This window comes from Schistocerca gregaria, chromosome 2 (assembly GCF_023897955.1).
Source record: "Schistocerca gregaria isolate iqSchGreg1 chromosome 2, iqSchGreg1.2, whole genome shotgun sequence".
NCBI classification, from domain to species: domain Eukaryota; kingdom Metazoa; phylum Arthropoda; class Insecta; order Orthoptera; family Acrididae; genus Schistocerca; species Schistocerca gregaria.
Window position 1 is genome coordinate 685726853 of NC_064921.1, and position 144179 is coordinate 685871031.

The 144179-nt window shown below is 42.1% G+C and overlaps 1 long non-coding RNA gene and 1 pseudogene across 1 annotated transcript; one reads left to right on the forward strand and one right to left on the reverse strand.

Moving 5' to 3' along the window:
- The first annotated feature begins 19279 nt into the window (after positions 1-19279).
- LOC126334764 (uncharacterized) lies at positions 19280-67235 on the forward strand. Its single transcript, XR_007564776.1, has 3 exons — positions 19280-19417; positions 66608-66736; positions 66835-67235. It is a non-coding gene; the product is annotated as an uncharacterized LOC126334764 (long non-coding RNA).
- A 27368-nt stretch (positions 67236-94603) lies between these two features.
- LOC126337306 (5S ribosomal RNA) lies at positions 94604-94722 on the reverse strand (annotated as a pseudogene).
- Positions 94723-144179: the final 49457 nt, after the last annotated feature.

A 144179-nucleotide genomic window follows, 5' to 3' on the forward strand; every position in this document is an offset into this window, starting at 1 on the left:
CCACCACTGCTGGCGGCTCACCTCCAACTGCGCAACGCTACGCGCTGTTAGCATCCAGCTGCCGCTGCCCAACACTACAATGGCGAGTATTACAACAATGCCAACCAGCCACAGACTGCACACGGCACAGCCAGTGATTTTCATACAGAGCGCTACGTGGCGGCGGCGTTACCAATAAAAAAACCTAAACAGCCTACTTACAGCAAGTAAAGTGTTGCGACGAGAAGAGGATGTTTTTGATCGTGTGGTGTTCAGTGATGGGGAAACTTTTCAACTGAGTGGAAAGATATAGTACCCGTAATGTTCGTATCGATGGATCAGAACATCCTCATAAACTTGTACAATATCAAAGATATTCTTCAAAGTGAAACGTTTTCTGTACCGTGTCCTGACGTCAAAAGGACGGAGCATTAGTTTTCGTTGAAGCTACCGTAGTCGAGGAGGCTTTCCCCAGTTACAAGGTGAACCTGGAAAATGTTATTTAGCAAAAGGATGGAGCCTCTCCCCATTGGCATCTCTTTGTACGAGAGTGGTTGAACGTCGAATTCCCTCGCCGTTGGATTGGTCCAATGCTCACTAAGACAGAGCTCTTTTCCGCTGACCTCGTTCACCTGAGCTCACGACAAGCAGTTTTTTCCTTTGGGAATTTAAATAGATAGTGTCTATATTCCGCCACACCTAATGATTGTTCAAAACTGAGACACAGAGTTAGGAAGTCATTGTTCCTATTACACTGGACTTGTTAACTCGAGTGTAGGAAGAATTAGATTTTAGGTTTACGTATGTCATATAAATAAACATGCAGATATTGAACATTTGTGAGAATGCCTCGTCAGTTTAATGTACGCTTTCTTGTAAATAATCCAAACTAAACTGTTACAATATGTCACTGAAACTGGGGCATTCTTTTATCGACATATTGTACATAAATGATGTAGCCGTTAACGTCTGGAGTTTCGTGGGGCATTAGTTGTCTATGCGAATGATGCAATAAAGGAAGTCTGTAGCGACATGCTGGAAGATCTCTAGAGGATCGACGTTTGGTGCAGGCATTGGCACTGAACATAAATAAATGTATGTTATTGCTCGTAAGTAGGCGAGGAGATCCACTACTACTTGGTTCCATTATTGGTGATAAATCACTGGAAAAAGTAACAACTGTAGAATATATCTGAGACAACATCCGAGCCGGCCGTTGTGGCACAGCGGTTCTAGGCGCTACTGCCTGGAACCGCGCGACCGCTACGGTCGCAGGTTCGAATCCTGCCTCGGGCATGGATGTGTGTGATTGCCTTAGGTTAGTTAGGTTCAAGTAGTTCTAAGTTCTAGGGGACTGATGACCTCAGAAGTTAAGTTCCATAGTGCTCAGAGACATTTGAACCATTTGAAACGTTGCGACTAGAAGACGACGCGACTCGGCTGATTTCATAGCAAAAATAGACTGCTCACTGCAATATATGTTTTCTGCTTGTCAGAAAAAGTCTGAGGCTTAGTGTAGCGTAGTGTGCAATGCAAGCACGACGAAATATTCAAAACCTTACCAAGGATGATGGAGCAGGGATTTGCTTTAAGAAAATGTCGGCCTTGTAGAATTAAACTCAAATTATTTTTAAAGGGACTATACAACACAAGAAGACCCTAATAATTACGAAATTCTCAATACAAAAATTATAGACATTCGAACCAATTGCGTTACGTAAGATAATGAAAACAAGCATTAACACTAACCACAAATGTTATTAGTTGTATGAGGACAAATATTTCCTTCAATAAATAGTTCTGACATACAGACATTTCATACTTGCGCCTGCATTGCCTACCTTGAAAAATTCCTCCAAAATCTTCTCCATCAATAGAATCAATAAAATATGTTCACTAACAAGTTTTTATCTCCAAAATAAAGTATTTCAGATAAATTCTCTCAGATTCACAAATACAAATCTTCGTCTCTAAGAACTCAATGCTTCAAATAAGGATGCCGCAGCGCTACGTAACTGACAGACGAGCAAGCGAACTACTGATAAACTTAAACACAGGGTTAAGGATCTTATTCGCTACTCGTGCAATGAGCTCACTAATCTTTGTCCCAGTACAGTAAAGGTGAAGTATTTAGAATGGCCGGAAATGTATGGAAACCTTACATTGTGTATATATAAGCGAAGAAATTAGTGTCATGTTGTCCCACTGGCGCCTCACTTTATTCTGGTTAGGTTAGGTTAGTGTTGTTTAACGTCCCGTCGACAACGAGGTCATTAGAGACGGACCGTAAGCTCGGGTTAGGGAAGGATGGGGAAGGAAATCGGCCGTGCCCTTTCAAAGGAACCTTCCCGGCATTTGCCTGAAACGATTTAGGGAAATCACGGAAAACCTAAATCAGGATGGCCGGAGACGGGGTTGAACCGTCGTCCTCCCGAATGCGAGTCCAGTGTGCTAACCACTGCGCCACCTCGCTCGGTACTTTATTCTGGAATGGTGCAGTTGCTCCTCAGAAACGGACATTGGACCCGGCTGGTCCTGAGCTGTCAGTCTCATTTGCACTCTGCCCACGGAGCCGGTCTGCGGAGCTTTCTAAGTGGTTTCTCTCTTAATTCTCGCGGTGGCCAGCAATGGCAGATTCCATCCACGGGAATCGTGGAATGTCTGCGACGGGAGAGGCTGGGGACTCTCCGAGGAAGCTGCAGCTAGCACCAGAGAAACGGCGCACTACTTTCTCGTTTCGCAGAAACTGGAAGTCAAAGCTTGTCACAACCTAATCACTGGTCGCGTTTCTTTATTTCACTTCCATAGGGAAACCAATTTCTTCATATACACGGTGTTAGCCAGTTTGAACTTACCGGGGTCATAGAAGAACGATCTGCCACGCTAAGAGCGTGGCGAAGCAGTTCATTCGGTAATGGAAAACGTACCTTGGATTTATCTCTTGAAAGTGTCAGCCGTTGCCATGCCTTATATTCGCATTCACTTATGTAAGTTATCAATAGCATAACCAGCTAGTAACTGCAGAAGTACCTTACTTTCAGTATCTGGAAACTTACAGGTAATTTTTTATTTAAACTAATAGCTATTATTAGTTATTCGGTTACAGAGACGATTTGTCTCATACAGTCCGTTATATCACAATTTAAGAAACGATTTGTTTGGATATCCTAAGTGTCTGTTTTCGACACCAGTACTGTCATTGTTCAAAACACAGAAATTCTGTTTTATAAGTACATAAATATATTTCAACATGCAAATGTCATTAGAGGTAACAAATTCTTAGCATCAGAATTCTAGCACGAAATCTTCAGTGTAGCTCCACTGTCTTAATCAACATGACACCTTACCTTTTGGTCGATTTTTCGATTTGCGTGGAGTACGTTCTATGCGTTTTGGCAGTTGGCACAGATGAATGCCTGTTCAACATTACAGTGTTTCTACGCTCAGTCCAGTAACCTAGCTCTATAAAAGCAGCCATCGCAAAAAGCAAAGAAAGTCACACTCATGCAAGCAATTTTTGATCATGAAAATTAAGACATAAATGATACTGTATGGAAAAGACAACGATCAGACGAAATTTTCATGTACATGTAGCTGAGGAAGTGCTGCGAACGACGAAATCAAGTAAAACGGTGTCTGAATCGAAAAAACAAATCACTGAGGTACATGACCAAATGTTGAAACAAGTAATAAAATGACCTATCAACAGCGCCGTAACAATACTGAAGCATTCAGCGTCAGATTGAAAAGTAATAAACTATTTTCTTCTAAGGCTATGGGATCAAACTAGGGACCCTCATAAATTAGGTGGTGGAGGTGGGGCAGGGAGAGGGGGATCGTGGGATGTGACGAGGTGAGATCTGAGGGGGTGGTCTGCTCTTTACTGGAGGTGCAGCGAAGTTCTCGATTGATTTATAACATTAAAGTGTAAGATGAAATACCAGTGTAAGGAGAGCATCAAGATGTGTGAAAGAAATCATCTCGCGTAAGAATGATCCCCAGTTGGAATTCCTCAGACCAATGTAGTTACAGTACAGGTCACTAGTTACGATAATGCGCAATGGAGGAGCCAGTGCCGGCACCAGAAAATTTATAGTACAACAGGTTACATAGTCTGCAGGTCAGGGAAGAGAGATCGATAAACTAAGGTCTCTTAATGTTCAAATGTGTGTGAATTCCTAAGGGACAAAATTGCTGAGGTCATCGGTCCCTAGACTTACACACCACTTAAACTAACTTATGCTCAGAACAACACGCACACCCATGCCAGAGGGAGGATTCGAATCTCCGGCGGTAGGTCTTAGGTAATAAATTTATAAGAAAGATTTGTTGTTTTTGTGTTTCTTTTACTGTGTAAAGTTCCTAAGAAATGATTGTGTTGATAGGGTGAAGAACACATGCTGGTCAATGAAACATAAGGAAAAGCCGAGAATCCTACAGAACGCCAGAGGACAAAGGAGACAGAGACGTCCTCCTATGGTGGAATTTTTGTGAAGGACTTCAGTGCGCGCAGGGAGGCCGCTCTTTACCTCACAAGTGCAAGAAACGACAATCAATCTTAGCGATTTTTCGTGAATTCGTGATGCATCAAAGCTGACCCACAGTCTTCACGCTTGCATCACTTACTGTCCACAAACGCTGCCTATTACATACGGCTTGAAAACCACGAGTTAATCTACACCCAGACACTGACTACACATCATCTGTTTTTCTAAAATGCCCTGAAAGTCATTATACCAAAGTGTTATTTGCCTCAAAGTAATAACTCAGGGAAGCGACCCCGAGGTTACTCTTATAGACTCTGCATTTTTTTAAATCTTAGGGTATGTGGATGGAACACTTCATAGTAATCTTGAACTGCTCTCGGGTACTCAGCCCGGTGGCGGCGTTCAGAGCATGAAGTCCAGTAGGTGCCATATTTCGATAAATCTGACTTTTTGCCAACTTCAAACTATCCCGACGACTGAAAATTTCCTATGGGTGCCGTCTTATATGTCCATGCTCTTCTGCTACCGAACCCAGGACCTCCGTGACAGAAAGCAGGTCATCATGATACGCCAGGAGAGTCAAAGATCGTATGCTTCAGAATAAGTTATAAGGCAGCTTTATGAAAGACTAGTGCCATCAGTTTAACCACAGCGCAAAATAGACAAATTTTGAAAAGCTGATTTATTTTAATTACGGCCAGACAGCTGATGCACCTAATTAGCGTTTATATTGATCTCAAATGACGCACTCGAATGCGAACGTGATAAATTCAACGCCGTGTAAATACCGGGTGTAAACGACAACTGTTTACATATACAATGTACCACAACGGCGTAGGGGAAAATTTGACATAGGATTCTTGTGGTCGACGGAGGCGGGGAACAGCTTCAGACTAGCCTACGAAAGGTATATAAATGGTTCAAATGGCTCTGAGCACTATGCAACTTAACGTCTGAGGTCATCAGTCGCCTAGAACTTAGAACTAATTAAGCCTAACTATCCTAAGGATATCACACACATCCATGCCCGAGGCAGGATTCGAACCTGCGACCGGAGCGGTCGCTCGGCTCCAGACTGTAGCGCCTAGAACCGCTCGGCCACTCCGGCCGGCAAAGGTATGTAAGCTATAGCGCATGCAAGCAGCGCAATATTTTGAATATCACCTCGCCCTCTTACGCCATCGCATTAGTCTGTTGGATTTTGTCATTTTTTTATTCCATGATCATTAGTAGTTTAAAGTTTCCCTTGAGAGTAATGAAGGAATAAAGCATTTCGTAAAATTTTTGCAAAATTAATTACCTTTGCAACTAGATATAAACTTAACATAGTAGCCTCGTGGTAAGAAGGCCAGAGAAACGAAACGACATAATTGTTAATGTTGCGATGTAAAAGTTCTTAATAATTTTGGTAAAATTTACACAATCGTCAATTTACTATGTGTAAGTGCAAGCAAAAGATGTACTTAATATTCAAGACTGATTTCTATCAGACAAAGAAATGAGTTTCAAATAGTTATGACAGCGTAAGCTGGTGGCGTAAGAGTGCGATAAAATGTTGAAAATACCGCTCGGAGGACATGCGCTGTAGCTTACGGGGCTTTTGTAGGCCAGTTTCAGGCTGAATGGAAGAAATGTATCCGGAACTGCGAATACTAATAAACTTCAGCTACGCAATTTGTTAGTGACAAATGAAAACTTGTGCCGAACCGGGACTCGAACCCAGATTTTCCTCTTTACGCGAGCGGTCGGCTTAACAACTCCGGCTATCCGAGCACGTTTCCAGGTCGGACTCGAACCTACATATGTCACTGAGTGTTCACGTCGTACATGGCGCAGTTGCTATGATTCCCGCGCAGGGAGAAACTGCATTAACATTGTCACGGCCTGCCTAGGCATGTAATTATATTTTCAGTCTTTGTTTTTGGTGTACTATGCAACGTCTTTCAGACATGCATGAAAGGCTGATGGAACAGACCCTGGTACAGTCTACAGCAATGTGAAGTTGAACATACGCATTTGGATTGCAAATACGGTTAAACTTGATCTGCACAATTTATTAGTGACTAATGAAAACATGTGCAGATGAGGATCGAACCCAGACTTGCCGCTTTACACCAGTGGACGCCCTAACAACTTCGACTCTCTGAGGATGTTTCCAGGACCGACCGAAACCTCTACAGGTCAGTGCGTGTCCGCATCTTACACTCGCACCACTGCTGTGGTTCCCGCGCAGAGACAGTCTTTATTATTATTATGGTTGCGGCCTGTCCATGTAATACTAATTGACGTGTCTGTCTGCCAGGGTGTATCATGAAAATCCCTTCGGAGAACTACTTCGATCTAATGCCATATGAAACATATAAAATGTATTTGGAATTGTGAATACAATTCAATTTCATCTGCACAATTTATTAGTGAATAATGAAAATTTGTGCCGGACCGGGACTTGTACACGGATTTCTAACCTTAAGTGAGCAATCGTTTTAACAGTTTCGGCTATCCGGGCATACATCCACGACCGAACGCGACCTCCACATGTCACTGAGTGTGCACGTTCTGCACTAACACAGGTGTTGTTATTTCCGCACTAGGGGATACTTTATTGTATTTGTTGTAGCATGTCTAGGCTGGTAATACTATTTGCTGTCCTTCAGGCATAGTACATCGCAAAACACAGACACTGCAAATAGTATTACATACGTCTAGATAGGCCGCGACAATAATAATAGACTCTGTACCTCTGCGGGAATTGTAGCAGTTGTACTAGTGCAGGATGTGGAGGCTCAGAATGTTTTGATCGGTACTGCAACCGTTCTCTTATAGTCGAAGTGGTTACGGTGATTGTTCACGTCCTGCTCCAGCACAAATCTTCATTTGTCAGTAATAAATTGTGCAGATGAAGTCTAACCACATTCGCATTTCCGAATACATTTTTCCCGTTTCATACAGCGCAGATCGCAGCAGTGTCAGGACATTGAATAGTACTCCGGAAAATGCAATTATTTTCCCAGCTTGATATACACTCCTGGAAATGGAAAAAAGAACACATTGACACCGGTGTGTCAGACCCACCATACTTGCTCCGGACACTGCGAGAGGGCTGTACAAGCAATGATCACACGCACGGCACAGCGGACACACCAGGAACCGCGGTGTTGGCCGTCGAATGGCGCTAGCTGCGCAGCATTTGTGCATCGGCGCCGTCAGTGTCAGCCAGTTTTCCGTGGCATACGGAGCTCCATCGCAGTCTTTAACACTGGTAGCATGCCGCGACAGCATGGACGTCAACCGTATGTGCATGCGTGGGCATGCGGGAGGCCGGGTGGACGTACCGCCGAATTGCCCAACACATGGGGCGTGAGGTCTCCACAGTACATCGATGTTGTCGCCAGTGGTCGGCGGAAGGTGCACGTGCCCGTCGACCTGGGACCGGACCGCAGCGACGCACGGATGCACGCCAAGACCGTAGGATCCTACGCAGTGCCGTAGGGGACCGTACCGCCACTTGCCAGCAAATTAGGGACACTGTTGCTCCTGGGGTATCGGCGAGGACCATTCGCAACCGTCTCCATGAAGCTGGGCCACGGTCCCGCACACCGTTAGGCTGTCTTCCGCTCACGCCCCAACATCGTGCAGCCCGCCTCCAGTGGTGTCGTGACAGGCGTGAATGGAGGGACGAATGGAGATGTGTCGTCTTCAGCGATGAGAGTCGCTTCTGCCTTGGTGCCAATGATGGTCGTATGCGTGTTTGGCGCCGTGCAGGTGAGCGCCACAATCAGGACTGCATACGACCGAGGCACACAGGGCCAACACCCGGCATCATGGTGTGGGGAGCGATCTCCTACACTGGCCGTAGACCTCTGGTGATCGTTGAGGGGACACTGAATAGTGCACGGTACATCCAAACCGTCATCGAACCCATCGTTGTACCATTCCTGGACCGGCAAGGGAACTTGCTGTTCCAACAGGACAATGCACGTCCGCATGTATCCCGTGCCACCCAACGTGCTCTAGAAGGTGTAAGTCAACTACCCTGGCCAGCAAGATCTCCGGATCTGTCCCCCATTGAGAATGTTTTGGACTGGATGAAGCGTCGTCTCACGCGGTCTGCACGTCCAGCACGAACGCTGGTCCAACTGAGGCGCCAGGTGGAAATGGCGTGGCAAGCCGTTCCACAGGACTACATCGAGCATCTCTACGATCGTCTCCATGGGAGAATAGCAGCCTGCATTGCTGCGAAAGGTGGATATTCACTGTACTAGTGCCGACATTGTGCATGCTCTGTTGCCTGTGTCTATGTGCCTGTGGTTCTGTCAGTGTGATCATGTGATGTATCTGACCCCAGGAATGTTTCAATAAAGTTTCCCCTTCCTGGGACAATGAATTCACGGTGTTCTTATTTCAATTTCCAGGAGTGTTTTTTCCCAGCTTGATATAGTACTATATCAAATTGTTCACCTCGGGTATGTTGTTGAAAGTTATTGAGTCGTGCGCGGCTCCCGCTCATGCCGTTTATTGCTGGTCATCTTGTTTTTATGTTTCTGTCGTCTCGTTTTTCTTTTAATTCGATTTACTGGCGTTACTAGGTAGCTGGTTTGCTTGCCCGTGTGTGGCAGCAGCAGCTCTTATCGATAAGTACACCGTCGTACTATCTCTGGAGCGACCGGTAGTATTTCCGGGTCGTCGTGTGTATGGAGTGAGTCCGGACGCAGCAGCACTGAAGTCGGGGACGGAGCGGCAGTGAGGTGCGGACAGCCACTACTCGCCCACCGCTGGCGCCACACGTGAACTGTCCGACGGAAGGAGATTGGAGCGGGACGGCCGTTGGTTGGTGGTCTCATCGGGCGACGTGTATTTTGTCTTTTGACCGATTCTGGGCGTCGTCACTTGGTCATCTTGCCGTACGAGGGTCGGTTCCTTCCTTCTGCAGGGATGTCGTGGCCAACGAGCCTCTGCATGGTTGGGTCCGAGCCAGTGTGCCCGGCTCGCCGTGTCACCGAATTCCGAACGGATATGGAGTTGAGTCGGGTTGGAGCTGCAGTCAGCTTCGGACAGCCAAGACTCGCTCGACCGTTGCCGACACACGTAACTTACACGGGAACGACCTGGGCTGGTCGTTCGGTCGGTCGTCTCATCGGACGACGTGTATTTGGTCACCGACCGCTTGTGGAAACTCTTTGTGCGTCGAACTGATTCATCCTTGTTGTTCCACAGTGATTGCTTTTACGATTGTTCGAGTCCTGGTACAAGTGTGTTTACCTGGAAATGTGTGTAGCTTCTATGATTTACACTGAGGAGATGAATACTGTCTGCGGACTGGAGTAGGCACTGCCTAGGCAGTAGGCAGTAGGCACTGCCAACTCCAGTTGGTCGGTTGCGACAGAGGGAATTAATAAGGTTGTTGGTTGGTTCTTCAGCCGTCCCTAGGTCGTGTTGCCACCTAATTATTTAGTGTTGCGCTCAGTTGCCTGTCTCACCTAAACGGTTTTTATTGTTTCCTCCCCAGGCCGACCCTCGGAACACTTCTGAGCACCACTGTTTATTGTTTGTGATTGTCATTTTATTTCGTCGCAGATACTGTGCCAGGCCTTCAGCCGTATATTAATTAATATTGTCCTCCCGTGCTCCTCCTCTGCTGACACTGCCCTCACTATTTTAAGATTAGGCCTTCAGCCGTGTTTTAATTAATATTCTTGATGCTCTAAAAGGTTATCTTGAAGGCCTCTCTTTTATTATGTAAAAAAAAAAAAAATTTTTGGGCTTCCAGCCGAAGAATTTATTTGAATTTCCCTTAATATGGCCTTTAGCCGAAAATTGTAAATGCATGGCTTCTAAAGAATTTCCTTAGCTGATCTGAAATATTATTTCAGCCCTTAGCCGAGAAGATATTGCAATTTTACTTAAGTCAGGCCTTAACCCGTTACTCTAAATCCTGGTGTTTTAAAAGGAATCATTACACTTATTCTGGAGAAGTTGCTTGGGCCCTCAGCCGTGAATTGATCTTTATTGTTTTAAAGAGAAAACTGTGCACTGGTTCGAGCAATAAAGTTGTGTGTGTTCTTGTATAACTAACAGTAATTGACCTTGGCCCCTTTCCACAACCTGATCCTCTGTGTCCTGCGACAACCAGATTTCAGTTATCATGTACACCGTTTGAGTCCCAAATTACACTTAAAAACATGTCATTGTAATCTGCATGCCTTTTACGTACACATACTGCGGAACGAGGTACGAAATTGATTGAAAGGTTTGGATTTTTACGCAGTAGTCTGTGATCAGTTACGCTATGACAGTTTGTACGAACAGGCTTGCGTTCAGGGGTGTTCAGAATTGCCGACTGCACCCTCTTGTGTTAGAAGGCGCCTTAAGCTCCGCCACAGGTAGCAGTAATTCCAGTCACGCGTTCCACAGTGGCCGGTGGTGAGAGGGTGGTCGTCCCGTGCTCCTCCTCTGCTGACACTGCCCTCACTTACAGCCAGCCGAGGCTTCCTGTCTCCACGTGCGCCTCTACCGCCAGCGCACTGTTACGTCCACTTGAGTCGGGCGGGACCTGTGTCAGTTCACCTGTGGCATAGCCGACCATGACGCGCGTTTTGCATTATGCAGACTGAATCAGGAAGTCGAGTCACGTCGCGAGGAAAGCGCCCTTTTGTTCCGCAAACTCACAGCTGGAAGTGACAGGGCTCGGAGCACAAAGCGGGCATCGCCGCAGCAGAGCGCGAGTGAAAGTTGTGTAGGGAATCTGTGAAGGAAATGTTATTACGAACGATAATGTTCTGTCTCTCCCGGTTCTGCACTATTCTGGCCAGAAAACTCCAAAGTGTTGTCATTCCACGCTTATTGGAAACTTGTCCTCATGTAATGCGAGAAGTACCGATACACGAGGTGTATACACAAAATAACGGGAATTTTATAATTCTGTTTGTCATATTAGTTCAGTTCATGCCATTTTTACGTTGTTGTCTTGGTAAACATGTCTAAACTGTATCTATAGAATGGTAGTCATATAAGATATTTAGTCTGTTCTCAACTGTCATAAAGAATGAGATTTTCACTATGAACGGAGTGTCCGCTGATATGAAACTTCCGAGTCGAACTCGGAACTTTCTCACAGAGCTTCTGTAAAGTTTGGAAGGTAGGAGACGAGGTACTGGTAGAAGTAAAGCTGTGAGGACGGGGCGCGAGTCGTGCTTGGGTAGCTCAGATGGTAGAGCACTTGCCCGCGAAAGGCAAAGGTCCCGACTTCGAGTCTCGGTCCGTGCACACAGTTTTAATCTACCAGGAAGTTTCAACTGTCAAAAAGTTTACACGTATTCATGTACTATCGACCATTATTTATTTTGTATTTTTATGCATCAGAAAATTTGTGTTAAATTTAATGGAATGAAGTGCATAGAAGTTTTAGAAGTGTCACACATTGTGTTTGAGGAGTATGCTGTTTGTAAAGGCTTTATCAGTGGGATAAGCGTTCAGAAGAAGGCAGTGAGGACAATGAAAATGACGATTGCACTAGACGCTCCAGTACAAAGCCGACCGATGAAATCGTAGAAAAAGTAAAAGAAAATTTTATGAATGGTCGCCGAATCACAATCAGAGAAGTCGTTGATGATGTTGACACACAAACTAGCTCATATCATAATTTTTTTGCCTGGCGGGTAGGTGTATAAAACGAGTGTCAACAAAATTTGTTCCAAAATTATTGAATTTCGTAGGAAACCAACGACGACAGCAAGTTGCTCTGGAGTCATTAAACGAAGTCAACAACGCCGTAAAAGCACTAAAACGTCTCACAGCCGGTGATGCAACACTGGTTTAAGGAAATGAATTCGAAACTAAGGGTGAGTAGTACGACGGTACATAACGCTTGCTGCTATGTAGTTGCTCTTCCTAACAGTATCCCGTACTAGCAAACCAGAATCGACATCGCCCGATATTTCTCATACCTAATGTACTTGGGCTATGCACGGCTCTGTTTAAAAAGAATCTCGTTGCAGTCATGGGGTCGAGGCGTGCACGTCTGCTTTCACGGCGCGCAGCTAATTTGCTGCAAATAATAACCTTTAGTTGTGATCCCGCAATCCATTCGTCTATGCATTGGCTGGAACTGCGGCGGTATAAAATGCACAGAAATATAAAAGGTAAGGGAATAATTTAACAGAAGTGTTCTATTCTACCGTTTGTAATTGATGTAAAAGACAGAGAATTACCTTAAATGTTATTTATTCGAGGACATCTCAAATAAACGGGAAGTGGTCCTACGATATTCAGTTAAAATATGGACAGAAAATACCCTTATCAAATGCGGTAAAGTTCCGTTGAGAGCGTTTCGAGAATTGTAGCAAAATCCCCAAACTAAATAGCCATCAAAAATTATCGAAAACTACGTCCATTTCGTGATCACAATACACGAAAGATTCTCCAGCTAAATATAGCTCAGAGTTCAACACGGTGATTTACAAATTAACACACGTGATAGGAAAAATAGTAACTTATATTCTGTCTACTCTCAGTCCCGTAAATCAAGCGGCAAAAGTCACAGTCCTAACTGCGCACATTCAAACCTCTCGGAACATAAAGTCGCTTCAAAAGTACTGTAGCAGCCATACGTCGCCTAAAATCAATCGCCTATACACTGAATCACGCGCTTTACCATATGCAGGTCTGCCTTCTTCCAGAATTCGACACAAAGTGTCCAGAATCACTCCCTTGAGCTCTTCACTCGAAAAACCCGCCTTCACTTGGCCCTCGTAGTGTTCCGCTACCTTTGCTTTTCCACAGGCTGAACACCGTCGCCACCAAAAATACAACGTCCTTAAGTTCTGTACAAGTGATTTCACTCAACATGACCATTTCGTCGCACTAACGTAATACAGAGTGATTCAAAAAAGAATACCACAACTTTAGGAATTTAAAACTCTGCAACGACAAAAGACAGAACTAAGCACTATCTGTCGGTGAATTAAGGGAGCTGTAAAGTTTCATTTAGTTGTACATTTGTTCGCTTGAGGCGCTGTTGACTAGGCGTCAGCGTCAGTTGATGCTAAGATGGCGACCGCTCAACAGAAAGCTTTTTGTGTTATTGAGTACGGCAGAAGTGAATCGACGACAGTTGTTCAGTGTGCATTCCGAACGAAGTATGGTGTTAAACTACCTGATAGGTGGTGTATTAAACGTTGGTATAAACAGTTTACAGAGAATGGGTGTTTGTGCAATGGGAAAAGTTCTGGACGGCCGAGAACGAGTGATGAAAATGTAGCATGCATCCAGCAAGCATTTGTTCGCATCCCAGGAAAATCGACTCGCAAAGCTAGCAGAGAGCTGCAAATTCCACAATTAACTGTATGGAGAGTCCTACGAAAAAGGTTAGTTATGAAACCTTATCGTCTGAAATTGGTTCAAGCACTGTCTGCAGCTGATAAGATTAAAAGAATCGATTTCTGTGATTTTATCCTTGCTCAAATGGAAACAGATGAATCTTTCATTTCAAAGATTGTGTTTTGTGATGAAGCAACTTTCCACACTAACGGGAAAATCAGCCGTCACAATGTCTGTATATGGGGCACTGAGAATCCGCGGGAAACAACTCAGTATGAACGTGACTCGCCTAAGGTGAACGTTTTCTGTGCCATTTCAGCCAACAAAGTTTTTGGTCCCTTTTTCTTCGAAGGTGCTACTGTGACTGGACTACAGTATCTGGAGATGTTAGAGAATTGGCTGTTCCCTCAGCTCGAACAAGGAGCACAACAATTCATATTTCACCAGAATGGAGCGCCACCACTTTGGCACTTATCTGTCTGTAACTACCTGAACGTCAACTACCCGAGGCGATGGATCGGCCGCCAGGCAGCCCTTGACAGAGCACTTCATCACTGGCCTCCAAGAAGCCCTGATCTTACCCCCTGCGACTTTTTCTTATGGGGGTATGTTAAGGATATGGTGTTTCGGCCACCTCTCCCAGCCACCATTGATGATTTGAAACGAGAAATAACAGCAGCTATCCAAACTGTTACACCTTATATGAGTGTGGAATGAGTTGGGAGTATCGGGTTGATATTGCTCGAGTGTCTGGAGGGGGCCATATTGAACATCTCTGAACATGTTTTTGAGTGAAAAAAGACCTTTTTAAATACTCTTTGTAATGATGTGTAACAGAAGGTTATATTATGTTTCTTTCATTAAATACACATTTTTAAAGTTGTGGTATTCTTTTTGAGTCACCCTGTATATTGCAACAATATTTATATAAAAGAAATGTTACAAACATTCCGTCATACTCAACCCATGTACAATGATAACTAATGAAGATCTATTGATAAATAAATAAGCTAATATTCTTGTGCAAGTGTACTCACATTAAAATGACAACGAATTGTCGTTAAATATTATCCAAACAATTGTTGTCATCTTTGACAGAAGCCTTTTTTGGTTCCCTTTTTAATAGCGGTGTCCACTAACACACGCCTTTGACCACTTTTAAATTTGCCCAGTTTTTAATAGCACTTGCAGTCAATATTTCAATAAAGTTTGTGTCAAAATAGTCAACTGTTCATCAAATAAAAACACAAGTATGACAATATGTGAGGAATTCATGCTATATTCATTAGCTGTGTAAAGGTGAAGAGTACTATGTTCTGACAAACATTTGTATAACGTAAATAACAGGCAGCCCTATTTTTAGGTATTGTACTGATTTTACCGTATTACCAAGTTCCTAATCTGATAAATTACGATGCAGTGGCATCGCGAAATGGCTTCCAAGTACAGCGAATTTGTAACCACTATATGGCAAAACCTCCCCCCATGAACTATGGACCTTGCCGTTGGTGGGGAGGCTTGCGTGTCTCAGCGATACAGATAGCCGTACCATAGGTTCAAGCACAATGGAGGGGTATCTGTTGAGAGGTCAAACAAACGTGTGGTCTGGATGATTGACTGATCTGGCCTTGTAACACTAACCAAAACGGCCTTGCTGTGCTGGTACTGCGAACGGCTGAAAGCAAGGGGAAACTACGGCCGTAATTTGTCCCCAGGGCATGCAGCTTTACTGTATGATTAAATGATGATGGCGTCCTCTTGGGTAAAATATTGTGGAGGTAAAATAGTCCCCCATTCGGATCTCCGGGCGGGGACTACTCAAGACGATGTCGTTATCAGGAGAAAGAAAACTGGCATTCTACGGATCGGAGCATGGAATGTCAGATTCCTTAATCGGGCAGGTAGGTTAGAAAATTTAAAAAGGGAAATGGATAGGTTAAAGTTAGATATAGTGGGAATTTGTGAAGTTCGGTGGCAGGAGGAACAAGACTTCTGGTCAGGTGACTACAGGGTTATAAACACAAAATCAAGTAGGGGTAATGCAGGAGTAGGTTTAATAATGAAAAGAAAAATAGGAATGCGGGTAAGCTACTACAAACAGCATAGTGAACGCATTATTGTGGCCAAGATAGATACGAAGCCCACACCTACTACAGTAGTACAAGTTTATATGCCAACTAGCTCTGCAGATGAAGAAATTGATGAAATGTATGATCAAATAAAAGAAATTATTCAGATAGTGAAGGGAGATGAAGATTTAATAGTCATGGGTAACTGGAATTCAGTAGTAGGAAAAGGGAGAGACGGAAACATAGTAGGTGAATGTGGACTGGGGCAAAGAAATGAAAGAGGAAGCCGCCTGGTAGAATTTTGCACAGAGCACAACTTAATCATAGGTAACACTTGGTTCAAGAATCATAAAAGAAGGCTGTATACATGGAAGAAGCCTGGAGATACTGACAGGTTTTAGATAGATTATCTAATGGTAAGACAGAGATTTAGGAACCAGGTTTTAAATTGTAAGACATTTCCAGTGGCAGATGTGGACTCTGACCACAATCTATTGGTTATGACCTGTAGATTAAAACTGAAGAAACTGCAAAAAGGTGGAAATTTAAGGAGATGGGACCTGGATAAACTGACTAAACCAGAGGTTGTACAGAGTTTCAGGGAGAGAATAAGGGAGCAATTGACAGGAATGGGGGAAAGAAATACAGTAAAAGAAGAATGGGTAGCTTTGAGAGATGAAGTAGTGAAGGCAGCAGAGGATCAAGTAGGAAAAAGACGAGGGCTAGTAGAAATCCTTGGGTAACAGAGGAAAATATTGAATTTAATCGATGAAAGAAGAAAATATAAAAATGCAGTAAATGATGTAGGCAAAAAGGAATACAGACGTCTCAAAAATGAGATCAACAGGAAGTGCAAAATGGCTAAGCAGGGATGGCTAGAGGACAAATGTAAGGATGTAGAGGCTTATCTCACTAGGGGTAAGATAGATACTGCCTACAGGCAAATTAAAGAGACCATTGGAGATAAGAGAACCACTTGTATGAACATCAAGAGCTCAGATGGAAACCCAGTTCTAAGCAAAGAAGAGAAAACAGAAAGGTGGAAGGTGTATATAGAGCGTCTATACAAGGGCGATGTACTTGAGGACAATATTATGGAAATGGAAGAGGATCTAGATGAAGATGAAATGGGAGATACGATACTGCGTGAAGAGTTTGACAGAGCAGTGAAAGACCTGAGTCGAAACAAGGCCCCCGGAGTAGACAACATTCCATTGGAACTACTGACGGCCTTGGGAGAGCCAGTCCTGACAAAACTCTACCATCTGGTGAGCAAGATATATGAGACAGGTGAAATACCCTCAGACTTCAAGAAGAATATAATAATTCCAATCCCAAAGAAAGCAGGTGTTGACAGATGTTAAAATTACCGAGCTATCAGTTTAATAAGTCACAGCTGCAAAATACTAACACGAATTCTTTACAGACGAATGGAAAAACTAGTAGAACCCGACCTTGGGGAAGATCAGTTTGGATTCCGTAGAAATGTTGGAACATGTGAGACAATACTGACCCTATTACTTATCTTAGAAGCTAGATTAAGGAAGGGCAGACCTACGTTTCTAGCATTTGTAGACTTAGAGAAAGCTTTTGACAATGTTGACTGGAATACCCTCTTTCAAATTCTGAAGGTGGCAGGGGTAAAATACAGGGAGCGAAACTCTATTTATAATTTGTACAGAAACGAGATGGCAGTTATAAGAGTCGAGGGACATGAAAGGGAAGCAGTGGTTGGGAATGGAGTGAGACAGGGTTGTAGCCTCTCCCCGATGTTATTCAATCTGTATATTGAGGAAGCAGTGAAGGAAACAATAGAAAAGTTCGGAGTAGGTATTAAAATCCATGGAGAAGAAATAAAAACTTTGAGGTTCGCCGATGACATTGTAATTCTGTCAGAGACAGCAAAGGACTTGGAAGAGCACTTGAACGGAATGGATAGTGTCTTGAAAGGAGGATATAAGATGAACATCAACAAAAGCAAAACGAGGATAATGGAATATATTCGAATTAAGTCGGGTGATGTTGAGGGTATTAGATTAGGAAATGAGACACTTAAAGTAGTAAAGGAGTTTTGCTATTTGAGGAGCAAAATAACTGATGATGGTCGAAGTAGAGAGGATATAAAATGTAGGCTGGCAATGGCAAGGAAAGCGTTTCTGAAGAAGAGGAATTTGTTAACATCGATTATAGATTTAAGTGTCAGGAGACATTTCTGAAAGTATTTGTATGGAGTGTAGCCATGTATGGAAGTGAAACATGGACGATAAATAGTTTGGACAAGAAGAGAATAGAAGCTTTCGAAAGAAGGTGCTACAGAAGAATGCTGAAGATTAGATGGGTAGATCACATAATTAATGAGGAAGTGTTGAATAGGATTGGGGAGAAGAGAAGTTTGTGGCACAACTTGACCAGAAGAAGGGATCGGTTGGTTGGACATGTTCTGAGGCATCAAGGGATCACCAATTTAGTATTGGAGGGCAGCGTGGAGGGTAAATATCGTAGAGGGAGACCAAGAGATTAATACACTAAGCAGATTCAGAAGGATGTAGGTTGCAGTAGGTACTGGGAGATGAAGAAGCTTGCAAGGATAGAGTAGCATGGAGAGCTGCATCAAACCAGTCTCAGGACTGAGGACCACAACAACAACAACATATGGCAAAAAATTAACGTGCTTTAGGGACGAAATATTTCCGTTTTCACTTTCTCGTGCCGTACTTTTTTTTATCTCCGTTCATCCTTTGGGGAACTGATACATTACTTTCACATATATTTTCGATACCATGCTTGCTATTGATGTAACTTTCTATTTTAATTATTTTCAAATTAGCACAATGGTTCCGTAACCTGTGTAATACGGAGAAAAGAACTCAGCCATAGATACATTTTATCTGCACTTGAGCTTTGCTTGAAATGGGAGTACATTCGACGGATTGGCTGGCAGCATACCACTGAATTTATTAGTAATCGTCTTTCAAAAATACGGAAATGCAGTCACATAAACTTGCAGTTTGAGCTTATGTCTTCATAACATTGTCTCGATATTAATCAACTTATAAAGTGTTTCTTAATAGTATAATAACCGTTGTCGTACTTCATTCTGAATAGTAGGTTTTTCTTATTTGAAAAATTTCAGCTTGCATCGCTATCGGCAAAAATTCAGGCCACACTACTACCATTACACATAAATAAAAATGTGAAAGCAAGGCAAATACGTGTGATATTAAAGTTTCGGTCTTAGTGCAAAACGTAAAACATCACAACTTCGCTTGATAATCTCAGTTGGATGCTGGCAACTTGCGAGGTATGCTATCCTTACTCCACAGATTTTCCTACTCTGGATGGCCAAAGATGTTTTGTGCATACTGCAAGCAACAAGATCGCAGATTTTCAGAACAAATGAAGAATAATCGTGTGTTAACTTTTGCAATACATGATTGCAAGGGAGTGAAATGTGACATGTTCGCTACTAACTGGCTCTGTGATTCGATGTCCAGAATGATCTTCATTGAGGATTGCTGCTGTAACGACGTCATCTGCTTGCGATCGAATGTTGACAGAGCGATCACAGTAACTAAATTTTATGTGCATGTAAGCCTTAGCGTTACATGTTATTAAGTACTTGTGGGTATAGTAACTACGAAAGATTTACAGACGAGTGGTACGTCAGTGCGTTGGTTTATGGCTGTTACTAATGCATTCATTGGTTATTATCATCTCATTGCCATGCTGTTCTGAAACGTACACCTGCAATGACCCACACAGACGCACACAACAATAATATTGCTTAGGGAAACATGGCTCAAATGGCTCTGAGCACTATGGGACTTTACTTCTGAGGTCATCAGTCCCCTAGAACTTAGAACTGCTTAAACCTAACTAACCTAAGGACATCACACACATCCATGCCCGAGGCAGGATTCGAACCTGCGACCGTAGCGGTCGCGCGGCTCCAGACTGTAGCGCCTAGAACCGCGCGGCCACTCCGGCCGGCAGGGAATCACGTGCACACTTTACGGGTAATTATCTATTTTGATTGATATTTCCACTGTATAAGACATTGATTAAATTAAAAATCTCTAAACGCGTTTTATGAATTAACTTTACTTCAACAAGTCTCCGATTATGAAAGTTCTCAAGAACTATAGCCGTTGATTATCCATTCAAACAGCAATGAATAATTAATGTCTGATGTCCTAGAATTCAGAATGATTTGCAGTTGCTAGTAGTATTTAGCGTCAATCATATTTTTCTTTTTTCCTACCCAGTCGCTATATTAGGAATGAATAAGATTTTTTGGGTATTTGCAATTATGCCTGTAGTTTGTCGTCAGTGCAGTGAACGCGGTTATTTCAGTAGTGGTGCGGATAACCAGTCATATATTAATTACGAAACTTAGTGGAATGTTTAACAGAGTTATTTGCTGTTATGTGTTCTTTCATGTGTAATAGGTTTATGTTTGATAGTGCAATCATAGGTAAATTTGTATGTACTTGCTGACGTTTGCTTTATATTTCCTGAAATTTGATGAAGTGGTGGACGAATTTTTTCACGGTAGATATTTACCTAGAAGTTGCTTGCCATAATCTGGAGAGGTTTAGTCTCTAACAGCCCACTTTCTGGGGTAGCAATGACTAAAAAAGAAAATTATACTCTTCACTCTAGTCCCACCTCAAAGGGAACTGGATGAAAAGAATCCTATAACGGGCTAGATTTCCAGATTTCAAAAAAGCCCCCGTATCGGTTGGTGAAAGAGAATAAAATATAAAAATCAAGTTTCTCAGAAAAAAAGTGCCAAACTACGTTCGTAGTTCCGGCTGATTAGTCACACATATAACTCTGTAATATAACTGTGCGTAGCCACTGGCTGTTCACCCAGAGTCACTGCAAGAGAGCATGTTGCTGTCATTATTCGCAAAGGCCCTTCTGGTCTCATGTTAAATGGAGCTATTGCGTGTATGTTAGTCCACACGTGAACCTGAACCTAGAGTAAACCAAACTCAAGTGATAGTGGATGAAATTTAATTGAAGCTTATGATTTATTTTAAATTCTATGAAATGCGAGGGATGCTGCCCATTTCAAATTGTTTGGTGTTTGTTTGACAGTGTAACATAGCAATCTCGAGAATAAACATTTGTCTGACTATCTTATTTCGATATTCTGGAAAACTACTGAAGGCTGGTAAAACAATATTCTCTGGTGAACAATTACAGTCACTGTTAATCAGAAACGGGATGTGCATGAAAAGTGAAAAGTATTCTTCCCTACGTGTAATAGCATCACGCATCGCGGTTTCTATTTCGTCTCCATTCTATTTAGCCCTTTTCTACTTTTTATGATAGCTGACCAGGCAATAAAATTCTCCTCCAAACGGGTTTGCTACATTCTTAGCACATTTTTCACGTAACCTGAGAGTGTTTTCATCCGTAACACTCGTTCAAGCATGCAGAAGAGTTAAGGCAACCGAAATAATATATTTTTAATTTATTTACTGATTCAGTTAACCTGGAACGATTAGGGCAATTTTCGTTATCCTGAAGGAGATGAAGAGAAGTCTTCCGAAGTAAGAGTGATTTCAGGTGTGCCGCAGGGGAGTGTCATAGGACCGTTGTAATTCACAATATACATAAATGACCTTGTGGATAACATCGGAAGTTCACTGAGACTTTTTGCAGATGATGCTGTGGTGTTTCCAGAGGTTGTAACAATGGAAAATTGTACTGAAATGCAGGAGCATCTGCAGCGAATTAACGCATGGTGCAGGGAATGGCAGCTGAATCTCAATGTAGACAAGTGTAATGTGCTGCAAATACACTCCTGGAAATGGAAAAAAGAACACATTGACACCGGTGTGTCAGACCCACCATACTTGCTCCGGACACTGCGAGAGGGCTGTACAAGCAATGATCACACCCACGGCACAGCGGACACACCAGGAACCGCGGTGTTGGCCGTCGAATGGCGCTAGCTGCGCAGCATTTGTGCATCGGCGCCGTCAGTGTCAGCCAGTTTGCCTTGGCATACAGAGCTCCATCGCAGTCTTTAACACTGGTAGCATGCCGCGACAGCGTGGACGTGAACCGTATGTGCAGTTGACGGACTTTGAGCGAGGGCGTATAGTGGGCATGCGGGAGGCCGGGTGGACGCACCGCCGAATTGCTCAACACGTGGGGCGTGAGGTCTCCACAGTACATCGATGTTGTCGCCAGTGGTTGGCGGAAGGTGCACGTGCCCGTCGACCTGGGACCGGACCGCAGCGACGCACGGATGCACGCCAAGCCCGTAGGATCCTACGCAGTGCCGTAGGGGACCGCACCGCCACTTGCCATCAAATTAGGGACACTGTTGCTCCTGGGGTATCGGCGAGGACCATTCGCAACCGTCTCCATGAAGCTGGGCTACGGTCCCGCACACCGTTAGGCTGTCTTCCGCTCACGCCCCAACATCGTGCAGCCCGCCGCCAGTGGTGTCGAGACAGGCGTGAATGGAGGGACGAATGGAGACGTGTCGTCTTAAGCGATGAGAGTCGCTTCTGCCTTGGTGCCTATGATGGTCGTATGCGTGTTTGGCGCCGTGCAGGTGAGCGCCACAATCAGGACTGCAAACGACCGAGGCACACAGGGCCAACACCCGGCATCATGGTGTGGGGAGCGATCTCCTACACTGGCCGTACACCTCTGGTGATCGTCGAGGGGACACTGAATAGTGCACGGTACATCCAAACCGTCATCGAACCCATCGTTCTACCATTCCTAGACCGGCAAGGGAACTTGCTGTTCCAACAGGACAATGCACGTCCGCATGTATCCCGTGCCACTCAACGTGCTCTAGAAGGTGTAAGTCAACTACCCTGGCCAGCAAGATCTCCGGATCTGCCCCCCATTGAACATGTTTGGGACTGGATGAAGCGTCGTCACACGCGGTCTGCACGTCCAGCACGAACGCTGGTCCAACTGAGGCGCCAGTTGGAAATGGCATGGCAAGCCGTTCCACAGGACTACATCGAGCATCTCTACGATCGTCTCCATGGGAGAATAGCAGCCTGCATTGCTGCGAAAGGTGGATATACACTGTACTAGTGCCGACATTGTGCATGCTCCGTTGCCTGTGTCTATGTGCCCGTGGTTCTGTCAGTGTGATCATGTGATGTATCTGACCCCAGGAATGTGTCAATAAAGTTTCCCCTTCCTGGGACAATGAATTCACGGTGTTCTTATTTCAATTTCCAGGAGTGTACATAGAAAGATAGATCCCTTATCATTTAGCAACAAAATAGCAGGTCAGCAACTGGAAGCAGTTAGTTCCATAAATTATCTCGGAGTACGCATTAGGAGTGATTTAAAATGAAATGATCGTCTAAAGTTGATCGTTGGTAAAGCAGATGCCATACTGAGATTCATTGGAAGAATCCTAAGGAAATTCAATCCGAAAACAAAGGAAGTAGGTTACAGTACGCTTGTTCGCCCACTGCTTGAATACTGCTCAGCAGTGTGGGATCCGTACCAGATAGGTTGATAGAAGAGATAGAGAAGATCCAACGGAGAGCAGCGCGCTTCGTTACAGGATCATTTAGTAATCACGAAAGCGTTACGGAGATGATAGATAAACTCCAGTGGAAGACTTTGAAGGCGAGACGCTCAGTAGCTCGGTACGGGCTTTTGTTAAAGTTTCGAGAACATACCTTCACCGAAGAGTCAAGCAGTATATTGGTCCCTCCTACTTATATCTCGCGCAGAGACCATGATGATAAAATAAGAGAGATTAGAGCCCTTACAGAAGCATACCGACAATCCTTCTTTCCACAAACAATACGAGACTGGAATAGAAGGGAGAACCGATAGAGGTACTCAAGGTACCCTCCGCCACACACCGTCAGGTGGCTAGCGGAGTATGGATGTAGATGTAGATGTAGATGTAGAAACTTCTGGTTCCTGTCGCCACTTGTGATAGTGTAGTGCGCAACATAAATAACCTTTGATCCTCTTTTCGGAAAGGAAGAAGCGACACAGCTTCAACTGCACAATGAACTGCGGCTCTCCTCTCCCACTGTAGCTTTTCTTCACGAACACTGCGCGGAAGTCCAGAAAAGGTACGCAGGAGAACGTCTGGGAAGTTTGGAAAATAGGAGGTGGGGTACTATCGGAAGTGAAGCTGTCAGGGTGGATCATGAGCCGTGCCAGACTAACCCTCAGTTTGTAGAGCATTTACGCGTGGAAGGTGAAGGTCCAGATTTCGAGTCGCTTTCCAGCACAGTTTTCACCTCTGAGAGAGTTACGAATCAACGGATACCTAGAGCTACAGTGAAGATTCATCCTGGAAAGACATCTCCATTTCAGACAACTGTAAAGTTTTTGATTTCGATTAATAATTGCACATGCAAACAGACGTTGTGTAGGCCCTTTAACACGTTCTCCAGATACAGAATTCTGCAGTAAAATACTTGTCTTTTCTTGGCGTTTCTCCACTAATAGACGGGTCGAGTGAATTGATTTTGTGCTAAGGCTCTTGACAAAGCCTCGGTGGCTCTGTGCAAAAGCCAGCGCTTATTAGCGGCAAATGCCTCGCGAGAATCATTACTGGGCTACGTTAATGACAATATTCTGACGAGAATTTTCTTGCAACGCACCTGAAAAAGATGAAAATCAAGTCACATACTCGCTCGCTAACTGGTAGACGATTCGTAAATGAATTGTCTGAGTTACTCAGCAGAGTTGGAGAGCTTGGCGAAGGAGGCAGGCGGGGACTTTGCTTTGTAGGAGTCCCCTACTGTATCTCAATAACCCACGCTGTGCATCCGGGGCGCAGAGAGAATTGTTGGTAACAGCATTGCGAAGTCGTGGTAACTGTGCTGGCGGCTGTGACGTCAGCGCCAAGAACTGGCAGCCACTCGCGGACGCTGCGGGCGCCGAGGCTCGGGGGCCGCGGAGAGGGCAGGCGCCGCGGTTGCTCGTGCTGCAGCGTGCGGGGCTTTGTTCTTGGCGGCCGAGTTGTTACCAGCCAGTTCCGGAAGTCCATTCGGATGAGCGACGGCGCCTCCGGCAGCGGGGAGGCGGCTGACGTAAATCTCGGCGCCTCGGGGGTCCCAGCCGACGCAGTGGAGCACACCGGGCTGGAGCCGCTACACCTCAGAGGGCTGCAAGCTCGCAAGAGCTCCCGCACATTGTCTTCTGTTGGGTTGTAAGGAATGCACCGAGATCGTTACGAAACGCAGATACAGGTTGCTGAAATGGAAATTACGAGACGCACGAAAGTCTGCGGCTGGAGGATCACGTATTTACGCCTACATACATACTACGCGCTCCATCGTAAGTTGTGTGGCTGAGGTTACCGTGTAACACTACTTGCCTCTGAATGAGCGCTGATTTCTCGTATCTTCGTGATTCCTACGCGAAATATACAGGGTGTTACAAAAAGGGTACGGCCAAACTTTCAGGAAACATTCCTCACACACAAAGAAAGAAAAGATGTTATGTGAACATGTGTCCGGAGACGCTCATTTTATTACTTCCCTTCAAATCACATTAATCATGGAATGGAAACACACACCAACAGAACGACTTCAAACACTTTGCTATAGGAAATGTTCAAAATGTCCTCCGTTAGCGAGGATACATGCATCCACCATCCGTCGCATGGAATCCCTCATGCGCTGATGCAGCCCTGGAGAATGGCGTATTGTATCACAACCGCCCACAATACGAGCACGAAGAATCTCTACATTTGGTACCGGGGTTGCGTAGACAAGAGCTTTCAAATGCCCCCATAAATGAATGTCAAGAGGGTTGAGGTCACGAGAGCGTGGAGGCCATGGAATTGGTCCGCCTCTACCAATCCATCGATCACCGAATCTGTTGTTGAGAAGCGTACGAACACTTCGATTGAAATGTGCAGGAGCTCCATCATGCATGAACCACATGTTGTAAAGGCACATGTTCTAGCAGCACAGGTAGAGTATCTCGTATGAAATCATGATAACGTGCTCCATTGAGCGTAGGTGGAAGAACATGGGGCCCAATCAATACATCACCAACAATGCCTGTCCAAACGTTCACAGAAAATCTGTGTTGATGACGTGATTGCACAATTGGGTGCGGATTCTCGTCAGCCCACACATGTTGATTGTGAAAATTTAGAATTTGATCACGTTGGAATGAAGCCTCATCCGTAAAGAGAACATTTGCATTTGAAGTGAGGATTGACACGTTGTTGGATGAACCATTCGCAGAAGTGTACCCGTGGGGGCCAATCAGCTGCTGATAGTGCCTGCACACGCTATACTTGGTACGGAAACAACTGGTTATCCCGTAGCACTCTCCATACAGTACGTGGTCAATGTTACCTTGTACAGCAGCAACTTTTCTGACGCTGACATTATGGTTATCGTCAACTGCACGAAGAATTGCCTCGTCCGTTGCAGGTGTCCTCTTCGTTCTAGGTCTTCCCCAGTCACGAGTCATAGGCTGGAATGTTCCGTGCTCCCTAAGACGCCTATCAATTGCTTCGAACGTCTTCCTGTCGGGACACCTTCATTCTGGAAATCTGTCTCGATACAAACGTACCGCGCCACAGCTAATGCCCCGTGCTAATCCATACATCAAATGGGCATCTGCCAACTCCGTATTTTTAAACATTGCACTGACTGCAAACCACGTTCGTGATGAACACTAACCTGTTGATGCTACGTACTTGATGTGCTTGATGCTAGTACTGCAGAGCAATGAGTAGCATGTTAACACAAGCACCGAAGTCAACATTACCTTCCTTCAATTGGGCCAACTGGCGGTGAATCGAAGATGTACAGTACATACTGCCGAAACTAAAATGAGCTCTAACATGGAAATTAAGCGTTTCCGGACACATGTCCACATAACATCTTTTCTTTATTTGTGGGTGAGGAATGTTTCCTGAAACTTTGGCCGTATATTTTTGTAACTCCCTGTATGTTGGTGCCAGTAGAATCGTGCTGCAATCAGCTACAAATGCCGGTTCTCTAAATTTTCTCAATAGTGTTTCTCGAAAAGAACGTCGCCATCCATCCAGGGATTCCCATTTGAGTTTCTGAAGCACCTCCGTAATACTTACGTGTTGTCCGAACATGTTGTTGTTGTTGTTGTTGTTGTCTTCTTCAGTCCTGGGACTGGTTTGATGCAGCTTTCCATGCTACTCTGTCCTGTGCAAGCTTCTTCATCTCCCAGTACCTACTGCAACCTACATCCTTCTGAATCTGCTTAGTGTATTCATCTCTTGGTCTCCCTCTACGATTTTTACTCTCCACGCTGCCCTCCAATGTTAAATTTGTGATTCCTTGATGCCTCAGGACATGTCCTCCCAACCGATCCCTTCTTCTAGTCAAGCAGCAGCCCACTTCTTAACTGCTTTGATGTCTTCCTCTGATCAGACCTGGTGCGGATACCAAACACTTGAGCAGTACTCAAGAATATGTCCCACTAGCGTCCTATATGTTGTCTCCTTTACAAGCGAACAACACTTTCCCAAAGTTTTCCCAACAAACCGAAGTCGACCATTCGCATCGCCTACCACAATCCTCACATTTTCGTTCCGTTTCGTATCGCTTTGCAACGTTATGCCCAGATATGTCTGTGGCAAACAGACGCTACTGATGAAGTAGTCGAACATCACGGGTTTGTTTTTCCTACTCATCCGCATTAACATACATTACTTTTCACAAGAGCTAACTGTCGTTCATTACACCAACTAGAAATCTTATTTGTATCCTCCTAGCCGGCTGCGGTGGTCGTGCGGTTGTAGGCGCTGCAGTCCGGAACCACGGGACTGCTACGGTCCATGTTCGAATCCTGCCTCGGGCATGGATGTGTGTGCTGTCCTTAGGTTAGTTAGGTTTAATTAATTATAAGTTCTAGGTGACTGATCACCTCAGAAGTTAAGTCGCATAGTGCTCAGAGCCATTTGAACCTAAATTCGGATATCTTTAGTGACTTTTACATATTGATGATTCGTGGACATAAGCATCTCGGCAGATACAAAATATATTATTTTCGAACTGCAAATATGTTCAAAGACTCTAATGCAAACCGCTGTTATGGATATTGGTCTGTAATTTTGCAGATCCGTCATTTCACCATTCTTACAGGCTGACAGTTACTGAACTATATGAGACACAAACGTAAATTAATTACGAATTACAGCGTGTACAAACTTGATTCAAAATGTAAACGTCACTAAAGATATTCGGATTTAGGTTATGATATGTTCGATATGATTGCCATAATTGCCGATGATGTAGAGCAGACGAGTAGCGAAATTATGCATGACCAACTGAAGTGTCGGAACATGGATGCTGTCGATGACCTCCTGAATGGCTGTTTTCAACTCAGCAATGGTTTTGGGGTTATTGCTGTACACCTTGTCTTTAACATAGCCCCACAAAAAGGAGTCACTTTAGTTCACATTCAGAGAACCTGGAAGCCAAATGAGATCCATGTCAGTTACCTCTAGGTACTCTAGAGACTGAATGCGGTCCCCACAATGTTCCACCAGGATATTAAACACTCTCCTGCTTCGATGGGGTCGAGCTCCGTCCTGCATGAATCAGGTCTTGTCTAAATCAGGGTCACTTTGTATAATGAGGGTGAAGTCATCTTCCAAAACCTCCACGTACGTTTCGGTGGTTCAAAATGGTTCAAATGGTACTAAGTACTATGGGACTTAACTGCTGGGGTCATCAATCCCCTAGAACTTAGAACTACTTAAACCTAACTAACCTAAGGACATCACACACGTCTATGCCCGAGCAGGATTCGAACCTGCGACCGTAGCGGTCGAGCGCTTCCAGACTGAAGCGCCTAGAACCGCTCGGCCTCTTCGGCCGGCGTTTCGTTGGTCACTGAATGTAATGTAGTACTAATTTTTCCGTGAGTGGACATTGCACACCACACAGTCACTTGTTGGGTGTGAAGAGACTTCTCGAGCCAATTTTGCTTATTATGAACCGATCCAAATGAATGTGGACTTCCTCGCTGCACCAAACCATGCATGCCCATACTAATTTTCATCATGCCCAGCGGCCAGTCGTGCAGTTTGAACGTCCTAATGCAAACCGTACAGAAGTTATGACGATTTTATTTCATATACTTTAATAATTGTCAACCTGTATATACAAGAGTCAGCTGCGCCTTTTTCCAGCCGCTTAGGCTTTGCGCTGGGCGAGAGATTCGCGATAATTGCAAGCTAAGTAAGTTCTACTGCTGTAGAGTACTCTGTGTAGAACCGAACTGGAATTCCATCCGGACTTGGCAACTTATTTGTTCTCATAAGAAATGAAGACCTCAGCTGTAAACAATGGTAAGGAACAGTCGATGAGAAACCGAGTTATGGATGTAAAATATGCTATGTGGTGTGTTTTATTCATATTAGTTGATAGCTCCACGATTAAGCGGGAAATGTGGGCCCTGTGTCTGATTACACATTTTGACTTATGGCAACTCTGTGATGATGTGTGCACATAAAAAGAGGTGAGTGCCAAAAACATGGCTGCCAGTAGAAGTAACATGTGCAGTGACTGTGGAAGGGAAACGCTTTTCGGGAACGATTGTACGAAGCCGAGGATGACGTGGATACGACTTAAAGATCCTGACTATGTCCTTGAACAGAAATGCGCCTCAGAAGTTGCCACTTATCAAGTAAATGTGAATAATTATTTAAGCAACTAAACAGTGTTGTGTCCCTTGCTACGGTTTACAAGAATTTACGTGGCTGTCTCATGACAGAAATGTGAAGCGTATCCTTAACATCGTTTACAGGCTGTAGTAAGGCGACTACAAAGTTAGTTTTCTGATGTATATATGCAGACTGAAGTGGCGAATGAAAATTTCTACTGAGTTCGGGACTCGAACCCAGGTCTCCTGCTCACGAGGCAGGTGCAATAACCATTACTCAACTCTGGGACAGTGGCGTTGCACAACTGCACGGAGTAACCTAGTATGCCTTGCTCCTCAGTCCAAATTTCCATCTACGCCTCAACCCATTTTGGTATTTTTTCTAAAGTCGGAGAGCCTCTGCAATGCTGTTTGTGGAGTGAATAGGAATTTGGATTGAAGAGGGAGGCATGCTAGGGTAGTTCATACAGTCGTGTAAAGCCACTGTGCCAGAGAGGCGTAGTAGTTAGGGCGTCTGCCTGGTGAGCAGGTTAACTAGGATTTAATCCTGGCCCTAATACAAATTTTCATTCGTTGCTTCAGTCAGCATATACACGTCATAGGTGATTGAGACTTTGAAAGATGCCTGGAACCATACAGTGTGATTTCATTTGATTAAAGCACCTACGTCTGTGTTTCAGGCAGGATCCCCCATTTTTTTTCGAGGCTGAGGAGCTGCTCCAAAACAGTTGGAGAGCCACTGCAATGCTGTTCAGGTTTAGGGGGTGTACCAACTTCGCTAACGCATGAATAGGAAATGAGGGGGGCGTGCTGGGATAGGTTGTGCAGTCGTGCAAAGCCACTGTGCTAGGGTGGTGTAGTGGTTAGTGTGTCTGCCTTGGGAACAGGAGGTCGACATTCGAATCCCAGCCTTGGTACAAATTTTCATTTGTCACTTCAATTTGCGTACATCACAGATGTTTATGACTTGAAGCCGCTCGGAGTGGCCGCCATGTCACGGATTGCGCGGCCACTCCCACCGGAGGTTCGAGTCCTCCCTCGGGCATGGGTGTGTGTGTTGTCCTTAGCATAAGTTAGTTTAAGTAGTGCGTAAGTCTTGGGACCGATGACCTCAGCAGATTTGTCCCTTAGGAATTCACGCACATTTGAACATTTGTGACGTTAAAACGCTAGTCCATCTTAAGTGCATTCCGTTCACTAGTAAACGATGTTAAGTACCCTTTGATGTATTTTTAAGAATAAAAATTTGGGCAGAATTTACGATTTTAATATTCGCGTTACTTTGGAAATATTTGAGAACAAAATTTTATTTAAATAAATGTGACAGTGTACATACTTCTAATATTTTATTTACGACATTTCGTTGGAACTTTACTGCACAACTTCTCAAAAAACAAACTAGTGCCTTATCATTGTTTACAGCTGAGAACCTCAGTTTACACTAGAAGAAAGACCTACAAAACGAAGATCGAATTATTAACCATAAAGAAACAGAGCCTTTGAGGCAATAGACTAGATGGCTCACCTGAAAGCGGAATAGGTGAGCTGCCTAATCCTTGAAGCTATAAGAGAGTTGTCGTTAACGTTTACAGAGAATTCTTGGAAGTGTAAGCTCAGTTACTAGACATATGATTTTGCTCAATCCTAGATAACTACCTTCCACAAACGAGAGCTATTAACTTTCTTTTCAAACCAGCTATATCAATTTTATATTGTGACAGAACAAATTAATCTCACTTTCTTCCTTATATAAATGGTCTGACGCTGAAAATGTACTAAATGCAACTAAGAAACATGAATGTAACACGATTCTCCCCTACAGGCATCAGTAGTGCAATGCGCCTGTAGGTGAAATACTTATATTGTGCAACCGTATGTGACTGTATTAGAAAGCAACAGAAACACAATGCACCACTAATTAAGAGATGTAAGTATATTAACTCAGCATCTGAACACACACAACTTTAAGAAATGTACTGTGTGTGGTCACTCGATGCACTGCTCGTCAAGATACCTTGTCAGGTTGAAAGTTGCGGGTGATCAAAAGACTTCGCTACGCAGCTACTAATGCAACTCACCTGGAGAAGAACGTATATTTAGAACGGTCAGATGCATAGCACCGCCTGTTGTATGCTTATGAAGGCCTGGGATGGGGTCTAAATGACAAATACGGGAACAAATTACGGGGAAAATTACTCATACCTGGACGAGATCTATTTCAGTTTCGATGTACTTAACCGCTAACGTTTTACAAACTAAGACTGGCGCATGAGGTGGACTCGATAAGAAACTGTATAGTTAATCCACAAGGAGAATGTGAAAGCTTTCTAGCACTGGAGATATTAAGAGGTAACGTAATATATAATTCTTGGATCGTTAGTTCAAGGCTCAAGGAATGATTGTGTCCACTATTCATTCACCTGAGCTCAGTTCCGCAAAGAAAGACAACTATTAAGTAAAATTTTTCACAATGGTCGAAGATATCACTCGGTAGAAAGCCACTAAAAAAACTTCCTCAATTGGCAGTTTTTGAATTTTGTGCGATTCTTGTACTTTTCAAGCCGTTATAGGGTCCGCAGCTCGTAGTCTAGTGACTAGCGTTGCTGCCTCTGGATCACGTGGTCCCAGGTTCGGTTCCCGGCCAGGTTGGGGATTTTCTCTGTCCGGGGACTGGGTGTTTGTGTTGTCCTCATCATCTCATTACCATCATCACTTGTGATAGTGGCTAGATCGGACTGCATAAAATATTGCAGTGTGAAGAGATTGGAACTTTGTACTTCCAGACAGTTGTTTACGTAGTCAGTTAGTTATCTGCGTGTGCCGAGGATTTAATTGCGACCTCTCTCACTCATAAACGTTTATAATACTGTTTCTCAGTGAAAAACGTGCCAACAAACTGGCGAATTACATTTGGTGTTAACTTGTTTTTCTACAGTGATTTGTACTAAGACATGATTAATCTACCCCCTTCTCCTCCCTCCCCACACTTTTTCTCTTTGAAACTTGTGGTCTTGGGATCTGTGGCTGGTCTGAGGCAACGCTCAACTCTAGTGTGTCTCGCACAATCCTCATCATCTCTGTACAGCCACCACAACCTACATCCATTTGCTCATGCTTACTATATGCAAGCGTTAGTCCTGCTCACTTTTGTCTCCCAAACGTGCTTCCATTTCCACATTGACGATCCCTTGATGCCTAAGGTGTGTCCTATCAACCGATACGTTCTTGTGATGAAATTAAACCATACATTTCTTTCTTCTCCATTTAGATTCGTTAGTTTCTGTAGCTACCTATGTAGCTTTCAGCAATCATCTGTAGAATCGCATTTCAAATGCTTCTATTCTCTTCTTGTCTGAACTGTTCATTGCCTATATTTCACTCCGCTCCAGACAAATACCTCCAGAAAAGAAGTCCTAACACTTAAATTTATATTGTATGTTAACAAATGTCTCTTTTTAAGAAGTATTTGTTTTGGCCATTTCCAGTCTGCATTTTGTATCCTCTCTATTTTGGCCATCGTCAATTGTTTTGCTGCCCTGATAGAAAAACTCGTCTGTTACTTCTAGCCTATGTGTAATCCAATTTCCCCAGCAACATGTTATTTAGTGCGAATATATTCCATTAGTCTTGTTTTAATTTCGTTGATGTTAATCTTATAACTATTTTTCAGGACTGTATCAGTTCGTTAAACTACTGTTCCAAGTCCTTTGCCGTCTTTGGCAGAATTACGATGTTATCTGCAAATCTCGAAAGTTTATTCCTTTTCCCTCAGCTTTAATTCACTTTTTAAAGTTTTCCTTGGTTTTCTTTAAAGTTTAATGCTTTGCTCAAGGTAAATACTGAGTAATAGAAGCGATAGCTTGCAACTCTGTGTCACTCTCTCACAACAACTGCCCCTTGGTTCAGATGGTTTAAATGGCTCTGAGCACAATGGGACTTAACTTCTTAGGTCATCAGTCCCCTAGAACTTAGAACTACTTAAACCTAACTAACTTAAGGACATCACACACATCCATGCCCGAGGCAGGATTCGAATCTGCAACCGTAGCGGTCACCCGGTTCCAGACGGTAGCGCCTAGAACCGCTCGGCCACCTCGGCCGAACAACTGCCCGTCTTTCATGTCCTAAACTCTCATAATGTTAACCTCATTTCTGCACAAATAGTAAATAACCCTTCGCTTATGGTGTTTTATCCGTACAACTACTACGCAGAGAACTTCAAAGAGTGTACTCTAGTTAACGTTGTCAAAAGCTGTTAGAAATCTTCATATGCTGTATATGTAGGATTTTTTCAAAGAAATATCGTACGATCAAGTAGGTTAGCATCGCGTGTTTCTTTAATTTTCCGGACACCAACTGATCTTCTACATCCACATCTACATTTATACCCCACAAGTCATTTAATGATGTGTGGCGGAGGGTACTTTATGACTTTATGCCATTCTTTTCATGTTACAGCCGCGAATGGTCCACCGAAAGAACGATTCTTGGTAAACCTCTGCGTGAGCTCGAATCTCTCTAATTTTACCTTCATGGGTTTTTCCAGAGGTACACGTAGTAAGGAGCAAGATATTGATTATCTCTTCTTGTAAAGTACGCTCTCAGACCTTTAACAGTAAACCATATCGTGATGTGGAACGTCTCTATTTGCAGTGTCTGTCAGTGGCTGAGCATTTCCGTGACACTTCCGCACTTACTAAACGAACCTGTAGCGAAACGCCCAGTTGTTCTTTGGATCTCTATTTCCGTTGTCAATCCTTTCTGTTACGGATCCCAGACTGACGAGTAATGTGCAAGTATTTGTCTGACGACGAATTTATTAACTATCTGTTCTGTGGCTGGTTTACACTTCATGAGGGTTCTTCCAATGATTCTGTTTGACATATTCCCTAACAGGGATTATTTTCTTATCGTCATTCAACTTTAAATCGCTCTGTACGCAGATTCCTAGATATTTATTGGATGTGACTGTTTATTCTGTGACTGGTTGTTCTGAAAACATATAATTATACAGTAATGGGTCTTTCTGCCTACTTATAAGCAATAGGCTAAATTTGTTTATGTTGCGGATCAATTGCCATTCCCTGGAAAAAGCGCCCATGCTCTGCAGTTCACACTGCACTTCACCATTTGCGACAAGCCTCGTCGAAATTTAAATTTTACCAACTCGGTCATTTGTATATATTTTGTGAAAAGTGATGGTCCTATAACATTCCCTTGGCTAATGCACGAAGTTACTCTTACGTCTCAAGATTTTTATTCCAGAGGTCGATTTCTAACAGAATTTCCTTTTTCTGCAGATAATTTGTGTCAGTGTTTTGCAACTATGATTTATTAAATTGATAGTTCGGTCATATTCATACGTATGGGTATCTGACTTCTTTAGAATTATATTTTTTAATTGTTCCGGAAGTCTGAGGGTACTTAGCATGTCTCATGTATCTTACATACTATGTGGAGTATCTCAGTAATTCCGAAGAGATGACGTCCGTTCCAGGTACACTGATTCAACATACTTCTTCCAGCGCTCTGTCAAATTTGTCATGTAATATCACATATGCAATCCGATATTCATCATCTTCTTCTTCCATTTCGATAATATTGTTTTCAAGTTCGCTTTCTCTAAATAGATTTCCTGTATATTCCTTCCACTTTTCAGCTTTTTTCTTTTTCGCTTAATACTAGGTTGCCATCTGAACTCTTGATATACTAGCAACTGCTTCTCTCTTCTCCAAAGGTCATTTTCATTTTCCTGCTTCGTCATATATATTTGAACAGCTTTGCATTTCTCTTCTAGCCATTCCTGCTTTGCCACACTGCACTTCGTCGGTCTCATTTTGTAGACGTCTGTATTTTGTTTTGCCTGCTTTATTTCCTGCACTTATACACTGCCTGACAAAACAGGTGAAGCACCAAGAGGGTACATAACGTTATTTCAGTGATTACAAAATCGAGTCACATTTACAAAGAACTTGACTGTATGAACCCATTCACCGGTATGACGTTTTACCCCATCTGGCCTAGATGCATGCTCTGATCGATTGGAAAGTGTTTCATATTGTATCTTTCCTGAGGCAAGCTGGTCACAACTGTTGTAACTGGTTCTTGAAATTCTGATACTGGCACTGGAACGCAGCTTGTCATCAGTCCCCTAGAACTTAGAACTACTTAAAACTAACTACCCTAATCACATCACACACATCCATGACCGAGGCAGGATTCGAACATGCAACCGTAGCGGTCGTGCGGTTCCAGGCTGAAGTGCCTAGAACCGCTCGGTCACAGAGCCACCGAGCGAGGTGACGCAGTGGTTAGACACTGGACTCGCATTCGGGAGGACGACGGTTCAATCCCGCGTCCGGCCATCCCGATTTAGGTTTTCCGTGATTTCCCTAAATCGCTCCAGGCAAATGCCGGGATGGTTCCTTTCAAAGGGCACGGCCGACTTCCTTCCCTAATCCGATGAGACCAATGACCTCGCTGTCTGGTCTCCTTCCCCAAACAAACCAACCAACCAATCACAGCGGCCAGCAAAGAAGTAATAAATTAAAATGTCATGTTGATGCTACAGTTTTTCACGCATCTCCGTGTTTAGGAAGACGTATCTCCTGAACTTTGTGTCGTACAGTGGTATATTTTTCTAAGTACATTTAGCAGCATGTATGGTACTGTCTGCGATATACGCTGCGTTTAGCGTTAGTATTAAAGAGGGAATAAACTAAAACGTCATGCATGCCGCGGCAGTTTCTCACGCATCTCAGTGTTTATGACGTCACATCCACTAAACTATGTGTAGTAAAATGATATATTTTTCTATCTACAATGAGCGTTTTCTATATACAATGAGGGGCATATGTGGATGATGCCTGCGCCGGACGCAGTGGCCGAGCTGTTCTAGGCGCTTCAGTCTGGAACCACGCGACAGCTACGGTTGCAGGTTCGAATCCTGCCTCGGGTATGGCTGTGTGTGATGTCCTTAGGTTAGTTAGGTTTAAGTAGTTCTAAGTTCTAGGGGACTGATGATCTCAGATGTTAAGTCCCATAGTGCTCAGAGCCATTTGAACCATTTTTAATGATGTCTGCGTTACGCGTTGCGAATAGAGTTAGTAGCATCGAAGTAATAAATTTAAACGTCTTCTTTGATGCTGTAGTTTCTCACGCATCTGAGTGGTCATGGCGCCGTATCTCCTGATCTACGTGTCACACAATGATATAATTTTTTCTGTTACATTCAGTGGTGTACAGTAATACTGCCTGCAAAATGCGTCATGACTACATGTAATAGTAGAGGAGTGATAAATTAAAACCTCAGGCTTCATGTGGCAGTTTTACTGTATGAACAGCGTAAATGTGGTAAACGAAAAATTGTTTTCTTTTCATCAGTTGTGGTGGTCGTCAGCAAGAAACAGTTTCGTAAGCGTTCGAAGTTAGTGTGAAATTTATTGCATGTCTCTATGTACTTGCATTCTCAAATACTGGATGACTAAAGTGTGGGTGATCTCGCGTCGTGAGCTAGAGTGTTCTTCAACCTCACCCCAACCCCTTTCATATGTGGGTAATTCTTAAGCCCACAGTGTTTCTTTCCCGACAGTAAATGATATGTGTACCAAGCTTGGTTAAACTCTGTTTAGGACGAGATGTGGAACATACATACATACATTTTTACAATTTGTATGGATTTGTGAATATCACCGTTGTTTTCATTGTGATTCATTGTTGACAACAGACTTCATAAGGGAGTGGTTGTAATGTGAGGCTATAGTCAGTGTGCCCAAGCATGGCGTGGTTCGCTGCACCGACCGAAGCTTTTGTCCCTCACTGTACAGAGAGATGACAGCCTGCAGAGAAATGGTACATTGCGTCATGTTGTGTTACCTGTTGACGTCCTCGCTGCTTGTCTGCTTGCTCGTTGTCACATATTGCCACATGTCCTAATAAACAGCAGAATGGTATACGCTTCTTCTGCTGTTTAATGTTGTATCTATATTGATAGACATGCTGTAACACTCTTAGTTCGCTAAGAGAATCAGGGCAGATAGCAGTTAAGCAAACTACGAATTGTCTCACCTACGACTGCCAACTAATTACAATTTGCAACGTGTTAAAGAACCGGTATGGAAGATACAGGGACCGCGAAACATACATCAGATGAGAATCTAGCCTTACGTACTGGCCATGAAGTGCCTAAAACAAGTCTTCAGTGACTGCAAGGTAATACCACAAGGAAGCGCAACATTTACACTGCAACATTGAAGGAGAGGTAGGCTGAAGGCCTTTCGCAACATGCATTATAATTATGGAAGTTTTTGTTACCAGCTGCGCAGCTAACAGCGCAGCCAATCTTACGCGCTCGAGATGGCTATTCACCCTGCAGAAGAGTGCCTGTTCACACAAAAACTTAGCGCACGAACCAGAGGAAACTGTAATCACTTTCGTGATTTACAGACAAAACGAAGTGGGCTACGTGACTCCACTCGCGTCCAAAAGGTACACAGCTATACAGCGATCGATTATGAGAGAAGCAGAGATACGTTTCACCACATTGATAAGTTAGTGCAAGTTGTAGATAGTGATACTTTGCTGCAGAACGCATTGCCTCCTTTCACTTGTTGCTCGCCTAACTGAAAAGTCATGGGCGAGCAACGGTATAATGGGGCCCAGGCATGCGAAAGGCAGAGGTATAGATTTACCGCGCATGTCGAACAAGTCATCGACTTTACTCTGTACACACATAATCGTGAATCGACACGCGTTGGGAGAAACTGGGGCAGCACGTTGAATCTTACTGCGTTACTAGTGTCGCACTCACGGTGCTGATTTCAAGAGAAGCATTTGATGTCACGGCGCGAAAGCGACTACTGTATTTGCTGCTATCTCTCGATAGTTCAAATGGCTCTGAGCACTATGGGACTCAACTGCTGTGGTTATAAGTCCCCTAGAACTTAGAACTACTTAAACCTAACTAACCTAAGGACATCACACACACCCATGCCCGAGGCAGGATTTGAACCTGCGACCGTAGCAACAGCGCGGCTCCGGACTGGAGCGCCTAGAAACGCACGGCCACCGCGGCCGGCAATCTCTCGATAGTTAAACATGTTACTCGACAGCTATCCGGTCTGTACATGAGTTTGCTTCCATGGTGATGGAGAGTCAGCCGTGCCCTAAGATGACTGTAACTTCTGCATTGCGCTTACTCACGAAGCGACACATCTAAAATCTGCAAGCGACTGCCTACGACTGGGGCCCGTACATCATCTCTCCACGTTTTCGTTGCCTCGGGTGCCTCCTCGCAAAATGCTTTAGCGGGAGATGAAGAGGTACCCGTACCCAACATAGCCGGGGCAGGAGGCAATAACAGTTCCTGGGGCCTCAGACAGGCCGTGTTGCTCTGTAGTTTCAAGTTTAGGTTGCAGGGCCTTTTTGGGTGCCAGTTCTTCGAATGCACGTGCAATTGGCATCGCCATACACCAGCGTGCACACTGATCGAGTTTGAACCTAATGTCTCCAACTTTAAAAAAACTGGCTATCTTTACAGTTGTTTAATATTAACGGAATAGTCAACAGCAACAGTTTTTAGCCTCCTCCATCCGATAGTTCGCCTTGTGGGCTTGAAATCGTTCGCACTTGTTGGCTGGAGGAAATTAATTTTGATCTTCAAATTGATTGATTAAATTAGGTACTTGCTGTGGTGTTGTTCGAAGAGCCAGATACCAAAGCAAGGTTGGCGCTTCGCAACGAAACCACAGAAATGTATAGTCGCTGCATGCCGCACCAGCGAATGAGCAACGCCGACGTAGTTACGCCTTCCAGAGCTTCATCACAATTGAGGGTCTACTTACGCCTGAGCAGAGGAACATTCGGCCCAGTTCGCAGTCAACGATCAAGACGACTGCATCGTCTTAGAAAGGCCACTCGTGTATTAAATGTCTCAGGAAAAACTTTATGTGTACGTTACGTCAGTTAGTCTTCATGTGAAGAGTCTTGTAAAATTGTCTATACCAAGTGATACTTTAATGTTGAGAGACAGCTGTAAATACTCAGAATGTTCATGTGGGAATGGATCATACAAAGTTGAGTAAATCTTCTTAAGTGTATTGTAGTATAGTGAACAAATTTTTTTATATGTTATAGTTCCACTCCATTTTCTGCCTGAGCAAGCCAAAGAACCCACATCTGTGCCGGCGAGTGTACTTTCATATGGCACGACACTCATTAATAACGCGGTTTATATGTCCTTGCTTGATACCAAGAAACTCGTCAGCTCGTCAGCAACATGACTTTGCAATCGGATTTTCTGGATTAATTTTACCTTCCACAGTCTTTCTGTTTTCTAGTGGTTTTCTTGGCGGCTTCGTCATGTGCTGTGTCTTTCCATGAAAAGTCTGTGAGTTACACTTGGAGTAGAGGTTAAGATAAGCAAATAAATAGTCATGTTAAGCGACGATATAGTATGTGGGCGTCTGGCCTGAGGAGGCTCTGAGTGTTATTTGATGGGGTCTCATCGGATTCAGGGTAGAGATTCGTAATAGGACTGGTCTTAAATGTAGCGATGGCCAGTCCCTCATGGTACACCACTAGCTATATTTCCAAATGAGAGAGGCTGGCAGACCTATTCTCTATGCAGCAGAATCACACAAACGCTCCGTAGAACTGGAGGAGACAAGATTGGTCTGTTCTACGTCTACATCTACATGTATACTCCACTAGCCACCAAGCGGTGTGTGGCGGAGGGCACAATTCGCGCCAAAGTCATATTCCCCTCCCCTCCTAACCCCCCCCCCCCCCAACTCTGTTTTGGGGGTTTAAAGTGTGCGGAATTCAGAAGACGGAGCTGCCATCTCAGGCAGTAGCAATGCCTGTAACCCGCCCGGGCGTCGAGTCCAACCGAGCTAAGATGCCATATATGCTGCTTCAACTCTGTATCATAGTTTGTCAGTTATAGTGGCTGGCGAGTAGTGTCGTAGTAGTCCCTCGGCAACCAATGATCAGATATTTTCAGCTATGGGAGATCTGGAATCTGGAGAACTTTTTGGCGATGCTAACAGGCGACAGCCTTTGTATCGATGCAGGTTGGGACAACACGCGCAATATGCAGCATTGTATACTCCACTAGCCACCAAACGGTGTGTGGCGGAGGGCACAATTCGCGCCAAAGTCATATTCCCCTCCCCCCTTAAACCCCCCCCCCCCCCTCCCCAACTCTGATCCACTCGCGGATCGCGCGAGGGAAAAACGACTGACTGAACGCCTCAGTACGAGCTCTGTCCGTCCCCGGTACCTGAATGTTCAGCGCGACAGAATGTTAGTCCTACGGGCCCAGGTTCGATTCCCGGCTGGGTCGGAGATTTTCTCCGCTCAGGGACTGGGTTCTGTGTTGTCCCAATCATCATCATTTCATCCCCATCGACGCGCAACTCGCCGAAATGTCGTCAAATCGAAAGACTTGCACTAGGCGAACGGTCTAGCCGACGGGAGGCTTTAGTACGAACCCTTATTTCCCTTAAATTGAATGGTGATCATTGCGCGTTCTGAAATTTGATGGTAATAATATATGCTCTGCACCCTCGACGAAGATCGGATTTCGAAATTTAGTGAGCAGCCCCTCTCATTTAGCGCGTCGTCAATCTGGAAGTGTATCCCACTTCAAACTTTCTATGAGATTTGTAACGCTCTCGCGATGGCTAAATGTACGTCACGAATCTTGCCGCTCTTCTTTGGAACTTTTTAATCTCTTGAATGAGACCCAACTGGTAAGGGTCTCATACAGACGAACATTACTCTAAGACTGGACGAACTAACGTATTGTAAGCAATTTCCTTTGTGAAGGACTGCATCGCTTCAGGATTCTATCAATAAATCGCAATCTAGAGTTCGTCTTGCCTTTACTTGAGTAATCTGATCATTCTATTCGAGATCATTTCGAATAGTCACACCCTGATACTTGACGGATGTTACCGTTTCCAAAGACTGGGCATTTATTTTGTACTCCTACATTAATGGGTATTTTCGCCTTGTTATACGCAGTAGGTTACACTTACTAATACTGCGAGATAACTGACAGTCATTACACCAAGCATTTATTTTCTGCAAATCTTCATTTATTTGTTCACAACTTTCGTGTGATACTGCTTTCCTGTAGACTACAGCATCATCTGCCAACAGTCTAATGCCGCTGTCAATACCATCAACCAGATCGTTTATGTAAATCCTAAAAAGCAGCGGACCTATTACGCTGCCCTGGGGCACACCTGATGTTACGCTTATTTCTGTTGAAGTCACCCGATTCAGGAGGACATACTGCTCTCTGTCTCTTAGAAAACGTCATATGCAGCTGCCTATGTCATCGGATGACCGTAAGCGTACACTTTTTGGAGCAAAAATCTATGTCTAATATATTTGAAAATATTTCATCCTTTTGGGCGGCCGTACTTTTAGGTCTTCAAGGTAGGGAAACTTAAAATTAAATGCGAGACTGCGGCGGTGCGGTGCGCTTCATCTGCATATGAAGTGCCACTCACCTTGTGAGTGTCTTCTCACACGCACGCCTCCTTGAAATTACTGAGATGCAGTTCTCAGCTGGAAAAAGCTATAGTAGAAACTGTTGTGCGCCTAGTGAGCACAAGTCGAACTAAAATTGTTCTGTGGGCGGAGCGTTAATAATAGTTAAATGAATGTATTTATGTGCGTAAAATTTCGTTCTATTACGGTAAGCTTGCATACACCAGTTACCACCAACTTACTTTAAGCTGTACAGAGTCCAAAAAGTCCACAAGCACATATCATTCATAACCGTAGTCAGTTTATGGTAATTATTAATTATACTTCGTCGAAAGTTTAGAAACGGTTTCTTTCTTTCAGAACAGCTCGCTGAAATGTTGCTATAATCATTCTCACGTAACAAAATTTTCACGTTCATGCGGAATTTAGTTGTTTAAAATGTCATCAAAAGTTCTGAATTTCACACCGTGAATTAAATCGAACTCTCTTCCACACTTTACGGCACTTCTGAAACATTTCGGTACCGAATTATCACAATATTAATAATTTTTATCACAGCTCCTTCAGTAAGTCTGATTACTATGGGATCTTAGTCCTGATTCTATTCATCTCTCTACACAAAAGAAGTTTCCAGCTCCGAAAATACGCCTAGTGACCTAATTTCTGATTGGCAGAGGAACATCACAGCCAGTCGGAAAGCAGCATCAAACCGCTCAATCCCGCTCATGTATACAAAACCAAACAAAATTGTCACTGAATCACAACAGTAGATTAAAATAGATAAATTTTAAAAGCCCACAAATATAAAATTAATTTCCCCTTAACAAACTTCTTTATCGAAATCATAATCTCATTTCCCCAGAACCATAAACTGACGAAATAGTTGATAACATGTTCCCCCGTACGAATGACTAACACAGACGCCATTCCCGAACGTTACACGCATGACCGACTACTTCAATGTATAGTATAAAAATTTTACATAAAAATTATTCCACATTCACAACTTCATTCACTCTAATAACTAAGTACAATTATAACAGTAATTAATAAACAATTAGAAAATTAAATAAATAGAACTGCAAATAAAAATGACAATATTTTGACTGCAGCTCAAACGGTGTCCGTCATCTAGTGAGCTCTACGAGATCGCATAGAAGCTACATACTCGTCATCTAACGCCACCTGTCCTGAGTTGACTCGTACTGCACGTCTGTTTACAGCTGTTACGATCTTAATAGGCACGATGTAAGGCGGACATCACTGTTTCTTTGAAACTAATAACAGCGTCCCTCACCCTTTGTTCAGGATACTTCAGTACAGAACGGTTGAAAAGGACACCCATAATTCTCGACTGAAAGTTAGAACAATTCTTCGCCATCCATTCTTCCAACAGTTAGCTGTATAACTCACGGGTTGTTGTTGCAAAGCGGGAAGGGGAAGAAAGACGGAGAAGTCATACAAAAACAATGAACACGGGAGAAACTTATAACTGTCAACGTTATACTATTGACGCCTTTGATGAAGACAGTCACACTTAAAACGCTTCCCTGAGGACATTGTTCTGTCGTCCAAAGAGGACAAAGAGGACGTTGTCGACTCGATATTTAAAACAATATAAGGAGACGATTTACCGTATAAATATGGGAAGACGTTCCCGAAAACGCCACTCATAAAGATGTTCTAGGATACTGTTCTTCCAGGTAGTATAAAGGCATTCTTGTTGTCAATGAAAGAACAAAAGCTAGGTAATGCATGGGCAGGGAGGCCTTATGCAAAGCCGTTTCCAGTTGGGTCTCTTAAAAATCGAATAACATTTCAATGGATTAGCAAGTAAACATACAGTTTTATGCGTTGTTTTATGGACAATTCGCTCGGTAAAACTCAAATAACCACTTTCGGCAGTTCACTGCCATCTTCAAATGTGATGATTAATGCACTAACAGCTTAGTCACGAAATATAAAAACCAATGTTACGTGTATTCTGAACGTCGTGAAATGATACAAAATATGTCATTAAATTGCACATCTTGCTGTCATATGACAAAATAGATTAGATTATCACATCTGAAGATGACAAATTGCCGAAACTGAGTGTGAATATTGTCGTAATTAGGCGATCCCGACCTAATAAATTATTATATAAAACTTTTTTAAGATTTCAAAATTCGGTTTGACAATAAGTCAATACTTTAAAATATGCGAAATAATGTGTGTCCGTCATCTGAATGCATAAGGAACGTATAGAAAGCAGTATGAAATGAATGACGTGTGAATAGGAATTCATTTGTTACATAAGAAAATGATTTACTGAAATTGGAACGCTAGGACGGATAACAATCCGTCATCATCATCATCACCATTCTTTCAGAGATTAGGCCTTTCGGCCTGTTCCTGCTTCAGTCCGCCTAGCCTCAATCTTTCTGGGTCACTTCGGCCAATAGGTCTGTATTACAATGCCATTTTCGGAGTACTTGTACTGTTCGTTCTTTCTAAATGCTTTTCTTAGTTGCTTCTATAATAGCACATATTCCCGTACTGAAAATACTGGTAACCGAGTCCGTATATTCTGGTTTCTTATTTGATCAAGCGGTCTGTGTCCCAGTAGTGCCCTAAGGACTTTCATTTCTGTGGCTTGTTTATTTTGTAAGTAAGGTCTTTATGTGTTTGTATGTTGGCAACGCTATGTAGCGCTCTGCATTAATAACTCTGACAGCGCTGTGTACACTCTGTAAGAGACTCTGTGGCTGGTCGCACTCGCAGTTGAAAGTTAGTAGTGATGGAAGTTAGTAGTGATGGAAGTTTGGAGTGAGTAGTAAGCAGTGATGGAGGTTAGAGGTTAATATTTAGGACTGTTGGAGGTTTGCAGTATTAGCACGAGCGGATGGTCCGGATGTGTATCCGTCACAGAGATTTATTGCTGATGATTATAAAATTTTTGTCTGGAGGTTAATATTTAGCACTGTTGGAGGTTTGCAGTATTAGCATGAGCGGATGGTCTGAATGTGTATCCGTCACAGAGATTTATTGCTGATGATTATATAATTTTTTTTTGGACTGGTTGTCAAGTGATTAAGGCAAAATCTGCTAAATACATCGTTTGCGCTGCAACAAAATCTTTCCTTTGCTAACCACACGCCTATAAGTAGTTAGAGCCTACAGTAGTTAGAATCTTTTATTTAGGTGCTTTTATTGGTGTTTGCTGCATTGCTGTAGTTCGTGTAATGAAGATTTTCTGTGAGGTAAGTGACTTATGATATGTATGGGTTATTGTTAGGATTTCTTATTATTCAGGACCATTCGTTTGTATTAATTATTTGAAGTCAGGTTATCATTTTTGAGCAGTCAGATTACGTTGCGCTAGGATAATGAGGGTCAGTGTTGAAATGATAAAATAGCAAAGAGACTGTAGAGTCAATTTCACTCGGCATTTTAAGTAAAAAATTAAATTAAGAAGTTTCACCTTAATTACTGCAATTTAAGTAGAAAATTTATTTAATTAAGAAGTTTCCATTTCTGTGTTCCTTCTGTTTCATGACTACGTTTCTCTATCATAGACACTCTAAAAAAGAAATTAACCGAGAAGGAATTGTCTGAATGGGATGGAAATCGGTAGATGTGATACAAATATGCAAAGAAATTATAACAATTTCAGGAAAACTTGATGATTTATTCAAGAGACAGAGCTTCACAAGTTGAGCAAGTCGCCAATAACGTACTGATCTACGTTTGGCCCTTATTCCAGCAGTTATTCGGCTTTGCATTGATTCATAGAGTTGATGGATGTTCTGTTGACAGACGTCGTGCGAAATTCTATTCAACTGGCGAGTTATATCGTCAAAATCTCGAGTTGGTTGGGGGACCCTGCCCTTAGCGCTCCAAACGTTATGAATTTGGGAGAGATCCAGCGACATTGCTGGCAAAGGCAGGGTTTGACAAGCACGAACCCAACCAGTAGACACACTCGCAGTGCGTGGAAGGGCAATATTTGAAATGTAAGCCCATGATCCCGTGCCATGAAGGGTAACATCCTGATGGGTGTAGAATATCATCGGCGTACCCGTGTGCTGTAAGGGTACTGCAGATGACAACCAAAGAAGTCCTGCTGTGAAATGAAATGACAATGTAGTCCATCAGTCCTGCTTTTTGGGTTGTTTGGTGGGTGACAGTAAGGTTGGTATCTCACCACTGCCTGTGGCGTCTCCAGAAACATCTTCGCTGGTCATTGGGACTCACTTCGAAGCGGTACTCATCACTGAAGATAAATTATACTTCAGTCAATGAGATTTCTGGCCAAACGTGCCCGACACCACTGAAATTGAGATTGTTAGTGCTAAGTGGTGTGTTCATAGTCAATGCAAGGGGAGCCGTAAGCTCAGGCCCCTTTCTGTGAGCCACCTGTTAACGGTCCTCTGGTCACTGGAGCACCAGTTGCACGCGTGATCGGTGATAACGATGAATCCAGGGCTCTGAGTGCCTCTCTGATGATTGCTCGGTCCTCAGGTTCCGTCTTTTCTCTAGATCGACCGCTTCATATTGATCCTGTGTTCTGCCATGGTTCACCCATTCCTACCAACATAGTCGAATAGTTACATCGCTACTATATAAATGTCGAGCGCTTCGCCAATTACTCCTACTACACATTCTCTCTCAAATACCGACATCTGCGTATATTGTTCACTTGTCTGCGAGGCATAGTTACTTTCCATCTGAGTACACGGAATGAAATTCACAAATACTTTATGCCCTTGTACCAACATCTCTCCTGTTTACTATGAATACCAGTCGTACGGTAAAATTGCACTGCTGTGTCACCTAGTCATCTGTCGACCGCCAGTAAGTACATGTTTGCAATTTATGTCGATAACGGTGTGAATATCAGTTTGTGAACAGTTTACAGAACTCGTTTGTTGTACGTCGTTTTTTATTACATTGTTATAAATTACAGTAGGAAGCATGCTGCTGTTGCTGTGGTCTTCAGTCCAGAGACTGGTTTGATGCAGCTCTCCTTGTTACTCTATCCTGTGCAAGTCTCTTCATCTAAAAGTACCTGCTGCACCCTACATCCTTCTGAATCTGCTTAGTGTATTCATCTCTTGATCTGCCTCTACGTTTTTTACTCTCCGCGCTGCCCTCCAATACTAAATTGCTGATCCCTTGATGCCTCAGAACATGTCCTGCCAACCGATCGCTTCCTTTAGTGAAGTTGTGCCACAAATTCCTCTTCTCCCCTATTCTATTCAGTACCTTCCCATTATTTACGTGATCTACCCATCTAATCTGTAGCACCACATTTCGAAAGCTTCTATTCTCTTCTTGTCTAAACATTTATCGACCATGTTTCACATCCATACATCGCTACACTCCATAGAAATACTTCCAGAAATGACTTCCTGACGCTTAAATCTATACTCGATTTTAACAAATTTCTCTTCTTCAGAAACGCTTTTCTTGCCATTGTCAGTCTAGATTTTATATCCTCTCTACTTCGACGATCATCGGTTATTTCGCTCTCCAACTAGCAAAACTTATCTACTACTTGAAGTGTCTCATTTCCTAATATAATTCCCTCAGCGTCACGTGATTTAATTACACTACACTCCACTATTTCCGTTTTACTTTTGTTGATATTCATCTTATATCCTCCTTTCAAGACATTGTCCATATGCAATATTAAATTGGTAGGTGTTTTGGGGGTTTAAAGTGTGCGGAATTCAGAAGACGGAGCTGCCATCTCAGGCAGTAGCAATGCCTGTAACCCGCCCGGGCGTCGAGTCCAACCGAGCTAAGATGTCATATATGCTGCTTCAACTCTGTATCATAGTTTGTCAGTTATAGTGGCTGGCGAGTAGTGGCGTAGTAGTCCCTCGGCAACCAATGATCAGATGTTTTCAGCTATGGGAGATCTGGAATCTGGAGAACTTTTTGGCGATGCAAACAGGCGACAGCCTTTTTATCGATGCAGGTTGGGACAACACGCGCAATATGCAGCATTGAGTTAGCTTCTTGGCAGATAACATTATGGAGACTTCAAATGTAAGGCACGACCACAAGGCTTACCACTCCAGAAATGTAACGTCTGTTGTGCAAATTAACGGCAATGCGAACCACCTTATTCCTCTCGAAGCCTCCGTACACGGATACCTCCATAGCGATGCTGTACGCTGAACAGGGTCTCTAATGAAAGAGAGACGTGATGCCACTGCTGTGCCCTGTATTTTCGTTCGGTGCAGCACTTACTATCTAAGGTCGTGTTAAGAGAGGTCGCAACAGTGGTTGCTGTGCTGACAGTCTCTGGTGCTCCAGACAGTTTCGCACTGTTCATGTTGACACTTGTCCTGCTACAAACCAGCCAGTTTCCTTATTACAGGTACGTGACGCTTCTTTACCATTCCGCATTATCTATCGAACTGTAGGTCTACTAGAGTGGGACCACTGAACTTTTCGATTCCACATTTGCATGACAATTTTGGTTCAAATGGCTCTGAGCACTATGGGACTCAACTGCTGTGGTCATCAGTCCCCTAGAACTTAAAACTACTTAAACCTAACTAACCTAAGGACATCACACACATCCATGCCCGAGGCAGGATTCGAGACGCACGGATCCGGACTGCGCGCCTAGAACCGCGAGACCACCGCAGCCGGCGACAATTTTGGAATCCTGCCCAACGTGATTAGCTATATCGTGAAACGGTAAACAGCAGTTATGTTAGGGCACGATCACGTCGCTGCCAAAGAGCAACATGTGCTGGTAGACGTTTATTTCTCTTACACCGTACGTAACACATTCTTCTCAAAAACAAACAACATTCAAATGCGATTTTTGAGTGAGAAATCCGATGAGCAATCTTAGATTATATATTGAATGTAGAGTGTGTTATTTCCATGAACTTTGTAGCATTGTGTTTAAGCACTAATCATTGGCATATCCATGCATGTTGCCCGCATCTCGTGGTCGTACGGTAGCGTTCTCGCTTCCCACGCACGGGTTCCCGGGTTCGATTGCCGGCGGGGTCAGGGATTTTCTCTGCCTCGTGATGGCTGGCTGTTGTGTGATGTCCTTAGGTTAGTTAGGTTTAATTAGTTCTAAGTTCTCGGGGACTGATGACCACAGCAGTCCCATAGTGCTCAGAGCCATTTGAACCATTTTTTTTCCATGCATGTTGTACACTGGATGCCTGTTTGAATGTTTTTTTTCTTCTTTTTACTTGCCTCTTCCATGGTGTTGCAATTTTTATGGTCAGTAGTACACGCTTGCGGCTGTTCTAAGTTTTCGAGGCGGAAAGGAACTTAGTAACAGGGGACAGCAAAGGTATAAATGATATTTCATTGATGTCTGTGCCTGGTAATTACATTTTATATTATCGTCACTACTTGGATAAAGCCTGAATAATGTAGACAATGAACCTTTGAATGCATAAAATTTCGGTCAGTGCAATGCGTATGGTTCTTTGTTTCAGCATGTTTTATTATCTACACCAAAGGGTCGAACGGGCTGTTCATTTGACCCATTATGAAGTCCACCTCTTTTCAGTCAAATGCTGCGAGAGCTGTTTGTGGTGAAGTGGATGTAGGGCAACTGAAAATATCTGCGAGGGGCCTGCCAGTTGTGGCATTTGTACTACAACTAAGAGAACGCCCTCCCCCGATAACGCTAGTCGACCTAGGAACTGCAGCTATTTTTAATTTGTATCTAGGACAATAAATTTGAGCTAAATGTACGAGGCGCGCTGGAAATTAATGCTTCCGAGTTTTTAATTACGTTCTCAATCAATTACATGTAATACATATTATTCGGTCAAATTTCCCGCTTCACTGATGCAAGTTGCACGCCTCTGCAGCTACTAGTCACCGAGTTGTACCGTGTAACATGACGGTGTGTAACGTCACTACGTCGGTGCTTGAGAAACAGAGTGCTGCAGTCGAGTTTCGAATTTGAAGAATTCGTCGACATTTGAAGCACGTCGGCCGGAGTGGCCCAGCGATTCTAGGCGCTGCAGTCTGGAACCGCGTGACCGCTACGGTCGCAGGTTCGAATCCTGCCTCAGGCATGGATGTCTGTGATGTCCTTAGGTTAGTTAGGTTTAACTAGTTCTAAGTTCTAGGGGACTAATGACCTCAGAAGTTGAGTCCCATAGTGCTCAGAGCCATTTGGACCATTTTTGTCAACAGACTCATTCCACGGTGACGGTATCAACAAAGTTGTCTCTCGTGGGAAAAAGTCTTCTTCGCCAGGGCCATTATGTTGAAAAATAAGTATGTAGACACGAAGTTCAAAAGTGTAGAATGTTAATAATGTTTGTTTTATTTAAAAAGTCTAAAGAGTTTTCAAATAAATTCGGAGGCATTACTTTCCAGCACGTAGTCGTATAAAGGCCAAGTATGTGTCTGAGTATCTATTAATGTGTGTAAGAAAGAAAAGTCTATGAGTTGCACGACACTTTCAGCGTACATATACCCTGCATATCTCAGGCTCTGGCGGACCTGGCTAAATCCTTTGGACGCTGAATATGGGGATAGGATTGTTGCTACTGTCGATGTTCACCAGAAACAAGGACCTTTAATTAACTGGAAACCACAGTCTATGTCAGACTTCTCTTCAACTGTGCATTTTCGTTAATTGTGTATGTAGCCTTCTTTAACAGCATCTACTGCCGACCTAACGCTGTTGTCATTGTAGGTGGCGTACGTGTAACCAGCTGGTATGAATATGGTAAATACTGGGGTGACACAATACTGGAGTCTGGTGCCAACTACTACAGATTTTCTCTTTTTTATTGCTGTTTTTTATATATATTTCCTTAACTGACAGAAAATAGTGTAAATTGATGTGAACTTCAAATGATATGGTGGATATGGTTATAATGTCAAAATTTCTCATTAAAAAAACTATCTCTCTAGGGGAATATATAGCAGGTAAACGTGGATGCCCAGATGTTCAGAATACAGTGATGTGGCCGCAAAATGCCATGGTCATGTACTATAATTTACTGTTCCTCCCTTATTACCGACTTCCTCGATTTGCGCAAGCGACTCCCGCCCTCCCTGACTCTCCCCTTCCCAAATGACGTCATTCCACTTACAGTAAGGCAGAATGTCACAGTATAAGAGGTCCACATTAGACCCAACTGTTTGTCATCTCTTGACGACAAAGTACGTCCAAATCTTAGAACAACTGATTTTCTTTGCTGCCTGAGCACAGAATCTTACGTAAAGTGATAATGCCATCGTAAAGTCTTTACGACCCACTGTTGTCACCGAGAGAGAACATAGAAAATATATAGAAACACTGATTTTATGTTATTAGAGTTTGTCTCACAGAATATGTTGCTAAATTGTGCTATGACCATGGCAGACTGACGTCAAGCTTGCAACAACTCCGTGTGGTGTGGTAGGGCGTATCTCTTATATCACGGCATTAGGCGGATGGCGCCCAGCGGGAATCCCGAGGTATGCGAGTGGGCAGTCTCGACTCACCTGCCGAGGTAGCCCCTGTAGCTGGCCTTCGGCGCCGTGTGTGCTGGGGAGGTTGAGGTCAAGGCCCGTGCACATCAGAGTACCCTAAAGGGCAGCGGTCAGTTGGCGCGTGCTGTACCGGACGCAGCGTCCCAGGGTCACGGACACGGCGAAGGCTCAACTACCTTTCCTATGTATTATACGTGCCTCCTGTCTTCACATTGACCTTACAGTGCTATATCTTCTACAGAGGTAGGCGAGGAACATTGATGTATGTTCGTAGTGGTATATAACTCTACAGCTAACGTCAACACTGCTTCCGGTTAAGACCTTAGACGTTCAGCCTAGCCGACTGCTGATCTGGAGAGATCAGTGGCCGTGGGACATTTGGCCAGCACGTTGTAAATCCCTCCAGCCGTTATTGCCAGTAGATGAATCCTAATGATCTTTATACAAGCAGCTCCTCATTGGACCACACGAGGCTGAGTGGGCCCCGTCGCAAACCTCCCTATAACAGAAAAAAATATGAGGAGCTCTAGACATCGAACCCGGGTCCTCCTGCATCGGAGGCAGCGGTATTAACATTTTTTAATTTTTTTTTGTTTCGCTCTATTTCTTATTAGTCTTTCATAATTGGTTCTCTTAGGATGTCGGATCACGTCGTCCAAATCCCACAGATTAGAACTGTAGTGTTGGCTGATGAGCCAACACCGTGTTATTAGAGGAGGCCGAAAGGCACGCCTCCTGCATCGGAGGCAGCGGTATTAACATTTTTTAATTTTTTTTTGTTTCGCTCTATTTCTTATTAGTCTTTCATAATTGGTTCTATTAGGATGTCGGATCACGTCGTCCAAATCCCACAGATTAGAACTGTAGTGTTGTCTGAAGAGCCAACACCGTGTTATTAGAGGAGGCCGAAAGGCACGCGTTTTAGCTCACGCAGTGGGGCGTGAGGAGGGAAGAACTATACAAACGTGAGGTCTCGAAAATGACAAGGAATTACAGTTCAGAAAGCGGACAGAATTACTTTCATACTTAAATTTAATCCATTAATGATGAAGGTCGCTCTTGACGGTACATGATTCACAATATTATCTGTTCAGATTGTTGTTGATGTTGTGGTCTTCAGTCCTGAGACTGGACTGATGCAGTCCTCCATGCTACTCTATCCTCTGCAAGCCTCTTCATCTCCCAGTACCTACTGCAACCTACATCCTTCTGAATCTGCGTAGTGCAGTCATCTCTTGGTCTCCGTCTACGATTTTTACCCTCCACACTGCCCTCCAATACTAAATTGGTGGTCCCTTGATGCCTCAGAGCATGTCCTAACAACCGATCCCTTCTTCTGGTCAAGTTGTGCCACAAACTTCTCTTCTCCCCAATCCTATTCAATACTTCCTCATTAGTTATGTGATCTACCCATCTAATCATCAGCATTCTTCTGTAGCACCACATTTCGAAAGCTTCTATTCTCTTCTTGTCCAAACTATTTATCGTCCATGTTTCACTTCCATACATGGCTACACTCCAAACAAATACTTTCAGAAACGACTTCCTGATACATAAATCTATATTCGATGTTAACAAATTTCTCTTCTTCAGAAACGCTTTCCTTCCCATTGCCAGTCTACATTTTATATCCTCTCTACTTCGACCATCATCAGTTATTTTGCTCCCCAAATACCAAAACTCCATTACTACTTTAAGTGTCTCATTTCCTAATCTAATACCCCCAACATCACCCGACTTAATTCGACTACATTCCATTATCCTCGTTTTGCTTTTGTTGATGTTCATCTTATATCCTCCTTTCAAGACATTGTCCATTCCATTCAACTGCTCTTGCAGGTCCTTTGCTGTCTCTGACAGAATTACAATGTCATCGGCGAACTTCAGAGTTTTTATTTCTTCTCCGTAGATTTTAATACCTACTCCGAACTTTTCTTTTGTTTCCTTCACTGCTTGCTCAATATACAGATTGAATAAAATCGGGGAGAGGCTACAACCCTGTCTCACTCCCTTCCCAACCACTGCTTCCCTTTCATATCCCTCGACTCTTATAACTGCCATCTGGTTTCTGTGCAAATTGTAAATAGCCTTTCGCTCCCTGTATTTTACCCCTGCCACCTTCAGAATTTGAAAGAGAGTATTCCAGTCAACATTGTCAAAAGCTTTCTCTAAGTCCACAAACTATAGAAACGTAGGTTTGCCTCTCCTTAATCTTTCTTCTAAGATAAGTCGTAAGGTGAGTATTGCCTCACGTGTTCCAGTATTTCTACGGAATCCAAACTGATATTCCCCGAGGTCGGCTTCTACTACTTTTTCCATTCGTCTGTAAAGAATTCGTGTTAGTATTTTGCAGCTGTGGCTTATTAAACTGATAGTTCAGTAATTTTCACATCTGTCAACACCTGCTTTTTTTGAGATTGGAATTACTATATGTTTCTTGAAGTCTGAGGGTATTTCGCCTGTCTCGTACATCTTGCTCACCAGATGGAAGAGTTTTGTCAGGACTGGCTCTCCCAAGGCCGTCAGTAGTTCCAGTGGAATGTTGTCTACTCCAGGGGCCTTGTTTCGACTCAGGTCTTTCACTGCTCTGTCAAACTCTTCACGCAGTATCGTATCTCCCATTTCATCTTCATCTACATCCTCTTCCATTTCCATAATATTGTCCTCAGGTACATCGCCCTTGTATAGACCCTCTATATACTCCTTCCACCTTTCCGCTTTCCCTTCTTTGCTTAGAACTGGGTTTCCATCTGAGCTCTTGATGTTCATACAAGTTGTTCTCTTATCTCCAAAGGTCTCTTTAATTTTCCTGTAGGCTGTATCTATCTTACCCCTACTGAGATAAGCCTCTACATCCTTACATTTGTCCTTTAGCCATCCCTGCTTAGCAATTTTGCACTTCCTGTCGATCTCATTTTTGAGGCGTTTGTATTCCTTTTTGCCTGCTTCATTTATTGCATTTTTATATTTTCTCCTTTCATCAATTAAATTCAATATTTCTTCTGTTACCCAAGGATTTCTAGCAGCCCTTGTCTTTTTACCTACTCGATCCTCTGCTGCCTTCACTACTTCATCCCTCAAAGCTACCCATTCTTTTTCTACTGTATTTCTTTCCCCCATTCCTGTCAATTGCTCCCTTATGCTCTCCCTGAAACTCTGTATAACCTCTGGTTCTTTCAGTTTATCCAGGTCCCATCTCCTTAAATTCCCACCTTCAATCATGAATTTCTTGCTGTGGAAATAGTGCCAAGAGACACTTCGACTTAATATAAATCTGTGATCCGAGCTTTAATTTTACCCAACATCGCGGATTCTACTTATGTAATCCAGAGACCCCATATGTCCAATTATCAGTTTCAGAAACACTCCTTCATCCGAGATTGCAAGAGAAGTCAATTAACTCTTATACAAAAAAACACACAGATATATAATATGAAACAGGTCAGAAAGAGGAAGTAGTATTAGAGGGGTTAAAATTAACGCACCAGCCAGGTTGACAGTATCTAATACACAAATCAGTATTCAGGCACGATTAGTGTATACAAATTTTTAAGATTTTTGAGTCTGCAGGTCCCTTGACCCGTTGCTCCATGTTTCCGTAATATCTGACTTGTGAAATGTGGCTTAAATAAATTTAGATCTTAAAAAATGAGTAAGAATAGTTATTTTCTTATTAACTGTCGACATAACACATTTAATCTACTTGTAATAGTATTACATATTATTCTTGCAGCGAAATTATTGGGAAAGATGAGCTTGTTTCTTCATCATCAGTTACTCAAATCTTGGTAAAAGACTGAAAACTGCGACTCTCATCTCTTTCTCCACATTCATTCGCGATCTGTATTTCCTGTCGAACACAGGTAGTGCTGAAACATCTACATCACATAAGTATGATGTTTCAAAAGGTATGAAAACTCGGAGAGCCTTGTTATCTACTTACAGATACTCCTGCTGCACCAAGCTCCGAAACACAAGTATTGCTGGGGAAACAAAGTTAGATTTCAAAGTGATGTCCGAAGAAAAATCATTAAATTGTTCTTGTTATTTAGTGGTAAGTGTTAGTGAAAGTTCTGTAATGAAAGGATCTTTGATCCAGTTGTTGAACTTCTTCTGGAAAGTGCTTCAGAAAATAATCAATATATTCAGTTTATGAAACGTCCCCTTAGAAAAATTGTACATGACTGTGCTTAAACTGACACACAATATTTTTAGCGCAACGCAATCTGACTTTCAAAAATCCCTACAAAAGAATGTCCCTGACTAACATTAGCCTATACCTTTCACAAATCACTTACCTCACAAAAAACTTGGTTACTCGAACTACTGCAATACTGCGAGCACCACTACTGCCAGCTAAATAAAAGATTCAAACTATGGAAGGCACTAACTACTGATAGGTATAGTTAGCAAATGAAAGATTTTAATAGAGAACAAACAATGTATTTACCTTAATAGTCATAATATATATAGCAGTTCATGACATCCATGCTTACAAATTTCAAAACTCTGCCATCTCTCTCCCCACATCCAGCACTGCTGGCGGCTCACCTCCAACTGCGCAACGCTACGCGCCGCTAACAGCCAACAGCCCAACACTACAATGGCAGACAACAATGCAAACCAGCCAGAGACTGCACACAGTGCAGCCAGCGATCTTCATACAAAGCACTATGTGGCGTTACCAAAAGAAAACCTAAACAGCCTACTTACATAGTGTTAGTGAAAGTTCTGTAATGAAAGGATCTTTGATCCAGTTGTTGAACTTCATCTGGAAAGTGCTTCAGAAAATAATCAATATATTCAGTTTATGAAACGTCCCCTTAGAAAAATTGTACATGACTGTGCTTAAACTGACACACAATATTTTTAGCGCAACGTAATCTGACTTTCAATAATCCCTACAAAAGAATGGCCCTCTACCTTTCACAAATCAGTTACCTCACAAAAATCTTCGTTACTCGAACTACTGCTATACAGCGAGCGCCACTACTGCCAGCTAAAGAAAAGATTCAAACTACAGAAGGCACTAACTACTGATAGGCACAGTTAGCAAATGAAAGATTTTAATAGAGGACAAACAATGTATTTACCTCAATAGTGTTCAAAAGTCATAATGTATATAGCAGTTCATGACATCCAGTCTTAAAAAATTTCAAAACTCCGCCATCTCTCTCCCCACATCCAGCACTGCTGGCGGCTCACCTCCAACTGCACAACGCTACACGCTGTTAACATCCAGCTGCCCAACACTACAATGGCGAGTGTTACAACAATGCCAACCAGCCACTGACTGCACACATCACAGCCAGTGATTTTCATACAGAGCCCTACGTGGCGTTACCAATATAAAAAACCTATGCAGCCTTATTACATAGCCCCCATGCTCCCCACAAAAAATTTACAAATTGTTTTGGGCAGTGGCGAATACAGATTTGAAAAATTTTTTTCATGATTACAATAACAAAGAAATCAAATGCACACACTTATCGATACAATGTTGGTCAAAAGCTATAATTTTCTCACAGTCCATAAAGACAGTCCTGATCGTTCATCACAGTAAAATTGCTGTATTTTTCTCAAAGTCTGAACAGTAAAAGAGAATGCACACAGAAGTAGTGGATTTCCATGCAGTCTTGAAGAAGTAGTGTTGTCCTTCCAACGGAAAGACAGTGCTGACTCTCGACATGCTGACAGGTAATGGGCCACAACAGAGCAAACCCACAGCAAAGTCAGTCGAAGTTGAAGAATATTGGTAGGTAGGTCATCACAGAGCAGACCCACTGTAGTCCTGGTAGAGTTTATGTTATTGGTGGGCCACCAGAGGTACAGACCCACTGCAGCCCTTGTAGAAATAATGGTATTGCTGAGTCATCAAAGGTGTAGACCCACTGTAGTCCTTGTAGCGACTGTGCAGGTGCACAATCACCATTGAAGAGTCTTGCAGATAATATAGCAAGTCCATAAACCACCACTTGTGCACTCACAATTTTTTTTTGAAATGTCCTTAGAACCAACAATACTGTTATCCAGTCCCTTGCTGAATTATTAACACGTGCAAACACTATCAGTCCCTACTTCTCACATACTGTCCATATACTATGACCAACAGAAACGTGTGCAGTGAAATGTAACTTACAAGTTACTTAATTTGATGAACTGGTATCAATTACAATTTTATAACGTAAGAATACAATTACAAAGGTATAAAATACATCATTAAAGCATAATAATGCAGATAAAATTTGTAGTAAAACAGGCTTTACAAAAGAATAGAAATAAACATACACATCGGTGTTACAATAATTATGACATAAGTACATACATAAAAGATCAGAATAACTTTTGAAACATCAACTTCACACATGAGCATTAGAAGAAAACAGAACAAATAATGGCTAAACATCTTTACCAAGTAAATAAAATATTATTAATGCAAATTATATTTAAGGATAACAGTATTCCTCATCATAGTGGATGTAGCTTAGTATTAGAAGAGAAAAAATTCTATGAAACAGTACACAGAGACAGGAAGAAAACAAATACACAAGGGTACACAAACACATAGTGGGATAACACAACAGGAAAGGACAGGGTTTTTTTTTCAGTGTAACATTTGGTACTGCAGTCCAACCCAAAACTTCATTCCATAGATCGTACCTCTTATTTCAACATTTGCTCCAGCCAAAAAAAATCCTATCCAAGCATGCTTTCTGTGTTCACATCCTATTTCAAAAATAGTTTTTCTCCACTGTACACTACTTTTTTGGCCAAACCATTTTCTTATAGCTTCTCAATGCATTTCTTCCAATTCATCGTAGTTAGTTTCTTATATAGTCTACCCCCTCTTAAGCTAACTTAAAATGCTAAACTAAGGGACGAGGCAATGCAGCAACACAAAACAATTAACACAAACAGCAATGACAAAAAAATGCAAATTGGCAAAAAAGGCAGCAATATAGGACTCAGCAAAGCAAATGCAACATTACAACTAATACGAAGCAATGAACAGCAACAAGAAAAATAAATCAGTAGTAAAACTGGCTTAACAGAGTAATACAAAGTCAAATTCAGTAACACTATGCCTGGCAAACAGCAGCAGCAAATGCAATAACTTATATCTAAACATGACAAAGCTCAACCAGAAAAAATATTACAGTAAAGACAACAATACAGAAAAGGGAAATGTCTATTCACATCTTAATGTCTATATAATTAAAGTGGTGCACCACAAAAACTTATTCTATGAAATAAATTATCAACTACATGAATAGAAAATTATGTATGCAGTTCCTATGTAGGGAAATGTAATTTTGCGCTCCCTCATTTTTTGGGAAGTATTTCACGAAATTATTATTCACTGGATCTGTAGGCAGAAAAGATTTATGTTAGTACATCTATAAAATTTTATTTTAACCAATGCTGCAGTGCAGGTAGAAACTAGATATTAAACAAAATACGCAAAGCAAGGCGTGAAACTTCTTTCGCTAGCCATAAGGCATTTCATAATGCAGTAAACAATCTTCCAACTAGCAAGACAATAGACATGAAACGTTTCTCATCATTTCATTTCAGTAAATATCATAAATTCAAGTTTGAGGGTGTCGTATTTACGATGCTTTCTACAAAGGAATGTCAATAGCGAGGATAATGGCCTATTTTTTTTCTTCCCCACCTGTGCCTCTGACAGGCACATGCTAATGGCTTTTTTCAAGGCGTCTGTCGCGCAGCTGGGTGCCCACGACGCATTACGTGCAGGTGGTCACTTAACTTTCTTACCGAAGTATTTACGACAGCAGTGTCCGCTACAGTGATAGTCTCATATAAAAATTTCTCACAGGTCAAGAATTTGCATTACAAATCTGTAGAAACAAAATCCTTTAAATATAATAGTGTCCAACAAATTTTTGGCAGCATAGTGATACATTCAGGCATATACACACATTTCATAACTCTTAAAGTATGATTCTGCGTTTCCAACATCCTTTTTCACAAACCAGAGTCCATAACCACTACTCATTATTCCTTACCTTATTACACATATACATATTCGCCGACACTTCTTCAATATTTCATCATAACAGATATGTAGCATAATCAAATAACTCATATATCAGCAGTACATTGATCATAAACATACCCCAACAGCATAATACATATAGTCATCGTAATAATAACATTATAACACCTCAGTCAACTCTCAAAATCGTCGTAGCTTCCTCCAATAATTTCAAAACCTAAAAAAATTCTCTGCTTATGTCAAAAGTGTCATCTGCCTGAAACGTACTTTAAAAATCATGATCCCATACCAAATACATCATTCAAATCTGTCATAGTATCACAATGGTTCCGAAAAATAAGAACATTTCACAAAGTACAGACAAAATACAATTTCGTAAGTGTGAAGTTATCCAACTGTGTAATTGTGTAAACATCTGTCACTGACGTAGCAAAAAAATTTTGTTTCTCTGTTAAATAATCAGATAGCTGTGTAATTCTGTGTTAGAGAAATATGGTACCGATGTGTAAAATTGTATAAGCAAATACCATATTAGCTAAGGCTCCTTGTGCTTGCCAAACACATGATACACAAAGTAAGCGTGTACCCCCTTGTGGGTTAGCATACTAGACATGTGAAGTGAAAAGTTTTATGGCAAAGACAAAGTTAAAAAGCAGATTATCTTTCAATAAACGGTTTTACGTGTGAAATGTGGTGCAATGCTTTACTCTTCATAATACTCAGGGTTTCAATTTGAACGCAATTATCATGAGGTATACGTCGGTAAGGAGTACTGGAATTTTTGTCAAGGTTAGCGTCTATGTTATTTTTCGCTGAGCCAGCCGGCGCACGTGGCTGCCTGCGGTGTGAGTCATTGTCTGTCTCTTTGTTGGCGCGCGTTGTTATTAGGATTGGGAGACCTAACTTCTATAAATTTACCTTGTCGAGAGGGCACTCCCCTGTTTGAATCCCGCCAGTTCTGATGAAATTCAGGTCTGCCGTTACGATTATATCGTCTGTCGTCATGTCGATAGATTCCATAGTTTCTTTCTTGTCGGTCAAGTGGTTGAGAATTTCTCCCTGAATCGTAACTGCGCGCTGAACTGTTGTGTCTGAAGTTATTCTGTCTCCCATGATGATAATTGTTTTGGTTCCCATATTGTCAGTTTCTATGATTGTCTCTGTTATATTCATTATTACGGAAATGCGATCTTTCTCTGTAACTATTATTCTGCCAACGGTTGTCATATGGGTGGTGTCTGCTTTGGTCACGGTTTGCGCTGTAAGAATAGCCTTGTCGTGTATTATTTCTGTCATCGCGGAATTGTGACAGGTATGACCTGTAATTGTTGTGCTCCTGTTTTCGCGTTCCGCGATTGTCAATGTCAATTTCCAGTTCCTGTAACAGTCCCTGAAAAGCTTCAGTGTCGTCTTTGCATCGTCCTGCTAAAATAATATGCCGTAAATGTTCAGGCAATTTGATTAAGCAAATGCGGATGAGTTCTGACGGGCTGTATGGGTTTGAAAGATACTGGTTCTTGTGCAACATGTCTTCAAAATATTTCACAAGACTGGAAAATTCAGACTGTTCGAAATGTTTTATCACTATGATGCCATGATTAACTTGGTCTTGTGTGGCTTGAGACCAATATGCTGAGAGGAAGGCATGGTAAAATTCTCCTTCACTGTGACAATCGTGAATGACCGATCGCATTCTTACAGCTGGTTAATTCTTCAAGTAGCCACACATAAATTCTAATCTGTGCTCTGATGACCAGTTGGAAGAAAAACAATGAGAGAATTGATGGAGCCACGCTTGTGGATGAATGTCGTTGCCAGAATTCTTAAATGTTTTGAATTTACGTGTAGTAATGAACAGCTTATAGTCAAAATCATTGTGTCGGCGAGTAGCATATCGGTCATTGTTACGTCTTGTCGACGGTTCCATCTCAAAATTCGGTGCACTTTGCCAATTTCTTTCATGATTTCCGAAATGCCCTATGTTATTATTTTGTGGCTTTTCCATATTTCTAATTTCCTCTTCCCGTGTTGGAGCGCGAGTGTCCTCTGAAATATGTAATTTTTGTATTACCTGTGTCAACTGATCTTGTACTTCCCGGATTTCTCTTTTGTATTGCGTATTAATTTGATTCTGATTGTGTTGGAATTCTTTAATTTGTTCATACTCTTCTGTGTCAGTGATGGCTACAGGTCTTGTGTCATTCAGATCATCATCTATCTTTGCAGATAAATTAGTGAACTGATCCGAAAGTTCGGCTACTTTCTCCGATAGTGAACACATTCCCTCAGTGTGTTTTTCTGAACCAAGTTTCAGAGTGTCCATTTGCATTGAAATCGAATCTATTGTGTCCTTTAAGTTTTCCTGAGTTCTTGCAAGTTGCGTAACCGTATCGGTGGATTCAACTGAGTCCATTTTAGCTTGCAAGGTGTCGTGATTTTCACAAACAATAGTTTTCAGTTCTTTTATGGCTGCTTCGTGATTCTGTAATGCATTTTCATGCCGCGAAAAAATAGGTTGAAAATGCTCACAAATTTGTGGTTTTATGTCATTACAGATTTTTTTGACATTTCGATTCAATGTTATGTAACTCAGTAGTATGGCAACAGCAATATATATATTTTACTGAAAACGCAAGCACTGGGAGGCTGTAAAATATCATCGCTGTTTAGTTAACTAATTATAATGTCCCTTCACCTTTTAAGTGAGGTTTGTATTGAAACGGAACTTGTTGTACCGTTCCAATGTTTTATTAAATTGCTAGCACGCAGAAATTACTAGCAAGAGTTTCTTCTCGTGCAGGTAATACCTCAGCTGGTGTCCCAAAGGAGAGAATGGACTAAACAGTGTTATTTATTGAATTTTTTCTGTTGTGTGCCACGATTTCCATTTTCCTTTCCTTTGTGCGCAATTTAAAGAAGTCCATTGCAAACAGTTATAATCTTGTGACTTCTGAAATTTTCCCGGCGTATTTGTTCTTCTAATAATTTCCGGGTATGCAGCCGGATCCCGTCGACATTCTGCCACGGGATCCGGCTGCATACCCGGAAATTATTAGAAGTTATAATCTTTTTATTCATACAGTGTATATAAAAGTGCTTTGATTTTCAAAATATTATTGTGTAATTGTATCTCAGAATGTCATGTAATGATCAGGTTACGTAAAGAATGAAAAATGGCAAATTCATATATAGCTTACATACACGTGCACATGATACTTCGCTTAGTAAATCACGTTTGGTGATTGTGTTACTTTCCAGTTATTTGGAGCTGAGCTGAATGGGATATCTTTCCAGCGACGGTATGGGAAACATGTGAGGAAATAACTGACATAAGTGACTTTGACAAAGGACGGATTATGGCATGGCTGTCTGTGCGAGCCACTCGTAAACGGCAAAGGTGATCGGGTGATTAAGTGATCCTGTTTTGAGCATCCGTCAACGCGTTGTTGGACAGTGAAGCCACGAGTAGGTGACATTGGGACGTCCACGCCTGTTCGCGCATCAGGGAAGTTTACCCGCTGTGCAGAGCACAACAGGTGGCATATCTGATAATAAAGTGGAGTGCTGCTGCAGAGAAAAGTGTTTCGGAGCGCACTGTTCAGCGCATATTGTTGACCGTATGGCTCCGCAGCAGGCGAACCCTAGTGTTCCCATGTTTAGCCAACTACATCGTCAGTTAACGGTTGCAGTTGGCTCGGGATCATAGAGATTGGACAGTGGACCTATGGAAAAATGTCGCCTGGTCGGATTAATCTCGTCTCTTGTTACAGCAGATCGTCGTGTCCGTGTACATCGTCAACCAGGAGTACTATTGCTCGAAACATGAGGTATGTGGTTGTAGTGCGAGTTACCAGGGCACATATTTATCTACATCCTTTCATGTTTGATGTCTTATCGGATGGCGATGAAATCTTCCAGCACGAAACCTATCAGTGTCACGAGGCCAGAACCGTGTTACAGTGATTAGAGGAGGAAGATAGTCTATTCACTTTGATGTTTTTTCCACCAAATTCGCCTGATTGGATGCGTTGGCACACATCTGAGACGCTATAGGTCGCCAGGTACGCACCCAAAAACCGTCAATAATTTACGGGCATTGCGTGACTTGTTCGTAGGTATTTGGAGCCATATTGCTCGGCAAAAGTACCAAGAGTTTTCGATTTCATACCAAGTAGGACAGCTCCTGTATTGTCTTCCAAAGGTAGACCAACACGCTATTAAGTAGGTGTTCAAAATGTTCTGGCTCATCAGTGAAAGTTAATTAGCTTTCATATTTCTTAACTACTACTGAAGAGTTTGGAATGATGTTTGTGACGGTTTACTGAGGCGGAAACCTTACGCCATGCCACCACAGATTCTGTTTCCACCGGCGGTCCACTGTATTGGAAGTCTTTCCTCTTCTGAGCGTACTCAGTATGTAATAAAACATGTGAGTACACACGCAGACTGAAACGACGAATGAAAATTTTTGGCAATTGTGGGATTTGAACCCAGGTCTCCTGCTCACTAGGCAGACGCATTAACCACTATGCCACGCTGGCACAGTGACTGTGTATGATTTTGTGAGCTACCTAGTATGCTTCCCTCCTCAATCCAGATTCCCATTGACACCTCATCCCACTTGGTATTCCCTCTAAACTTGATCACCATTGCAGAGGCTAAGCAACTGTACTCGAACATCATGTCAGCCTCAAACTAAATGGTGGATCCTGCCTGAAAACCAGGCATAGGTGCTTTGAGACTTGAAAAAGTGTGTGGAATCGCATAGTTTGATTAAAGCACCTGTGCCTGGGTTTCAGCCAGGATCCCGAATTTCGTTCGAGGCTGAGGTGTTATTCCAAGACAGATGGAGCGCCTCTGAAATGCTGTTAGTTTAGTGGGAATACCGAGTGGACTGAGGTATGAGTGGGAGTTTGGTGGTAGTCCTTGCAGTTGTGCAAAGCCAACGTGCCAGTGTAGCGTAGTGATTACCACAACTGTCTAGTGAGCAGGATATCTGGGTGCTAATCCCGGCCTTTGTACAAATTTTCTTTCGTCCTTTCAGTCTGCATATATACATCACAATGTTTGAGATTTAAAAAGGTCTCCGGAACCCTATAGTTTCATTTGAGAATACTTATTGTGTATTTCAAGAGCGTAAGTGCAAAATGATGTCCCGAAATCGTTAATATGACAATACGTCTCATAGTGACTGGTTACGCTTTCTCAATCACTTTAATCTAATTGAAACCAACACTCACAAAATTTTAACTCGTATAGGGTAAACTTGGAAAAAGTCTAAGAATTAAATTGGAAAAACACCATCAACGTCTACATCACTACTCTGAAATCCACAATTAAGTGCCTGGCAGAGGGTTCATCGAACCACCCTCAAGCTTTTTCTCTACCGTTCCATTCTCGAATAGTGCGGGAAAAAGGAGCACTTAAAACTTTTAAAAATTTGATAATGATGTTCGTTTCTCCCTTTGTAGGTGGATGTCAACACAATATTATCGCAATCGGAGGGGAATGTTGGTGATTGAAATTTCAATAGAAGATCCTGCAGCAACGAAAAAGGCTTTTTTATTTTCTAATGGTTGTCCCCCAACTGAGTATCATGTCCGCGGCATTCTCCCCTCTATTTCGCGATAGTACAAAACGGGTTGTCCTTTGAACTTTTTCAGTGACCTTCGTCAGTCCACTCTGATGCGGATTCCACACCTCGCAGCAATATTCCAGAAGAGGGAGAACAAGTGAGGCGTGAGCAGACTGTTTAATAGGCCTGTTTCACTCTCTAAGTGTTCTACCAATAAATTGCAGTCTTAGGTTTGTCTTACCCACAAAATTACCTATGAGATTGTTCCAATTTAAATTATTCCTAATTGTGATCTCTAAGTATTTGGTTGAATTTACAGCCTTTTGATTTGTGAGATTCATCATGTAATGTAAAAGTAAAACAAAATGTAAAGAAGGCCCTTGCCTTTCGGATTCGATTCTTGATTTGGCAGATAGTTTTAATGTCTCAGTAGATTCAGAACAGTGTACCCTTCGCAGCAATTTGAAATAGTCCTCTTGCAATAAGTTTCGTTGTTTACACAGTTCGAAACAAGAACCTTCCTACCACATGCAACGGCTTTCAGTTAAAACAGTCACAGACTGGAAACAGAAGCAGTAAAATGGTTCAAATGTCTCTGAGCACTATGCGACTTAACTTCTGAGGTCGCCAGTCGCCTAGAACGTAGAACTAATTAAACCTAACTAACCTAAGGACATCACACACATCCATGCCCGAGGCAGGATTCGAACCTGCGACTGTAGTGGTCGCACGGCTCCAGACTGTAGCGCCCAGAACCGCACGGCCACTCCGGCCGGCAGAAGCAGTAAGTTAACTACAATGCCGAAATATCCTTGTAAAAACACAATAAAACAATCTGTCACTTTATTGTTGTATTCGGACCAACATACAGAAAACTTCTGCCTGTAACGTTAGTGAAGCGAGATCTTTAAAAATGGTCCTATAAAAAACTGCGCTAGTGAGTTGCAGGCAGCTGCTACATTTCCATGGATCCGGTCGTTGGGTAGACGATAAGGGTTCAGAAAGGCTCCATCCTCATCCTTCAAGGGGATACTGGTAGCAACTTCCACGTCATACTTCAAAGAATGAAATCCAAGTGTTGTCTTGGTCTGATGTACACTGGTTCCCATTTTCAGAGTCTAACAGTACTGGAAATTAGCTTTTATCTTTCAATTGACAGGAAATTACCTGAATGCGGTAAATGGGAGTAGATCAGCTCCCGCAGAGAAGCGGTTACTCTTGCGAGAGACGGACGCCATTACGGGTTGTTATTCAGCCAGTAATGCGGACAGCACATCCTTATGGCCCCAGGTGCCCTACAAGACATCCTGGATCGCGGCAGCGCTCCTCTGTTTGCTGTATGTCCATAGAATTAGCTGCCCTCACTAATATGTGGTGCAATCTTTCGTAACCGGAGGCACATTTGTCGTTAGAGCGTAATTTATGAGCCTGACATCGGCTGCATCACCGTGTGCTTGCTCAAAAAGTACGAACAGTTTTGTCACAGCAAAATCAGAATTGCATATTCTATTTTATTTCTCACGCTGTATAATTGGTAATTGGTCTATCCCTGCTACAGGTCAAGAAAGACTAGGAAAAGAGTTTGAAATCCGAAAATATAATCCATACAGTGAAATAATAGCGGACATAACAGCAGATGAGGAGGTGGGTTAAAAACTAATGCCCAACCCACCGCAGATGTATAACGGTAAGCACCAGTGTAACGCAAATTGTAACTGAAGGAAATGGTCTTTTATCACCTAATATATATAGAATTACTGCTTATTGTTTTTCTGTTTTGTTCAGGTGAACCGCCAACTGTGGCACGCAGTGAATTTAACAAGGTACTCATGCTGTGATGTGGGGCGATGTTTATGGCTGGAAATGAAGAACGCACTCAGTATACCATTATCGCTGTGTGGACACTTTTATTGTTCCATGATGACCGGTTTCAACAATCTTATATTGCCATCATCTGATGTAAGGTGAAAACATGAGTATAGTGCTGGAGGGGTGGGGGAGACTACAATAAATTTCACCCACTAAATATTCATAAATTTAGAATTTTTAATTATGAATATTGTACTAGACAATAAAAGTCAATAGCAGTTAATCCACTGGAGTGACCTCAGCACATGAAGTACGAAATTAAAAACTAACGACTTGAGAAAACAATAAAATAAACTATAAACCAAGTAATGCATTTACAGGCGGTTTTTAAAATTTTAAACATGCAAATGTGCCACAGCAATAACTCCTCCACGGGCTACTCATAGTATGAAGGCAGCGCGAGTTAACTAGTTATTCATCAAATCATCCCAAATGATCACGAATTACACGTAACTATTAGATATATTTGAAATTATAATTTATATAATTGGCCATTAATAAAAGCTGTAGTCGTTCTGGAAGTGTGAGCAACAAAGAGTAAAACACATTCATTAAAGAACATGTAGCTAGAAGGCAAAAGGAGGCATTTCGTTCAAGTTAGCCCTATGATTATTTCATATTCTAAAACCACACGTAGCCTGTTCAGGAATATTGCTAACAGCTTATGTAATATTGTATTTTTTTTTTTTTTGTAATGAGAGTTCACGAAATGCTATCAGTGTAGGTTTGGTTTAACAATACACTTGTATTTGCAAATCACGTAACGTTCGAATGATGGTCATAGTTTCTATATTTAACATGGACTCAGTAGTGTTGGAGGTGGTAGAAAATATTTACAGTAAGAGCGAGCAGCAGAGAGCACATGGCCATTCGACTTTTGCCTGCTAGTTGGTTGTCCTTGGAGGTTTCGTCTTTTTGCAAGTGGTATTACATCGGCGGATGTGCTTCGTGGCAGTCGAGATATTGTGGCGGCAAGCAGTCACGAGCCACGCTAGTTTAACAATTTTTTCGAGTGGTGATCGTTCGATGTTTGGTACCTGATGCTGCTGAGAATTTAAGCTAGTCTGCTGCAGTTAATATTGAGTCTTCGTATGATGGACTTGTACTTGTTCTCTAGTGAATATTTAGAATAACAAACATTAGATTTATAGCGAAAAACAATGCTGTCGGATTTCGAGTATTTGCTTTGACATTTCGTGATTAATGGGCTTTTCAGCAAACTTTGCGAGCATGTGTTCCTTTTACGTAGCTCTGCTGTGAAACATTGATTACTATTTATGTTTGTTTCCATTCGACTCCGCGATTATGTGAGGCCACCAATCACAGACGAGTGAATTATTTGTAACAAATATTTGTTCGGTTTAGACGATAGTTATTCATTTTGACAACATATTAATCCCAGGAGCTTTATCCAAGTAGCTTATCTACTTATAAATTACATCAAATAGCCTGCTACGACATAACTGTCTAATTGAAAGTTTTTTAATAAATGCGTGGGTTTTAAAGCGCTAGTGTACGGCCGACCCGTACGACACTGAAGCAAGCCAAGCTAACGGTCTAGAAATCGTGCACTGCTAGCACCAAAAGCGGATTTTAAAACCGCTAGTGCTGTGAAAATTGTGAGGAGAGAAGATGGAGATCATCATTTTCTTCCTAAAAACTTGAAAGACCATTATTAATGAATAATATTTTTCATCTTTAGTCAAAATGCAGCGTTTCTTAGCAGAAAATCTGCGAGTGTTACACGGAATGGAAACAAATTTGCATTATGGCAATGCAATATCGCATGCTGTAAACATACAGTTAAGTAGGTGGGACAATTTGCATGGTTAGTGGTGCCGCAACTCATTCTATCGAGATATTGCCTGCTATGTAGATATTGCCTGCTGGGATTATTGAAGACACCTAATCGCGATAAATAATTTCAAAATGGCAACGAAATCACTGCATACGTGAAAAAGATGTTTATGACAAACCTCCAGAGATCCAAGAACTAGCATTCGTGTCATCATCTTATCATCATCATCATCATCATCATCAACATCATCATCTTCACTTCAGATGTTTGACTCATTTTGGTACCCAGCATTTTCTCGGTGTTCCTGACTTCTTATTGGAACTGGATTAAATCTTCCTATCTGAACAAGTAATATTTCTCCACTCATTCTTTAAAGATGTTCGTTACAGTTTCTCTTTTTTTCTATTTTATTGAGGATATTAAATTTATTCAGTTCTTCCCAAATTTCCAAAATTCGGAATCTGTCAACTCTTGTATATTTCTTTACTGCTCTTAAAAACTTCATGTTACTTGTAACTGACTTACTTGGTGTTTGTTTATAATCTACGCGTCACGTGAACAAGCGTTGGGTCTGCCAGTGTCTTATAAAATTTCAGTCTCATTTATTTACTCATTTTATTTTTTAGACATCTGTTCATCGTTCCATGTATATTCCCACATTTTGCTAATTTCTTCTGCCTTCTTCAAATTCATAAGTGGCGTCAAAACTTAGGTAATTGAAATTTTTGAGCTGTTCGATTGTTCTGTCATTAATAACAATTTTTGTCCGTACAGTGTGTCTTGCTTTAGAATCCATTAATTTTGCCTTCTTTTCTCATATCGTCAAATGGAACTCTTCACCAATCTTACCTAGCAACTGTATCCTGTAAAATTGGTGAAGAGTACTATTCGATGGTCTTCAAAAAAGACAAAATGAGTGGCCTTTAAACAAAACACCCTGTACTGAAAAAAATTATTATTAATTTATTAATATTAGCCACAAATACAGCTGAAGTGAAGCGAATCAAATGGAACCCTATAGTTACTGATATTTCTAAAGGACCAATGGTCGTACATACAAAAAAATCGCTTTACCAAAATTGACTACATCTTGCCTTAGTTTTTAAACAGTATTTGTTGCTAGCTCACATCTACGGGCTAGATAAACTAATCTCATACGCCTGAGAAGCCCTGAAAAAATGTAAGAAATGTTGCATATCTAAGTTTTAATGGGTACAGGATTGAAAAGTTCTCACCAATAGTGAACGGAGTCTATGTTGTAGGTGGGTATGTGTTCTTCAATACGGACAATCGCAATCACGAGACCTGCTCAAGATCTATACAGCACTCTACCTAGCTTCTCTTGTTTGCAAAGGGATTTGCAAACATCAGGACGGAGTTGAACACGAAATACTACTAAAAAAATTGAAGTCGTTCTGAAACCTAGCAATTTGATTTATAAACCCGTTCTCAACGAAGATTACTAACATATGGGACCAGGAAAGTAACTCATTTAAAGATCGTGTAGGAATCCTTTAAAATCTTCAGATATGATGTGAGATCGTGGTTGTATTACAGACAGACGGGCGAAATATAAAACAGACTTATGACATCACATGTTCTGTCAGCAGTATCGTCATCATAATCATCATTACCAATATCAACAACAACAATCATTTGACTTCCATTGCAGGATGAAGGCTTCTGTACAGGTTTCCATCCATTACGATCTTCAGCTATACGTACCACGTCGCTCTAATATAATCGACGGCCTTTCTTTAGGCTATCATTTTTGTATATTCTTAGCCCTTGGGACCCAACAAACAACTTATTTGGTCTATCTAGCATCAATTTGTCTAGCTACATGTTCCACCTGCGTCCATTTCATTTTCTTCATGGCGATAACTACAGCACGTCTCCCATTCCACTTGGTACTCCGATACATTTATTTGTTCTTCTCTCTGTCCTAATAATCCTAGCAAGTGTATCTCTATTTCTTGCTGAGCAACCGTCAGTTCTCAATCGGATTTCGCATTTAAACTTCTTCTTTATCTGTTTTAAGCACTACACGTTGATTAAAAGCTTTATTTTGAAGATGTATCAGAAACTAGATTTTGAAAACTTTGTTTAATTTGCCAAAAACACTCCAGAGTTATTACGCCCTTCCGCTCATTTGCTGTGTTGTTCATTTAACTGTCGTCTTCTGATGCACTAAATAGAAAAATACATCAACAGATTCTGTGAATTAATTGTAAGTGTGTATCATTTCCATTTTAAAATGTTCATTGTACAGTCTTTTACTCTTATTAGAGCTACTTTCAGTGTGTGCATTTTCTAACAGTCTCTGAAGATATAGTACGGCATATGAACTTTATTACTGAAAAAGCTGAGAAACCTGGCGTTAGGCGGGTATTTATTTGTGGCTATGACCGAAACTTCATACGCATGGAATTTATTTTTGGCTTTAAAGTTTTTTTTTTGTATACAACATTTGAAGTAGTATGATTGAAGACATTACCGAAGAGCTTGTTTGCATCAGAAATATGGGAGAGAGACATGTAGAGCTGGCTGTGTGAAAGGCAACTGACCCTGTGGTCCATGCTACCAACACACAGCGTCTGGCCATGAGCTTTCTTTAATGTGCGTGACATAATGCTATGTTCAGCAGGAATTGTACGCATTTAAAGCGAAACGGTAAATCCTTAGGAACAAGATGGATTCAGGGAATAAAAACTCGCCTGCCTTCGCCAGTTCGTGTCAAAATTTCCGCTTCGATGATGTCAAATTGGAGAGAAGTAACTTTAAGCCTCTGTGAGTGACGGGTTCTGAGGAGACAGATAACGAATGACGTTCTTGATCAGAGTTACGTCATGCCTCACTTGCGGAAGGAGTTTCCAAAGAACTAGTTAAAGGCCGATGTTCTCGAGCTGCAGCAGGTCTCGCCTCACGATTTTCTTTGGATTTTTGAGACCACTCAGTCAGCAGTGTTTTAGCCGTTCTGGTGTATTCAGAAAGACACGACCGTTTTCTCGGCATTTTTATTCGGAAACAAATCGAAACCAAAATGTAATGAGAAGTCGCCCAAGTCAGAAAATAAACCTTATACATTCGTTTTTCCTACCAAAGAATATAAATAAAATCCATAATAAGAAGCATAGTAATGTCTTTAAGTTTTTAATACACAAAGCAAATCAATCCGTATGTCGTATCCAAGTAAATTTGCTGTTACTTTGTATTTATGAAGATAAGATTGAGGCTGTTAATTCTGTTACTGATATAAACTTTCGGAATTACATGTGCCACTGAGTTAAAAAGAACTAACAGCACCATCTGTTAGTTTATAATACGAAACAAACAGCATCGTCTGTTGGTTCTTCCAAACTACTAAGATGAGCAGATGATTAAATTTGTAACTAAATTATACTGTCTTTTTTTCCATGTTCCGATTTTCACGAAATGTAGCCTTCGCTCAAGTTACCTGTAAAAACACCTTGAAATTTCGTGTACTATTTTTGTAGATTAGCGTCTTCAAAAAGACGGATACGATGGTTTTAGATAAAACTTCAAATCACTATGTCATTTTTTTCGTGTTCTGCTTTTGATGAAACACAGCCTATACGCTGCTCCAAGCCATGCTCTAGCTACCTGTGAAAACCCATGAAAATTCGTATTGTAATTTAAATAGACCAACAAACGCGACGTTTGTACAGTTTTAATATTAGTAGATGTAGTAAAAATGATGTCTCAGGCTTCGTCATTTCAGATGTTGAGACAAAACATTTAGAACTAAAATTAGTTTATATTTCACTCAGACGTAAAGACTTATAGGACTTACTTTACCTGGTTCCTCCATTGCTAGGTAGCATATCGGACAACATGTTTCCTGCAGCGAACTCGATCAAATGTTAGGTTTTCAGTTTCATTCTATTTCATGTACAAGCATTTAAGATTGTTTTCAAAAGTTCATTTCCAGGTGGTTTGAGGTCTTCCTCTATTTTCGTATCCAGCCATTGGTTTCCACAAAAGTACTCATTTGGAGATTCTTCCTTCTTTCATGCCTAAAACATGCCCCACAACCTTCAGTCTTCTTTCAGAAATAATTTTAAGCATAGTCCACTTCTCAACACTTCATCAGTTGAAACGTGGTCGCGATAGCTAATCTTATAAAGTCGCCTCAAGCGTCGTTGGTGAAAACATTGCGCTTGTTTGCCGGTTATGTTGACATTTACAGGGTCTCACATGCGTATGTGACCAGCGGTAGGAAGCTTTGTGGACATACGTATAGAGTCTAATTTACCATACGAAAGACTGCAGAAGATTTTCCAAATCTGCTGGTGATATCTGCATCTACGTGCCCTAAGGCTACTGAGATACGGAAATCGATGAACATCTTTTAGTACCTTCTATTGCACTATAATTTGAGTAGATGCAAAAAAAAATGTTCAAATGTGTGTGAAATCTTATGGGACTTAACTGCTAAGGTCATCAGTCCCTAAGCTTACACATTACTTAACCTAAATTGTCCAAAGGACAAACACACACACCCATGCCCGAAGGAGGGCTGGAACCTCCTCCGGGACCAGCCGCACAGTCCATGACTGCAGCGCCCTAGACCGCACGGCTAATCCTGCGCGGCTGAGTAGATGCATTTCAACGTTTTGTGCACATTTTTGTCTTATCACAGTTTATTTTTTGCCGTACAGAACTGGCGATTCCATACCTCTCATTATAGATTAGCTGTGAACTTTGTAGGGTTCTGCCAAAAGAACGGTGTCCTGAGCAAAATTCAGATCGGAAAGCCTAATTTTCTCATTCAGACGTGTGTATGTACACAAGTGACGTAGTAGCAGGGAAATTAAAAGGAAAATTCAGGGAAATTACAAAAATAGATTTAAAGATGGATGAAAAACACAGAAATGAAACTCCATCAGTAAGCCCTGTATTAGGTTTTTACATATTAATCAGATTATTTCGCACACTGAACATATCTGCTAAAGTTGGAGGAATGTCTCTAACTTTCAAATGACGTTTTACGTGTCCCCAGTTTGGAGCGACTACCTGAAATCCAGCGAAATTTCGCTGGGATTCGTTTTTATTCACCTAATATTCCGCCAATTTCTCTGACAGCTCTTATTCCAAATATATTTTTCTTACGAGGCACTCGCTGCATCTGAGATTGGCAGCAGTCTCTGCGAACATATTACGAAAATTGAATTTAATATTTAACGAAGAATCAGTTTTTCCCCCAACAGCCGGCTCCTTTTTATGCACTCCATCCGCCCGAGGCGGCGCCGTATTTCCGGCAGCCGGCGCTCTCGTGCCGGCATTAAATCAGCACGCCTCATAATGAGGCGGACGAATTTAAATTGAATGCGCCCACGCCGCGCAATGAAAGCACCTTACAGGTGAGCCGAGGCGAACCCAGCTCAGCTCCTGCAAGTCTAATGCAAGATCCGAACCCGTGGCCTCAACGGGGAAAGTTCCGGGCCTATCCTGTTCAGAGGAAAGCGAGCGCGCCCATCACAGACACAGCAGCTGCAGCAGCCGCGTTTCTTCCGCTCCAGGCAGCACCATTTTGGTGATAGGAACATTTTCAGTACGTCATGTCTTCGGAGAAAAGGCGTTTTTAAATTATTAATACGAAAGCTGCTGTTTATTTATTGTCTGAGCAATTTCGGGTTTTGCTCGTTATCATAAGCCCGTGCTTTGCTTTTAAGGACGTGTTTGATATTGTAGTGTAAATTTATTAAACTTCCGAATTATAAGAGTTTCATAAAATCTGAAACGAAAGAATCCACTCCAAAGTCTATAAAAAAGGAAGTGCAGCTGGAGTTGGTACTTAAAATTTTGTTAAACGCTGATTATTTGAGCTTCAGATGGAATTATAACCATTAACTTTAACTGACTGAATGAAATGAAATTTAACTGCAGGCAAAAAGCTTATTGTTGGTTAACGACGCGATTGTTGACCCACGATCATACAAGAGACGTTTTATTTTAAGAAAAGTTTATCGGACTTCAAATTAAGATGCAGGCCTGATCTTTTGTTGATAAAGGCAACTAACGATAGAGCGCTTAAGGCATAATCTGCTTCTATCTTAATTCAAACGGTCATAAATCAACTGTATGATTTAAGCAAAACACGAGAACCGAGAGGTTTGTTGTATTCAAAATGGTTCAAATGGCTCTGAGCACTATGCGACTTAACTTCTGAGGTCATCAGTCGCCTAGAACTTAGAACTAATTAAACCTAACTAACCTAAGGACATCACACACATCCATGCCCGAGGCAGGATTCGAACCTGCGACCGCAGCGGTAGCTCGGTTCCAGACTGTAGTGCCTAGAACCGCCTGACCACGCCGGCCGGCTGGACCCAACACATCATCGAGAAGGAGTAGAAGGAGTTGCTAGCAGAGGAGGGGTAGGTGATAACTGGAAGAGTCGACAGGATACAAGAAGTCATTTGTTGACTGGCAACGTGCACTTTGACAGTGCGACAATAACATAACGTGAGTTTGGTTGTTGAACCATGGGAATTGTAGGCAGAAAGTTTAATATGCATGTTAGACAATTTTATTGAACTGAACAATATGATCTAACCAATCAAGTGTATGTCCACGCCCAGGGAGACAGTTCTGGTGGCCTCAAAGATCGTCCTGAAGGAACACTTGTCGTCGAGACGGAATAGAACGGAATAGAACGGAATAGAAGACACTTGTCATCGAGGCGGCTAAGAGGTCACGTCCTGGCGGAAGTCGGAAGATCACACTCGTCTTCTGAGCCAACGCCTGACGACCCTCTCTGGCTGCAGCCAAAGACACGCCTTCTGTCAAACCGACTCCAGGGCCGCTTCAGGATATGTGGTGAGCCGATATGCAGCGCTTCTTTCGCGCGACACCAGCAGCCCGGTAACCGCCAGGTACAATAAACTCCAGCTCTCTCATCAAAGTCTGTCTACCACTTACACTTGCCTCATTGAAACAACGCTTTAATACCCTAATAACCATCCTGAGAAAGGTAAAATCTGTTATTTCCTTTTCATAAGTGAAAGTAATTAGAAAACTGTTTTGTAGAACCGTGGTCCAAAAGCATTTTTCTTTCTAAAAATAACTGTTTGTGACTAACCTCATGTAAGTTCTTGCAGCTGGCGTTCCTAAGCCTAATATATAATTTTTAAATACCACATTCAAATGCAATATCAATCCTTAACATTCGAAAAACAATTTCGACCTGAGAAGGAAATTCTTTCGAATAGTTACACGTTCCTAGACATGCACAAGTCAAGAAGATGACTAATAATTCTTATGAAAACTACAGTGGCAGATGCATCCTGAAGGGCAAGAAACTGGGAACGCTCTAGAAATTCAATGGCATCAGCAACACTGTATCTTATTGTTTGAGCTGCTAAGGAGAGATTCATTTTATGATCAAGAAATTAGCGTGTGAACCATAAAGTGAAGTGCCAAATGTTAAAGACTCATACACCTGCAGAAAGTGCATCTTCAAAATGAAGTCCCACTTCACATTCCCAACTTCACAGTTAATAACTTTCTTCTCAGCCAAAGTATTGCGAATTTATAGTTTCATTATATGGAATGGATCGAGGATTGTTTGTATATTACTCCAATTGGCAGGATGCTTAAAGTAAATGGGAACATTATCAGGTTTCAGTGAGAACCCACGATTCTTCTATATCTGAAAGCTGACAGCAACACTATTTGAAACGAGAAGTAATACATAATGTATTAGCCACGAAATACGCAATTGGTCAGTTAATCTTTTCTATATTCAATATGCTACCCAAGTCAACATAGCCTGAATATACTCTTTTCTTACTGTTCTACAGAAGCTGCTTACTAACGCATGGTATCAAAAATAAGTGCACTCTCTTCAAAATATCGTTTGTCACTGATAGTCTGTTTTACGTAATCGAAGATTACTGGGGTGTGTCAAAATAAAAGTTGAGTGTGCAAATCTATATGCGCTAGAGGAATAAAACTGCAGAGTTTGTTAATTAGCCAAATCGTCTGGTAAACTTTTAAGCCCCACCTTTTTTCAGTTGAGTAACAATAAAATATAAAGTAAAATCTCTAAAAATATTCCTAAAGTACATTTTCGAAATTGTTATTCATACAGCTTCTTTTCTTCAGTACTGCAATCAGCCCGCCATGGTTTCCACCTTTTGATAAAGCCTTAAGGCCTACAATTCTGTGAGATACTCTCGTCTAAAAAATTGCATCAGATTAGACGTGACTGACTTAGCATACGCACAAAGTGTTTATTACTTCTGCTCATTCCTTTCCTGAAACCAAATTAAAACAATCCATCAGCAATATTTACGAGCTACCACAACAACATGAAGAAACATGAACAGCAATATTTATCCTTATTGCTATTTACGTAGATGAATTTACGTCAGAAACTTCTGGTGTACTTCTAAGAAGAATCCTTCTCTTATTGATTTTCAGTTGCAAGCGGACAGGAAAACTGAATACACCCAGGACAGCGTCACCTTTCAGCAGCTTATATATGAGATCCTTGTCGAAATATGTGGCTGTCTTTGGTAAAATTATGACGCTATATTTCGACGGAGCTTAGCATTCTCTTCGCACTACACGCATCAATGTCTACAGAAGTTTCATATGCTAGTGAGTATAACTGAAAAGATGTTTCATATGTACATGACGTGTATGTAGGAATTACGTTCGAGAAACGCAAATACTGGTACAAAGATACATGATATCATTCCATTATAATAAACCATACTGTACATAACTTACGTGTGGAGCTGAATGCCACTTCCTGTCTTCCATTGATGCAACACAACTTCTCATCATTTTCGTTGACAGAGAGGAGCGCGAGAACTGACAATTCTTTAAGTGTACTGGAACCTCTTTCTGTTTATGTCAACTTGACACTAAATTATGAAAGCAGATACGAATGATAATGCAGATTATGAAAATAATGCGATTTGCTATGCAGGTAAGTCAGTTTTTTTCTGTAGGTACCTTTCATCCTGAACGATAACACATGAGATTTATTCGCAGTTAGGAATAAGGATAACCATCAGCTGTATAACGGAATGAGGCATTATGTAATTCCCGTACGGGGGAGGACATTTTATTTGAAAGTCGCTGCCTGGTATTAGTCGATAAATGCGATGTCGCAGTGCCTGTGTTGCTAGGGAAAACGGTGGAATTTTCCATCGGACGTGGAAGCATGTGAGAAGGAACATTGCATCATTCTTCTTGATAACACGGGCACTGCAATATCATAGTGACCGATAACAATCTAACTTACTGATGGACTTTGAATGCAATGACATGTCCCTTTATTTTGCTTTCAGTTTCGGTTTTGTAGCCATTTCCAAATGTTTGTATAGTGTAACCAATAAAAATGAACATGTCTGAGTTACAATCTAAGAATTCTCCAAATCACGCAAAGGTAATAACGTACGGGGTTGGTCGCACTCAACAACTAATGAGTGCAGTTTGATGTGGCCTACCACTGAGAAGTGGTACTGCAGCAACTAAAATATTTCTAGGGCTTAGATCAGAGAACTTCGCTAGTCTTCCACGCTGTTTGTGTATATCCTCACTCGCCAGAAATTCAACCAGAAGTGCAGATCTATTTACTAAGGAATTGTCGTCCATAAGGGGAAGAACGGACCGAGTTCACCACTGGAAATTCGTAATTGCGGTTTCAGTCCCTCCTTCCTGAACAATAGGACGCTAAATACGATTCTCGGACCACAAACCAAGTTGTGAAGCTCTAAACGTTCAACAAGACCCGTGACTACACCACTAACAAACTAGTATCGTATTTCTGTTCCTGTGCCTGTGATAGCTACAGCTTTTCCTCCAGCAGAATATGCGACGAAGCGATATCTTCAAACTGAAACACAGTTTGTCTGTAAAGATTATATGCCTACACATAGTAATGCTCCAACATCCATGAAATTGACTGCACAATGAAGTTGCGTTGTTCTAGGTGCCGTCCTATGAATCTACGATATACAGTTCGTCCGGATACTGCAACTGTAAAGACAGTTCATTTTCCTGCTTCATAATAAGGTAATTTACGTCAAGCGAAATGTGAATGTCACGATGAACGAGTATGTTTGAGGCTGTTACTACCCCTCTGAACTCGTCAGCTCTCAGCGTAAGTCTTTCGGCAACTTAGGAAAGTTGCACGAGGTCGGGTATGGTGAACACTAACTACTCTAAGTGAATGTTACGTTTTGGCCGTTACAGAAAATTAACTGTATTTCGATTTTTATCTTATAAATACATTAAAATTTCTTCACCTTTGTGTGTCACACTACACGCTTTTCTCGTATATCTTCCCAGATTTGATTTTTTGGATGTTATTAGGGCTGTTACATCTGTCTTCTGATCGGAGATCACAAACGCACTCTAAAGCAGTGAAGCTTGACCGGGACATAGTCGGTTCGAATCTTGGTGACTGAAGAAATGTATATCATTATTAGTGAGCACCCAGTGCTACCCGGGTATGTATTTATTCCAGTCTTCTATTAGTCCATCTCATCCTTCCTCCTTCTCTAACCATGTTCTCCTTCCATTCCCTCTCTCCATCTGCTCTCCTACCCTCTAAGTCAATATCCTCCTCCCCCTCTAGCTTCTTCTCATGCTCTATAAGTCGATTTCTTCCCTCCCTCACTCTGACCATCTACTCCCCCTCTCTCTGTCCATCTCCTCCTCCACTCCCTCTTTCCATTTTCTCCTCCTCCTCTCCCTCCATCCATTTCCTCCTCCTTCTCTTCCTCTATCCTTTTCCTTGTCTTCCATTCCTCTGTCCATGTCGTTCTCCCTCCTCTCTGTCCATCTCTTGTTCCTATCTACTCTGTTCCTCTTCTTCCCTCTCTGTGTCCCTCTCCTCCTCTCCCTTCACTCTTTCCGTATCCTCTTCCTCTCTCTCTCTGTCCATCTCTTCCTCCTCCATCAGTATGTCCATATGCTCTTCTTTTCTTTCCCAATCCATCTCCTTTCTCTCAACCCATTTCCTCCTCTTTCCTTTCTGTCCATTTCCCCCATCCTCCTCTCTCTGTCATCTGCTCCTCCCCTTGTCTGTATATCCATCTCCTCGTACCCCATTCTCTGTTCACATTATCGTCCCTACCCCAATAGAAAGTTGTTGGATCTTATCCTCACATTATTTCTTTCCAAATAGTAATTAGTATTTGTACCAAGTTTGTTTGATCTCTGTCCAGGTGTTGAGGAGGAGCTTCTTACCCATGGTTTAGCCTGCATACTTATATGTCACATATGTTTCACATATATTCTACATGTATCGTAAATATCTGTACATGTATTTCACATGTGCCACTAGTGTAATTCGTCCTGAAGTTTCATTTTCACGCAGCTCAATGTTTATCATGAACTATGAGTCATACTTTAATATAATTTTGCAGTAACATTCAGTGGTATATGTGAATACTGTCCGCAAAATGTATCGCGAATGCAGTTAGAAATAAAGAAATAATAAATTGAAACGTCATGCTATTTGTAGCAGTTTTACTGCATGAACAGCAAAAATGTAGTAAGCGAAAAAGATTCTTCCTCTCTTTATTTTGCTGTGGTTGTCAGCGGGAAATAATTTCTTAAAGGTTTGAAATTATATGTAAAGTTGGTTCCACTAAGCGCTCTTTCTCACATACTGGATGAATAAACAGTGGGTACTCGAATGTCGTTGGCAACAATACTATTTCACGCTCATCCCTAGCCCTTTGATAGGTACGTGGTTCTCACCTGAGCAGAATTTCTTTCCAGGCAGTAAGTGATATATGTGTCATGTAAGTTTGAAATCTGTCTAGTGGTTATATACATGCATACTCGTTTATACGAACATCCATTTTTGTAATACATATGGATTATAAGACGCGCAAGAGGAGGAGAGGATGTGAGTGAAATTATTTATCACCACACTGCGCGCTAACCAGGTTTCTTCGAAATGTGTCAGGAACGTATAGCATGTAACTGAGGTTGTTAATCAATCAGTCGGGTGTAAATCATAAACTTGCGATTCTTCGTGTTGCTATAGAAAAGGAGTAAGCTAGTTTCACACTTCTCTATCGAACATTTCCTCACTCATTCGTAAAATGCGAATACCAAGTTACAAATATAACCAATACCAATCAGTCATTGATACAAAACGAACACAAACTTTAGACATCACCTCAAGGCAAGAAGTGGAACTATCATCACAACGTTCGCATCAAACGAACTGCTTCATTCCAGTTCTCGATTTTCTCGCAGAGTCCTACTACTAATACACTTAAGCTACCTCACGGCGAAACAAAGAACTGCATGTAGATTTTATGCAATGTAAATGTACCGTCTGCTATTTTACGGAAAGCTCTATTATTTGGAGATGGATTTTTTTTTTTTAAAAGGACACAATACAGTCTGTGACAAGCGAGTAGCGAATGTGACATAGCAACGAAAGGACGGTACATCGATTTGTACGAAATAAGTAGGAGCCTATCGTAAACTTTCTGAGACAGATTAAGAAAAACAAGCTTTAATACCAACTACTGGAGATGGAACTACGTCATAAGATTGCGTTCGGTCGGTCGGTGCACATCTGTTGCCGGTTTCCGGCAACAGCCAACTGTCTATGGAGTACGTTACGGAACAACGCTCACCCGTATCGGGCAGGCAACATTGTGGTTGGCCTTGCTTGCAACCTGCCGTTATCCTCACGGATAATAAATTACAGTTATGCTATTTGTAGCGTGAGGTTACTTTTTATTCCGGTGTCGGTAACAGCCGTTAGGCGAAGGACGTGATGTAACTGATCAACGTCTTTTTCCCAGCGAATGTTTTTGGACCAATCATAACACGATTCCATCTGTATAATGTAAATTAATGTGCCATGATCACGAGCAACAGTATAAAATTTCTTGGCGGACTGGCCGTATTCAGAAAAGTACACGATTCCCGATTTTCTTCTTCATCGGCGCAGAATGTATTCAGACATCACTCACATTTCAGAATGAAATTTTCACTCTGCAAAGCAGTGTCCGCTGATATGAAACATCGTGGCATATTAAAACAGTGTGCTGGACAGAGACTCGAACCCGGGAAGGTAGGAGACAAGGTACTGGCGGAAGTAAAGCTTTGAAGAGAGGTCGTGAGCCGTGCTTGGGTAGCTCATTCGGTAGAGAACTTGCCCGAATAGACAAAAGTTCCGAGTTCGAGTCTCGGTGCCGTACACAGTTTTAATCTGCCAGGATGTTTCATCATTCAGTTTATTTAGTCATTCACAGAAAAATATTTATCCGTTTTAAAATGGCTCAGAGCACTATGTAACTTAACTTCTGAGGTCATCAGTCGCCTAGAACTTAGAACCAATTAAACCTAACTAACATAACGATATCACACACATCCATGCCCGAGGCAGGATTCGAACCTGCGACCGTAGCGGTCACTCGGCTCCAGACTGTAGCGCCTAGAACCGCACAGCCACTCCGGCCGGCTATCCGTTTTAGATAACTGCGTACAATGTCAGTTGTCTGAATTACATGATTCTTTGGATCAGTTGACCCTGAACAGATATTGCCTGCCTCTTCTTCGTTGTGGCCGCTCGTCGTTACTGGGTAGAGGGAGAGACGTGAAGGCCCGCACACAGATCAAAGTCGTCATAACTCACCCCAGCAGGCAAAAGTGCTGCGAATAGACGGGCAACTAGGAAAGAGAGTTTCGAATCAGGTCCCAGAAAATCAGAAAACAGGAATAATTCAATAATCTCTGTGTATAAAATGCAATGTTCAGCCTTAAATTCGAAGAGGGTGTTGATCTTATATTGTAGGCGTCGTTCAAAAAGAGACTTTTCTCAGTTCTACCGCTAAGGGGATGAAATAAGGGATGAAATGTTTCTGAAAATACGTAGCTTTTGTGGAAATATGGAAGCCGGATCTGCGAAAACAGATATTTGGTTAACCGTTCAGAAATAAATGGTACTTGTATCATCATTTTTGGAAATTTAACCCCAATGGAGATGAAAGTTTTTTGGACAACGGAACATTATTAAAGCACGACTGAAGTATTTTTAAACCTACATTTACGTAGCTTGCTATTTGATTTCTCGGTCACAAGAAAAGGAAACGTGTTTCAGTACTTTTCGGAAATTCATTCACCAAGGGCTAGAAACAGAAAATGAAATGTTTTATGAAATATTTCAATATGAATGCACTTGCAATGGTAAATATGTGAACATTTGCATCTGGCTTCTGGATTAGAAATAAAAAATACGTGTGCCACTATTTGTGGAAATTAAACCCCTACTGGCGGTGAAATAAAGGATGAAATTATTTGTCGAAATATTTTATTATGCAAGAATTTTTGAAGCTAAATCTACGAAAACATGCATTGGACTTTTTTGTTACAAATAAAAAATGCATGTAACTGTTTTTGGAAATTCAAAACCCTAATAGGGTGAAATAAGGAGTGAAATGTTTTTTGTAAATATTTCATTGTGAACGCATTTTTAAGGTTAAAACTATGAAAACTGGTATTTGGCTTCTTGGTTAGAAATGAAAGAAATATGTGTTTCATTGTTTTTGGAAATTCAACCACTAAGGTAGTGAAACAGGTCCAGGCTCCTTCACAGACTCATCATTGCCGAGCCGAAACCGCAAAGGATAGAAACTTGAAATTTGGAGAGCGTGTGGATTTTATATTTTTTTTTTAGTCGTCAGTCTTCTGACTGGTTTTATGCGGCCCGCCACGGATTCCTCTCCTATGCCAACTTTATATCAGAGTACCACTTGCAACCTACATCCTCAATTATTTGCTGGATGTTTTCCAATCTCCGTCTTACCCCATAGGTTTTACTGTCTACATTTACCTATACTACCGTGGAAGTTATTCGCCGATGTCTTAACAGATGTTCTATCAGCCTTTCCCATCTTCTTGTCAGTGTTATCCACATATTCCTTTCTTCCCTGATTCTGTGCAGAACCTCCTGATTCTTACCTTGCCAGTTCACCTGTAGGTATCATTTAAGAAAAAAATGTACGACATTCTACTCCTAAAGGGGGTACAATAGGGTACAATAGGGCATGAAAGGCCTTTCGAAGATGTGTCACTATTAAGGCTATTTTAAAAATAGAACTATTACGATTGGTGTTTGGTTTCTCAGTCAGAAATGTAAAAAATACTTATTTCAGTGTTTTGGAAATTTAGCCTTTATAGTGGGTGCAATATGTTTTTGAAATAATTCGTTATTAAAGAACTACTGGTGTATTTTTGAAGCTACACTGTGTGATCAAAAGTATCCGGACACCCCTAAAAATATACGATTTTCATATTAGGCGAATTGTGCTGCCACATACTGCCACGTACTCCATGTCAGCGACCTCTGTAGTCAATAGACATTGTCAGAGAGCGGAACAGGGTGTTTCGCGAAGTCACTGACTTCGAAGGTGGGCGTGTGTACGCGAGATTTCCACACTCCTAAACATCCCTAGGACAGCTGTTTCCGATGTGATAGTGAAGCGAAAACGTGAAGAGACACGTACAGCACGAAGCCGTACAGGCCGACCTCGTCTGTTGACTGACAGGGACCGCCAACCGTTGAAGGGAGGCGTAATGTGCGATGGGTAGACATCTATCCATACCATCACACAGGAATTCTAAGCTGTATCAGGATCCACTGTAAGTAAAGTTTGGCAGGATGTGAGAAAACATGGATTTCATGGTCGAGCGACTGCTCATAAGCCACACATCACACCGGTAAATGCTAAACGACGCCTCGCTTGGTGTAAGGAGCGTAAACACTGGACGATTGAACAGTGGAAAAAGGTTGTGTGATGTGACGAATCACGGTACACAATGTGGCGGTCCGATGGCAGGGTGTTGGTATAGCAAATGCCCGTTGAACGTCATCTGTCAGCGTGTGTAGGGACAACAATAAAATTCGGAGGCTGTGGTGTTATTGTATGGTCGTGCTTTTCATGGAGGGGATTTGCATCCCCTGTTGTTTTGCGCTATCACAGCAGCTTCTTGCTTCCCACTGTTGAAGAGCAATTCGGGGATGGTGGTTGAATCTTTCAACATGATCGAGCACGGCCTGTACGGAGTGGTTACGCGACAACAACACACCTGCAATGAACTGGCCTGCACAGAGTCCTGACCTGGATCCTACAGGACACGTTTTGGATGTTTTGGAACGCCGACTTCGTGCCAGGCCTCATCATCCGACATCGATACCTCTCCTCCGGGAAGCACTCCGTGAAGAATGGGCTGCCATGGCCCAAGAAACCTTCCAGCATGTGCTTGAACGTATGCATGCGAGAGTGGAAGCTGCCATTATGGCTAAGGGTGGACCAACACCATATTAAATTGCAGAATTACCATTTGAGGGCGCCAAGAACTTGTAAGTCATTTTCAGCCAGGTGTTCGGATACTTTTGATCACATAGTGTACTTGGGTTATATTCATTGAATAAATGCTGGTAATAACTGAGATTCATAAAACAGTGTTCGCTATTCGAAAGGAGACCTTGGTCAATGAAATTATATTTATTATGCAAAATAATCCTGCACGTTATGACAAAAAAGTGATGCATTTAAGTTTGTATCTGATTTTGTTAGTAACTGAGATGGTATACGATGACTTATTACGCCAGTAATTCATACCTGCATCTCCCAACGATATTTCAGAGATTACCTTTCATAACAGTTTACAGCAAGTTTGTTTTGCTTTCCGACTTGATGCGTCAGATAGAACAAGCGGTTAAAAAAACATTTATTTTTTCTTGCGAGTGCAGCGCACTTCATTATAGAACTCTGCCACTTCTACTTATCGAACGTATCGGTTAGAAAAATGTATCGATGATGACATCAGTCGAAATCAATTTGCAACAAGATAAATAAATTATGTTCACGTGACTGGTTGCTACATTCTTTATAATTTCATTTTCCACGGTAGCTGCACAGAAAGTTGCCCAACATTCAAAACTGTTTTCAACATCATATCACCACTGATAACAGTTCAATATCATACTGTCAGTTATTCTACATTTCGGTGTTTGACGTGTACCGTGCTCTGGACTACCAACAGAGTGAGAGACGTATTATGTGTGTGACTTTCTGCATAAAATGGCAACTAGAAACACACAAGTAAAGGTTATTTCCTAACGCGCCTTTATCTGTAGAAAAAGATACACATTCTGAAAAAAAAAAAAAAAAAAAAAAAAAAAAAAAAAAAAAAAAAAAAAAAAATAAAATAAAAAAAATAAAATAAAAAAATTGCCTAATAGACATGTTTACGTTTAAGGACGTATAGACAGTGGCAAAGTACAGAATGCAATTCAGCAGGGATGTGGATGTGTTTATTTGTCAATGACAAGGAGAATACAATAAAGAAACACTGATTTCTATTTACATACATTTGGTTAAACGTTCAAAAGTAACGATTGGCAGTTGAGAATGTAAAATAAGTTTCCGTCATCAGTACTGAAAATGACACTCCGAACACAGAAGATGACGGTTAACGCTTAGTATGCCCTCTTTTCTCTTGTGCTGTAATTTTACGCCATTCCTCTCGTACAACGTTCTTTAGATCATCTATATTGCGTATCGTATGATCCGTCATAATTTCGTCGAATACACTCCACATATTCCTTATTGGATTAAAGTCTGGGTATTGCCGTGGTGTTGGCATCCAACGGCGTGTTACAAAACAGCTACAGCCTTGCATCTAGAGATTATGTTTTAGATCATTATATTTTCTGTAAATATAATCCCGAGAAAGACCTATATTATTCAGACTTCTGGATAGATGCGTTTTTAGGATGTTTATGCAAACCTTGTGGTCCATAATTCCACCACACCTTTTACAGTCATACAGCCGCTGACAAGTGCTGAAATTCCTCCCTGTTTACTTGAGACTCTTACATATCTCTCTAGTTCACAATTCTTTTTTTCTGCATACCATTACTCTGCGATTTGACAAATAGCTCAAATAGACTCTTGTCACTAAATAAATCTTCTTCCAGAGATCAAAGCCATCGGGTTTATGGTCTCTTGCAAACACAACTCGCTTCCTTCTTTTGCCTTTAACGGAGTATGATTTTCTGCAGGTTGTTTAGCCCCCATACACAGCTTCATACAGCACATATATTACAGTCCGTGCTGAAACAGACTTTGCTGTATGCATCTGAACTGCATCAGCAAGTTTTGGAACGCTTACGTTTTGATTTTTCTTGACTTCTCTAAGTAGCCGTTCAATAGAACTGCAGGAGGATCACTTCTCGATTGGTTTTCGTACTGATTATCCCTGAATATAATGGTCTTCATTTTACTGGTAGGTCAGCAGATGGTTTTTATGATTTGTTGAGATTTTCTTCTTCGAAATAACCTGATGCAAGTTTGTCTGTGTTCTTTTGTAATTTTGTGACGTTTTAGATCCATAATCCTTCAACATCATGCACCGTGTTTGAAAACAGAGAGGGAATTATCCACTACAGTGCATAAAACGCAACTGTGTAAGGAAAGGGAGGGGTGTGTATCAGTGCAATAACATACCTAGGATTTTGTTTACTATACTCCATTTAAAATTACTTGATACTTGACGTCTGCCACTTGCAGCGACTATGTTGCTACGTCAGCTGCCGGCTGCAGCACTGTCATAGACGACACATGGCGCGTCACTTCACAAGTGCTGTTAACCGGCCTGCACACCTGCAATATTTATAGAAAATGATGGTTTTTCATACCTTTAAAATATTGAAGCGATACTCACACCATCAATAATATTGTCAGTGGGAAGGCAATTTTACGAGGTTACATTTGCTTGACGTTATTCCATTCTCAGGGCGATCTATATTGACATGAAAATAGATGTAACAAACTTCAAACTGCCACGATCTTTTTACTAAAGCCTTTAAACATATTACCGGTTTCGGCAAATTATGTTGGCATAATCTGAGTAAATGCTCTGCTAAAGCGATTGTGGCATTCTGAAGTTTGTTACTTTTATTTTCATAATTTTAAAAGGTTAAGATGTCGAACACCCAAAAGAGAGCGTGTGCCGCAAATATTTTAGCTGGTTGACAACAGGAAACAACGAAAATGGGGCAATACGTCCTAGAATGCTTGAAAAAGAAGCTACTTGTAGTATGTAAGTTTACTGACGAACATCTTAACCACGGAAACAAGATGTCAAACCATTTTCATATGAGTCCTTTATCTTACGACAAGTTATTAATATTGATACGACGTGAAACAGAAAAGCAAAATTTGTCAATGCATTCGACAAGATTAGGCGAAATTGAGATTTCTGGAAACACGTAGGCCATTCGAATGCTCGAAATTTAGTGCTGTTGAAAAATAGTTCAAATGGCTCTGAGCACTATGGGACTTAACTGCTGAGGTCATCAGTCCCATAAAACTTAGAACTACTTAAACCTAACTAACCTAAGGACATCACACACATCCATGCCCGAGGCAGGATTCGAACCTGCGAGCGTAGTAGTGGTCGCGCGGTTCCAGACTGTAGCACGTAGAACCGCTCGGCCACCCTGACCGGCTTTAGTGCTGTAATTTCATCTAACGCAATTAACAAAAATGCTATTAAAACTGTGAAGTAATTATATCTGTGCTGCAATGTTGGATCATGTTAATCAACGTAAATAATGTGAAGAAGCTGATATGTATTTCGTAGCCATTGCGAGGTCTACTATGTTCCCAAATGAAAGAAGAAAGCGATGCACTAGAGAACCGTTGATTGATCACTGTAAAGCTATAATACGACTACTGCAATGTACTTTTAAAACTATTTTCCGTTAAGACAAATACAAAAATTGAATCTGAGAGATGTTATGCACAAAGATGAACTGATAACATGAAGAGTACTGTGTGGCTGATTGATGAACCTCTGCTAAAACATGAATGGCGAATAATGTCAAACCGTCAATGCTCGACCATACACGCTCAGAAGAGAACTGATGATCTCAGATGTTAAGTCCCATAGTGCTCAGAGCCATTTAAGCCATTACGCGCTCAGTATGCATTGAGAATATTTTTGAGGCCATCAACATTGCCCATCAGTATTTCTGATAATGACAATACGTTAAAACGCACCCTCAGGTCAACATAAGAACGGATTGATAATATTATTGAACGTATGATGCCCTTTTTCTTGCTTGTAATGCGAAGCAATGTTGGCATTGGCCATTTTGAGTTTTGATTGGAAACTGAGATGCAGCTTATTTTAAGTGACTGAACTGCTAATATAATCACAGCCTCGTGATATGCAATGTATCCTAGGAGACGACAGTCAACAACCTGTGGCAAGTTTTGTTCACAACGACTAAAGCATCTGCGAGCAACGCAAGAGAGAAATCAGTGCCAAAAGGAAACTGTAATTTCTCACTTTCATTGGTTACGTGGAACTATCCTCCCAATAACTTCAGGAGCTGATACATTACATGTTATAGGCCGCACACGCACGGCACATAGAAATACTGTACACTTTTGTAACACTCCACCCGTCACTTAGCTGGTTTTGGCGTGTGTTCACCCCAGGTAATTGACTAACAGATCAACAGAGAGTGCAAAACTGCCCCAATGTCGGATAACGCAAAGAAAGTAATAAGGCCCTGTGACTCCTGATTGAATTGCAATGGCATTGTTGACATTAATTGATTCAGAATTGATCTCTTTTAATAAAAAAAGGGTGCACATTGATTTTATATTCAGCTATTGAACACCAGATGCAAATGTTGAACATAAAATTAATTAAGGAAGTGACTTGGGATTTCAACTACTTGATTGAAAACAGATGCATTCGATTAGCACAGATTTATTTTAACTCTCGACCTTCAGTCATCACATTACATGACTCTCCTAACAGGCAGTGGTAATAAATTGCGTTTGCGTGGAGTAAAGCGCGATAAATCAAAAGTAATTCCTATCGACTGACCCAGGCGTAATGTGAAGTGTGAGAAGAATTCTACAATACACGGCCCATGAAACCCTCGTGGAAACTTTGCCGACGTGATCCAACAAATTGATCAGTGGCCGGAGCGGCCGCAATATCACTGAATTCAGTGTGGCGGCGCGGCGTCGTTATGAGGACGTCGGCCGACCTCGTGGTGCTGCAAAACTGCGCTTGTCTATTAACTTCTAGCTATCTTGCTCAGTGCATAGCTGAACGAAAACTTTCTATCTCAAAGCTCAATCGTTTCGTTTGCTAAGTCCTAAACTGCAGAGATGCTCACTCTCTGTCAGGCAAGCTGAGTAAAGAAGGCCACGTCCGCACTCTAGGCAAGCTGGGAATGGAAGACCCCTACGTGGACTTCTCCCAGTCCGCTTTTCGCCTCGGTTTCCCCTCTAGCAAAATCACTTACGCCAATTGCAGTGCAAGTGGCGTTAATTATGCATCGCTTCCCAGCGCCGACCAATGCCTGCTCTGGGAAGTGAACAAATCCGCACAAAATTTCCCTTCCTCTCAACTTCTGCTATTTAGCTCCTCCCAGGCCACCCATCAAGGTTAGCGTCTGCACAAAACACAAATTTTTCCGGAATTATAAATCCCAGGAGCGTACTTCAAATTCCTTGGTCCTATGTTCCCATCGGAGGCCGGTGTATTTCATTCTGTCGCTCTTCAACTGTTTTACTTCTGACTCTGCGGACCGTGAATTCAGCGTGAAGTTGCTATAGTCATGAACACGCATATTTTGGCTTCTGTTGACCTCTGCACCGTAGCTTTGTGTGGCTTACTTGCATCTTTCACTGAAAATGGGGCAACGGACATTTATCAACAGGCGTACAAGTTCTCCGACTGCTTCCCGGTACACCAGCATGGGGTCAACCACCCCCTCACTGTCACTCATCTTAAGGCAGCTGGAGGCCGCGCCCCGTTACCACTTTCTCAGAGCTTGAGCTGCCCTAAGCTGCCTATTGTCGCTTCCCTTCGCCACTCCCTGGGCGCGCGCCGCTAGCCGGTTGCGGTCAACTCGAATACTTCCCTGGGATAAACTAGCCTCCAGTAAATCGACGCATTTCCACAAAGTTTTCATGTCGTGTGAATTACTTTAAAACCATCAACCGACATTAATTATTCCAATACGTCCATACTATGCCCTCTACAAGATGCATTGTGCCTTGTCAGTCATTTTTGTTCAGCCCTACTGTTCGCTCAACGTGAGTTAGGTGATCTTTAATTACTTCATGTAAGGGGCATAGTTCTTGCCATCTTACAGTTTAAAAGTAAGGAAACTTTTTTGTGTACATACCTCCACCGATTGCTAGCTGCAGGTAGCCGCGCTGTGAAAAAGAGGGTGGATACTATTCATGTCAGAGTCACTGGGACTTTCCGAAGTGGATGAGCAGTTGGAGGTAATAATAAGTTCTTTGACACTATCCTCGAGAAAACCTTCATTATCCCACGCTTAGTCAATAACTCGCTTCACATGCATCACTACAGCCCTGCAGTCCATTTCGGTGACATTTTCTAGACCCTGAATAGTCAGTTTCTCAACTTCACTCACAGAACTTTTTATTTTTATTTTCGCGAGCAACATATCCTTTCACTTGCGCCCAAATAACTTCATTAGCGTTAAAGTGCCGGTGATCATGTGGCAGTCTTACGACTTACATCCATATTTATAAGCTAACTCGTCGATAACATAGGTTGGAAACTGTGGCTTGGGAAGTGACACGAGTTCCAGTAACTCTACTGCTTTCAATGAAACATCCGCAGTAACTCTGTATTGTCGGAAGCACAAAAAAAGTTTTCCTTTCGAGAGGACAAGTTTGGAGTCTTATTCTATAAAACTGATTGCTATGAGGCACTGACGGTAATAATTACTGACGGATTTTCTAAACTTAATAACAACGTATTCTTGAACCAATTTAAAAAATGTTTCGTGATTCATTTCTTCATGGTACTCTGGTGTTTTCTTGGATATGAAAAGCAGTTGAAGGCCGGGAATAAAACCGTGGTAGGTATCAACACGCGAAAGATATTTCTACCACCTTTCGCAAATAATTGAACATGTGAGGCTGAATCCCGTCTTGTAGCCGGCCTATGTGACCGAGCGGTTCTAGCCGCTTCAGTCCGGAACCGCGCTGCTGCTACGGTCGCAGGTTCGAATCCTGCCTCGGGCATGGATGTGTGTGATGTCCTTTGGTTAGTTAGGTTTAAGTCTAGGGGACTGATGACCTTACATGTTAAGTGCCGTAGTGCTTGGAGCCATTTGAACCATTCGAACCCGTCTTGTACAAAAGCGTCCATATTTTGTTACGTGTTTCTGCATTCTTCTTCTCGAGCCAGTCGTATGAAGACAAAAGGGTCCTACTTCGCTCTTTTCATTCTCGTATTTTTCTTTACCAACAGCGGCTGCTGTTCACACGACCACTTCGTAAAATGGTAAGAGAACACCCCCATTTTTCGCCTCACTCTCAAAATATTCCCGCACATTGCACACGAGTTGTCGCGATTTTCCTTTAAACGCAATTCCTCGCCCTGCTTTTTTTCGATATTTTTTTATCCTGTATCCTGGGTCTGCCACTTTTCTTACAAATTTCATCAGGTAAACGAAAGGAGAAACACACGCACAACAACGGCAACGGAATAGAGTGGTGGTGGTGGTTGTTAGTGTTTAACGTCCCGTCGACAACGAGGTCATTAGAGACGGAGCGCAAGCTCGGGTTAGGGACGGATTGGGAAGGAAAGCGGCCATGCCCTTTCAAAGGAACCATCCCGGCATTTGCCTGAAATGATTGAGGGAAATCATGGAAAACCTAAATTAGGATGGCCGGAGCCGGGATTGAACCGTCGTCCTCCCGAATGCGAGTCCAGTGTGCTAACCACTGCGCCACCTTGCTCGGTAACGGAATAGAGGGAAGAACAATTTCCTGCAAATTGTACAGAAAGCAGATTGCAATTCTAACAGTCATGGGATGTGAAAAGAAAGCAAATTAAACAGGGTTGTAGCCTATCCCGATGGAGTTCAATTTGTACATTGAGGAAGGAGTAAAGGAAACCAAAGAAAATTTGGAGAGGGAATTAAAATTCGAAATAAACTTTGAGGATTGGCGATAACATTGAAATTCTGTCGGACAGCGAAAGACTTGAAAGAACATTTGAATGGAATTGATGACACTCTTCAGAGTTTATAAGGGGAACGTCAACCGAAGTAGTCGAATCAAATCAGGCGATGCTATGAGAAGTAAACTAGGAAACGAGACAGTGAAACTAGAGGCGTTTTGTTATTTCGGCAGGTAAGTAACTGACAATAGAAGTATAGAGAATATAAAATGTAGCCTAGCAACACCAAGAATAGAGTATCTGAAAGAAAAATATTTTAAGATCTAAATTTAAGTGTTAGGTAGTCTTTCCTGAAGGTTTTTGTCTGCAGGTAGCCTTGTACAGAAGCGAAATGTGGACGCCAAGCAGTTGAGACATGAAGAGAGAATAAGCTTTTCAAATATGGTGCTATACGAGATGCTAAAGATTAGATGTGTAGAACATATAACTAATGCAGAAGTACTGAAGTGAACTAGGGAGGAAAGAAACCTGTGGCACAGCGTGACTAAAAGAAGGAATCGGTTGACAGGACACATCCTGAGACCACAAGGGCTCGTTAATTTGGTAATAATGGAAAGTGATGTCGGTAAAATTGTACAGTGAGACCAAAGGCTGAATATAGTTGAGCAGGTGCAGGTGGATTTAAGTTGTGATAGTTAAGGGGGAGATGATGAAGAGAGATAACCATGGATAAGGTAGCGTGGAGATCTGCTTCAAATCAGACTTCGGACTAAAGACAGCGGCAAGAACAACAACAAAGTGCTTAGATTCTGGCTACGGCCGCGTCATGTGTGTGTGTGTGTGTGTGTGTGTGTGTGTGTGTGTGTATGAATTCCTAAGGGATCAAACTGCCGATGTCATCGTTCCCTAGACTTAATTGCTACTGAAACTAACTGTAACTTATATTAAGTACAACACACACACACACACCCATACCTCCGGCGGGAGCGGCCGCGCAATCCGTGACATGACGCCTCTAACCGCGCGGCCCAAATTGGGTCTGAAAGCAGCAATATTTAAAAACATAAAAGAAAAAGAAAAAAAGGGTAGAAATTACTTTTTTCCTGCCAGCTCACGCCAACAACAAGGAGAGGTTCGGGAAATAGATGGCGGTGCGGATATAAGTAACCCGTGTAACATGTAAAGGAAATGCTGTAAAATTATAGAAGCGAAGCCCTGAAATAGGCTTACCATTTATTACAATGTAAAATACGTTTATAGAACATGCTGAAAGTGGCGCTCTGCAATATCAATACACAACGGAATATGCATGTTTGGTAAACAGCACTAGCCATACAATGGAAGTCCGCTGAGCATTCGCTGTGGCAGTTCGGCAACGGCGAACGCTTTGGGCGTGACGTTGAGCGCTCTCATTGGAGGAAACCAGCTGCAACCTGTGAAGTGTCAGTTATCAAGTAATTTAAAACGGACTGTAGATGAAACCTTCTTTGACATCAACTGGGGAATGATTTTAAACAACATTGGTTTGTCCAGAAATTAATCAACATACGAACCCAATAGTTTTTATACTTATATGATTGTGCTTGTTACATTCTATGCACTGAGGGCGGACGAATGATTTTGGGGTCAATGTAAATCAGTAATTATAAAATTGCTCATGTTTGTATTACAGTAAAATTCCTCCATCCGAAAGGCCTTGGAAGGCCCAAGGGTACCGACCGAGCGCCGTCTCATCCTCAACTGACAGGCGTCACTGGATGTGGATATGGAGGAGCATGTGGTCAGGACACAACTTTCCTGGCTGTTGTCAGCTTTCGTGACTGGAACCGTTAATTCTGTGTCAAGTAGCTCCTGAATTAGACCCACATGGGTTGTGTGCACCGCGCTTGCCAACAGCGCTCGGAAGACCCAGACGGTCGCCCATCCACGTTCTAGCCGACCCCGGCAGCGCATAACTTCGGTGATCTGACGGGAACCGGCGTTACCACTGCGGTAAGGCCGTCGGCTGTATCTCAATAAAGGCATCAAAACAATGCAGCAGCTCATTCATCATAAACGTCGCACCTAAGATGCTGTAATACACGAAAAACGCGCGTGACAAAGAAACGCGTCGTGCAGAAAATGGAGGAAAACCGTGACGGCCAGCAGCTAATGTTACTTTACAACAATCAAAGACACTGCCGCTATGAGATGGTGGTGTTTGCAGAAATATGGGTTGCTGGAGTTATGTAAGGAAGACAGGCGACACGCCAGGCAGTGGACGGCGGGGAGGCGCCGTCCCGCGGCTTGCGTCAGCAGCCTGCGGAGGCCGGCGGCGTGGCTTTCCCGTTGTGCAAGCCGGCCGGCCGGCTGTTTTCCCCGCTGTGCTGCTGGCCATTAGCGCCGCCGGCCTGTCCCCCGCTTCGCGCCGTGCTGTGACCTTGGCGCGGCTCGGTCCGCGTGTTTTCCTCGGCGGCGGAACTTTCTCCGTCCCCGCGCGCCGCCGCCGGCCACCGGCCGCTGCTTTCTCCGGAGGCTGCAGCGGCGCCGCCGCAGACATTCCAGCAGGGTGCGTTCCCGGCTGTTGCTCCTCTCCGTACGAGCCGGGACGAACGTCGCCAGCAATGTCAACAGGTCACGCCGCACACCGTCAGGGCTCAGCAACGACCTTTAACATTACAGTACGAAACGGCCGCATCTAACAAGCGTCAAATTGGCATTAACTGCACCACATGCTTTGATGTGCAAGTGATTAGCACTTCAGGGGAACTACACAAAATCAAATGTTAAATTGCGTGTGAAAGCTTATGGGACTTAACTGCTAAGGTCATCAGTCCCTAAGCTTACACTTAACCTAAATTATCCTAAGGACAAACGCACCATTAAGGCGGCGCGGTTCTTTCCGTCCCTTTACGACGGACCTGCACCTACCTGTGAACATTGTCTTAGCAGATCATCAGTATGGAAGCCGAGTGAAACCTACTGTACTTCGACGTGAACCAGGCTGCAATTACAGTCACTAATTTACGTTTCGGGAGAAAGTTTTCATATGAGACGAAAGGTTGGAAATTTTGTCCTCAATATATTCTGCAACTTAGGTGAACAAGTATCACTGCCAAGCCCCGTGCTAGTCTTAACACAGTCACTCACAATCCCTTTCACTCAGGTTAGCAAGTTTATGGTGTTGAATTTCCCGAAAACGTAATAGCTACAAAAATACTGATTGTTTTTTGATTGATAATGCTCGCCAAATATTAAGTCTGTCGGTTCCACATGCAGTCACAGTTTTTAGCCACCGACCTGCTCAATACGCCACGCGTAATATATGTCTTATCTCGTCACAAAATTCACTTAAAAATTCCGAAATTTCTACACACACAAGTCGGAATAATTATGCCGTCAATTTCCAACACTGTATGAATGAAACATTGCTAGATCCGACAACTTATCGTTTCCATCGTAACTACTACTGCACACGTCCGATCTCTTTCATGGCTAGGCTTCGACTCTTTTCTAGAATACTCTAAGTCTTCTCTATCAGCAGAGAAAGGTGTGCGAAAAATATTGCTTTATCATTGCTCAAATTACTCAACAGTCAATAGCAAAACAACACTTTCCCGCGTCAGTCTGCGCTTTCCATCAATAACCTATCGCAAAATAGTAAACCTAACGACTGCATTTTTTACCGACGTAATTATCTAATATGCTGAAGTTTTGCTTATGCATAAAGTTATTTACTATTGTTATTTATACCTGAATTAACTTCCCCTTTACCATAAACTTACTTTACATATCTATTCTACAAAAATCCCCTTTGTCCATGTCCATACTTCTTCGAAGTGTTTCCACATTAAATCCACTACGTAACTCATTCATATTAACATTAATCTACACTCACGCATCACATTTATAACATATTTATAACATTTTACATACACAAAAAGGCATAATAACACTTTATGAAAATACTAGAACAGTTTATGAAAAACATGGTATTACTTTACTGCACTCTTCTGGGCACAATCGAAACTAAATCAGTCCCCTATCCAGTACTGTCCTCTATCGGCTAATATATAAACTACGTGCGCATCCAGTCTCTCGTCACCATCTGTCACTCTCCAGCTCTGAGACACATCTCCCACTTAACCGGATCGTTATACGGCGCTACGCCTCACCATGCCCGAGGGAGGACTCGAACCTCCGCCAGGACCAGCCGCACAGTCCATGACTGCAGTGCCTTAGACCGCTCGGCTAATCCCGCGCGGCAAATTTGTAGCACTAACACCATTTGTATCAGAGATGTAGATGTAGGTCTGTATGTATGTACCCGACAGCTGTAACTGAAGTGCAGTTACTCACAGACGTCCAGCATTGACTGTAATTACCGTATGGGAGTAAGCTTGGTAGATATTCTAAAGCGTTAATGAGGAACCGATTTACAGTGCAGAAAATTAGTTCTAATTTTGGCCACCTGGTGAAAATCTGGCACTTTGCAGCATCTCCGGTGCTCATATTGAACAAATTTTGTAAGTGAGTTAGTAATAATCAACATTGTGCCTTTCTTACATGTCTGACCTTTTCTGCCCGCGTCCACTTCCTAATTCGCAACTTGTCGAAACATTTCTAACATTTCTATACGCTTTTCTTGCATTCACAGTGCCAGGTTTGCAGCTGGTGACCAAAATAGGGATTAATTTTTTTCCAGCCTATATCGGTTGCGTATTAACACATTACAATATCTACTAAGTTTCGCTGCCATACGATAATTACAGCCCACACTCGACACCTGTGTGTATCTGCACTTTAATTGTTATAACCGCCTGTATCTTCCACATCCCTTCCTGAACCACTGAACTGATTTCAACCCAATTTGACATACATATCGCTTACTGTCTGGAAAGAATTACTGTTGGAATAAAAACAACCTTCTTAACAAAGTGGTGAAGGTGGAGATGAAATAGTATTGTACTTCATTATGCGCAAGTAGCTAGACTTTATTCATCCAGTAATTGAGAATGAGAGCACATAGTGACTTGCAACAATCTTTACACATAACTTCAAACATTTGCGGAACTTTTCGTCTCTGAAAACCGCCACCAAACGAAGATAGAGAATAGCTTGTCACTTACTACATTTTCGGTGTTCATGCACTGAAACTGTCGAACCAGGCATTACATTTAATATATTACGACTTTACTGCCAACTCTATTGACAACAGATTTTGCACAAACTATCCACAAAATACACTGAATATATCTGCAGATATACGAGAGCTGTTCGGAAAGTATGGGAATATCGGTCGCGAAATGGAAAACACAGCAGAAATCAAAACTATTTTACTTGCAACAGTTAGCAATATCTTCCAGCTCCTTCTCTACACAGCAGCCGCTCCGACTTAGACATCTGTCGTAGCGTTGTATTAACTTTCCAATACCCTCGTCAGAGAAGGCCGTCTTCTGTACTTTCCGATAATTTGCTACACTGGACTGCAGCTCGTCGTCTGTGTCAAAATCTAGCCTTCATAACCAGCAGTGTCCGCCCTCGGTTGCTGAGTGATCAGCGCGATAGAATGTCAATCCTGAGGGCCCGGGTTCGATTCCCCTACGAGCATACTAGAGACACTGCCCAGCGCATCTGTGCAAAGCTGCGTATAGTCCTCCTGTCGTTTTAGGAAACAAAGCTCAGGAGATATGACGTCATAAACATTGAACTGCCTGAAAACGAAACTGCAGAAAGAAACTTCACAAAGATACGGGTGAAACATGTCTACAAATATCTGTAAATATATTAAATATATGTGACCTGCGGGTATGTGGGGAAATCCAAGGTAAGAAGTTCCTAAACCCCTGGATCGATTTTAACCAAATTTGGTAGACATAAGTATTGTATACTACCTGGAAAGTAGTATTGCGAGTTTAAGAAACAGCAGCCTTCTATTTGGGGTGGCGGTGATAACATGGAGAGAGGATTGAGGAAGAGAAGATGTAGAGAGAGAGGCGGAGAAAGGGGAGATCGACAGAGCAAGAGGGGGGGGGGGGCGGGGACTAGAGAATGGACTAATAGAAGACTGGAATAAACAGGGTGTTACAAAAAGGTACGGCCAAACTTTCAGGAAACATTCCTCACACTCAAATAAAGAAAAGATGTTATGTGAACATGTGTCTGGAAACGCTTAATATCCATGTTACAGCTCGTTTTAGTTTCGTCACTGTGTACTGTACTTCCTCGACTCACCGCTAGTTGTCCCAATTGAAGGAAGGTAATGTTGACTTCGGTGCTTGTGTTGACATTCGACCCATTTCTCTACAGTACTAGCATCAAGCACACCAGTGCGTAGCATCAACAAGTTAGTGTTCATCACGAACGTGGTTTTGCAGTCAGTGAAATATTTACAAATGCGGAGTTGGCAGATGCCTATTTGATGTATGGATTAGCACGTGGCAACAGCCGTGGCGCGGTACGTTTGTATCGAGACAGATTTCCAGAACGATGGAGTCCCGACAGGAAGACGTTCGAAGCAATCGATCGGCATCTTAGGGGGCACGGAACATTTCAGCCTATGACTCGCGACTGGGGAAGACCTAGAACGACGGGGACACCTGCAATGGACGAGGCAATTCGTGCAGTTGACGATAACCCTAATGTCAGCGTCAGAGAATTTGCTGCTGTACAAGATAACGTTGACCACGTTGCCATGTACAGCGTGTGCAGGCACTATCAGCAGCTGATTGGTCTCCACGAATACACTTCTGCGTATGGTTCATCCAACAATGTGTCAATCCTCATTTCAGTCCAAATGTTCTCTTTACGGATGAGGCTTTATTCCAACGTGATCAAATTGTAAATTTTCACAATCAACATGTGTGGGCTGACGAGAATCCGCACGCAATTGTGCAATCACGTCATCAACACAGATTTTTTGTGAACGTTTGGGCAGGCATTGTTGGTGATGTCCTGATTGGGCCCCATGTTCTTCCACCTACGCTCAATGGAGCACGTTATCATGATTTCATACGGGATACTCTACATGTGCTGCTAGAACATGTGCCTTTACAAGTACGACACAACATGCGGTTCATGTACGATGGAGCTCCTGCACATTTCAATCGAAGTGTTCGTACGCTTCTCAACAACAGATTCGGCGACCGATGGATTGGTAGAGGCGGACCAATCCCATGGCCTCCACGCTCTCCTGACATCAACCCTCTTGACTTTCATTTATGGGGGCATTTGAAAGCTCTTGTCTACGCAACCCCGGTACCAAATGTAGTGACTCTTCGTGCTCGTACTGTGGACGGCTGTGATACAATACGCCATTCTCCAGGGCTGCATCAGCGCATGAGGGATTCCATGCGACGGAGGGTGGATGCATGTATTTTGAACATTTCCTGTAACAATGTGTTTGAAGTCACGCTGGTAAGTTCTGTTACTGTGTGTTTCCATTCCATGATTAATGTGATTGGAAGAGAGGTAATAAAATGAGCTTTAACATGGAAAGTAAGCGTTTCCGTACACATGTCCACATAACATATTTTCTTTCTTTGTGTGTGAGGAATGTTTCCTGAAAGTTTGGCCGTACCTTTTTGTAACACCCTGAATATATACCCAAGCAACGCCGGGTACTCAGCTGATTCTGTCTGTACAGACAGTTATGCAGCAGGTTTCTCATTCAGAAACCGCATTTGAATGTCCAGTAGTTGTGTGATATCCACTGTTAGGAGGAGGAACATCCACTATCACGGGTCAAAATTTCACAGTGGCACTGCTGTGGTCTACCGATATTAGATTTTATCATTCGCGATATTGGTGCTCCCGATTGTCGATACTCCACGACTATCAAGAGAATATTGATTTGATCGATTCAGAAAGACTATGCCTCACCATCATTCAGAATCCTAACCGCCTAACGTGACAACCCCTTGAAAGGAGAGACCCATTCCTCGCTCAATCTTTCAGGATCGTACAACCACGTCATGTTATTGCGAGTCAGGAAAAGGGCTTGTTTGCAGCTAGACAAGTATCCTCACAAACATATCCGTAGTCGTACACTCTCTGAAGCTGGGTCATTGACTAATCATTTTGTGTATAAAAACCTTTAGAGTCAACGCTGTTTTTTAGAATTTCCTTTCTGCCAATAATATCAGACATGATTCTCCATACAAATTTATATATGCAAATCTGTAGTAATGACGCTGTCACGATTTATGGACATAGGTCGGGGGGGGGGGGGAAGGGGGGGGGAGGGAGGGAGGGAGGGAGAGTTTCGCAACCGACCTCCACTCACCACCTGTTAGTCGCTACCACTCTGCAGGGGACGAAACTTCAAAGAGGAGGAAGGTACCGAAGCTACAACCTACTCTACAACCGCAGGACAGTGGTAAGACGCCTGGAACTACAATGAGTATCAGTACAACGACCACTGTTGCGACTTCGCTTGACGCAGCAGCATAGAAGCTCGCTGACAATGGTGCACACGACAACAGGAGACGCTTTTCCAGATCACCCAGTCCACCTGTAAGCTCCAAAAACAAACAAACAAACAAACACAAACACACACACACACACACACACACACACACACACACACACACAGTAACTTGGACGGCAGGCATAACATTTCTGACATGTTAAGGCCAGTGGCTGTGCACTATCTTCGACGTCTGCGTGACGTAATCATTCAACAAGATATTGCAAGACCGCAAGTTTCCCGTGCTGATCTCTTCATCCTGGATACAAAAAGTATTCACTGTCGCCATGATCAGCACCTTCTCTAAACCTCTCATCCATTCAGTGTGTGGTCTTGCACTGCTGAGACTGCCGCGCCCCCAGTCGCCAGTCGCCTGCCGCCACGACTGAGTAGCATAGAGTTGAAGAAGCTTATAGCATAGAGTCGAAGCAGCTTAGTATGACGAACGTATATCTGTCACTCAAGCTCACTTCGACTCGTGGACCAGCCGGGGTGGTCAGGCACCTCACTCTACTAAATTTCGCACCCTGTCTAATCCCAAATTACCTGAAAATTTAATGCCATAACTAAGATTTCATTATTTTGCAGTTTTAATGGCCAACTCTTTGTTTTTACTCTTCTACTAAGTGCGGTAAGAGTTCGTAGCCGATAACACTGGCAACGAAAATTACAGCACTAAAATAACACCTACGAGCCAAAGAAACTGATACACTTGCTTTATATTGTGTAGGGCCCCGCGAGCACGCAGAAGTGCCGTAGCATTACATGGCATGGATTCGACTAATGTCTGAAGTAGTGCTCGAAGGAACTAACATCATGATACCTACAGGGCTGTCCCTAAATCCTTAAGAGTACGAGGGACAGCACGTTGCAAGGCATCCCAGATATGCTCAATAATATTCAAGTCTGGCGAGTTTGGTGACCAGCAGAAGTGTTTAAATTTAGAAGAGTGTTCCTGGAGACACTCCGTAGCAATACTGGACGTGTGGGGTGTCACATTATCCTCCTGGAATTGCCCAAGTCCGTCGGAATGCATAAAGTACATCAATGAATGTAAGTGATCATACATGATGCTTAAGTATGTGTCACCTGTCAGAGTCGTATTTAGACTTATCAGGGGCTCCCATATCGCTCCAGCTGCACACACCCGACACCATTCCAGAGTTCCACCATCTTGAACAGCCCCTGATGACATGCAAGGTCCATGGATTCATTAAGTTGTCTCCATACCCGAACACGTCCATCCACTCGATACAATTTGAAACGAGACTCGTCCGACCAGGCAACATGTTTCCCGTCATCAACAGTCCAATGTCGATGTTGACGGGCCTAGCGAGGCGTAAAGCTTTGTGTCGTGCAGTCATCAATGGTACACGAGTGGGCCTTCGGCTCCGAAAGCCCATGTCCATGACGTTTCGTTGAATGGTTCGCACACTGACACTTGTTAATGGCCCAGCATTAAAATCTGCAGCAATTTGCTCAAGGATTGCACTTGTGTCACGTTTAAAGATTCTCTTCAGTCGTCGTTGATCCCGTTCTTGCAGGACCATTTTCCAGCTGTAGCGATGTCGGGGATTTGATATTTTTTTGGATTTATTATACTCACGGTACACTCGTGAAATGGTACTACGCGAAAATCCCCACTTCATCATTCCCTCAGAGATACTGTGCCCCATAGTGTGCGCACCGACTATAACACCACGTTCAGACCCACTTAAATCTTGATAACCTGCCATTGTAGCAGCACTTCAAAAAATAGTTCAAATGGCTCTGAGCATTATGGGCTTAACTTCTGAGGTCATCAGTCCCCTAGAACGTAGAACTACTTAACCCCTAACTAACCTAAGGACGTCACACACATCCATGCCCGAGGCAGAATTCGAACCTGCGACCGTAGCGGTCACGCGGTTCCAGACTGTGGCGCCTAGAACCGCTCGGCCACTCCGGCCCCCTGTAGCAGAAGTAATCGATCTTACAACTGCTCCAGGTACTTGTCGTCTTCTATAGACGCTGACGACCGCAGCTCCGTTTTATCTCTCTTTACATATCTCTGTATTTGAATACGCATGCCTATACCAGTTTCCTTGGCGCTTCAGTACATTTCCGCTCAATATCTACTGTAACAGGTCTTCCTTAAGTTATACCGCACAAAATATATGTACAAGCATACAGTGGTCATCTCGTCCCTTGAGTTCTTCAGTTAATATTACTTTGTGAATATGCTTGCGTGCTGAAAAGTAATGCCTCCGAATTTGTTGTGTGAAAATTCTCAAATATTTTAAAATAAAACATCCTACACCTTTATTCTTCATTTCTAAATATCTGTTTCTCAAATTAGTCACCATACCGATGAACATATTTCTTCTAATTAGAGACCAGGTTGTTAACATCACTGTTGAATGTTTGACTATGTCTACGGAGCCAAAAATCACCTCTCCTTGTGCCACGTCATCACTATTAAAATGAAGTCCTCTTGGATTTTTTTTTAAGTTTTGGAAACACCTGGGGCCAAGTCTGGGCTGTGGATCATGGATGTCAGAGAACCCAAGGCGTCGAATTGTTGCAGATATCGCATCACTCCTGTATGGTCTGCCATTGTCATGCTGAAGGAGAGGATGATCCACGTGTCGAATTCTAACTCTAAACTCCATTACAGGACGCTGTTTCTGATGCACCGACAAAGTTACATAACACGCCACCATGTTACACGCTACAGTCTTCAGCCCTATAACGGCAGAGGGTTGCAAGTTGCATCAGCGAAGCGGAAAAATCGATCGACTAATGTGCGTGACATGTAATATCTCGATCTATACTGAGAACAGAACAAAAAATTCGGAAAAATTACTTTTTAGCACTTCCTCGTATTTGCTCTATGACCGAACCAAAGTGTATACTTTGTAGCGTGTGCCTTTAAACAGATTTGTGAATCAATGTTTTCATTGCGTGCATTTCATTAACGAAGTATAAAAATGGAGATATTATAACCATAGGATCGCTATGGTTATACGGTTACTAAACAAAAATTTGAAGCACAAAGAGAGAGTAAACATATTTGGGTTGGAATAATTTTATCACAAAATGCTTCAAATGGCTCTGAGTGCTATGGGACTTAACAGCAGAGGTCATCAGTCCCCTAGAACGTAGAACTACTTAAACCTAACTAACCTAAGGACATCACACACATCCATGACCGAGGCAGGATTCGAACCTGCGACCGTAGCGGTCCCGAGTTTTCAGTCTGATACCCCTAGAACCACTCCGCCACTCGGGCCGGCAATTTTATCTGAACTTGAATGTAAGAAAGATGTCGAAATGTCCCAAATATAAAAAAAATAAATAAAAATAAAAGATTTTGTCTCATCACTCTGATTTAAAGGTGTTGATGACTTTCTGTAAAAATAAGCCAACAACCAAGTGGTAAATAAAAGTATATTAAGGGCTTCCCAGTGAAAGGTTGCAGTGGATTTCTTTGTACTTAATTGGAACAAGTTATTGTATTTCTAGGATCCAGTAAAGTGAAACGTAAACAATTTATATAACAACGACATAGAGTATCACACATTACGTAGGGTACGTCACGAGTAATTTTTTTTTCTTTCTGTGTCCTCTGTATTCAGACTTATTTAATACAACCCGCCATGAAACTGAAGCTTTGAAGATAGGAGTCGAGTTACTGGCAAAATGGAAGCTGTGAGGATGGGTTGTGACTCGTGCTTAGGTAGCTCAGTTGGTAGAGCACTTGCCCGCAAAGGGCAGTGGTCCCGAGATCGAGTTTCGGTGCGGCATACAGTTTTAATCTTCCAATCTGCCAGGAAGTTTCATATCAGCGCACACCTTGCTGCACAGTGAAAAATCTCATTCTGGAAACTAATATTCTTGGTCCCCAAACATATTTCAGTACGTTAGTGCCTAATTTTCGTTTTAGTTATTAATAGGTGTTGTATTTTCCAACGTTGAATACAAATTAATCCACTGATGATGGCACAAATTTGCTAAAAAGGGTTTCCGCAAAATTGCTAGTGTGCGGAATAGGGGGACCTAATTACCATTAAATTAATGTATAAAAACACGACTGCTGTAGGCGCAACAAGAATAAATGATTGCAGTTTCTGTAATTTGTTGTTATTATACACTGCAGTAGCTAAAATACTTAACTTGTCGCTCAAGACGTACAGGTGTAGCTACTGAAACATCTCTATTTGTAACAATCATTCCGAACAACTCAGTGTCACACTCCCTAAAATGATGAAAATTACACACCTCACAAAATTTTCCGTAAGAGCCACACAGTTCTTTCGCTCACGTAATTTAGGCGTTCATTCTGTAAGAGCATATTACATGGTCGTTGTGAGACTGCTCTGAAGACTCGAGAAAGTGTGGTAGGAGAGGTAACGTTCACAGCTAATAAACAGCCGTTTACAGTGAGGGTCTCTTCCAGGCATTTTAAACCTCTTAACCAACGAACTACCTGTTGCTAAGCTTCCGGTCACTGAGAGCTTGTGGGTTGTGGAAGTGTCTGCCAGCTCGCTATAAGTATAGTAAGTGTGCGAAACTCATCAGCGTGTTAGTTTATTATAACTGGGACGATACAATATCTTCGCAGGTTAAGGAATCTTGGAGTTCCCCCAGCAGAAAATTGCGTCTTTGAAGCACTGTGCTGACTAAATTGTGTGTAGGCATAATGTAATCACATGACTTAGCTGGCACGCCAGCACGAGGTCGGTTGGTGTGCTGTAACAGTTTGTCTAGGCGAAGAACGTGAGTATAATGGTTTTGTCCGTGTGTTGCGTCGTAGGAAAACTGAATGACAACATCAATGCCAGATCGTAGCAGAATTAAGCGCTTAAAACAGGTGCCAAACACATGACTTCATGCTAAATTTTAATCAGTTTTCTTTAATGCTTCTAAGAGTTATAGAACTGTCTCATGAGGACAACGTGTTAGCTCTCCATGTAACTAACAGACAGGCACATTTCTAAATAGTCAATGAGGAGAATATCAGTGATCATGAGGCAGTTACAGCATCAATGTCTACAGGTGTTGCAATGGATGTCAAGAAAGATAGGAAAATATTTTTGTTCAGTAGTGACAAAAATAAACTACGGGGTATCTGAGCATCCAAAATAGGACATTCAGCTCTGTGGACGAACATATGGAGCGCAAATAGATCAGATTCAAAACCATTGTACAATTCATCTTAGGAACGCGCGTGTAGTCCAATTAGGGATGGATGGGGAAGACCCACCTTGGTTCAAGAGCCTGTGAGGAACTTGCAAAGATAGCTTCACTACAGACTGAACAAACAAAAACTGAAAGAAACCATAATGAGTGGAAAGAAAGCAATGTGAAGAGTGTTCATTTAATTCGAAAGTCAAATTTTTCCTACTAACCTGGCCAAAAATACTAATACGTCTTGGTCTTTATGTAAAGTCAACAAGCTTGTAAGTAGCCTGTTTATTAGTTTGTATGTTGGCAGCACTATAAGATTGCAATTAATATCGCCGACAGCACTCTGCGCCCTTGGTAAGAGACTCTGTGGTTGGACGGACCAGCAGTTAGCGAGCGGACGGCTTGGACATGTGTCATTCATGGAGACTGTGTTCATAGGACATGCATTGTAAAATGTTGATGGATGTATTTGCTAATGTTTGGGTAGTGCAATTATTGACGACTATATAATTTTTGGAACTGGATGTCACATGATTAAGGCAAAATCTGCTAAATACGTTGTTTGCTCTTCAACAAAATCTTCCTTTTGCTAAACATATGCCTCCTAGTAGTAAGAGAATATAGTAGTTAGAATCTTTTTATTTAGCTGGCTGTGGTTGCTGCTTGCTGTAATTCCTGTAATTCACGTTATGAAGATATTCTGTGAGGTAAGTGACTTATGAAAAAGTATGGGTTGTTGTTAGGATTTCTTCCAATTCAGGGCCGTTCTTTTGTATTAATTATTTGAAGTCATGTTGTCATTTTGGAGCAGTCAGATTGCGTTGCGCTTGTATATTTTGTATATTATGGGTAATAAAGGAATAGGTTAAGTCTGAGTTCTGTTTGTCAGGGAAAATTCTGTAGGCCAGTGTTGAAATGATAAAAATAAGTAACGAGACAGTAGATTCAGTTGCATTCAGCAGTTTCAGTACAAACAAACATGTTTCAAGCTGCTCGAAATAATCTATTCAGTAGGTCAGTTCACATGCTGCCACCGAAATGGCAGAGGGCAGAGAGAAGAGAGAAGTAATGAAGACGATATTTCGAAGGCATTTCACTGTGGAATATCGGTTTGCCTACTCTTTGCAGTCATCCCACGAAAGTCTAAATTGAAGTTATTGAGAATAGGAAATCTGAACAGAAACAGAAGTGAAGTTGCTTATTCCTTGACTTTTGGAAGACATTTGATACATTTCCACACTGGGGCTTAGTGAACGAAATACGTGCTCACTGTGTGTCAGAGCACATTTCTTACTGGATTAAGGTTTTCCTTACAGACAGAGCTCAACACGCCGTTCTTAACGGGACGAAATCGATAGGTGTGCTAGAAATTTTGGGAGTACCACGAATGTAGTGTTACAGGGCCGAACTATTTATCATAAGTATAAATAACCTAGAGGTTAACGTCAGAAACTGTTTGAGGCTGTTTGAAGACGTTGAAATTGTCTATAGCAAGGTTGCAACGCCGGAGGGCTATAGCAAAATGTAGAATGGCCAACAAAGGACCATTTATCGGTCCAGGAACTTTTATTTATTTTTCTATTTACATATTGATTTAGTGCTGTTAGAACTAAACCTGAAGTCCTTGTCACGTAATACGGGTTATGTAATACAAACTGTCTTAATGAGAAATATTGAAACAAGGCGTTCATGGAGTTAATACTGTGCTAATATATTTGATGCAGCTAGAATAATCTTTGTTAAGAGCCCACCACCAAGTGTCTGTCTCTTTAACAAAGCATTTCTAGAGCAACTGGTGCTCCAGCTGCATGTAACTATTCGAAAACGCCAAATGTAACTAATGACTGTAACTATACAGTAAACTGCTACAGTCAAAGTACCAATGTGTACTGTTTAGTTAGTCTCTTCGCTGTCTTTCTGACACGAAATTGTTTTCACCATAAATAGTTTTCCTCGTATCACATCTGTGGCTCTACCCCTCAGTGGCGGTGTCCTAGCATCCAACTCTGTTTTCCCACCTGATTCAATATCAGTCATTTCTCCTGGGATGTCCCAGGAGAACAGGATACAGGGCACAGTACCACGCTCCCTCAGTTACGAAAATTGTCTCTATTAGTAGCTCCTATTATGATGTTCCTCCATATACAGCGGTCTATCTGCACCTGATAGTCTGTAATTTCTAACGGACTCTTTTGAATGCTACTGACTTCACTTTCTTACTCGAAACCTCTTGTATTTTGATATTCGCCTAACGTAGATTTGGACATACGGGACGAACATTTATAAAACCGACAAACTGCAGGGACGGATTCCCAACTGGAAAATGGGGCAAAAAGAGTCCTATGGTGTCTGGAAATGCGTCGTTGTCACCGTAGATAGCGCTGACGAATGAAAGTTCCTCTGACCGTGTGCCATGTGTGCCTTGCGTGTTGCAGGCTGTTTGACTGACGTGGCGTACTGTAAACAGCAGAATGATCCAGTATTCGTATCGAGAATAAGTCGAGATGGTGTGTATGGCCAAGAAGATAGAGAGGCAGCACGGCTATACCAAAACAAGTACCATCGGATACCAACGACATGACATAACGTTCCAGTTGTCCAACTTTCCTCTAGAGTTAGGGGATAAAATCACCATAATGTTATCAGCATACTCAGTGAATGACACTATCAGAGAAGGAAATCATTTATGTACTTTTAACTGCAATCGGCTGATCACGTTCCAATAACTGGGACGAAACATTGCGCCCTGTATGCGTCCTTTCGAAATCCATCTCGAAATTTTGTCTGTATTTCTCAATGTAATATTCTTCCTTGACAGTAGTTGTTAAAGCTCCAGTAAAGATATCAGAAAGATTTATTTCCGTAAGCCATCCTAAAAGAGAAAATCACCGTGAACAATCCAAAGGTCCTGTCACATTAATCATAAACCAGAATAAATGTTACACATTGGGCATAAGTACCCAAAGAGAGCCATTACTGTTCGATAACACTATTAGCGATAAATCACTGGAAACTGTGACAAAAGACATTTATTCGACTTATTCTGTTGCTCATCAGTGTAGCATTCATATTGGGTTGGCTCAGTAAGGGACGTAAGAACGTTCGAACGAAGATCGGCGCATTTTGTCAGGGAACTTCTGGTAAGAGTGTCAACGTAACGGACATGCTCAGTAAGCTCCAGTGGCAGACGCTTCATGAGAGTGTCAATCACGAAGGAGTTTACTGTTGAAATTTCGTGAGAGTACGTTCTAAGAAGAGTCGGGCACCATACTGCTTCCTCCCACATACAGTTCTGAAAACGACCCGTCGCAGATATTAGAGCTTATACGGGGTGTTAGGGACGGTACGCCTGCTCGTGAATCATTTGCGAATGGTGCATAGATTGGGGGGTATAGATACGAAGATGAGCAGGATAGAGACACTAGCCACACTCGCCAGATGGGTCGCGAGATGAATATTGCTCCACAATTCAGTCAAACTGCCTATTGCGTGACTCGAGACGTAGCGTTATATGCTCGGCATCCAGCAGATGCATTTCCTTCACAAATAAACTGCAAGGCTCGATTAATAGGGCGGCCATCATGAGTGGAGTGAGGATCAGTGCAGTAGTGTCTTGTGCATGGTCGAGCCGCAGTGTGGCCTGTTCGTCTAACGTACTTCTGGACACGTGACAAACGTAACAACATTGTGGAGCAGAATCAATAGAGCAACATCTTTGTTTCCGTCCGAGCAGCATTATTATAGGAACACACATTCCACTGCATATGATTTCTACAGGGGACCGTTACAACTGCGGTGAATTGGAATGACGTTCTGGAATTGTAAGAGTTGTTCTCCTAACGTAATTAGAGAATGTTTCCACCTAATAAATAATAATATCCCAATACATAGCTTGCCCGGTAGACGAGTACCTACAACTTGGTGACATCAAGTGTATAGAGCAGCCATCCCGCTTCACAGGCTTAAATCCAACTGAACGTGCGTTGGGCAACGCAGACCAAACGATTAAGGCCATTGCATACTCTCATAGGGCGCATACCTGGGAATGAGAGACGTTAACGCAAGCGGAGCAGCATGGCCGATTCCACGAAATAGTAAACAGTGATCTACATCTACATCTACATCCATACTCCGCAAGCCACCTGATGGTGTGTGGCGGAGGGTACCCTGAGTACCTCTATCGGTTCTCCCTTCTATTCCAGTCTCGTATTGTACGTAGAAAGAAGGATTGTCGGTATGATTCTGTGTGGGCTCTAATCTCTCTGATTTTATCCTCATGGTCTCTTCGCGAGATATACGTAGGAGGGAGCAATATACTGCTTGACTCTTCGGTGAAGGTATGATCTCGGAACTTTAACAAAAGCCCGTACCGAGCTACTGAGCGACTCTCCTGCAGAGTCTTCCACTGGAGCTTATCTATCATCTCCATAACGCTTTCGCGATTACTAAATGATCCTGTAACGAAGCGCGCTGCTCTCCGTTGGATCTTCTCTATCTCTTCTATCAACCCTATCTGGTGCGGATCCCACACTGCTCAGCAGTATTCAATTAGTGGGCGAACAAGCGTACTGTAACCTACTTTCTTTGTTGTCGGATTGCATTTCCTTAGGATTCTTCCAATGAATCTCAGTCTGGCATCTGCTTTACCGACGATCAACTTTATATGATCATTCCATTTTAAATCACTTCTAATTTATGGAATTAACTGCTTCCAGTTGCTGACCTGATATTTTGTAGCTAAATGATAAGGGACCTATCTTTCTATGTATTCGCATCACATTACACTTGTCTACATTGAGATTCAATTGCCATTCCGTGCACCATGCGTCATTTCACTGCAGATCCTCCTGCATTTCAGTACAATTTTCCATTGTTGAAACCTCTCGATACACCACAGCATCATCTGCAAAAAGCCTCAGTGAACTTCCGATGTCATCCTGTGTCCTTTCATACTTCACATCACCGAGTTTTCAAACCAATGCAGCATTGTATTTGGTATGATCACTGCTCAGATTTTCTTGAAAAGTGCTAACTGTTTCGTGGAGCTATTCTTCAATTTCAAAATTCTCACTTTGATTGCCTGGCAAATATGGAGATGCTATGCTTTAAATGATTTAGCTTCACAGAGATTCTTAATTGGAGAGTACTTCCACCTTATTCAAGACCCCGTTTTATAGTTTTGTTTTCACCCAGACATGTTTCAACACTTTTTGTGCTGTCCTCAGTGGGTTTCTTTATTTTTCTTTCTCACACAAAGATATTGGTTGTATACGCTGATAGCTTTAAATCTTCTACAAAATCTACAGCTTGTCATATTTTTTGATGTTGCAGTGGGTTTTTACCTTGTCTGTTCCAAAGAAACACGCTTATTTCTTTCGCTGTTGTCGTTACACATGTATTTTGTAAGATTTGTTCGCCCAAACACAGAGTTTCTGTCGCCATTACGTGTTGTTCAAGCATGGAATAAAAACTGCAACATTCTCAAGATTGTTACAATCTTTGGCGCGTTCTTTTGTGATGTTTTGTGGTCTTGGCAAATTGAACAAAGGGCAAACCATCTAACTATTATATTTGTGTTGTTATTGCACATTATGGTACTTAGCATATTCTGTATACACTGTAAGGTGGCAGACTGAACGAATATCAGTTTCGCACCTTATATGAGAGATTTTATATGCTGTAACAAGGGGATGAATATGTCACCTGACATACTTCAGTGATAATGAGTAGGTTTGCCTATAAAAATGTGCAGTATGTAATGCAAAGGGATGTTACTCAATTCGACAATATAACACATTGAACCCAAATCCCGCATGTCAATGAGCAAAAGGTGGAAAAAGCTGCTGAAGGAAATGTTTTAGTTTGGGGGCAGTCACGAGTTGCGCCATCACAGCCTGTGTAAAAGAGAACGCATCTAAAAAGGGGGTTGGTGACCCACAGTGAGAGGGACAATGAACGCACCAGGCGAAACATTGCGGAGAGCGGGCAGCGGCCAGCGATGCTTGCGACAGACAATTTTCTTAGAAAACTGCGTTGAGGAATTTCCAGATGGATACAAAGAGACTAGTGACACAGCTGATCATGTGAAACACTCGTGGTATGCTCGTGATGTACACTTGTAATTTTTAGGTTCAAATGGTTCTGAGCACTATGGGACTTAACATCTGAGGTCATCAGTCCCTAAGAACTTAGAACTACCTAAAACTGATTAACTAAGGACATAACACACTTCCATGCCCGAGGCAGGATTCGAACCTGCGACCGTAACGGTCGCGCGGGTCTAGACTGAAGCACCTAGCACTGCTGGGCCACACAGGCTGGCTAACTTTTAGGCATCAGGAGCAGGCACAAAATGTCTGATTGGCTGAAATAAACTCGGAAGGAGTAACAAAAGGGCGACATTTCGATGCAGTTTAAAGTCAGGCTCTTTGCGCCTGGTAGAGGTAGTTTCCACAAGATGAAAGGAATGTTCCCATTGGTTTGAAAAATCGGTGATGTGAAGTATGAAAGGACACAGGCGGCGGACAGTTAGCTGCAAAAGGCACAAGACCGAAAATGTGGAGGACTCTCCTTTGAACCAGCATCAAGTGTAGAACAGGGCGCATCGTGATCTGTAAGACTCCAAAAGAGGAATTGTGTGTGAACACTGCGTTCACTTTGGCTGACATTCGGCTAGAAATTAGCCACATAATTAATTGTTCTTGAGAGAACTGAGAGGGTATTGCAGTACACAAGCTGCACCATCTAAGCACGTGTATATCGCCATATTCTCCAGACTAGGGATGATTGCATGTTTTATCGCCAAACAAGAAACATAGAAAAGTTTCTGCTGATAAAATCAGTAAAGATTTTCTTTAGCGTTCTGTAGGATTTTCAGAGGGGGAGAGCACCCATGCAGCTAACTCATCGCAGCTAAGATAAATGCCACTAGAAGAGGCTCAAATTTGTTGGTTCACCAGCTTGTGTCCACTGTGAACTCGAGCAACCTTGAGTAATCTTTTGCTCATCTTGTCACAGGAACTAACCATCCTCCATAGACTTGACTGTCATCCTAAATAGTACCGAATGTAGAACTGGAATCGGATGATTTGTCATAATATTGGCCAACTTCACAATGTAGTCGTAAGAATAATCTAGTAGGGAACCTTCTGTTTTAATTTGGTATTGTTGTGTTCGGGACTATTTCTAGTAAACAAGGCATAATGCGTTATATTGAAAACTGTCCTGTAAGTGTCATGTCACAACTTATGTAAATTAGTGTACTTCTCCTTCATAGAATAAGGGTCCATTCCTAACCACACTCATTTATTCTAAAGACGCTAACGCACTCATTGCGTGTTTTTGCTGATGTCTGCTGAATGTGAAAAGGAGTGGAGTGCTAGAACTCTGACTGGGTCTTTCAGCTGAGCTTTGTGTTTGACTATGACGAGAATTTCCGTAAAATATCTACAGCTCTCCACAAAGCACATAATTCAGATACGACTCCATTAATGATTTTCATTCCATTATCTGAACACAATATAGATGGGGCAGCAAAAGTTACAAATATTTGAGAAAGATGATACGCTACTTTATCAGCCGACTTGGTTTTTAAGGTTATAGCTGGACTAACTTCGCAGTTAGTGTAGCAGGATTTACTTTGTAAGGAGTCAGGCAAATCCAAAACCTTCCATGAAAACCCTGACATGATAAGCAAATCCAGTAGTATGTCACATAGCTCCGAATAAATCGTGACATTGAACTAACCAAAGTAATACGAGTAACGAGTGAGCAAATGGAATACCACAGACTAACACAAGAATGCCTAAATGCATGTCATACCTTCCCACCGTGAGACAGACGCAGTTGCGAGGGAAGAAACGAGAACAGAAGCCGAGAGCAGAACCGTGTCAAGGTAGAAGGCCCTACGATAAGGGACCGACTGGACACCTACGTCGTCAGCTAACCACTACGACAACCCCAGATGCAAGTTTTAGCGTGAGACTTTTTCGCGCCTCTGTTACGTCAAGGACCACCCTCCAGCCCATGTTAAAAGCTAGAGCCCTCCAAAAAAACAGTATAGATCTTACGATAACACAAAAAAAACCCACACCATCCGCACGTTTTAGCGTGAGACTTTTTCACGTCTCTGTTACGTTAGGACCCCCCCCCCCCCCCCAGCCGATGTTAAAAGCTAGAGCCCTCCAGAAGAACAGTATAGATCTTACAATAACGCTAATAGGACCACACCAGCTGCAAGTTTTAGCGTGAGACTTTTTTGCGTCTCTGTTACGTTGCAAACTTTAAAAACATTGCCCCACCACGAAAAGTATAACGTTTCTCATTGGTTAGACAGAATTTTTGTAGGCGGAGCTTAAGGTTAACATTGAGACCCTGATTGGTCAGGTGAAAACACAGCCAGATATTTTTTTTAAAAACCAACTTAGATAAATTGTAGTAAGGAGAAGTTAGGAGAAGAGTTGCTTGCGAGACGGCGAGGTGAGCGGAGCTGTGCGCCGCCCGCGGCTCCCCTGAAGCTGTCTAAACACCGACAAGATAATGAACGCACCCAATGCCGAATTTTTGAGCGCATAAGGCTTCACTCAGAACTGCAGAAGTCTCATCTGTTACACCTCCTTTTTGCGTAATACTAGTGTCGATCGTCAATTAAAGCTCATGGTGTTCACATTTGCCACGTGAATTAAAAATCTGAAACGCGATGATTTTTCTGTTATATAGTTGTTGAGAAGCCACATCAGCCACTGTAATTTACGACAATTTAGATAAGTAATTAAAGATAATTGACGGTCACTGTAGACCATTTTAATAGTTTTCTCTTTTGTGAAACTTAATTTAAACCTGGATTATAGATGTGATATGGCATAGGTCATCCTTCGATCGATTGTAGAACTTGGAAACCCATTCAGGGAATATTCGTTCACATGTTTGTTGAACGCAGTTGGTTTTTACCATCCTGTATTAAAACATTTCCTTTTATCAATAGTGCAATTTATAAACAATGTTTTGTGAGTGGAATAAAATTTCCAATGGTAAACTTAACTGCTTTTTCGACGTTATTTTACCAGCTAACTACAAGTAGGAAAGCCTTGAACCCCTTCTGCTACATTTAGTTAGTATTAAGATTCTTTTACAGGGAGTGCAGTGGAGCTGACGCTGAAATCATTAAGTATTTGGTTATATCATCGCTAGTCGCACTGAAATCTTCTGAATTCTACATGTCATGCATGGTCTGGCGTCTCCTTACCAGCAACAGGTCCCAGGATCAAACTAGTCAATTCCCTAAAAAACACGCTCAGAGAGTCGTTGCGCGAAAGTGGTAGCGAGACACGATATAGAACAAACAGACACCACGCAGAATGTTAGAACTTGACACATCTTTCCATATCAAACCACAACTTCTGATAGGTTTGTGAACAATATATTGCATCCTTTCTTCATAGAAATAACAAATAACAAAAAGACCTATTGTCATTTCATGCAAGCAGTGCAACAACACGCACTGCCAGTTCGTATATCACGACCATATTTCCTATATTCAAACACCTAGTTGTATAAGTTTCAGATCAGGTGTTTCTGACACCAGTATGAAGTTCTGATTGGATCAACAAATGTCTCGAAATTCCCTCAGAGGCCGCTTGTAAGGCATCTAGTGCGATTAAACCTCGCATGTCACCTGCCGCAGTCCTAGGGACGAGCTAGGCTGCTGCGTACATTTATAGTACATGTAACTAATTACATTGTTCTGACGACGGAAAGAGTAATTGAGAGGCATCAGTTCTCTGCTCTGACATTCATTTACTTTCTTGAAGTACCATTCCAGTCTGAGTCTGCAATCAGCTTGTATATGTTCAGCCTGTTTTGATCTTCTTTGCCTCTCCAAATCAGAATTCGATAACAAAAGTACTTTAAAAAATAGGAACAAACGAAATGATGCTTCTCTATGGTTCTCTCCGCCGTAAGAACGATGTAATTACAAAGAAAAATATTCATGGAAATCATAAATTCCAGAAAGTTGTGGGAGTGCCAAAATTATAGCTGAACAAACATAGAACAATATCAACAACGTATAGTAAACTAACGAAAAATATTCGTGCAACGAGTTCTTAGGTACGCATTATTTGACAGGAAAATAAACGAAGAAACTAGAAAAAATGATAACAATGTATACTGCCATGAAAATAATTGTAAATAATGTGCAGCAAGAACACAAGTAAATGGAACAGGGAGAAAAGTAGTGAACTGTAAAACAAATCAGCCGGCCGGAGAGACCGAGCGGTTCTAGTCGCTTCAGTCTGGAACCGAGCGACCGCTACGGTCGCAGGATCGAATCCTGCCTCGGGCATGGATGTGTGTTACGTCCTTAGGTTAGTCAGGTTGAAGTAGTTCTAAGTTCTAGGAGACTGATGACCTCAGATGTTAAGTCCCATAGTGCTCAGAGCCATTTGAACTATTTTTTAAAACAAAAGAAGGCACACGAAATATTAAATGCATTGGACGTTCATAATGAAAGAATTAAAAACGTCTGAACCTGGCCAAACATTTTAGTTTGCTATTACCTATTTTACTGTATCCGTTTTTATAGCTCGTGTAGTTAAATTTTTGCCGTAAATATAGCACATTAATTTAATATAAAATTGTTTAAGCCTTCTATGTGAAGCAGGACAATGCAACGTGTCACACAACTCACAGTGTACGTGCGTGGTTTGAAGAGCACCAGTATGAGTTTACCGTACTCCCCTGGGCACCAAACCCTCAGATTTTAGCTCAGTCGGGAATCTGTGGGGCACTTGATAGGTGTGTTCGTGCCATGGATCCTCAACCGAGAAACCTAGCCCAGCTGGCCTTCTATGCCAAGCCCCGCTTGCTAATCTAGATTCGTATAAAGTATTTGAGGTAAATGGTGGATTTGTTCCTTTTAAAAGCAGAGGGGACGTTATCTTCCACATCCTCCCCCAATGAGAATTTGTAGTCTATCTCAATAGACCTCGTCATCCAAGAGTATTTTTGATTCACGAAGAGTGTTTTTTATGCATCTATGTACTGCTACGTTAGGAGTAATAAGAATTCTCTCATCGATGGAACTGCGAGGCAAATGTGGTAGACGGGTTACCGCATTGTGTTACGGCAGGCGAGAGTATGTGGCACAAAGTGTGTGACTGCGGCTGTAGTCAACCGGTTGTCGTCTCTGTGCAACGCCCTGCGTGCCACCAACATGTTGAATTTGCAAACTTGATAGAGCGCAGAAACACTTTTTCCGTAGATGCTCAATCATTGAGAATGTAGCTCTAGTTCTTAGTAATGTCTCCCCCACACATAACTGCTCCTTTTACTAAACCAATGAGCCCTCGTACCGCCCACTACACTATAACCGGATTGCTTTCGAAACGGGAACTTGACATTGGCACACAACGTCTTACCACTTTAACCTTTAGAGACGACTAATCGACCGCCTGTAAGTTCTAGTGCGCCGGTAAGTTGTTTCTCTAAGTGGCAGTCAAATGAAAAGGAGACAGATGGAAAAAAGTAAGTAAACTGTTTATTATTTCAAAAGTAATAACTAGAACTGTTAACAAATTCATCCACTGTGAGATGAGACAGTCAATGTCTTCATGGAAAAATGTTTCCAGTTGCCTACGGAACCATCATTGTTACCAGGCATGCACCTCTTTGTCCGAAGCGACTGCCACGAATGTCTTTTTTTAGGGCTCCAAAAATATGGAAATAGCATGGGGAGAGACCGCGACTGTAAGGAGGACGCGAAAGGGCGTCTCAGCGAAACTCCTGCAGCGTAGTCGAAGCAACACTGGCAAAGCGTGAGCTCGCCCACAGTGGGATAAATGTATTAACAGCTGTAGCAATTAAGTTTGAAATAATAAACAATTTACTTACTCCTTTCCATCTGTCTCGTTTCCGTTTAACTGCCCATCATACTTTTTCCAAACTAGATAGAAATCAACCTTCCCATGATCACTACCCACGAAACTTGAGGGTAACAGTTCGAGGTCCGGCACTTGTAAATGAACTTATTTATTTACTTGTTTATGCGGCAAGCTCCTTGGGTTTATGTGAGCCAAAGCTACATTGTCGTGAGAGGTGTCACTACGTAGTGTCAAAAATGATGATCAGAAAGTTTGTAATCGTAATAATTAAACACGGAAAAATTGTGGGATACACGATCCAGTCACATTAATGCGACCACCTTCAAAAGCCTGAATAACCACCTGTCGCAACGCGGACGTGCAGGGAGAGTGTCAGCGAGCTTCTGGAAGGTACCAACAGGGATGTGGATCCATGCAGTGGCCAGCTGGGCTAGGTTTCTCGGTTGAGGATCCATTGCACGAACACACCGATCAAGTGCCCCACAGATTCCGACTGGGTTTAAATCTGAGGGTTTGGTGGCCAGGGGAGTACGGTAAACTCATCCTGGTGCTCTTCAAACCACTCACGTACACTGTGAGCTGTGTGACACGTTGCATTGTCCTGCTGGTAGATGACATCGAACCGAGGAAAAACGAACTGCTTGTTGGGATGGACATGGTCCACAAGGACAGATGCATATTTGTGTCGATCCTCAGTGCCTTCCAGAGCGACGAGATCTCCTAGACAATGCCCCCCGCCCGGACCTTTCCGCGGATTGTAGCAGGGTGTTTGCTTTCAGAAGTTTCACGCCGTACGTGACACTGGCAATCTGTCCGATGGAACATAAGACGTGATTCATCCAAAAAGCTCACCTGTCTCCACTCCCTGGGTCCAATTGCGACAGTTGCGTGCAGATTCCTGCCTCCGCCTCCAGTCTGCACGGATGTGTGAACGAGGTGCCTGCTGCAGAGGCTCATACGCAGCAACATTCAGTAAACGGCCGTTTGAAAGACACTGTTGATAGTAGCCCATTGGTTCATCTGGGCGGTCAGTTTCTCAACAGTTGCACATCTATTTTCCTGCACACAACTCCGCAGCCGTCATTCGTTCCTGTCATTTACGCCCCGTGACGCACCAGAGTTGTCTCGACGCCGGTTTTTGACAGAGCCGTTTTGTCACGCACGGTATACTTTAACCACAGCGGCTCACGAAAAACAGTTTACACCTTAGCCCGAAAGCCAATGATCAATATCTTTTGGACATCTGATAAAACGATCTGTTTTCGCATTAGGACAACAAATGTACGTTTATCCGCGTTGCACCGACATGCTTTATATACTCTCCACCGCTAGTGTTCCCACATGGCGTCTGTGAGTGGTTATTGCCAAGTTGACATCGAACATAGGCGGTAGTTACATGAATGAGACTGGACCGTTTAGTATACGTACGAATAAGTAACACATTAGACACAATTGTGAGGCACTGCGAGAATCTCCTGTACAAAATAGGAGTGTATCACACAGAAATCATTCAACTAAGATGTGAAGACTTGTGGTTTATTATCTAAATTTTTCAGTTCTGCTGGATGCCTGTTAACTATGAAATCTGGTGAACAGAGAACACCTTTTTGTACAATATTTAAGGACTTGTTACCTAAGTGTTTATCATCCTTCGGATCTTGTCCATTGAAGGAATCTCATAGTTTCATCTGAATAATTGTCAACTGCAAATCCCACGATGAGAAAAATATGTTTACAGGGATTGGAGAATTAAAATTTTGAGACGCCTGAACGACCTATATGTAGCACGTGAAATGACATCGCGGATCGGCCTCACCGCCCTTTTCTGGCTTAGGGATATTCTTGGTGAGAACACAAATAGGACCCAAAATATAAAAAAAACTAGGTACTGTACATTTACCCACAGACTGGAAGAATTATTCTATAAATATCATTCGGCGTACACAGACTAGCCCTGTCATCATCACATTGTTTCCCATATAAATTGCTTCTGAAGGCGCCTGCGAAGTACTCGTGGAACCACGCAACTTCTACGGTCGCAGGTTCGAATCCTGCCTCGGGCGTGGATGTGTGTGAAGTCCTTAGGTTAGTTAGTTCTAAGTTCTGGGGGACTGATGACCACAGATGTTAAGTCCCATAGTGCTCAGAGCCATTTGAACCATGTTTTTTGAAGTGCTCGTGGAATATGATAGGCATAGTGGTACATGCGTACCCGGGTGGCTTCACGATCTCGTAGACAGAATATCTTACCCGTGAGGCTCTTAAGAACTATTCTCCACCAACTGCGATCAGTTACAAGTCTTGCTCACACTACACCCGACTGTCACACCTATGGCCTGTGTATGATGTGCCGATATGCCAGACACGTGATACGGCAGACATTATTTCATTCTCTGTGGTAACCGGAGTGCCCTCTCTCCAACACGTAGACTATTTCTAGTTATTGTTCATGAGGCATACTACTGCCTATTATGAAGTTCACCTACATTATGAGAGTTTTCAAATATATTTGATTTTAATTCGGTCTTCAATTTTCATTTATCTTTTGCAACTTTCTACCCGCCAGGATCGACGTGCACGTTAGCACGCCGCTTCTGAGATTCAGGGAGGCGCACCGGGCCCAGATGGAATCGCCCGGTGGATTAACGGCGAGGGTCGCTGTGGTACGCAGGATGGAGGCGACTAGATGAACCTGGGTCTGGTACCCACGTCCCGCCTTCAGTAACACGACTTGCAGACAGGTCGACTACGTTATAGTACTTTTACATGGAATGCCGATGGGTGTCGTGGACTTTCCGACCGTGAGGTTTGTGACCCGTGACGTCAACGTGGTGTTTCAGACCACAAATATTCTGCTGTCAGTTTCTCAACAGTCAACGGAAGCAACTACTGTGGGGGTGGCTGCGCCGACCATCTTGTAATAACATCCCTCCACATGGATTTGCATCTGATACGCAGGCATATTTAACAGTTTTCTTATATACGTCATTTTTAGTTTCATTCTTTTACTTTTTTCCACAACATTACTGCAGCAAATTAATAAATTTCTTGTCTCGTTTTATGAGTTTTAACATCTCAATCAATTTTTTTTGTAAAAAGTCAGAGATTTTAATCATATTAAAGCCCCCCCCCAGTCTTACAAATTCTTACGTCTTCTAACTTTCTAACAAGGTTTAGCATCTTTTTCTTCTTTTTTGAAGAGCTAGCCAGTGACATATTTGTAATTTCAAATATTACTTTTCTGCTTCCTCCTTCAGTTTACTTATGAGGAAATTTACGTTCAAGTGTTTTTGATTTATAGAGGAGGTTAGTTTCCTGAGTCAACCTCCAAAAGCATTCGTTGTCCCCTGTCATTGGTTAAATCATAATTTCAGTTGGTGCATTAGAATTTTTCATCCATTGACTGACACTGTAGTCTGCGAATGTCATTACATTTGCTCCACTGGGCATTTCTTCCATTATTATTATCCACGCTTCATCAACACTATTTGGTGGAAGATGTGTCAATGCAGCGCACATGCGGCAAAAAATCGACCTCCTTCTTTTTTTCCTGTGTTTCTCCCTTAATCGCAGCTCCTGTATTGAAGACAAGGAGTGCACCCTCCACCCCCATCTCCAGTAACATTTACAAATGCAGATTAACGTACTGAGCCCCTGAATACACGGGATAACGCCAGAAAAAGAAGGAAGATTTATATTTTACAATTTTTAGACTTTGGGTAGCTGCTTTCTCCATATAGTATTGGTGAATACTTGTAATTCCTCTGTGATTGACAAGAACCGTTACACAGTGAAATTTTGACCCAGAATGTCATACAATAAGACATTAACGAATGAAAAGAGGAAAGTTATTGTATCCAATTCTACTATTAGCAATAACTCAAAAGTTTAAGAAGTTTTGTAATAGAAATATGTAACTTGCTGGTGAAATATTATAGGCACTGAAAAATTTGTGAACTGCTAGCTGTATTTTAATTTTTCCGCAGTCATTACCCTTAACAAAAATTAAGTATTAAACAATACAGAAGTGACTGCACTGTTATTTTGGTTTTTGTTTTTTAAATTTTGGGCACTGTCAGTGAAAGAGCTACTTCCGTTTCTTGGATGAACGATGGAAAATCATTTATACATTCAAGATACTGAAACTGAAGAACTGTCACTCTAATCCAGCCCTTCGACACAGTTTAAATGTGTTCCAAGACGTTCCAGCAGAATATGGAAGTAAGAGAAGAATGTGTAGTGGGCATTCTAAAGCTTGGTACAAAAGTGACACGTCCGTTGTGCAGTTGAACTTGTGTTAAATGGAACCTTGCTACCGTAGATGGCAGCCCAGATTTCGGCTTCCAGGAGAATTCTTAGGTTCCTCAGCGTTGTGAGCGCGCCTACTGGAAGAACTCCTACCCTAGAAATATCCTACACTTGGGAACGCTGAACAACGGCATTCCAGCAGAGGATCCCTCCTCCAGCAAAGGAAAACTAATAGCAGTCAGCCCACCTCCACCAAACGCCTTTTAAGCGACAATAGTGAATACTATTTTCACCAAAAAAGGCAAGTAAACCCTTCCTGCAGCGACACACGATGCATGATGCTCTCGGAAATCAGTCGCACGGCCACCCTGTTCCCACAAAACGGAAAGGTAGAGAACAGAGATAGACTACAAAACTGATAATTTTGTTTTGGAACAGATCGTTCCCTCGGCGTCATTCATAGGTGCGCCAAATGGTCGACTTGATGCCAATGCTGTAGTACTTCGCATTTTCGCGTCTCGAGCGTACACGCTTAGCACTGACAGTACTATACCTCTCGTAGGGCTTGAATTTTCTGTGTAGTTCTTATTTATCACCTACATACGTCTTGTACAGTTGCGAATGATCAGACAGAAAATACATAAATACTGCACTTCAGGGTTGGTGCCTTGGCACTTCCCTTTTTACGACTTCCTCAATTAGAAAAGTCCAACACAAATAACCTTCGACAGGACTCACAGCAACAGCCAGTATACGGCAGTGCTAATCTTTACAATATTCTCTGCCATCTTTAACTTTGTGTGATGCAGCTTCCGTCATTAGTAGTTAACCCACTCTTACAGGAATGGTATCATAATTTCTCTACAAATAAAACCTCTATAGACGTATTAGAAATACGTGAACAATATGCCGCGGTGCGCCTGAGCAGCATTATTCGCCTTGTTCTACACTGCGTTATTTTAGGGAAAACTCCGTAATATTTCTTTGTGCCAAGGACTGTTGCTTAACAATAGCGCTTTTAGTACCCAATTTTATGAATGACACATAATGGTTTATGTCGATAATTCTCGTGCTATTACGCCGATAAACCTTTCACTTCATGACCCATCTCTCACACAGTCCTTGCCACACACTGTAAAGTAGCAGCGTTTTGCCGCACGCGTGAGAAGTCATTGTAGGAATGTATGAATGAAGGAAGGAAGGAAGTTCAGAGTTTAACGTCCCGTGGACATCGAGGTCATTAGAGACGAAGCACAAGCTTGGATTCTTTCAAGTTTGTGGAATTAAATACACCATGTTTTTACAAAGGAACCACCCCGATATTTGCCTGGAGCGATCTAGAGAAATCATGGAAAATCTAAATAAGGATGCTCGGACGCGGATTTGAACCGTCGTCCGCCCGAATAAGAGACCAGTGAGTTAACAATTGCACTACTTCGCTCGAAAGTCAGTTTCGGTACCATCTACTCTATAAAAAGCTTATCGTTCAGTGTACAGTTTGCCTAGCAAAAACATTGATGGTACGCACCGTGCATGCTGCCGAGTGAAAATTTTTTTGTGGAACAAAATGTCTGCTTCCATAGCAGACGAAATGCGGTTGTTACAAAGGAACAGCACATAAAATTTGTGAAGAATGCTTACGATTATTATTGAAAATTGTTTACATAAAGTTGTGTATTCTATTTTAAAATATTTAACAATTCATTATATCTTAAGTTCTCTGCAACATTCCTTGGATTTGGGTGCTGGAGTAACCATTTTCTATAAAACGTTGACTGCAGTTGAGAAAGATAGATAGATAGATAGAGAGAGAGAGAGAGAGAGAGAGAGAGAGAGAGAGAGAAAGAGAGAGAGAGAGAGATGAATTGATGAATGAGGTAAGCTGTGTACTCGTACTGGCCTACTACCTGTAGCATCGTAAGCGGAACACACCGTCCCACTGAAACAAGCAGAAGCGGTAAGAATTCTGGTACAGTTCCGTAGTTTTCGCGGTAGTAGTACTGGGTAGGTGGCTCAGTGGTTTGCTTAAATCGTTTGGAGCGTTATTTCAAAAAGGACATGGTCGCTTTCTTGCCCTGTCGTCCTGTAATATGTGCTTGTGATAGGTCTGTTAACATTGACGGACGGGTCGTTAAACGCTAACCTTGCATCCTTTCTTTGCGGTGCTGTAATACGGTGAGAATGAGAAATGCCTTAGCAGAGCTCTGTTTGCTAATAAGTAGAGAATTCTATTTCAAACGGAAATATTTGTGCAATTTCGTTGTGATTAAAGAAGTATTGGTACGTACATCGGGCCTCAGTCAAGCTGAGTAACCTTTGGTGAGTGGTATAGAGTACATAATTTGTATTGTTTATCCAGCAGTCTCGGACGACCATCCAAAAACTTACTATGTAATAGTTTGTTAATGGGAGGCCTTCAGTATGTACGTTCCTTACTTTATGAGATCAAGTTTTTTTGGAGATTTAAATGACAACAGGAAAAAATTCACTATAGTGCTTTGCAATTACAACAAAACTTTACTCGCAACCGTTCTAAAGAGGCATTGCTTTAAGACACAGACTTATATCTGAGTTGCAGAGGTTATTTAGTGCAGAACAGATATGTTTTTCACTAACAAAACAAAAACGGTTCTTCTGGTATGTACGGCACCTTAAAGCTGGAAAGATAGTTCGTTAGAAAATCAACTGAAGAAATATTTTGTCGACATCGTCGTAGTAAAGGGCGCCACGTCACGATTAGTTTGGTACCGCACAACGACAAAGCTTTAGTCTATCATTATAAGTTTTTGCTAAAATTAAAATAGTTTAACAAATAAAAAAGGATACTGTTATTTTATCAGCGTAGGAACACTGTGTTCTTGGTACGATTCTCTTTCTTAGATGCTTTGTACGTTCATTTTTTACATAGACTGGACGAGTGTTATGCTATTTTTTTATGTAGCTCTGGGCAGTATATCAATGAAATACAAAAATGTCTGTAATTTCGACTGTTAAAAGCGACATTGTAGCAAAAGTTTTATGCCTATTTATACTACGAAACTGATTAGATCGACTAAATGTAATTAGGAGTTAGTGAAAACGAAATGGAGGAAGATGGAGCATGTAGCCAGGTGGAAGATAAGGAGATGAACCACGGAAGCTGTTTGATTTATTCAAAAGATTAGAAAATATGGGCTAATGGAAGCTGTGTAGACGCCATAGAAAATGTTCGGGTGCTACCCAATAGTTCCCGATATCAGTAAGACCCACGCTCCCAAAAGGCAGTACAACCAAACGCTGCTAGGAGGAGCGTAAAACAAGTTTCGTGCGTCAGTATACCTAGCGGCTTCGATCTAAATGGTCGTGTTTATTGTTGGTGGGCAGTTTTCCAATTTGATGTTTGCTTATGTTTGCGATTTTGCTATGACCGATATGAGAAAAAAGTATTGTTGTATGAGGTTCTGCATAAAGTTGGTAAAGCAGGCGCAGAAACGCACAAAATGTTAGTTTTAGGATTCGGTAATGATGCTTTGGACCAGACACAAATATATGATTCGTTTAAACGTTTTAAAAATGGCCGGGCATCTGTTGATGACGATGAACGTTGGGGAGGACTATTTATTCACATTAGACCAGAAAATATCAGTGCTGTTCGGAATGCGATTTTGAAACATCGCAGGCAGACCATCCGCCACATCTGTAAGATTGTGGAATTGCCATATGTTACACGTCAGTCGATTTAATCAGAAAAATCGAATATAAAAATTATTACTGCAAAATCCGTGCCAGGTCTGCTGAATGACGATCCGAAAGAGCGTTACGTGGATGTCTGCAGGTAACTGAAAGAGCTGCTTTAAAATGACTTAGATTTTCCTTCTAAGGTCGTTACACGCGACGAGGAGTTTATAGACATGACCCTGAAACTAAACAGCAGTCATCCCAATGAAACAGCCCTTCCTAATCTTGACGAAACAAAGCTCAAGTTCAGAACAAGATCAAATCCTTAGGGATTATGCTCAAGAAGTTCGTACCTCGTGGTCAAACGGTTAATGGAGAATTGTATCTTGTCGGAAGGCCACTAGGGTGAATGTGAGAAGGAAACGTCAAGAGAATTGCAGGAGAGACTGTGTCCTTCATCACGACGATACGAGGTGACACACAGCTTTTATCTAATGTTCAAATGCGTGTGAAATCTTATGGGACTTAACTGCTAAGGTCATCAGTCCCTAAGCTTACACACTACTTAACCTAAATTATCCTAAGGACAAACACACACACCCATGCCCGAGGGAGGATTCGAACCTCGGCCAGGACCAGCCGCACAGTCCATGACTGCAGCGCCTTACACCGCTCGGCTAATTCCGTGCGGCAGCTTTTATCGTATGGTAGTTTCCTGGTTAAAAAAAAAAAAAAACAAACAAACAAACAAACAAACGGCGGTTCTTCCTCATCCACTGTGTTTATTGGACTTGGCTCCACGCGGTTTCTTTCTCTTTCTTAAGTTGAAAATTATGTTGAAGGGACGAAGATTTGACAGAATAGAGGAGTTTCAGGCGAAACAGCTAGTGGTACTGAACACACTGAGTAAAAGAAAACTTTCATGATGCATTCCGTTCGGTGCAGAAGCCCTGAAATCGGTGATGAGCTCCCAAGAGGTTACTTTGAAGGTGACAGTGGCGGATAAAAATCTTGTATGATGTGATTTTATTTAGTGGTAGATTTCGCGTACTTTTGGATAGCACCTCGTATTATACACATGCATGGAGAAGTCTTGACGAAGCTTATATCCACCAGTTATTGTCAAAAGGCTGATAATGGCGTGCAGAATATAACAAATACATTGAAATGAGTATTTACAAAACACATTGATCGTTGTCATGAACGAATGTTACAGAGTAATGTAAACATTGTGTGTGTGTGTGTGTGTGTGTGTGTGTGTGTGTATGTGTGTGTGTGTCTGTGTGTGACTTCCACACAGATTTAAACTGTGTATACGACCTTAATGGAGCCTAGCACATTGCGTTAAGTGGCCAATGCTCTTACTGCATGAACTATGTGGCCACACCTAGCAGCCGCTCTAAAAGCTTTCTCCACACATCCTTTCTCCCAGGAGTGGTAGTCTAGTTAGGTGCGTCAGAGAGCTTGCGTGGAGTTTGGAAAGTAGAAGCAAGGTGCCGACGTATTCAAGCGTTGCGCTGGGCCATGAGGTGTGCATGTGAAATTCGACAAGAGAATGTTCCGACAAAGGCAAGGATTGGAGTCCAATTTTCTATAGGTCACACAGTGTTATGCTGTCAGCAAGCTCATCTTGTCTCAATATTTTTAAATAACATTTATTCATAAGAACTACATTACATCAAAGACTTGATGTATCATGTGATTCTAATGTCGAAACGTACGCTATTACAGTTACCTAACATGTTGAGTTAGTGCAGGAAGCGATCAATAATTTTGTATTGTGGCCTTCTTTCGAAAACCAAATTGTTTGTCAAGATCGCTATGCACACACAATTACTGGAGTAATAGTTTCGATAATATGTGTTGCCATTCTGCCATCCATTAGTGGGAAATGATTTTACGACTTAAACTACGTGTCCACACCTAGCAGCTGCACTAAAAGCTTTCTCCACACATTCTTTCTCACACTCAGAGTGGTGTAATCATTGCATAATACCAGTATCCGGTTATATGGATCTGAGGATGGCATCCCAGAAATACTTAGGCACCGCTAATAGCTCTTTGCTAATTTTCCATCAGTTAATGTTTCTCGTAGCTAAATGGAAGCGAGTTTGCAGCAGTGACGTAATGATGTAAGATAATATTTCGATTCCGCCACAGTTTTTAATTACCTTAAAATCTTAACACTTTAAACCTAGCTCGATTTAGAAGCGTAACTTACATCTTCAGATATTCATCATTACAAAACTCAGGATACAACATTGCATAAAACCTACACAACGGATCATAAATTTGCAAAAAAAATTAGGGACTAATTTGTCTTCCTTTAATTCCCTTGGCACTCCTGCTGTCGGCCACAATCTCCGTCAGGACCAAATAGTACGCTGAAGTGAGCAGCGTCCTTGGTCAGTAGTGTGTGTCATTAGAACTGTTGTTACGGCTTCCGGCAGTTTGTCTTCCTCTGCATCCAAGGTACCGGGAGCAATACGGACACCATCCCAACACATCTACAGTTCGGCTGAGCCATCTCGTTTTTAAATTAAACTGAGAGTTAGCTAGCCGGCTAGGAAACTCTCAAGGAACTAGTCAAAGATGACCTGTAAGCTATAATATCGATCTATGTAACTCTCGTACGCTATCAGCTCATAGTATGAAGGAAAGTTTTATTTAAAAATCGTGTGCAGCATGGTGGCGCTTCTCCTGATTCTCATTGTTCTATATGACATTTCTGAGAAACTTGTCCCACTTGTAACTTGCCGTTTCAAAACGCTCTTATGGCTTGTGGTATGTATTAAAATGTCCAATTTTATTAACCAATTTGAGTATTTCATTCGATAAGGTATTCTGAATCGTGTGATGGTATTATCTGGAGATGGGTGCATGCGCTTCCGAAAAGAGCCAGTTTTAATGTGATTAGACTTTAAGGTGAGTAACATCGTAAGTATGCTTGATATGCAAAATTCTCTTAAATGTTTACATTTTATTTCTCATCGTTTTTTTTTTTTTTTTTTTTTTTTTTGCAGCCTTCCTTTTCACATTTCAGTCATGTTTAAGTTTATCAACTCACAAATCGCAGGTTTCCTAGCCGGATCTAGAACATATCTTCTGTTTCTTTCCCCGCCAATGCATTGGATGTAAGGAACGTATTACGTAATGAAGCACAGAAAAACTGAGTATTCTGAAACACTGTAATAGATCGCTTGTACAGATGTTTCGATTTCCAGTGACATGTGACCTAAATCTAAAATGCGGTTTAGCACAGCACCTATTTCTTACCGTAAAAGTAAACAGTTTTCTGAGAGCATTCGCAAATAGATCTGTTCGCACTTGTAATTTTGAATTAATTTTTTTATATTTTCATTGGTTTTTAGACTGTATTACAAAATCAAAGCGCAATTTTTGTGTGTAAATAAAACGGATCAGGGAAAGTCATTTCAGAGGGCGCGTAAACATTTGAAACGTCCCCTTAGAACAATTTATTTATTTATGCATTTATTTTACCTGGCATGATTAGGGCCTTCAGGCCCTCTCTTACACCTATCCAGGCATACTCAGATTGAACGAATTAAAGTATCTACAGAACATTAAGGACATATAACGTATTATGCAGTATTGATGTTAAAGAAAAAATAGAGATTATAACAGTAGTACAATGATAACTATAACAATAAAAATAATTATAACAATCAAGAATAATAATGATAATAATAATAATAGTAGTAATGACTATATACATGAAAGTAAACATACTTTTTTGTGAATGTCAGTCCTATTGCTAGTTGGGAATTTTCTCGTTATGTTCTTGCAGCTTGTGAGTTATTCCCATCGAGCAGAGACATAAGACGATAGACTTGGGGTAAAAGAGATATATAAGAGGTAGATAGCTTAGAGGAAGAGAAATAGAATGGTAAAATTCGAAGCTGTGTTGGAGAGGAGAAAGAAAGAGATGAGAGGGGCACAACAATGGTGGCTATACCGTCCCTAATATATAAGTTTTGAGTTCCCTCTTGAATGTTGAGTAGTTCTGGATAAGACGCAGATCACAGGGGAGCGCGTTCCATAGTCGAATGGCTGAGATGGAGAATGACACGGAGAAAGATTTTGTGTTATGTAAAAATACAGCCAAGATGCTAGACGTATCCGATCTGGTATTGCGATTGTGGAATGATGACAGGTGTTTAATGTGAGAAGATAAGTACTGGGGGCACCAGTGGCTAAGAAATCGATGAAGTAAGAACATCGTGTGGAGATCGCGTGCCTTATGTGGGCGTATCCAACCTAGCTGGGAGTATGAAGGACTGATATGATCATACAACCGAATATTGCACACGTATCTATCGCAAGCATTCATCACTAGCTCGAGACATCTATAATTTACACTATTTGTGTCGTGTTGAACTACATCACAGTAGTAAAGATTAGGCAAGACTAGTGTTTGGACTAATTTTTGTTTAACATGGGTTGGAAATATTTTTCTAAATTTTTGAATTGCATGAAGGGAGGAGAGCGATTTCCGGCAAGCTGTGACTGTTAGTTCTTCCCAGTTCAGGTGTTCATCCAAGAATATTCCAAGGTCTTTTACTGTTTTTGGTATGGTAGGTGGGTACCATTGAGGAGTATTTGAGGGACTGTTTCGCGAAAGTACCGGCTGATTAACTTTGGATGAGATATAAGTATGACCTGGGATTTCTTGGGGTTTAGTTTCAGACCTTGGTTCTGTGCCCATCGAGAAACAGAGCAAAGATCTGCGTTCATACTCGCTACTGCTTCAGCAATGTTTTTGGGGCTTGCACTTATGTACAGTTGGATGTCGTCGGCATATAGATGGTAGTTGCAGGAGTGAATCACTGAAGAAATATCATTAATGTACATCACTGTGCTTAAACTGACACACAATATTTTTTTTTGCGCAACGTAATCTGACTTTCACAAATCCCTAAAAAAAATGGTCCTGACTAACATTAACCTATACGTTTCACAAATCGTTTACCTCACAAACATCTCGGTTACTCGAACTACTGCAATACAGCGAGCACCACTACTGCCAGCTAAATAAAAGATTCAAACTACAGAAGGCACTAACTACTGATAGGGATAGTTATCAAATGAAAGATTTTAATAGAGAACAAACAATGTATTTACCTTAATAGTCATAATATATATAGCAGTTCATGACATCCAGTCTTACAAATTACAAAAATCCGCCATCTCTCTCCCCACATCCACCACTGCTGGCGGCTCACCTCCAACTGCCCAACGCTACGCGCTGTTAACAGCCAACAGCCCAACACTACAATAGCGAATATTACAACAATACCACCCAGCCATAGACTGCACACGGCACAGCCAGTGATTTTCATACAGAGCGCTACATGGCGTTACCAACAAAAAAACGTAAACAACCTACTTACACGTTGTTAACTGGATGTTAGGATCAAAAATTACAGTTTACGGTCCCGTTGAGTTGTTAATTGGGGAGTATTTACAGACTGGAAATTCGGCGAGACATCTTTTGTGAGCTTCCGCTGAGTGCACTTGCAGCTAACGCGTAGTGCAGATTAGCCACACCGTCATCTCTGGAAGAAAGCGTTGGCCATGCGTTGACTGTTCGTAGCCTCAGGTCTGCAAATAACGAACCGAACTATACTATTTGTTCTACACAACGAAAAAGAGTTGGCTATGCTCACCCACATTGATGGAGAATGAAATCGCCGGTTTCATGCCATTAGGAGTGCCACATTATAGCTCCTTTGGGTAACTGTACCTATTAAGAACTGCCCAAAACATTTACATAAATTCACATGGAGCTCCAGAAAATCAGATATAATATTCTGAGAACATTGCTAAGTCTGTGTCGTTGTGCTGAAATCTCTGCATTAGTTGTACGAATTATTGTAGTTTCACAGTTCATTCTGTTATTTCTTTGTGTTGAGAATCAACTGTGGATATAAGAAATTGTTTTCTTTCTGGTAGTTTTGAAAAAATACTAATGTCTTATCTTGAGATAATAGCTGTATTACCAGATTATAGCGTTATTCAAATCAATGTAGGGAGTAATAATAATAATAAAAAAGCTGAGAATATATAAAGAAATACAGGCATTTATAACGTGCTTCAACGAGGATAATAATTTGAAAGGCCTAGATGAATGGAATGCTGTTATATGGGACGTAATGGAAGGTAAAGTTACAGGGGAATATAGATTTTGGGAGAAGTAATGAAGAGAAGCAAGTCGTCTCGAGTTGTGCTATAGTTTTCAGATGATTACACTAAACAGTCACTCCCAAAATTGCAGGAGAGTAAGGTCTACATCTAAGTGGATACTCTGCAAATCACATTTAAGTGCGTGGCACGGGGCTCATTCAACCACTTTCGCAACAGTTCTCTATTATTCCAATGCTATACAGTGCGTTGTAACTACGAAACATATATTTCCGTAAGATCTCTAATTTCCCTTAATTTATTATGATGATCGGTTCTCCCTAAGTAGGTCGGCATCGACAAAATATTTTCGCATTCGGAAAGCAAAGTTGGTGGTTGAAATTTCGTGAGAAGATTTCACCGCAACGAAAAACGCCTTTGTCTTAATGATGTCCACCGCAAATCCTGTATCATTTCAGTGTCACCCACTTCCATTCTTCGCGGCAATACAAAATGTGGTGCACTTCTTTGAGCTTTATAGATGTACTCCTTCAATCCTATCTTGTAAGGGTCCAAAACTGCGCAGCAGTACTCTAAAAGGGGACGGACTAGTGGAGGGAGTGTCTTTAATAGATTTGTTACATTTTCTAAGTGTCCTGCCAATAAAACGCAGTCTTAGGTTAGCCTTCCCTACAACATTTTCTATGTGTTCCTTCCAATTTAAGTTGTTCTAATTGTGATTCCTAACTATTTAGTTGAATTTACGGCCATTACAATTGATTGATTTTTATCGTATAACCGAAGTTTATCGGATACCTTTTAGCTCTCATGATCTCACAGTTTTCGTTATTTAGGGTCAATTGCCAATTCTTGTACCATACAGATATCTTTTCTAAATCGTTTTGCAATTTGTTTTGACCTGATGACTTTACTCGTCGATAAACGGCATCGTCATCTGCAAACAACCTAGGACGGCTGCTCAGATTGTCTCCTAAATCGTTTATATAGATAAGGAACAACCTACCTTGGGGAAAGCCAGAAATCTCTTTTCTTTCACTCGTTGACTTTCCGTCAGTTACTACGAACTGTAACCTCTCTGACAGGAAATCACGAATCCAGTCACATAATTGAAACGATATTCCATAAGCACGCAATTTCACTACACGCCGATTGTGTGGTACAGTGTCAAAAGCCTCTTGTAAATCTAGAAAAACAGAATTAATTTGAAATCCCTTGTTAACAGCACTCAACACTTCGTGTGAGTAAAGAGCTAGTTGTGTGTGATGTTTTCTAAATCCAGGTTGACTGTGTGTCAATATAACATTTTCTTCGAGGTAATTCGTAATAATCGAACACAATATGTTCCAGAATCCTGCTGCATATTGATGTTATTGACTTGTTGGGTTGGGTTGCTGGGTTGTTTTTGGGGGAAGAGACCAAACTGCGAGGTCATAGGTCTCATAGGATTAGGTAAGGACGGGAAAGGAAGTGGGCCGTGCCCTTTCAAAGGAACCATTGCGGCATTCTGGAGCGATTTAGGGAAATCACGGAAAACCTAAATCAGGATGGCCGGACGCGGGATTGAACCGTGGTCCTTCCGAATGCGAGTCCAATGTGCTAACCACTGCGCCACTTATAATTAATGGGATTACTCCTACTACATTTCTTGAATGTTGGTGTGACCTGTGCAATTTTCCAGTCTCTATGTACTGATTTTTCGCCGAGCGAACGGCTGTTTACGATTGTCAAGTATGGAACTAATGCATGAGCATACTCTGAAAGGAACCTAGTTGGTATACAGTCTGTACCAGAAGACCTGCTTTTATTAAGTCAGGATATTTATTTCTACGTTACTTATGTCGGCAACTGTTGTTGATTCGAATTCTGGAATATTTACTTCGTCTTTGTGCTGTGCGACGAGGTGAGAGGCAGCGAGGCGAGGCGACATGTCAGCGACGAGCGGTCATGTCTGGTTATTTGCGTCTGGAGTTCGGGCAACCGACATGGACTAGTACGTGACCCAGCCGAGTCATAAAGGGCCGGAGGCGAGGCCTTTCAGCAGGCGAGCCGTAACCGGCCAAACACAGGGCGCTGCTACACTCCTTGTAGCTGGGACTTGATATTCAGCGGGCGACGCGAGCGGTGGCGAAGACTGAGTTGGCGGTCAGGCGCGTCTGCGGAGTCAGTTTTGAGTTCCAGCGGTGGGAACACGTGTTGCGGATGCTGGCTCGCTGCCGATTCGTCTCCTGATCACGCGGGGCGTGTTTTCGAGGAGGACGTGGTGGAAGCGACCCAGTCGATCGACGCGAGAACACATTGAGGGACCGAGCAGGGGGAGCTGTGGACGAGAACTGGAGTTACTCGTCAGATGACATCTCACAAGATCTTCCCGGTGAGCACGTTTGTGAGCTCTGATATTTCTCGGGGCTAACTTTAACCGAGTAAGCGTCATTTCTGACTGGTGATCATGTCTCTGTCCCGTGCCAAGGGCGTAGTATTTGAATTTGATTAACAGTTGGCGCTTGAGCTTGTTTTGGTCTGCAATGACTAAGCGTACACAGTCCTTTCCAACCAGCTAAATTTGTTAACTCCGTTAAAGAGGTTGCCATTAGAAACTGCTCTAAGTGCATTCCTGTCCCTTATTTATTTATTATTATTATTCTTTGTGGTGTTCGCTGGCTGTACAACCCGCATGTAGTGTCTTCCCATGATTCTGTAAAATACAGGGTGATTCAAAAAGAATACCACAACTTTAAAAATGTGTATTTAATGGAAGAAACATAATATAACCTTATGTTATACATAATTACAAAGAGTATTTAAAAAGGTTTTTTCACTCAAAAACAAGTTCAGAGATGTTCAATATGGCCCCCTCCAGACACTCCAGCAATATACTCCGATACTCCAACTCGTTCCACACTCTCTGTAGCATACCAGCCGTAACAGTTTGGATAGCTGCTGTTATTTCTCGTTTCAAATCATCAATGGTGGCTGGGAGAGGTGGCTGAAACACCATATCCTTAACATACCCCCATAAGAAAAAATCGCAGGGGGTAAGATCAGGGCTTCTTGGAGACCAGTGATGAAGTGCTCTGTCAAGGGCTGCCTGGCGGCCGATCCATCGCCTCGGGTAGTTGACGTTCAGGTAGTTACGGACAGATAAGTGCCAATGTGGTGCCGCTCCATCCTGCTGAAATATGAATTGTTGTGCTTCTTGTTCGAGCTGAGGGAACAGCCAATTCTCTAACATCTCCAGATACTGTAGTCCAGTTACAGTAGCACCTTCGAAGAAAAAGGGACCAAAAACTTTATTGGCAGAAATGGCACAGAAAACGTTCACCTTAGGCGAGTCACGTTCATACTGAGTTGTTTCCCGCGGATTCTCAGTGCCCCATATACAGACATTGTGACGGTTGACTTTCCCGTTAGTGTGGAAAGTTGCTTCATTACTAAACACAATCTTTGAAACGAAAGATTCATCTGTTTCCATTTGAGCAAGGATAAAATCACAGAAATCGATTCTTTTAATCTTATCAGCTGCAGACAGTGCTTGAACCAATTTCAGACGATAAGGTTTCATAACTAACCTTTTTCGTAGGACTCTCCATATAGTTGATTGTGGAATTTGCAGCTCTCTGCTAGCTCTGCGAGTCGATTTTCCTGGGCTGCGAACAAATGCTTGCTGGATGCGTGATACATTTTCATCACTCGTTCTCGGTCGTCCAGAACTTTTCCCTTTGCAAAAACACCCATTCTCTGTAAACTGTTTATACCAACGTTTAATACACCACCTATCAGGAGGTTTAACACCATACTTCGTTCGAAATGCACGCTGAACAACTGTCGTCGATTCACTTCTGCCGTACTCAATAACACAAAAAGCTTTCTGTTGAGCGTTCGCCATCTTAGCATCAACTGACGCTGACGCCTAGTCAACAGCGCCTCAAGCGAACAAATGTACAACTAAATGAAACTTTATAGCTCCCTTAATTCGACGACAGATAGTGCTTAGCTCTGCCTTTTGTCGTTGCAGAGTTTTAAATTCCTAAAGTTGTGGTATTCTTGTTGAATCACCCTGTAATTTGCAATTATCGTATCAGTCTCCTGATTGACATAGCTTCCTTGGGCGTTTTGGTACTGCATGTCGCAGGCTTCCCAATTTTCCTCTCAGTATGTCTAATTGTTAATTATATTACGTGCCTGCATAGTCAAATGTGTCTCCTTTGTGTGTTTTAGAAAGCGAGAGGCGGCATTCTGAGCAGTCCGATTTTTAACCGTCCTTACTTCGGACTAATGGCAGTGCGGTCAGTCTCCTTGTCTTGTCATTCCAACAGGAGCTAGATTAAAATTATGTTCCGGACACCTTGTTATTCTAGTTTCTAGCTTGGGTAACGATGTTATTAATTCTAGGTTTCAATGTTATGAAACCGTTGTTTTTGAACACTCTGGCGAACTGTTAGAATCTCAGTTTTTGGATGTAAAGGAGTGTTATTAATTTTGCCGTCGTGCAATGAGATGCACCCTCTTTAAATGATCTGGCTTATCCAGCAGAGGTGGCCGAGCGATTCTAGGCTCTTTAGTCTGGAACCGCGCGAACGCTACGGTCGCAGGTTCGAATCCTGCCTCGGGCATGGATGAGTGTGATGTCCTTCGGTTAGTTAGGTTTAAGTAGTTCTAAGTTCTATGCGACTGATGACCTCAGAAGTTGAGTCCCATAGTGCTCAGAGCCATTTGAACCATTTTCGAAGACATGGTTGGAGCTGTCTAGCCAATCATAGCGCTTGTGAATGGGGTGACTGGAAGGGAAGACGGCGGAGAACACGAGGAAGTGCTGGACGCGACGGCACGAGGGACGCTGGGTCGCGAGAGATACTAGTAGAGTGTGGAGTTTTGCGCGTGGTCGCGGAGGAGGTAAATATTTCGGAGTGCCGACCTGTGCTCTTGTGTGATTTCCGTGGCTTCTGCAGTGAAGACGGAGTATGCGTTCAGAAGTGAATATCTCACGAGCTACATTGTTGTTCATAACTAATTACGTGGTGTAGGTATCTATTGTTTCCTTGTAATTCAACGTATATATTTATTTAATTGCTGGACCATCGACACCAATTAGTGTTTTGCAGAAATATACAGCATTCTCAAAAATACTTCCACTATCGTACTCATCATTTAAAGTCTTTAAGATAGAACCTGCAGATTTTATTTTATTGCAATCTTTCATTTGTAAACGTCTATGTTACGTTCGAAATTCGCAATTTCCGAACGATTGGAACCTTCGACCATTCGATTCATGTGTATATTAGACTCAGCAGTATTTGGCTTGTAATGCGGAAACTGCGTATCCCAGACCGTAGACAACGAAACCAGCCAAAAGTTTTAATTTTTCAACTCTGAGTCGGAGTGTACGTAGTTGCGGGGCACCACCTCACTCATCACTTCATTTATTTTTGTGGAAAACCCGCAAACAACAATGCTGATCGAAGATCCATCAGAATAATGCAAGTCTCTGTACATAAGCCACCAGCATAATTACGTTTCTCTAACAGAGCAGTGAGCTCTGCCATAAGTACCGAGGCTTCCGAAGGCAGTTGGAACTGGCGGTTATTGCGTGAATGATCGTCGCAGGAGGAGGAGGAGATTAGTGTTTAAAGTCTTGTCGACAACGAGGTCATTAGAGACGGAGCACAAACTCGGATTAGGGAAGGACGGGGAAGCAAATCGTCCGTGCCCTTTCACAGGAACTATACCCGCATTTGCCTGAAACGATTTAGGGAAATCACGGAAAACCTATATCAGGATGGCAGGACGGAGGTTTGAACCATCGTCCTCCCGAGTGCGAATCATCGTCACAATTTGCGCTTTCGACGCCACCTGAAGTGCGAGATCCATCTCTCTAGGGAAGTTACACATGGGCCCATCCACTTAAAAATTCCTTTAACAATAGCGGACTCATATTAGGTCCCATGTATGGTGGATCTGTGCGAATGTCTTATTCCTGTGGTCTAACATGAAACTATGGTGGAGTGGAACTGCTACAATTGTGTGATAAACTTGTAAAATATCGTAAACGACGCAGGCTAACCATGGAGGCTTCATAACCCAGTATATGTCAGTGAAGCATTTGTCGGCCATTACTCGAAATCAAAGGCTTTTGCCCAGATTGTATACGCTTGAGAAGACATTTGGAAACAATGCACTGACTCCTGAGTTCGACTGGAGGTTCATTAGCTTCAACAAGAAGAGCATCATAGGGGCCGACCGCATAGCACCCAAGCAGCATCTGATCGCTTTATACCGGGATTTACGAAGCATTTGTAGGCCAGAGTTCGTGGCCGAAAGCAAATGAAACTGTAGTCAACATACATCCGGATTAAAGTAGGACATGGAGTGACACATACCATGGGGTAGGCACCCCACCAACCTTACGTAACTGAATCCGTAATAGTAACTGCCTTTTCACTTTTTTTGTAAAATGTACTTCACGTGCGTTGATCAAGTGAGCTTCCGGTCAGTATAGAGGCCAAGGCATTTGACATCTCTTTCGACCGCGATACAGAGCGGGGTCAGTAACATCGCTCTTGGTGGCTGCCATCTATGTCGCTTGTAAATGCAAGCCGCACATTTGGTTGGCGTTATTTCTAATAAATTCCTATGAAAGCAGTTGAAACTTATCCATAGCGAGAGAAATCTGGAGTTGGCACTTCCTGAGGCTCACGCTTGTAGTATAGAAGTATAGATTGTCTGCGTATTGTGTAACCTTCACATTGGCTGCCAAAGTGAATGAAGATCCGCAATGCAAAAATTAAATAATGGTAGACATAAGGTCGGTCCTTACGGCAAGTAAGTAGGACCCGATGTATCCATCATCATGACGTATAATTAATGCTCTGTTGCTCAGTAAATAATGCAGATTACGGATAAACATACTTGGGATTCCAATGATCTTTGACTGTTGCTCTAGTTGCGGGAGCAGGCTTTGGTGATGTCCGCATATACAGCATGGAAATACTTGTTCTTACTAAGTGAAATATGGATGTCTGTAATCAGAGCTGACAGGGCATCAGAGGAGCCTCTATCTTTACTAAAACCGTATCGCCCGTTGGGGACAACATTCTGATTTCCTACCCTCCATTCCAATCCGTTTTTAATTATGCGTACCAAAGTTCTATAAAATCTTGACAGTCATGCTACTACGTTTTGTACTATCGTGAAACAGGGAGTGTCACGGGCATGATATAGGATTTGGGATGGATACCATTAAAACAAAGGCGTCTTTCGTTGCGGCGGAATCTTCTCGCGAAATTTCAATCACCAACTTTATCCTCCGAATGCGAAAATATTTTGTTGATGCCAACCTAGATAGGGAGAAACGATCATCATAATAAAATAAGGGAAATCAGAACTCGCTCTGAAACATATGTTTCGTTTTTTCCGCACCCTGTTCGAGAGTGGAATAATAGAGAATCATTGTAAAGGTGCTTCGATGAACCCTCCGCCAGGCACTTACGAGTATCCATGTAGATGTAGACGTAGATGCACTTCTCCATTCCGAGACTTTTTTATATTATGTTTCACGTATAGCTCCCAGGCAATGCTTTTGATTCATGTTATATTTCCTCCTCATGAAGTGATATGTCTGCATCCTTGATGAGCCCTCCTTTTGTATTTTACCAGTATATTTCTCGTTATTTTCCACAAGAATTGTTTATGGTTCGTTTTCAGTGTTTTTATATTTGTTGTCTTTACTAGAAACATTAAAGCTCGCTCCACCTTTATCCCACTCTCTCGGATTATTGATTAGACGTGACTGTGATGCCGCAGAATTTCAAGCTATTGGTTTAAGTGATGTACCCGTATCTCCCACAGGTATACTCGTAATTTTTGGGTTAGTTTCAATACGAATCCTTGCACATCTGATTCCGCATTTGTGGTTAGTTTGCTACCAGCGATACCTACTGGTTTCTGCAGCACGCCGGAGGCATATTGCAGTGGTTCCCTTGCATGACACCAACCTACTTGGCGTTTTCTGCCACATTTACATCCTCCGGTAGTGGAATGTTTCATAGCTGATATTGAAGCATTTTGTGCATCCCCGCTGAATCTAAATAAAACTCTCGAAGGGCAGTATTAATGAGCTGCACGGTGTCTGGAGGGTAATTATTGGGAGGGAAATAATATGCCACACCGATCGTTTGTACTACGTATCTGTAACACTCGAAAGAACACGAAACACCACTCTCGCCTGCTAAATGTAAACACTCTCGACATTGTGGATTGTACCGAAAACATGTCTGAACTCCACGACAGATGGAAGTAAACTACAAGGTTACTTGAGTCGGTATCAAAAATCTGTGGAACAGGTAACTTACCACGAGACCGACAGTCGCGTGGGATCGATTATAGTGTTTCACGACCTTGTTCTGGCAACGAGTAGAGCACAAGAAACGAACCACTGAGTGAGTGATTAAGCCTAATGTTTCTGATGCGCAACAATGAAGGAATAAAACTCTAATCGAAGAATAAAAACATTGCTTTTGGTGGATAGAATAAAAAAGTACTAGTACCAAATCTCTGTAGTCTTTATTGTTTTTTTCAGCTTCTTATTATCTTCTTCGAGAGTGATTTATTAGCGTTATTCATAGAATTTGGACGTATTGGTTTATAAATAACAAATGTCTAGCACGTTTTGCGATGTATTCCCCATTTTTATTTTCTTGTTCTCCCTGATTTTCATTAATCTGCCTCGAAGAGAAATTAAAATATTTTAATGCAATTTTATATGTATAAGCTACTGTGATATTAACGAAAAACATTTTGAAACTCATAGTTATAACCAAAAGATAATAATTGAAAGTATTTACTACCCAATACACATATATACTGAAAGGCCCCGAGGGCTGGCAAATGTTATCGAAGCCGCAAAGTTGAATGCGTATCTAGTCCTAAAATAGAAATAAACTGATACGTCCAGTTGTGGAATGGCGAGTTTTAACTTATTTAAATGATAGCTGAGCTAATGTACCCATCACGGCGGAGAAGTTTAGAGGCGGAGACCATGTAAGGAAATATGTTTTTCATTATTTTCCGTGAGGAGGGAGGTATCTACAAAATTTTAGGGAAAATTAGATCTTCGGGAGGTATAAACAGCATTTTCTTAGTTAACTCCATATGTGATTTGTTGCGTCCAAAAGTAAAAACAAAATGCAACTGTCTTCTCAAACAAATATATTACAGAGTTTGAAATGTTTTATGTTATTGTTGGCATCCTTTTTAGAGATATATTCAATGATTATTTTATTGTTTAAGTTTGTACGAATAGAGAATGTGTTATTTGGAAAAGTGGAAGAATGACTGTTGGAAAATCAAATTTATTAAACAAATTCGCCATGCAGTTTAAATGCTGCCACCGTTTTGTAGTGATACTCAAATCAAAATCAGAGTGGATCAGATGAATATGTATCTATCTACGGTCGGGGGCTGTAAAACCCCCTGCAGGTGTGAACTTTTAACACTACCACCTCTAGTTTGAAATAAAACTTGAGTGTAGCTATCAAATCTAATAATTATAACACTTGACATCATGTAAATCACTTATCTGTGGTAGCAACGTTGTAAGACCAACTGGACCCAAACAATGAAACTATTTCTCTTTGATTTATCGCAATTAATCTGCATGACAGGCAAAAATAATTACCAGAACTATCAATTTCTTTTTCCCGATATCACAGTTTGCTTGGAGTAAACATTATCCAGAAATATTATCGGACTTTGTAAAATAAATATGATTGCAGGTTCTAAAGAATGTGCAATTAAATTATAACTACGCGCAAAATGACGATTAAAGAGATTGTGAACCAAACGTAAAGTCTCGGTATTTAAATAGTTCACTTTTACTCACATGAATCTTTTTACTGTAATTTTCATTCAAAGGATGATTGAATAAAGTAATCTTTAGGCAGAAAATGTTTTAGATTTTTTAATGTGAACTAGTTTTCACGACATTTGCAGCGACAGTGTCGTATGGGCAATGATAACGGGGAAAATAGCGAAAGACAGAGTAAGAGAACAAGAGCGTAAGAGAACAAGAGTGCAAGGGCAAGAGATCTTTCCACACTAGTACACGGCTTTATAGTGTACTTTAACATTCGTGGACGCTTTATCTCGGTATTCATTACGAAGTTCATGCATCGCTGCACAACATTAAATATTATTTCACTCAAGTGTACTGGACACTGCGATTTAATAAATATTACTCTTCATACAGGGTACGTTAATTAAGCCTGGCTGTGATGCCACAAACTGACTACACATGAAACTAGCAAACGGGTTTTGAAAAGATTGTGTTTATGTAAAGAACTAGAGTAGCATGGTATTAATCATTTCCTTAATTTGTTAATAGCATTTAGACCTATGTAGGTTTTAGAAGTAGAGAATATATCTTCTTTCTATAAAATTCTTCTGGATGTGTGGCCGCCTCATGACATGGAGAAAGTACTGACGTCCAGCTGCTACTCTACGCAGCCTTTATCTGAATAATTAAGTGGTGATTTGTGTTTGCTGCTTTATAAATACATCATTACGTCAACAACTGCCTAGCTGCAAGTGGCCGGGTGGTACGAACAATGAAAGAATTTCGCGACCAGGCACAGAGGACCACGGGTATGATCATGCGCCAAACTGCGTCATGTGGATATGGTCAGGAGTAGCGTGGGTTCAGCAAATCGCTCTCTCAGACGTTGTCAGTCTCCCGCACCTTGAAGCCGCTACTTCTCATTCAAGTAGCTCACCAATTCCCCTGACGAGGCGGACTGTATACTTTCTAGTCATTCCACCATGGCAGTAATGGGAATTGAACACGAGTCCCTCGCACATCAGACTGGTCGAGCCCTCAGTTAAGTATGAAAACTCCATTGCTAGGAGTATTAGTTTTTGGTTTTATCGGTTATCTTTGATCAATATGGCCGACGCTGCCATCATGACGTGGCGACGCTTCTGTGTTAGCTGGTGTCACTGACGTGGGACCTGCCACTTCTTCCTGATGCGTCCAACGTCGAATTCTAGGGCTCGCGATGGAACCCTTCCACAAGAAGGATCATTGAAATAACTTACAACCAAGAGTTCGAAAGTCTGCAGCCCTCCTCGAGGTTCATGCTGAACGGCCATTTTGTTATCTCGATAACCTTCTCAAATTTTATTTTGGGTTAAAGGGATGTTGGTTATGACACATACTTCTTTAAATTGCATGGAAAAGTCAGTCTTGTCTTTATGATCTGCCTCCGCCAATTTGCGTAAGCCGTATTTATCGCTCGCGCTCTGCAATACGCGCCCTGGTATGATGTTCTATATCACTAATGTAAAACGCTCCGCAATCGCAGATAAACTGGTAAGGTACTGCTGTGAGAAAAGTATGTACGGCGTGAAACTTCCTGGCAGATTAAAACTGTGTGCCCGACCGAGACTCGAACTCGGGACCTTTGCCTTTCGCGGGCAAGTGCTCTACCAACTGAGCTACCGAAGCACGACTAAAGCCCGGTACTCACAGCACGGCCAAGGAGAGCTCGGCCAAAAGCTCGCGTAGCTTTAATCACTTGACGTCGCTAGAAATTCGATAACTGTTTATTCAATGTTACCGCCAGTTTACTGACACACTGGTGCTCTTGTCGTGAGGACTGCGAAAGTTTAGTAACAGTGTGCCTGTTTTCTAATGGGAGACTTTATGCTATTGGGCCTATTAAGGTGAAATCCCCGCCAACCCCCCCCCCCCCCCCCCCCCCCTGAACCATGGATCTTGCCGTTGATGGGGAGGCTTGCGTGCCTCAGCGATACAAATAGCCGTACCGTAAGTGCAACCACAACGGAGGGGTATCTGTTGAGAGGCCAGACAAACGTATGGTTCCTGAAGAGGGGCAGCAGCCTTTTCAGTAGT